Raw genomic sequence first — 139,497 nt, forward strand, 5'->3', positions numbered from 1 at the left:
CATACAAGAATTGGGGTACAGGCCAAAGTTGTGAGGGGTGAGAGGATTCATCAGAAATAGAGTGGGGGGGCCTCCCCGGTGGCGCAGCGGTTGAGCGCTGGGTTGCGAAGCTGCCCGCGGCCTCTGCGGCGCCGGTTCGATCCCCGGCTGCTCCCCGGCCACCGGAGGAGGGTCCCACATGGCGTGCAGACCTCTCCTGCCGCCCGCTGCTCCCCTCAGCGGTGTGCTTCGGTCCTTCTGCCTGCTCTGCTCCCCGCTCTGGCTCTGGTGAATTCTCTCACCCTCCCGCGCTTCTGACTGTACCCAGTGCATGTATAAGCAAAACAAACAAACCAGCAAACAAATGGATAAAGCATGCCTCTATAAAAAAAAAAAAAAAAAAAAAATTAAAAAAAAAAAAAAAAAAAAGAAATAGAGTGGGGACCAGAACAGGTGGATTGCCTGAAATACACTGCTGAGGGGAGCAGGGGGTGAGACAGGAGAGGTCTGCTGCACCATGAGGGTCACCTCCCTGGCCGGGGATCGAACTCGTGCTGCAGTGGCTGCGGACAGTTTTATAGGTTGCCTCCCAATCCCTTGCACCACCAAGGGGGCCCATAAATAACTAAATCTTCAAAAAAAATTCAATCCATACAATGTGTATAGAGTAACAGGAACTAAGGTGAAGTCAGCCAGCCCCTCCCTCCACCTTCCCCCAGGCGCTGAGGACGAGCCATAAGACCCACTGGGAACACGGAACAGAAAGGCCTGGTGAGCCCCTCTGTATCAGAGGTGCCCAGGTATTCACACCCGCAATTCCCTGCCCCTGCAATGTGCTGCCTTCCACACACTAGTTGTGTCTCATCTTAAAATATTTAGAAAACGATGACCAAAATGTTCTTGTACATAACCCAGTGTGCAGTGGGAGTGGGGGAGACAAAGCGAGATCGGCATGAGCTGGTAACTCTTGGAGTTGGGTGACAATGACGCGGGGGTTCCCAAGGCCGTGTGTGCTATTTGGGGGTATATGTGGAGATTCCTCTAGTGGGAGGGGCCTTGCTTGTCCACCTGTCCAGGGGGATCCTGTTCGCCTATGTGACTCCCTGGGCGTCTTCCTCTTAGCACTTGTCACAGTTTGTAATTCTGTTTGTTATGTTACAACTTGTTGAAGGCTGTTTCACCCAGGCCTTCCAGGGCAGGGCCCATGTCTGCTCTGCCCACAGCTGTATCCCCAGCTCCTGTGAGACGTGCCAGGTAGAAGCCCAATGTGTCTGGAAAGCAGGAAGCCTGTGTGTGAACAGGGAGGATGCCTCAGTGGCTGGGCAGGGGTTAACCATGGTCCTCTGGGGCTTAGAAGTCAAGGGCATTTCATTTGTCACATTAGGCTCAGTTTCACTCTCTGAATTCTCTTTTCTCATGAATTGTCTCTTACACCAGGGGCATTTCAAATGGGAGAGAGAAATGGCAGGAAAATGCACCACAGCCTGAACTGTGGTTATTTCTGGATGGTGAGGTTATGGGTGATTCCAATTTTCTTAATGCTTTTCCACATTTTCTATAATTATCATGAATTACTTTAATGACTAGAATAAAATTAAATGGAACAAGCGCCATCTGTGGCCTCATCAAGGCCCATCAGGAGGTGGTGCCTTTCGGGTCTGCAGCCCGGGCTCCCTGTGTCCCCCCCACCAGACGCCGGCTCGGCCTCAGGCTCTGGTTCCTTCACACTGCCTGTTTCCCACACTGCTTCTCCGCCTGCAACTGCCTTCCCTGCTGCTCCACCGGGCATTCCAACACGGCCCTGGGGACAGGTGCTACAGCCCTAGGGGCTCCAGAAGCTTCCCTGTCCCTGGAAGCTGGGCTGGGCAAAGGGCCTGAGGGTTCCCTCAACGCCCTCTGCTTCCCAGGTTGCATTGACGTGTCTTTTTAAAGTGCTTCCAAGTCTGTCTCACCCACCAGACAAGAGGACCCCGAAGTGCATCAGCTCCCTGTCCCCCAGGAGCCCCCAGCCCCATGAGGAGGGGTGATGGAGACAGAAAAGCACAGGCTCGGCTCACCAAGGACTGTGGTTTTCCAGAATCTCCCTGCCACTTGTGGCATTGCAGCCCTGGCCTGTTGCCCTCGCCCTTCTGAGTAGCCAACTCACCCTCCTCCACACCGGTGACGATGGAGGCGAAGTTGTCATCCAGCAAAATCATGTCCGCAGCCTGCTTGGACACGTCAGAGCCAGCAATGCCCATGGCCACCCCAATGTCAGCCTTCTTCAGGGCAGGGGAGTCATTCACACCATCTCCAGTCACAGCCACAATTGCCCCCTGGAGGGAGGGAGGGGGAGGATGCTCAGCAGCCTGCCCCCCACCCCCACCCCAGCCCAGTCCCTGCCCGGCCTCCAGGGCCAGAGCTCAGGCCCACCTGTCTCTGGCAGCCCTCCACAATGATGAGCTTCTGCTGTGGGGACGTCCGGGCGAAGACGATCTCGGTGTGGTTCTGCAGGATCTCGTCGATTTGCTCGGAGGTGAAGTCCTTGAGGTCAGTGCCGTGGATCACACAGGCCTTGGCGTCCCTGGGCAGAGCAGAGAGAGGTCAGAATGTGGGGGGGGCAGCACAGTGATGCCCAATGGACAGAGGGTCGGTCAGGTCAGGTCCACAGACAGGAGAGGCAGAGGACTCTGCGAGAGGAACGGGGGTCTCTGGGGGTCAGAGATGAAGGAAACGGGGGCTGGAGGGGGTAAGTCAGCAGGAGGGAGAGGGCAGACTCGGGAAGGACTCTGGGCCAGTGGACTTGGAGGGACAACCAGGGAAGGGGTGCAGACCCAGAGAGAGGCAAGCGATACAGAGACGTAAAAAGGCAGGGAGAGAGCATGGACACAGGCCTGTGGCTCTCGATGATGCCTCCTGCCCAGATGGGAGTTGCTAGGAGCCCATTTTAGAGAGGAGGAAACTGAGGCTCATGGAGGCTAAGTGACTTGTCCAAGGTCACACAGCCCCTGAGCAGCATGGCTGGAATGTGAACCTACACCTTGCTGGACTACCTACACCAGTGTGGTTGGACTACCAGGCTACCTGTCCTCACCCATGGAAGAGCAATGGGCTCCAGGGCTCAATCAAGGGAGCGGGGACCCACAGCTGGAGAGGGAGGTCTGGTGGGGGCGGGGGTAGGGGCTCACCGGGGGTTGACTTGGCTGACGGGGATATTGAGCCTGGCAGCAATGTCCTCCACAGTCTCGTTGCCCTCAGAGATGATGCCAACGCCCTTGGCAATTGCCTTTGCTGTGATGGGGTGATCGCCTGTGACCATGATGACCTGCAGCATTGTTTGGGGTTGGTCAAGCCTCACCCACTGGCCCCTGAGGCCCTGGCCCTGCCTCCCTGGCTGCCCAAGGCCACACCTTGATGCCAGCACTGCGGCACTTGCCCACTGCATCGGGGACGGCTGCTCGAGGTGGGTCAATCATGGACATGAGGCCCACGAAGCAGAGGTTGTCTGTGGTGAAGTTCACGTCGTCACAGTCGAAGGCGAAGCCCTTGGGGAACTGCTCCTCGGGCAGGTAGTAGTGGCAGAAACCTGGTGGCAGGGACAGGGTAGGGTATGAGGGTTCCGGCCTTGGGCCTCAGTGCCTCCAGCCCCAGTTCTCAGCTGTCAGTCTCCCCAGTCAGCCTCCTGGTCAGTCAACACTCATTCCCTAAAGATGTCCATTCATTCATTCATTCATTCACGTGCATTCTGGGACGCCTCATGGCTCCCAGGGTCTGGGCTGCCACCCTTCTTTGTCTCCAGGGGCCCTCCAGAGCCAGCCAGACCCCAGCCCCACACTGGCCCCGCCCATGGTGCCCACCGAGCACGCGCTCCCCCAGGCCGCCGAGCTCCAGGTAGGCATTCTGGAAGGCCTCCTTCATCTCCTCATCCAGTGGCTGCTCCTTGCCCTGCAGCAGGATGGTAGCGCAGCGGTCCAGGATGCGCTCGGGGGCGCCCTTCATCACCAGCAGGTAGCGGTTGTCGTTCGGGTCCTCAGTCTCGTGGATAGACAGCTGGGGACAGAGTGAGGGCGGCTGCTTGAGCCTGGCAGGGACCTGGAGGCTGAACGCATCCAGTGGGGGGAGAGGAGGGGTCAACCCTTGCCCACCAGAGCCACGGGGTCCAGGACAGACCACTGCCTGGCTCCCCAAAGGGCACTGCCCAAATCTTTCCACCTGCAATCTCTGTCTCCCCAACTCTTACGCAGAGATCTCTGCTTATCCCTACCTATTCCTGTCTGGCTCGGCGCCTCAGCTGTCCTTACCCTGACTTCGTTCACCCCACTACTCACCCACCACCGCGCCTGATCAGCTCACCTCTGAAACACACCCAGGTTCTGACACCTTCTCTCCTCCCACTGCCCCCGGCCCCGCTAGCCAGCAGTGTCTCTCATAAGGAATATCGATCGCAGCATCCTCCATACCGAGGACCCATTTCTGCCCTCCCCACCCCATATTTCCTCCCTAAGTTGTCAGACAGATCCTTCAAAAAATGTTGTCAGTGAAAAATGCAGCCACATTGGAACCCAGAAGGTTAACCACAGGGTGACCATGGAGCCAGCAATTCCCAGGGAATCACCCCAGAAACATACAAACCATATTCACACAAACGTCCATGAGAATGTTCACAGCAGCAGCATTCCTAGGAGCCAAGGGTGGTGGCTGTACAACCCTGGGGCTGTGCTGAAACTACCCAATTATACTCTTGAAATGGGCAAGCGAAGTATGTGCATTAGATCTCAATAAAGCTGATTTTAAAATTAAGTCAGTGCCCATCTCCCTCTGCTTGGAATCCTCCTGTAGCTCGCTCCCCCTCAGTGTCATACCCACGTCATCGCCACGGTCCCTGAGCCCCATGAGACCTGGTCTAGTCCTACCAACCTCACCTTCTGGACACACTTCCTGGCTCACTGCTTCCGGACTTTGGCTGCTTGGCTGTCCAGACATGTCAACACACTCCTGCCTTTGCACATGTGCCTGCTGCCTAGAACACACTTTCCCAGACACCTGTGGGGCTCCTCCCTCAGGACCACACCAGACATATTCTGTATTTCTTTGTGCCTATGTCTTTGCCTTCTAGCACTAAAGTGTAAATTCCACAAGAGGGGAAACATCACTGTTTCGCTCACAGCTGGGTGTATCCTCTGCACCTAACACACGCTCAAAAATTTTATTTGTTGAGGGCCTCCCCAGTGGCGCAGCGGGTTGAGTGCAGCACTGTGAAGCTGTCTGCTGTCTGCAGCCTCTGCAGCAGGGGTTCAATTCCCAGCCCGCCAGGAAGATACCCACATGGTGCGGCAGACCTGTCCTGTTTCGCCCTCCACTCCCCTCAGCAGTGTTTTCGGTCTGTCTGCCTGTTCTGCTCTCTGCTCTGTCTCTGGTGAATTCTCTCACTCTCCCACACCTCTGGCCTGTACCCCAGTTCTTGTATAAGAAGTTCTTGTAAGTTTTAAGTTCTTGTAAGACTTAAAAAATCTTAAAAAATATATATATTTGTTGAATGAATGAAAGACAGCTTGGCTTGTTCCCAATGTGCTGTAGGAAGAGGCTAGTCTTCTGCCTCTTCTCCAGTGGAGACCTTCTCCCTCCTGAGTCCACCTGTTCCTCTCCCCATTCAGTGGATACTACCATTCCCATTTTATAGGTGGGGAAACTGAGGTGCTGGGAAGACTGGTGTATCTTGCCCAAAGCTGGAGGGGTAAAGTGGACCATTTTAGGGGCATCCTGGAGAAACCCAGGTCCCGGCCAGCTCTCCTGGAGAGCTCAAGTACCTGGTACTTGTTGGTGGAGTTGAAGGGGATCTCAGCCACTTTCTTGTTGCGTTCCCGCATCAGTTTCACAGAACCAGAGGACAACTCAATGCACTTGAGCAGGGCAGACTCAGAGGCGTCCCCGGCCACATCCCTCTGCGGGGAGAGGGCTGTCAGAGTTCAGCAGTGGGGAGTGGGCAAGGCCAAGGCCAGGGAGTGGCCGAACCCACCTTGAGCACAGGGATGTTGTCTTGGCCACCCTTGAAGACAGCGCGATTGCAGAGTCCGGCAATGTGAGACAGGGCCACCCAGGTGTGCGAGCTCTTGTCGAATGAGGTACCTGGAGGAGGCATGTGTCAGGGCTGGGGGGAGGGGGGCTGTAGTTTCTCTAGCCTCGCCAGGGCCCAACCCTCACCTGATTGGTCCTCAGTGGTGTCAGCCTCGTGGATCTGGTTGTCAAACCACATGTGGGCAACTGTCATGCGGTTCTGGGTGAGGGTCCCCGTCTTGTCAGAGCAGATGGTGGATGTGGAGCCCAGCGTCTCCACAGCCTCCAGGTTCTTCACCAGGCAGTTCTTCCGGGCCATGCGCTTGGCTGTCAGCGTCAGACACACCTGGGGGGCATGCAGGTCAGTCACCGGGAGGCCTCCCGCAGGCCATGGGCAGGTTAGACCAGCAACCTGAGGCCAACCACCCACCTGCCTGGCGAAAAGGCTGGGGGCCGCCCCACCCCCAAATCCTGTACCAGAATGTTCACAGCAGCAGAGTTCATCACCATCCACAACTGAAAACACCCCAAACAGCACTCACGACGACAGAAGGGATGAAAGGATGGTGGAATAAAAGTTGGAACGAAAGAACAAGCTGCTACTCTCTGCAATCGCATGAAGTTCAAAAACGTGACGTTCAGCAGAAAAAGGGGCAGAAGCGAGCGCTCACACGGGATGATTCCACCCACGGGAACACAGGTGGAATTCATCTAGGCTGCTAGAAGCCGGGAGAGGGGTTACCCTTGGGTTGGGGGGCAGGGCTGAGCCCAGAGGGAGGCCGCTCAGGAGTGTCTCCCTTGGTGTTTGTTTTATGCATGTAAAGCCTTTTGACCTGGAGTAGCTCTGCATATGCTAATGTGGAAAGTAGCAGGATCTATTAAGTAAAAGAGTCAAGGAGCAGGACCTCATTCCTGGGTGAGCCCCTCCTCTGCCCTCGAAACAATTTATCACACGCACTGGCGCCTGCCCATGCACATCTGTAGGGTCAGAGCAGAGCAGAGCATGGGCTTCAGGAGGGGGTGGCCCTGGCTGGCTAGGGGAAGGGCTGCTAGTTTGTTTTTTAGCTGTTTTACAGTATTATTTAGACTTTAGGGGGTGAACTTCTGGACTCTGTAAGTTACCTTAAAGAGTGAGAAGATTGTTAGCCCTCTGTGCCTCGCATGACTATGCTGCTAACTCTGAGGCCCTGGTCCTCCTCATTCAAGACCTGGAGGCTCAGCCTCCGCAGAACAGGGCAATCAGGCCCAGCCCCCTCCTCCCTCAGACAGGGTCTGGGCCTTACAGTGACGGTGGCCAGCAGGCCCTCTGGGACATTGGCCACGATGATGCCGATGAGGAAGATGACAGCCTCAAGCCAGGTATATCCGAGAATGAGGGAGAGGATGAAGAAGGAGACGCCCAGGAAGACGGCCACTCCTGTGATGAGCTGGATGAAGTGCTCAATCTCAATGGCGATGGGCGTCTTGCCCACCTCCAGCCCCGAAGCCAGGGTGGCGATGCGGCCCATGACAGTGCGGTCCCCTGTGGCCACCACCACGCCCCGAGCCGTGCCTGCAGGCCAGAGGGGAAGGGGCAGAGTTTAGGGTGGGGCTCAGGGAGCTCCCTGAGGCAGGACCCTCCCACTGGGGCCACTTTTGCCCTCTGACCAGTGCCTCCCATGGCACCTACTCACCTTCTACGCAGTTGGTGGAGAAGAAGGTGATGTTCCGAGTCTCCAGGGGGTTGTCGTGAGTGCAGTCGGGAGAGCGGGTCTGGGGTTCTGATTCGCCAGTCAGGGAGGAGTTGTCCACCTGCAGGGTGCGTGCAGGGGGAGAGGGCTCAGGCCCCACCTGGGATCCAACTGGGGCACAGGCAGAAGACTAGGGCTTGGGTGGATGAATGGTGTCTGGAAGTCAGAGGTTAGGCTCTTAAAGGTGGAGAGGAAACAAGAATTCTTGAATTCTATGATATCTTTGGGTCTCTGAGGGGTTGCGCTGGGGGCTGGACTCCTGGGTCTGAGGGAGGGACCTGGGGGCCGGACTCCTGGGTCTGAGGGAGGGACCTGGGGGCTGGACTCCTGGGTTTGGGGCCTGGATCTGGGTCACTCCACAAGGGATCAAGCTGGGCCCCAGGCGCCGGGCCCACCTTGCAGCCGTGGGCTGAGATGATTCGAAGGTCAGCTGGGACTCGGTCTCCGCCCTTGATCTCCACCAGGTCCCCAACCACCACCTCCTCAGCATTCACCTGCATCTTCTCCCCTTCCCGGATCACCAGGGCTTGCTGGGGTAGAGAGGAGGAAGAGTCACCTCCCTGTCTACGCCTGCCTGGGGTCACTTGGTATGACCTTGACCACCTGGCCCCTTCTTGGTCGCCCTCACCTGGGGCACCATGTTCTTGAAGGACTCCATGATCTTGGAGCTCTTGGCCTCCTGGTAGTAGGAGAAGCAGCCGGTGATGATGACCACGGCGGCCAGCACAATGCCCAGGTACAGCTGCAGGGATACTTGGGGTTATGGCCTGCCCAGAAGTGGCTCCCCACCAGTCCCACCCCCAATTGGGTGAAATGTGGGAGGGGAGCTTTGCATTAATGGGGTCTGTACTTGTGTGTCTCTGCCGCCTATGTTTGAGTCTCTGGGTCTGTCCATCTCCCAATACTGGGGTCTGCCAGACTCTGCCTCTGTTAGAGAATCTGGGAATATGTACATCCATGTGGGTGTCTGTCTGTCTACATGCCTGGGTTTAAATTTACAGGCATATTATGTTTGAGTCTGACCGTGGGTCCCTGCCTGTCCCTTTCTGTTGGCCTGCTTAGGTCTGGGACTCTGGATCTGTCTGTCTGTCTAAGTTTTAATACCTGAGTCCGTGCTTGAGTCTCAGGTCTCTGTCTGTTAGCTGGTTATGCCTGCAACTCTGTGCTATCTCTGCCCATGTGTCTGGACCATCTCTGCCTGTGTGTCTGGACTCGACCATGTGTCCAGGTATGACTGCATGCATGTGTATATGTATACAAGTGAGCATCCATGTTGTTGGTGTGGGGTCTATGTTTACGGGTCTGCAGTTTCTTGAGCCCATGTCCCCTGTGTAGATGGATGATCCTAGCATATCAGCAGGAGGCTGTCCATGAGCACACTCACTCACTGGGTGTCTTTCAGGCCATAACCACCTGCTGGTGTTTGTCCCTGAAGCCACTGAGGTCACACATCCTGCTGTGCGGCCTTGGACAAGTGACTTGACCTTTCTGAGCCTCAGTTCTCCTTATACCACCTCTGGTCCATCCCTTGGTGATTGTGAAAGTTACATGAAAGAAAGGAGGAGACTGGGCCTTGAAGAGTCTAAAGGGATGGGGGGGGAGGGGGACATGCATGTGTGTCCTTAAATGTCTGTCCCTTGCTCAGGGCAGGGTGAAGGACACTCACATTGTCACCAGAAGGGTCATCCTCGGTGCCCGCCTGGATGCCATAGGCCAAGAAGCAGAGAATGGCCCCGATCCACAGCAGGATGGAGAAGCCCCCAAAGAGCTGACGGCAAAACTTGACCCACTCGGGGGTGGTGGGCGGTGGTGTGAGCGCATTAGGCCCGTCCCGGGCCAGGATCTCCTGAGCTTTGCTGTGGGTTAGACCCTAGGGGGACATAGGACTAGCATGGACCCCTCCCTGACCACCCATGGCATGCCAACGCTTCATGAGAACATCCAAGCACCCGGGGGTCCACCCGTAGCCCCTCCTCAGACTCAGGAGCCCAGGTCCCCAGCCCTCCCCCTCAGAGCCAGAGCCCAGGCCCAGCCCCCCGCGCCAGCACACCTGCACACAGTCTGTGTTGTATTTCCGGCAAACCTCTTCCACTGACATCTTGTGCTCTGTCTGAGGAACAGGAGTTTGGGGGGAGGCTGTGAGAATGGGCAGGGGGCAGGGGTGGGGAGGGGAGGCCTCTGGGGGGTGTGTGGGGAGCAGAGGGCAGGGCTTACCATGGCCACCTCCTTCTTGAGGTCATCCATGTCTCTGCTCTTGGTGGCCTTGCCCTTCTTGGGTGAGCTCTTGTCATCTTTTTTGTCCTGCGAGGTGGTGACAGGATAGATGTCAGAGCCAACAGACTGCGGGCGAGAAGGGGTGGCAGGGGGACCCCAGCCCTGCGCCCCATTCTCACCCTGGCCTGGGGCTGCCTTTGGGGGCCTCAGCCTGTCTCGTGGGGCCCATCTGTGTCTCCCTGAGTCTGTCCTGTGTCTCTGGGTGAGAGTCCCTTCTGGCTCTGGGCATCTCAGAACCTGCGAGTCTTGAGTCTGTCAGTGGAACTCATTATCTCTGGGTCTCTGTCCCTGAATATCTCAGTGACTCTCTCCTTCCTGTGCCCATCTCTGAGGACCCCTCCCCTTCACTCTATGTGTCCTTTAACTCTGTTTCTCTGTCTGTCCTGCTTCTTTTCTGTCTGCCTGTCTCTCTCTTAACCTGTCTCTCCAGGTCTCCAATCTGTGTCTGTCTCATTGTTCTATTTTGTCTCTCTCTGTGTCACCTTATCTCTCCGTCTCTGTGTATCTCTGTCCCTCCCTGACCTCTCTCCCTCATCCTGTTATATTGTCCGTTTCTCTCGCTCGTGTTCCCTCCCCAAGTCTCCCTGTGGGTTTCTCTGGCTGAGTTGGCCTCTCTCTGTCTCTCCATCTCCTTCTCTGGAACTATCTCTGAGTCTGTCTCTGCGATTTGGCATGTTGGGGCCTGGGGCCTCTTTTAAGCGTGATTATTGTCTGTCTCTGTGTCTTTCTCCATCCTCCCCTGCCTTGCCTGGTCACCATGTCGTTCTCTCTCGAGTGCTCTCCTCTGAGCTACTCAGTGTGTCCTTATCTGTCTCTGTCTTGTTTCAACCATCTTGTCGTGTGCTCACTATCTCGCTCTGCCATCTTCTCTCTCCCCCGTGTCTATCGTGCATCTGTCCTTCCGGCTCCAGGCCCCTCTGTCTCTCTCTACCTCTTCTGGACCATGGGTGTCTCAGTCTGTCTCTCAAAGGACCCAGCAAATCTTGGGAGGCCCCACAGGTCAGGCAGGAGCGGGAGGAATGGGCATTCCAGGTGTGGGTCACAGCAGGGATGATGGCCTGGGGCTAGCCAGCCTGGCGGGGTGGTAGCCAGTCCTGCAGGCCTCCACCAAGTGGGAGTGGGTGGGAGCCAGGTTTGAATGGGGGGTAGGCGGTCAGGTCTCTGGAGGACAGAATAGGAACTGGCCAGGATTTGGGGTGTGGAAGCCCCAGACTGGCTTGAAGTAAGTGCACTATGAGGGGGAGCGACTGAAGTTCCTGTTTGGGGCAGATGAGGAAGCTGGCAGGAGAGGGGAGGGGAGGTGGGTGCTGATAGAGGGAGGGCAGATCTACTGGCTCAGCGCCAGGCCAGGATCCCAGGCTCAGGGAGGCTCAGCACTAATCCCCTTGTGACCTTGTAGAGGGCCAAGCAGCCTGCAGTCTGCCCCCTGACCAGGAGGCAGAGCCTGGGGGGCTATTGGGAGAGGCTACAGCCAAGAGGCCAGGGAACCTCTAAGAGGGCTGAGAGGGTGGGAGGGAGGCTTGGCCTTGGGCCAGCCCTGCAGCGGCTCTGCGGTCTGAAATGAAAGGAGGCAGGAGGCTCAGGGAGCAGAGAGGATACTCCTTAGACCCCATGCCAGGAGGGTCTCAGCTTCCATACAGAGGTAGACCCAGAGGTGGGAGATGTGGAGATATAAGGTCATGGGGTCAAAGTAAGTAATGAGGGGGTAGGTAGCAGAAGAGAGATCTGCAGGAGTGTGGGGAGGAAACCAGTTGCCCAATCCTGAAACCTTAGGGTGCAAGTTGGTGTTTGGGTCCCTGTGAGGTCGAGACATGGGACCCAGGGACTCTTTGGATCTGAAAAAGGAGAGGAGTCCAGCTCGGGGGCTGGCCTCCTGGGTTTCAGGGAGAAAGGCTGGGGGCTGGATTCCCGTCTGAGAGAGGAGGGACAGGGGTATTTGGACTCCAGGGCTTGAGGGAGGAGGAACTGGGGGCTGGATTCCCATCTGAGGGAGGAGGGACTGGGTGTGGGGACACTTGGGTCTGGAGGAGGAGGGGGCTGAGGACCCCAGTCCTTGGCAGGCAAACCTTGGCTCCGGCCTGCCCTTGCCATGACCAGACTCCCTTAGGGGGCAAGCTCCATCTGTTGGAGGGAGAGCTGAGGCTTTCCCAATGAAGGCAGGAGGCCCAGATGGGCACACTGCAGGGCGGGAGCACCTCCGAGGGTGGGGGACACGCCTGTCTCGCTGCAGCCCGCCTCTGCAGCTCCTCGCCATTTTCTGTGCTGTCCGCCTCCCCCTCACACCCGCCCACTCTGGCGGTCTCGGCACCTTGGCCAGGCTCTCCCTCCCTCTCTCTGGGTGTCTGCGGCCAGCATCTCTGCCCCTCTCTCCCTGCACCTCCTTCATTTCCCCTCTGCCTTCTCCAGCCATCATTCAGGCTGACTTTGGTTGTCTCTGTCCTTGGACCTCCTGAGCTCAGCCTCAGTTTGTCTCTCTCCATGTCTCTCTTTGTTCCTCTATATAGCTCGGCCTGTCTCTCTTTGTCTCTTTCTCTCTATCTCTTTTAGAGTGTCTCTGTCTCTGCCCCACATGTATAAAGTGTCTAATTTCTTCTCTGGTCCCCAATTCTTTTCCTAAGACTCCCCCCCCCCTTCTTCTCTAAGGCATTCAGCCTCAGTCCTCTCCTCCAATCTGCCCATCACTTCCCTTCCCTCCATCCCACTTACCTGGAAGCCATCACTGATTCCCACCTCCCCCTTCTTTCTCCCAGTGCTTTCTCCACCCAATTCTTTTCCCATCCCCCTCTTCCACCCCACTCCATAGATCTCCAGCCCCATCCCCCACTCCCATCCTTAGGCCCATGAGCCTTCATCCGCCATCTTTCTCCTCATCCCTCATATTCCCTCTCTCCATCAGCCTCTCCCACCCCAGCCCTCTCTCTTCATCCCACCCATCCCAGCCCACCTGCCTCCACCCCCAGACCCACACCCCATGGCCCTGCCCCAGACGGGAGGGAGGAATCCAGGGCTGCAGCAGGGGTCAGGTGGTCAGCCAGGGAAAGAGGTGAGGCGGCATCTGCTGGAGAGACTTACAGACGAGACAAGGACACACGGACATAGGGGCAAGGGCACAGCCAGGCATGCATGACACCCCTCCCCCCAACACACACACATCTGCACATGGATGCCCCCAACCAGGCACTCAGATTCCTCCCATGGCTCTCCTGCTCCTCCCAGCCTCCCAGGTGGGCTCTCCCAGATTAGGGGCTGGCCACACTCTGCAGCCTGGGGCCGCGCCGCACTGCGGAGGCCCCCCATCCAGGTCTGGAAGGAGACAGAGAGGTCATCTGGTGTCTACCCATAGCCAGGACCTGTCTCTACCTGGCCAGGGAAGCAGAGGGGCTTCAAGACCCCCAGACACAAACACCAGCTCTCAGACACACCCAGACGCGGTGGCAGATAGTCAGACACAACTGGGGCCTCACAATTGCAAGTCGAATGCACTTGCAGGGCCTGCCCGAGCGAGCGCACACACGCACCATGCACAAGCACACATGCACACGCATGACACGACCAAGCATGCAACCGCGCCAGGTCAGGCAGAGGTGCGAAGGGCCAGCCCCTGCCCGCCAGGCCCCGCACACAAAGACTCGCAGACATGCGCCACAGACCCCCGCCGACCCTGAGGGGAGGGGGGCCGGGGTGGGCGGCTGCCCGGAGTCCGTCAGTGCGGCCACGCCACAGACCCGCGGGGCCGGCCGGCTCGCGGGGTCCGGCAGACCTGGCCCAGGAGCCCCGGCCCCCCGCGGACAGCCAGTGTCACCGGACCCCCGAGTCACCCACGAACACGCAAGCACCGCCCGGCCGGCCCGGCACCTACCCCCATCTTGGCGGCTCCCGAGGAGAGACGCGCGCGGGCGGGGCGGGGGCCGGGGCAGGGGCCTCAAGGCGGGCTCCGGCGCGGGCTCTGGCTGGGGGCTCTGCGGCGCCCGCGCCTCGGTCCGCGCGTCCGTGCGGCCGTCAGCCCTGCCGCGCAGAGTCTGCGGCTCCGCGGCCCCCGCCTCCTCATATGCCCGCGCTCCCGGGGGGGCGCCGCGGGCCAATCAGAGGCGCCGCCGCCCTGACGGACGGCCCGCGGCCCCGCCCCCGGTACTGCAGCTATCCTCCCCGCCCCCAGTCTCTGCAAAGTGGCGGCGCTGCCGAAAAGGGGAACGCTGCGGGAGGGGGAATCCCGGAGACCCCCGCAATGTGGGGTGGCGCCTCTAAAGAGGGGGCGCTGAAGGAGGAAGAAACTCCCAGAAAACGCCGCAATGTGAAGGTGTACCACCAGGGAGAGGGGCGCCGAAAGCCCCTTAAATCACTGCAATAAGGCAGGGGACCCAGAGCATCTCCCTCCGCAGTGAGACAAGGGGGGTGCGCTGGAGACTATATGGGGGTGCTTTTCAAGAGGGGGCGCTGGAGGGAGCACAAGAAGCAAGGAAGACCCCCAAATGAAGGGGGAAGCTGGAGAGGGCCCTAAGACCCCTCCAGCCCCCCGCCATGGCAGAGGTACCCAATGAGACACAACTGCACAGGCTCATCACAGCCAGAGGACTTGGCCAAGCATCACTCTCGGCCAGGACCATCAGCCAGACAGCCAGATGCTGGGACACTCACACCACCCCATCACACACCACCGGTTTCACAATCACATTCCGTCACACACCAGCTTGTTCCCTCACACACACTTGCACACCCCACATAGAACCACAATCAGTCACAAAGCATCATGTAGATCAACACACCTCTCAGAACACACACATCACACACTCCATGACACACAACATTACCTCACACACATCACACACCTGGCCTTGTACCATTGCACATGGACCCAAGAGCCAACACACGTCCACACTCAGCACTGCGCACACACAGTCCTCGCTTTTTCTCTACACACCACCTGAGCTTTGTGGGTGCTTTTGCACATTCACACAGTATCACACACATCATCACACACAATCCTCCCCAGTGTATCCAGCCATGAGCCCGCAGTGAAAATTGCCAAATTGTTGCCGATTGTGAATGACAAGACAAAAAGGGCACACAGAACTACACATAGCCCGAGAATTCACAGAAACAGATCACACACCACCATCCCACACACCTCCCACGCCACACACATTACGTATTGCCGCGTTATCATGCACAACTTTGTTGTACCTCCCAACACACCCCAACGCCCCCACTCACACACTGCACACATCCATCCCTGCATGCACATGCAGATGCTCAGTGGCCCCCACACCCAGGCCTGCCACATACACACAACACCCCATCAGCCACCCACTGGAACCTCAGGAGTCACCGCCTCCCACCCACCCCTCTTCTTTATGGGGAACACCCCCAGATACCACCTGGAGATGGTAGAAGGGGCAGAGAGCATGAGAGCCCATCTCTGAAGCTCTCAGAATGTGGGACCTTTCCCACTAGAGGAAGGAGTGGGAGACACAGGCAAGGGGCATAGTACAGGGAAGCTCGGTATAGGGAAGAGGGAGAAGATTAAGGGCCTACGGACAGGAAATGTGTGAAAAGCTGGAGACCAGAGTGATATCACAAAAGCACAAACAGGAAGAAGGATTGGGGGGAGGGGGAGAGCTTCAGAGTCACAGAGAGATAGACCAAAGAGAAGGAAGCGGTGAGTTTTGTGGTTTTCTCCAGCACCCTGAGCCTCATCCCAATCCTGTACTCTGACCCATCCCCATCCCTCCCTGCAGTCTCTAGTTGCCATGGTAACAGGGAGCCCGAATATGCAGCAGCAAAGGAGGCTGGGCTTGCAGACCTGGCCTGTCTCCATGGAGATTGGGGAAGGAGGGAGAGAGCCATATCTTTTAACCCAGGTGCTTGGCCTCTAGGCCCACCTCCCCAACTCTGCCCTCCTCCCTGGGGAGAGAGGGTCTGTCAACATATCCCTCCACTCTCTGGACAAACTGGCTGCAGGAATGGGCATGGACTATGCAGAAAAGCTTTGGGGGGGGGGACGACAGAGAAACCTGGGGTGAAGGATATCATGAGATTCTAGGCTTTCTCTTCTTGCTCTCTGTTGGGATAAGGGAGACCTTGTTCCCCCACACCCCACCTCAGACACAGGCTCATTACCACCCCCCACCATGCACTCCCTTCTCAGACACAAGCGTGGTGAGACTGATGACTGTGCATCGTGCTCCCAGCGCGAGGCTCTGCGGAAGTTGTGGGGGGAGGAGGGAAGACTTAGGAAGGTCACAAGGATGGATGGGGACAGGGAGCTCAGCATGAGAGGCATAAGGAGAGACATAAGCGGAGACACAGACAGAGTCCAGAAGCAGAGAGAGGCAGATATAGACAGACAGACAAAGACAGAGAGACCAGCAAAGACAGAGATGAAAAAAAACAGAAGGAGGGAGAAAGAGCAACAGAAATACTCGGTGAAGGTGACAGAGACACAGAGACAAAAGAACCAGGCACAAAGAGGTCTGGCAGCCCATGGAGACTCAGAGATAATGACTGGGGAGAGACTCAGAGCAGAAATGGGGTTAGGGAGGAGACTCAGAAATGGGGAGACCCCAGAGGCTATCAGCCACGTGGTACTGGGACAGAGAAGGGGAGATAGCAGAAATGCCTGCAGTCATGTTCTAGTCACCTGGACAGACTGAGACATTGACTAGTCAGAGACACTGACTAGTCTGTAAAAGAGATGTGGAGACAACAGCTGAGGCGCAAGCTCACCATCCCCCACGGGCAAATATCGGGGACTCAAAAGGGGCAGAATGGAGACTGGAGCCGCTGTGTGCCAGGCAGAGTGGCCCACCTAAGAACCCCCTGGCAGGCAGGCAGGCTGGCAGGGTGGGGGAGATGGAGCAGGGCTGCCAGCCAGGCCCACCACCAGGCCTAGTGCTGAAACGGACAGCTCCCGAGGGGCGGGCCCAGCCCGTCCCTCCCTCTGCTCCTCAGTGGGGCTGTCCTCGCTGCCCTGGCCCCATCTAGTCCTCTAGGGCACCTCCTCTCTCTCTCCTCCACCTCAATGTCTGCTTCTCGCCATCCCAACTCCCTTGCTCTTACTCTCCCCGCTTCACCTGTTTCCACCTCTGCCCCATCCCTCCTGGCTCCATTCTACCTCACCCTTTCCTCTCCTCATCATAGCATGCCCCCCTCCCACCATCTCCCCCCTGCTTTGCCTCTGTTTCTTTCCCTATTCCTCTCCAACCCTCCTCATCGTCTCTCCCCATCTCTCCCCCATCTCTGGCTCTTCCCTTTCTGGCTTTCCCACCCCCGCCCCGTGTCTCTCTCTCTCTCTTTCCCCTTCTCCTCGGCCTCGTTTTGGCTCTCGCTGTGTGACCTTCACTCGTCCTTTCTCAGCTGCAGTTTCCACAGAAACCTCCAGTGGGGCGGCGAGGGCGGGGACAGAGCGCAGACCCACCCTTCTCTCTGCTCCACCAGCCCTCAGCTTCCCTCCCGCACACGACTGGGATTTCTCACTTCCTCCCTTGGGGGCCGGGGAGGTACATATTCGGCAGAAAGAGAGGGTCACAGTCACAGACAGCTGAAGATGGCCTCCGGGACACACACACATGCACACGGATGACAAAGTCGGCAAGTCACCCCAGCTCAAGCACACCCTTGCCACCATTCGGGCACCCCAGGTGCCACCACGCTGCCGCCGAGTAGTTCTCTTGCCCTCCCCTCCTCCAGCCCCATCTGGTTTGTCTTTCTGTGTCTCCTTTCCGCGCGTCTCCACCTCTACAGATCCCCACATCTCTCTCCATCTGTCTCGGGGTCTCTGTCGCAGCCTCCTTCTGTCCTAAGGGAAGGTCAGTGGGGAGGAGGCAGCGGCTGGGACCTGGGCTGCCTGCTGGTGCGGGCAGGGCTGAGCGGGAAGAGGGCAGACGAGGCCATCCAGGGTGTGGGTCTCAGCCACCCCCCAGAGCCCTCACACCTCCAGAAAATGAGACCCGGGTATCCCCAGTGTTGGGGTTTTGTTCTTTTTTTTATTCCAACAGGGGCCGGGGTGTGGCTGGGGGAGGGATCTCATAGAAATTCTGAGGTTTCTCCCCAAAAAAAAGAGAGAAAGAGAAGAGTCGAGGGGCACCAAGGGATACCCATTTGCCCAGAAGCCCTCCCCTCTTCCGGAAGTGGGGAGGGCTGCGTCCAGTCTTGGGGGGCCTGAGCATTCCCAAGATGGGGTTCTCCCCGCGGACTGCTTCCCGCTTCCGGGAGCGGCTTCCGCAGTCCGGGCCCCGGAGTTCTCGGCTCCCGCGCGCCCTTGGTCCGCGGTGGGGGGCGGCGAGCGGGCGTCCGCGGCGCCCACCGGCGAGTCCACGAGGGGGCGCACCAGGCTCCGGAGCCGGGCCTCGGACTTCACCAGAAACCGAAGGCAAAATCGCGGTGTCCGGGCACAAGTCCTGTTCCTCGCCCGCTGGGGGGGCGGCGGCGGCCGGGGCCTGGGGCGGACTCCAGTCCTGCGGTCAGTCCGGGCGCCCGGCCGCCCGCCCGCGGTCACTCGTGCTCGGCCAGCTCGCGGGGACCGGCGGGGCCGGGGCGCGGTCGGGGCGGGCTGGTGGCCTCGGCGGGGGCGCCCAGGACGCGCGGGGGCGCGCCGGCCCCCGAGGCCCGCAGCGCCTGGATGCGCCGGCACTCCTGGCAGACGCGCACGTGGGTGCAGGGGGTGGGGGCGGCGGGCCGGGCCCCCCGGGCGGCCCCGGGTCGTCCAGGAGGCGCTGGGGGCCCCCGTGCGCGCCGCCCGCGTCCCCGCCCGCGCCGGCCGAGTAGAGCTTGCCGTTGCTCAGGCGCATCTCGCGGACCGCGCGCAGCGACAGCAGGGCCCGGCTCGGGCCGCCCGGGCGCCGGCGCCGGCGGGAACGCGACGTCTTGCGGCAAGACACCGCATGCCGCAGCTCCTGCAGCATCTCCTGGCACACCGACACCTGCGGGCGGGCGGCGGGGGCGGGGGTCACCCTCCCGGCTCTGCTCGCCGCCCCCCCACCCCAGGCCTCAGCGACCCCTCTTCCTCTTGGCCTCTTCCAGCTCTCTCCAAACTCTCCCCTCCTCCTCCCCCCTCCTCACGCCTTCCGAGCTCTCCCCGCCCTCCAACTCCTTCACTTTTCCCGGCGGCCATTTTCACCTCCTCTTCCTCCCACCATCTCACTTCCCACCCACTTCCCTCCCGGTTTCCTGGGCTCCCGTGCTGCTGTCTCCCCTCTTCTGTCTCCTCTCCACTCCCGTCTCACTGGGGCTTGTCCCTGAACCTGCCCTTCACCGTCTCTCCTCTCTTTGCTGGTCTTTTCACTCCAAACTTCCCGATGGCCCCTAGGCCTTCCCTTCGACTTGGTTTCCACCCTCTGCCTCTTACTCAAGCAGCTGTGATTACTAGGCAAATTCAGCCAGGGCCTCCGGTGTGCCAGGCACTGTTCCTGGCACTGTGGATGCAGCAGAGAACAAAGCAGAGAGAAGCTCCCTGCCCTCCTAAAGGTTCCATTCCAGTGGTGATGACATGTAATGTCGGAAGTTCCAGGGTGATGGGTGCTTTGGAGGAAAATTAGCCAGGAGCAAGAAGTGGGGAGTAGTGACATGGGATTTTGAGACTATGTTAGGGGATAGTCACTGAGAGGGCCTGAAAGGTGGGGGGAGCAGGCAGAAGGCTCAGCAGGACATGCCAGTGTCTCATGGCTGGGAATGGGGTGGTAAGGTGGAGAGAGGGTGACATGGGGCCATTTGTGCAGGCCCAGTGGCCACTGTGAGCACGGGCCATCTTTGAGTCAGATGGGCGCCACCAGAGTCTGAAGTAGAGGACCACTATGCTTTCATGGCATCACTCTGTGCTGTGTTAACAGGCTGCAGGGAGGCCAAGGCCAGGAGGAAGAGGCCCATGGGGCAAGCTGCTCCTGACACCCAGGGCAGAGATAACAATGGCTGGACCAAGGGGATGGGGCAATGTTGGCATGTGGGGAAATTCGGACGGTGGCGCCAACAGAATTTGCTGCGGTCAGACAGCAGGGGCAGGCGTGAAGGATACCTCCACATACTCTGGCCTGAGCAACCATAGTGATGATGTGGTGGGCGGATGGGCAGGAACTGGATCGGAGTGAGATGTCTGTATGGAGCTGAAGTGACAGGCCTGGGTTCAAGGTCCCTGTGTGAGGTACACATTTGGGGGTATGGCAGGCATCTCCCTCACACTCCCATGTTCCCAACCTTGTAGAGTCCCCTCTGCCTTTGTATCAAGGTCGCTGTGTGACCAATACAATCAGCCTGGTCAGCTGACATTGTGGTTTCTGCCGGCTCCCTCCTGGACCTCTGGCTCTGGGGAAAGTCAGCTGCCACCCCGTGAGGACACTCGAGCAGCGTTTGGACAATTCGAGGAACTGAGGCCTCCTGCTAAATGCCATGTGAATGGAGTATCGATCGTGTTCTTTGTTTTCTTAAAGCATCTTCGGATGCATTTATGTCTTAAAAACCTTCCTGGCCAGGAAGCGACTGCTCCTTCCAGAGCTAGTGATTCTTAGAGAGCTGACCTTCCTCGCACACAAACTTACCGATCCCAGTGTCTGCTCCCTGTCACCCCTTTTATCTAACTCTTACACTCCAAGCCAGTATTTCTCCTGCCCTGAATCAACCCAAGGCTTGTAGCAGACAACTCGAGACCATGCCCCTAACCAGAGTCCACTGCTTTTGCCCACACCAGTCCTAAGCTGCTGCCTCTGCCCACCTGACCTCTCCTGTGGAAACTCCAATGGCAGCTCTGACCTAGCTTGCTCCTGGCTCCTGCCACGGCCTCACCAAACCCAGTGCTCCCCCTGTGGTGCTGTGTGGTGCCTTGTGCTCCCTCCCGGGAAATGTAAATAATAAAAATCTTCTTGGCCTCTCTGTGTCATTGCTCAGTCACCTCCATACGTTACAACCCCACAGGTACAGTTCGAGGCAGTAAGCCAGCTTGGAAGTGGATCCACATCCTCCAGCCCTGGTCAAGCCTTCAGCCAACATTGTGACCGTGACCTCCGCAGAGACCCACCCAACTAAGCTGTTCCTGGATCCCTAACCACAGAAACTGTGAAGTAATAGAAGTTTGCTGTTTTAAGCTGCTAAATATTGGGTCATTTGTTACGTGGACTAGTAGATCATGAATATAGGAAGGCGAGCATGTAACTGGCTACGCTGGATGAGATCACCAGGGGGGTGGAGGAAAGCAGAAGAGAAGCAATCAAAGGACCAAGCCCTAGAGCCCCCAACGAAGGAGTAGCTGGAGAGGCAGGAGGAAAATGAACAGCCAGTAGGGAAGGGGGTGTTAGCGAGTGACTGCGGTGCTGAGGCCCTGTCGCTACCTCTGTCAGCTGAGGCCCGAGACTGGCACTGGGCTTCAGATGTGGAGGTCACTGATGACTAAAAGTGGCTTCAGGGGAGAAGGGGGGACAGAATCTGACTGGACTGTGTCCAAGAGTGAAGGAGAGGAGAGGAACTGGGAACGGCAGGGGTCAACTAGTCTTTCGAGGCTGGAGGGGAAAGGGAGAAAAAGGGTGGTGGCTGGGAAGGGAAGCGAGGCCAGGGTTCCCTTAATGGAGAAACAGCAGCACATTTGTATGCTGACGGGCTTGAATCCAATAGAGGAAACTGATGATGCAGGAGGGAAGGAGAAAACTGCTGAAGGGTGTCCTTGGGAAGGAGAAGGCAGTGGCAGAGATGGGACACGGGTGGAGGGTGCCTCGGCTAGGAGCGAGGTGGATCATGTAGAGTTACTAATAGTGCGAGTTGAGAACGCAGGCAGTGGGTAGATGTAGAGGTGGCCCAGGCAGTGGCTGCATGTGGAGGTGGCTCAGGTAGTGGCTACAAGTAGGGATGGCTCTGTGCCTTTTATTCTGACACCTCTGCTTTTTCAGAGGGGTAGAAGCAAGGTCATTAGCTAGAAGTGAGAATGGGGAGAAGAGATTGGGAACTGGTGGAGAGCGGGGAAGGTCAGAACCGGCTAGGAGTGCAAGTGGGTCAGGAAAGCTGGAGGGCAGCACATCTGGGCAGCAGTGAGGACCTGCAACCTGGAATATGGCGGGCGAGCAGCGGGCAAGTCTGTGCTTTCTTGCAGCTGCTGTCAGCTGCCTTTGTCTCCATTTCTCCTCTGATTTCCTCTTGTTTCACTACCTCTGCCGCCCCGCCATGTGCATTTCCTGTGGCCCTTCTCACCTCCTCTCCCCCGTCCTCATCTCTGCCTGTGCAGCTTTTCCTCCTCCGTCCTTGTCCTTCCTCCAGCCCAGGTTCTCTGTCTGACCTCTTCTTCCACTCCCTTCACCCCTGGAGCTCGCAGGGTGCTCTCCTGGCCCCTCCTTGTCCTGTACATTGTTCCAGTAAGGCCCCCCGTGCCACTGCTTCATGCCTGACACGTTGGGGACCCCATCATTCTCTGCACACACCCCCACACCACCTCACCTCTTCAGATTCTGCCGACCTCCTTGTGGACCATATGAATTCCATGACCGCCACGAAGACAGCAATGATGAGGCCACAGATGAGCACGACAAATATACCACCTATGTTCTCCATGCCCAGGCCTGCGGGCGGAGGGGAGAGCCGCGCAGTCAGGCTGTGGGCAGGGGCTGCATGGGGACTTTCAGGGTGGGCACCGCGTGCGGGATGGCTGACCTTTAGCTCGATGGTCCTCCTCCTTGGGGCATCGGCCTCCCTCCCACCACTTGCGCTTCAGGATCTCCAGCCGGTTGTTCTCCTGAAGCTGCAGGATGGCCAGTGTGATCTCATCCCGGAACGGGGAGCCTGCACCGGGTGGATGAGGCGTAGACGGCCGTGAGGGCCCGAGTTCTGCCTACCCACTCTACCTGCTCCCTCGCCGTGGCTTCCCTGCCACCTGAGATGTGCTCCCTGAGTGGGCCAGGCACCACTACACCCCATGTCATGTTTGTCACAGTCTCCGTCCTGCGGCCTCCCCTCACCACCACCCAGTACCCCAGCGGACAATCTCAGAAACACATTTGGGTCTCCCTTGTGCTGCAGACTCTCCAAGAGCTTCCCCTCGCAGCCAGAACAAAGTCCTCCCCATGCCTATGAGATTCTGCATTCACAGGCCTGGACACCCCATGCCTACAAGGTCCTGCATTCACCAGCCCAGACACCCCGGGGCCCCTGGCACCCCCTGAAGCTCTCTCATCTCCAACCACACTGGCTCTTTGGATTCTCCAGGCACAGTTCCACCTTAGGCCCTTTGCCCAGAATGCTCCCACCCTCACTTCTGGCAGGGATCTCTGTTTCCAAGGTGCCTCCACCGGGGAGGAAATAGGGGGTGTCTTCTCTGACTAACTTTAAAATGGCACCAAACACCTCACTTCCAGTCAGCCTCTTCCCCTTAAACCACTTCGAGCATCTGTCACCCACTGACACCATGACACAGCTACGTGTTTATTGTCTGTCTGTACCCCTGGTAGAAGTTGGGGGGTGCAGCTCCCTGCTGTTGCATGACAGCATCCAGCACAGTGCCTGGTGCAGAGGGGCATCCCCAGGTCTGCCAAACGAGGGAACGGATTCCCGGCACCACCTCGCTCCTCCCACCCTCAGATCCTCCCCAGGATGCGTGGGCCCCCGGGAGCCCATGTTATCGTCTGTGCTCATGTCTTCTGGACCACCTACCACATGTAGGGGCGAGGGCGAGGGGGGAGTTTGGGGTCTATAAGGCACCTATCGTGTGCCAGATCTTTGATTTACAGAAATTATTTCAATGAGACAGTGAGGCAGGTACGACCCTGACTGTTTTCTCAATGAGACAGGTGATGTTCTTGCCTAAAGTCAAGTGCTGAGTCAGGAGGGGGCTGGGATTTGATTCCAGGGCGGTGTGACTCCAGAGCCTGCCCCCCCAGAGCACCAGGCTACACGACTCCCTACAAAGCTGCTAAGATTTGGGGTAATTTGTTATGCAGGCGCAGGTAACTAACGCAGCAGCCATAGGCATATAGACAGCTTTACAAACGAAAATGACAAAATCGGGTGACAAAATTGGTGGTGAATTTTCAGCACCGAGCCCTGGAAAAGTAGATGTTGAAGTATAAATTGGCACCTCCCTCCAAATCTACCTGAAATATCCATCCATTCCTCCCTCCTTCCTTCCATCTACCTAGCCATTCACCCAACCACCCACTACCCAGCCACCCAGCCACCTGTCCACCATCCATTCATGCAACAACATCCATCATCCATTGCTGAGAGCCTGCTTTGAGTCAAGCGGTGGGGTCTGGTGCAGAGAATAGGAAGTAAATAAAAACTAGGTCCTCACCCTCGAGGGGCCCGTGGGCAAGTTGGGGAGGCAGCTAGGCAAGCGTCCTGGCCCACATGGGCAAGCTGTGCATGCAGCCTCCCGGGGCTCCCCAACCATTCCTGTGGGGCTGGAGCCCGCTATACCTAGGCCCAGCTTTGCAGAATGAGGTTGCAGAGACTCAGGACGGTGATGTCACTCACCCAAGGCCACACACAACACACCAGCCTGCCTCAGAGAGGGCCTGGCCCAGTCCTCGGCCGCTCCTGAGGGTCCCCACTGCCTTCCCCGGTCCCACAGCTGCCTTACCCAGCGGCATGCCGATGCCGTAGCCCTTGGTGTCGAGGAGGCCCCCTATCTGGGTGAGGTTGCAGTTGAGGCGCCGGTGGTACTCGTTCATGGTGGACTCGAGCAGGAAGGCATAGCGGGAGTTGAGGACGCGGGCGATGCCCTCTTCTGTGCTCTTGACAAACACGCTGGGCTGCTTCGACTGCATGTAGTTCCACATACGCTGGTACGTTTGGTACCGCGAATTCTGCAAAGAGGGGGCATAGGGGAAGTGGGGTAAGGGTCTTCCCTCCCCTGCCTTTCCCCCGAGCCCTGTCTCCTCAATTGGCAAGCATGAAGAGATCAGAGGTAGACAGAAAGACACAACAGAGACAGACAGACAGACTGTTCAAGGCCAGTTTCAAGTCAGCCACACACCTACCAGCCCAGTCAAGACAAGGATCAAAGGTCTCTCTCTTCTATCCCTGGGTCTGGCAACTCACCCAGCCTGCCTTCCTAGCACTCTCTAGCCTTGTTCACTGACGCTGGGAGCAGACACTAGACTCCAAATCAGCGCCGGGGCTGGTTCAAGGAGGGCCACGTCCATGCCAAATGGGACAGCTTACTTGCTGCTATACACCCGAGGGAACCTTCTGCGAAGTACGCCCTTGGCAAGTCCCAAGAGGGGGTGTATGTAGGCCACTACCATTCCCCCCAGGCTCTCTGCCTCTTCCACAGAAGGTCTCGACACTGCCCTTCCTAGATTGTCACAGGCCCCTCCTCTGGCCTCCCACCTTGGAACTGGTCTGAGCACCCACCTTGGGGACTTGTGAGTCCACCCCTCCTTCCTCTCTCCAGACCCGTGGTCTACCCCACCGGCCTCAAAGGGAACTTTCAGCTTTAAGAAGGTGACCCCTCTGCTCAGTAACCATTCCCATCTCCCCACTTCCTGGGTCCAATCAGCTATCCTGGCATCGATGCCTCAGCACCCCCTTATCCAAACCCCTTTGCCAGACTTGTTTTCTTTTTGACTCCTTCCCCTCACCCAGAATACATGGGGACAAGTTCCCTTCACCTTGAAGGGAGTCAGCATCCTCTCTGTTGGCTTATTTTCCTGACCCTGCTCGCAGCCTCCTTGAACCCTGTTTCTTCTGTCCAGCACTGATTCAATATCGATCTCATATCTGCCTTCCTCCCCTGCTCCCCAGTGAAAGTCCAGCCAGACAGCAGCAGCCCCAAGAGGGTACAGGCATGTCTTCTGCTCCCCAGCCTCTTCGACTCTCCCAATAGCCAGTCCCTCTGACCTGGGAGGCCCTCCCAGTGCCCCCCTGAGCTGCTGTGCACGGCGGGCATCCTGGCACCCAGCCTGGGCGGCTCCGGTGACCCCACCTGGAAGAAGGTCATGGTGGAGCCAGCGTGGATGGTGCCGTACTCAATGTTGGTCTGGTCTGCCAGGTCGTCGGCTGACTCCACGGGCACCTCCATGCGCTGCACGGTGAGGAAGGCGGCCAGGTTGGCCGTGTAGGAGGAGATGATGATCAAGGTGAAGGCCCACCTGAGGGGTGGGAAGGGTGAGCCACAGGCTGGAGTCACCTCTACTCCCCTACCCCCATGGTTGTGTACTCCGTTGTCAGTGCTGCCCTCAGTGACCCCAACATCTAGAAGGCCCAGTGACTGCCAACTAGTGGAAAGACTGGGAGCACAGATTCTGGAGCCAGACTCTCTGGGTTTAAATGTTGCTTCCAAAGACTTCCTCTTCCAGATATAAGAAAATAAGGTGGTCTAGAAAGATCCTTCCACTGTGAACACGGACAACTGGACATAACTTAGGAAACTGTTTATAGAGACATAGGACGGGGGGCCTCCCTAGTGGCGCAGGGGCTAAAGACAGTGCTATCAAGCTACTGCCAGCCACCACAGCACAAGTTCGATCCCCCGTCGGCAAGGAAGGAAGCCACATGGCGTAGCAGACCTCTCCTGTCTTGCCCGCTACTCCCCTCAGCAGTGTATTTCAGCAGATATGCCTGCTCTGTTCCCCACTCTGTCTCTGGTGAATCCTCTCACCTTCCACACCTCTGGCCTACACCCCAGTTCTTGTATGCATAAATAAATAAATAAATCTTTTTTTTTAAAAAGACATAGGACAGCAGGCACAACGGGACCCCAATCCATAAGAGAGAAACAAACGCAGTGAGCCCCATCATAGTCTAGGCTGTCTGACTGGATTTAATGGAGAGAACGCGGAGCCAGGAAAGGAAACCCAAGCAGCACAGCAAACTTGTTGAGTTAGTGAGAGGTCAGGGAGGCCTGATGGCTGGAATATGAGGGACTGCATACCTGAGAGGAGGGAGCTGCACAGAGAAGGGGTTCCCAGTATCGGCATGAGGTCCCCTTGGGTATTTGGCTGAATATCTGCCAGTATATTGCTTATACAGAACTCAAGAACAACTGTTTAAAGAGAGGTCAACTGTTTAAAGAGAGGCTCCCATACTCAGGGGAATGATGTGTCAAAGAAGAAACAGTTTTTGTGTGAAACAATTTTTTTCATACAAACAGCGCTCACACAGGGCAGGGAATCTTTAAGCTGCTTCCAGTAGAGTAGAGGGAGTTTACTGGATACATGACACATTCCAAACAGGACCACCTAGAGAGTTAAGTTAGCCTGAGAACCAGACTCTGTGACACCTGTCCCAAAAGAGCTTAAAAACAGGCCTGGAAAAGACGAAAACAGTCCACAAGTAACATAACTGCCTGCCAGGAAAAGCCCAAGACTCTTTAAAGGAATATATTCAGCCATGTAAAGAATGTAAAATGCGTGATACCAAGAGAAAAATCATCAATTGAAACAGCTGGAGTTTGGCAGAGATGATGGAAGTAGCAGACAAGGGCACTGAACAGCTATTACAAATATATTCACAACACTCAGGGATATAAAGAAAAACATGAATATAAAGCACACAGATGAGATGAGGCAGCAGCGAAGAATGGGGGGGCTGGGAGACAGTAATCTGACCTATCTAAAATGAAGCACCAGGAAGAAAGAAATGACTGACAGTGAGCACAGAGGTTGAGTGACCTGAGGAATAATACCAAGTGGTTTTGCATATGTAACTGGAATATCAGAAAGAGAGGAGAGAAAGAGGGGTAACAGGAACAAAAGTTAATGAATATTATAAACTTGCAGAGCCAAGACGTCAAGTCATATATGCATACTTGTACATCAAGGGGCATATAATCAATTGCCGAAAACCAGTGATAAAGAGAATGTCTTTAAGGCAACCAGGAGGGGAGAAAATACACCACACAGAGGCTCAAAGGTGAGAGTGACAAGCAACTTCTTGCCAGAAGGTAAGCAAGCAAGAAGACAATGCAACGACCAAAAGAAAGGAGTCAACCTGGGCTCCCATACCCAGTGGAATATGTGTCAAAGAAGAAACAGTTTTTGTGTGAAACAATTTTTTTCATACAAACAAAATTAATTGCCAACAAACCTGCTCTTCAGGAAAGGTTCCAAACTGTTCCTCAGGTAAGGGGAAAAGAGTTCTAGATAGACATTTGGATGTATGTGAAGAAATGAAAAGCATAGAAATGGCAGGTGTGTTAGTAAATATAAAAGACATATTCTTGTTAGGAAAAATTCTTTACAAGACATTTACTGCGCACACACACACACACACACACACACACACACACACACCCCTAATACACCTTGGGGCTCACCAATATGTACAAGTGCTATATATAGCAACAGTAGCATAAATGGCGGATGGAGATGGAAGTATCTGTGTTAAGAGTGTTACATCATTTTTTTTTAAAGATTTATTTATTTATTTATACAAGAACCGGGATACAGGCCAGATGCGCGGGAGGGTGAGAGGATTCACCAGAGACAGAGCGGGGTACAGAACAGGCAGACTGACAAAATATACTGCTGAAGGGAGCAGTGGGCGCGACAGGACTCTCGCTGGCCGGCATTGAACAGGCGCTGCAGAGGCTACAGATAGCTTCACAGCGTTGTGCTCAACTGCCTGCGCCACCAGGGGAGGCCCAAGAGTATTACATCTTATGGGAAGTAGTGTAATGTCACTTTGGAGTATTTGTAATAAATCAAAGATGCACTTTATAAACCCTAAGAAGCTACTAGGAAAAATGAAATAGAAGTATAATTAATAACTGAGTAGTGGACTAAAACAGAGTCCTAAAAAATCTTTTTTTAAAGATTTATTTTTACTTATTCATGCATACAAGAACTGGTAACAACTGGTAACTGGGGTGTAGGCCAGAGATATGGATGGTGAGAGGAATCACCAGAGTCAGAGTGGAGTGCAGAACAGGAACATGTAATGAAACAGACTGCTGAGGGGAGCAGCAGGCAAGTCAGGAGAGGTCAGCTGTACCATGTTGGTCAGCTCCCTGGCCGGGGATCGAATTTGTGCTGCAGTGGCTGGCAATAGATTGACAGTGCTGAGATTCAACCCCTGTACTACCAGGGAGTCCCTGAATCCTAAAAATCTTGATAAACCCAAAAGAAGGTAGAAAAAAATGGGAAGAGGGAAATGGGACAAATAAATCAAACAGCAAGTTGGTAAATCTAAACCCAACCCAATCAGTCTTTACATTAAAGGAGTACTCTCCTGCCGGGTTCGCAAGCTCTGACCCACAGGCCTGCTCTGACTTGTCTGTTTCTGTACAGTCCACAAAGTAAGAACAATTTTTACATATTTAAATGTTTAAAAAAGAGGGCCTCCCTGGTGGCGCATGGGTTAAAGTCAGCACTATCAAGCTATTGGCAGCCACTGCGGCATGAATTTGATTCCCAGCCAGGGAGCTGACCCACATGGTGCAGCAGACCTCTCCCGTCTTGCCCACTGCTCCCCTCAGCCGTGTATTTTATTAGATCCACCTGTTCTGCTCCCCACTCTGTCTCTGGTGAAACCTCTCCCCCTCTGCACCTCTGGCTTACACCCTGGTTCTTGTATGCATAAATAAAAATAAATCTTTAAAAAAAATGTTTAAAAAAGAAATCAAGAGAGGAATATTCCACTACAAATAACATAGACAAGGCAAAGTCCAGTGTCAGTGTCCATGAATAAAGTTTTATTTGGACCCAGCGACAATCATTCATTTCTGTTTGTGCGTGGCTCTTTTAGCACTAGAGCTACATGGCTGGGACAGAGACCTGGGGATCTGCAAAGGCTGAGCTATTTACTATCTGGTCCTAAACAGAAAAGGCTTATCACCCCCTGCTCCAAGGCCTGAGTGCATGCCACCTATAAGAAACCCACTTTACATATAAAGATGCAGGTAGTGTGAAAGTGAAAGGGAGGGGAAAGACATTCAGTTACCCTTGAACAACATGGGTTTGAACTGCATGGATCAACTCATGCCTGGATTTTCTCGGAAACAGACACCACTGACTGACAGGGTCAACAAATACAGTTCAGCACTATAAATGTATTTTCTATTTCTTTTCTTTCTTTTTTTTTTTTTTTTTTTGTGGGACCCTTGCTGGTGGCCAGGGAACTAACCAGCACTGCAGAGGCTGCAGGCAGCCTCGCAGCCCAGTGCTCAACTGCTGTGCCACCAGGGGAGGCCCTGTATTTTCTATTTCTTATGACTTTCTTAATAGCACCTTCCTGTCTCCAGCTTGCTTTGCTGTAAGAATATATTGTGCATGTAACATGGGACTTATGTGTTCCTCAACTGTTCATGTTATCAGTAATGCTTTCCAGCAAACAGCAGTCCATCAGTAGTGAAGTTTTGGGGGAGTCGGATGTTATATATGGATTTTCAACTGCACAGGGAGTCAGCACTCCTAATCCCTATGTTATCCTGGGTCAACTGTACTACAGAAACACTAAGCACAAGAAAGCCAGGGGCTAGATAAACTGAAAGTAACTTCGGAACAAGGAATGTTACCAGGAATAAAGAGGGACATTATAAATGACAAAGGGTCCTGTTCGTTAAGAGGACATAACAATCCTAAATACTTATGCCCCTAATTATAGAGCTTCAAAATTCACAAAGCAAAAATTGATAGAACTGAAGAGAAACGGATGTAATTTCTCCACAATTACAGGTGGAGATTTCAACACTCTTCTCTCAATAATTGATAGAACAAGTAGACAGAAAATCAGTAAGGACGGAGGAGATTTGAATAACACTATCAACCTACGGGTCCTCACTGCCACTTACAGAACACTGCACCCACCACCAGAAGAATACAGAGGCAGTCACCAGGGCAGACCATATGCTCAGCCACAGAACAAGTCTCAAGAAATCTGAAAGGATAAAAGTCCTAGAGAGGATGTTCTCTGACCACGATGGAACTGGAAATCAATAATAGAAAGATCTCTGGAAAATCCCCAAATCCCGGCCCCGCCACTGCCTACTTGTGTGACCTTGGACTCACTTGAGAGGTAAGTACCTTGTAGGCTGCTGTAAGAGGGAGTCACATCGGGCCCAGGGCAAATGCCCTGCAAGTGTGCGCACTCATCCCAGTGGCTGGGGACTGATGGGGAGAAGAGGAACCCCCTGGTCTGGCTATGGGACCCAAAAGCAGTCGCTTGTCTCACCCTGGCCCTCTCTGTCCTGGCAGGTGAGTGTGGCTGGGCTCCCTGCAGATGGGACACATACATCTGCGGGGCCGGAAGACAGGAAGCTGCTGAGAGGCCTCCCAGTCCACCCCCTCTTCCAGCAGACAAGAATGAAAACAGCAGCTGTGCTCTGCCGGGCACATGTGCACAGAGCTGTGCTAGGCACTGGGTGGGGGTGGAGTGGAGGACAGCGGATGAATAATACTGCCTCCTGCAAAAGAAAACCCATCCCTGACACCCAAAAAGCCAGGGTCTGACAAACGTCCCCGGAAACCAAGCCTCTCTGAACCCTTCTCGGGGATTCACACTGTCATTCACCCAGGACAAAAGCATTCAGTGCCTGGCACACAGGTGCCGCCTGAGACACCGAGGTGGTGGTGATAATGGGGGAGATGAGGCTATTCATGGACAGAGGGGGTCTTGTTTGGGGGGAAGGATGTGAGTTCCATTTGGGGATGCCTGTTGGACACGCCTGGTGAGGATAGGAGATGAGGAAAAGCTAGGGAACCCCAGGATCTAGCACCCCTCAGGAGGTGTCTGAGGAAGGCGCTGTGTTCGGTGGACCAGAGTGCAGGAGGGGGCACCCTGTCCAGGCAGGGCAGCCCCGTCTGAACAGGGACCCAGCACATGATCACCTGAATTTAACTCCATGGTACTTCTTCCAGTGTGTTTTTTTGCATGGTTATAAAAGGAATGGAAATTTCTAGAAATACACCTATTGTTTAGATGGAGGAACAACTGTTCTGTTTGAACCACTGCCGAGAGCCACTCGCCATCTGGGGAAAGCACATCTCAGCCAGCAGCTCTGCTCCCCACATTTTGAGTCACCAAGTTAAGATACTTGGATCAGCTGCATTAGCAAACTCTCACGTCCATGGTGATCTGTATTTGTACAAAATGCTCATTGGCCAACTAGTCTGAAGTGTCAAGTTGCAGGTGTTGGCACAATGCTATTAAGTGGTCCTACTACTCACAATGCTAAAAGCAGCCATCCTAAGTGGGCTCGGCCACCAGATGTCTACAGTGTCTTCTGCCTTTGTCCTGGCCCAAGCATTTAGGTATTAATTTATCATAAATCACCCCCCTTTCTCTCCTTTGTATTGCAATTAGGGCCTTTTATCAATTTGTTTTAAATTACCTTTAAGTTGCTAGGGAATTTCATCAGGGGAAGAAAAGATTTTACAAAATATTTGTCAGAAGGGCCTCAGTGTCTGCAGCACTGAGAACTTGCTGGTGTGGAGAGGGGAGGATGGTGAGGTCACCAGGGGACAGGAGCTGAGGAGGCAGAGGGAAGCCAGGAGGACATGGCAGTGCAGAAGCAAAGCGCTTCTAAGAAGAGGGTGGCTAAGGAGCACATTGGACCTAACAATGTGTGTGACCCTAGAGTGGGGAGTGTTGGGGGAGAGGCCAAGCTGTGGGCCAGATCTGAAGTTTTGGAGCTTTCTTGCCAGGAAGGTGCGAGGAAAAGCTGACCAAGGACAGTGGCAAAGAAGAGGCTGAAGAGATGGCCTGGGAACCAGACTGGAAGGGACAGGCTCAGAGAACAGCAGAGAGGGAGGTGGGGGCTACTTCATGGGACTGACGGAGGGAGAGCCTTCCAGACCCATGAGGAGTCCTTCGCCAGGCTGCCGGTGGCTGTGGCCCATGAGGACACGGGAGATGAGAGCCCCAGGAGGCGGGTCCTGGCCAGGTCACAGCACTCAGGGGACAGCCAAGTGCCCAAAGATGGAGGATCCACTATGCCAACCTGGCTCCCCGGCCAGGATCCACTATGCCAACCTGGCTCCCCGGCCACCACGTCACATTTGGAGATTAACAGGCTGAACAGTGAATGTGCGGGAGGACTCGGGGTGGAGACCAGAGTGAGCCCAGGGTGAAAAGCTCCAGTGAGGAGGGGCACACAAGGGGGGCCTCCTGGGTGAGTCTCGGGAAGTGGTGGTGGAGAAGTGGGTCCCTGACCCAGGAGCAAAAGTGGGTGCCTGCAGAGAGGCGGACCCTGCCTGTCCTGGGGCCTTGGCCAGGTTTGTCGCATATATAGGTCTCCTTGGCTTTTTCGGCTACCTCCTCACATTAGTGGCCCCCTCCTGGCCTAGAATGCACCCCTCTCCCCTCGGCATGGAGGGGTCTTTCAGCACTCAGCCTGACGTATCTCAGAAAGTCTTCTCCGCTCTCCTGTTCTCTATCGTGGCACCACTGGGTCACCCAGTAGTCCAGACCACATGCACCTGTTAACATGCTCATACTGCAAATGTTGATAAATTTCACTTGGGGTGTGGAATAGGCAGGTAATCGCAGATGTGATTAGGCTAAAGTTCTTGAGGTGGGAGAGTGTCTGGCGGGCCCACGAGGGTCGTTAGGAAGGAGGAGATCAGAGTCAGAGAGCTCATGAGTGAGGGATGCAGGGCCAACGGCATAGAGTCTCCCCCGAAGCCGCAGAAGAATCAGCTCTGACCACGCCTGGGTTGCACCAAAATTCCAGTCAGACTTTTGACCTCCAGAAATACAAGCAACACATTCTGTTGCTCTAAGCCACTGAGTTTGTGCTATTCGATGCAGCGCCCATAGGAAGCTATAGGAACATCTGAAATGATGGCAACCCAAAACGTTAAAAAAAAAAAATCAAGACCGCCCCCCACCTTCAAAGCCCGTGGACCAAGCGAATTGCCAGTGCCTGGGAGTCAGTTCTGCTTTACTGGGAGAAAGAAAAAGCCTGCCCGTTGAGGTTAGTCTCGATGGGAACAAGCTTCGAATCACACATTATCTTTCGGGCATATTCTTGGCATTAAATAGGATGGCCCTGTGCTCATCTGTATTCTCAGCATCTCTGCCTCTGGAGAGCTGAATCTTCACCCAAGTGCCTGGCCCACAGAGGGGCCAGACCAGCATCTGTTGAAGGATCACAGATGTCTGAACTCTGACTGGTGGGTTGGTGGGGAGGGAGACACCCTGAAAGGAGGCCTGATGCCTGGGATGCCCAGGAGGGCTCCCCACGGGCCTGAATGAGGGGCAGGGCTGGGTTACGACAGCAGCCAGGGCTGGCTGGGGGTGGGAGGGAGTGACTGGGGGCACTAGATGAATGCAGGATCGTTAGCAAATCGCTCCTCCCTGGGTCTCATCTTCTAACCTTTGACACAAGGAGAACATCGCTGTCCTGAGCACTCTCCTGGGCATTCTGCTGTTCCAAAGAGCTCTCTGAACTGCAGCCAGGCCCAGCTGCCATTTAAGAGATAGGCAGCAAGTGCAACGCTTCTGGAGTCAGGCCAGAGGGACTGAAGGTGGAAGCGGAGGCCGAGGCCAAGGGATCAGACAAGGACGCCGGGTGGAAAGGCCGGCCAAGTATCTCCAGATCGCCTGAATTTTCAAGAAGAGTGAGAAATCTGGACGTGGGATGAATTCACCCAATATTTAAATGTCGCCAGCTAATTCCAAAAAACCTTAAACTGTGGGCCAAACAGACACCATGAGTTGTCAGTGTCTGCTCTTGGACATGTGGCTTCTTGGAGTTTGTCTCAGGGCAAACTATATCTTGTCCAATTTCTGAGTCCTGGTGCAATTTTGGGGAACAGGTGTCCCCATCTGAGTCTCAGCTCTGGCCTCTGCACAGTGAAGACTGTCCTGGATCGAGGCCTCAGCGGCCGCCAGGGTCATGTCCCTAACAACCAGGCCGGGGTCTGCTCATTGCCCTCCTGTCGACGTCATGACCCCACAAAGGCCTCACCGAGTCCTTCCAGGCCGAGACATGGCACGTTTATCCCATTTTCCAGATGGGAAGTCCAAGATATGCAGAGGAAGTGGCCGACCCAAGGCCACACAGCTAGTGAGTGCAGAGTTGGGGCTCACCCCCTCCCATCACATAGGTGGTGCCTGGGCCTCCCCAGCCAGCCACACAGAAAGCCTCTCACCAGACTCCACTGACGCAGCGTGTGGACAGCGCCCGGGGCATGATCTCCGAGCCCTGCTGCATGAAGCCGCCCACGGGGAACCAGAGGCTGTTGCCCAGCGTGTACTGGTTCTCCAGGATGTGAGGGCGTGCCCGCAGGCAGGGATGTGGGTTATACCACTCGTAGGGGCTCAGCCTGCGGAGAGACATGGTGGGAGGGTGAGCAGGGCCAAGGGGGGAGCAACAGACGTGCACCCCAGGCAGTGGACTCACCTGGCAGCCAGAAACAGGACGCAGCTGACAGCCAGGTAGGCAAGAAGCATGAAGAGCCACACAGCAGGAGAGAAGGGGTCCAGGAAGGAGAAGTAACCGGGCTTGCGGCCCTGGGGGAACAGGGAGCGAGACGGTCACCCTCACCTGAGCTTCCTCCCAGCCTGGTCCTGCCTTGCCAGGGGTCCAGGAGCCCCGGCCAGCCCCAGCCTCTGCTCCCACCCCCTCCCGCCAGCCCCCAGACCTCCACGGAAACCATACCATGTGCACTCGGTAGAGAATGCTGATCCCCAGGGTCATGAAGGGTTTGGAGAAGTCGATGACCTTCTCCCGCTCAGCTGTGATGGTGAAAGCGGCCACAGCCAGGTCTGCCTTCTGCTGGAGGGGAAGCCGGGCAGGGGTGGGGTGGGGGGTGGCCAGGGAGACAGATGGGCAGTTAGAGAGAAGCTCACCGAGAGAGAGCACGGAGGGGTCAGAGGCTGAGTCTCGAGAGGAGGGGGAGGTGACCAGGAGCTGCAATGGTTTCAGGGGTCATCCTGGGCCCGAAACTGGACCCTCGTCAACACATGGCTGCTGAGAGAGGCTCCCGTGGCCTCTTCTGCTCGGCTAGCCCGCTCTTTCCGACCGCCCCATGGTCCCGCCAAGCTCATCATGGAGGCCCTGCTTTATAAAACCCCCTCCCAGGGCTTCCCCTGGTGGCGCAGCGGTTGAGTGCTGGGTTGTGAAGCTGCCTACAGACTCTGCAGCGCCAGTTTGATTCCCGGCCACTGGCGAGGGTCCCACATGGCGCGTAGACCTCTCCTGCCACGTCCGCTGCTCCCCTCAGCAGTGTGTTTCATCAGTCTGGCTGTTCTGTTCCCCACTCTGGCTCTGGTGAATTCTCTCACCATCCCGTGCTTCTGACTGTACCCAGTGCTTGTGTAAATAAATAAAAAAATCTTTGAAAAAAAAAAAACAACCCTCCCAGCCTCCAGGTGTGGAGAGAGATGACAGCTGAGGTGGGGGTCCAGATGCCTGCTTGCTGACCCACTTAGAATTCTCTTCCCCCCTCAGTTTCCCCTTCTGCCTTCAGTTATCAACAGGGAACAGTTCCTGGGCACTTCCTATGTGCCAGGTTCCATGCTAGACAGCACTTTATACAGACCACCTTGTAATTCCTCCCCACTGCTCCCTGAGGGGCACTACTAGGCCCATTTTACAGATGGTGAAACTGAGTCTCAGAGAGACTCGGATTTGATCTTGGACTTCCCAGCCTCCAGAAATGTGAGAAATAGGGGCCCCTTGGTGGCGCAGGGGTTAAAGTCAGCACTATCAACCTATCTGTAGCCAATGCAGGAGGAGTTCAATCCCCAGCCAGGGAGGTGACCCACTTGTGCAGCAGACCTCTCCTGTCTCCCTGCTGCTCCTCTCAGCAGTGTATTTCAGTAGAACCGCCTGTTCTGCTCCCCACTCTGTCTCTGGTGAATCCTCTTATGGCCCCCTGCACCTCTGGCCTACACCCCAGTTCTTGTATGCATAAATAAATAAAATAAATCTTAAAAAAATGTGAGAAATAGATCTGTGGTTTATAGGCCGGTCTATGATATTCTGTATCCCCACCTTGCAGCCATACTGTTCATTCATTCACTGATACACTCAACAAATATTTTCTGAATCTACTCCTCCAGTGAAATGCAATTCTAACTTTGTGGATATAGCAGTGAATAGAGACACATAATGTCACACAGCCACTAGTGCAAGGGAGAATAAAGCAGGGCAGTGCAGTGGAGACAGCCACACACTCCCCATCACGAGTGTCTTAAGGACAAATGTACAGGGAAGCCAGGACCAGCATGAGAAGACCTGGGGAGAGGGTTCCAGGCTGAGGGGGCAGTGGGGAGACCTAAGGTGGGAAGTGATGGTGCCCAGGGTGGCTGGAGTGGGAAGGGAGGGGTGGGCAAAGCAGAGTCTGGGGACCTTGCAGGGGCTGGGTTCTCAATAGGTGGGTGTGAGTGGGTGTGAATAATGGGATGAAGTGACCTGGTCACCATGAGCACAGATCACAAGGTCAAGGTAGCTGACAATCCACCGCGAGATGCTGTGGCAATGAGCATGGAGAGAGGTGGTCAGATTTTGGGGGGGGGGTTCATTCAGAAGGGAGGACGGTCTGATCCTTAAATGCCGCAAGTTCTCTCTAGCTCATTCCAGGCCTTCAGAACTACCCCCCATCTCCTCCATCTCACTCTATTTCCCAGCAGATGACTATTTTCTCAGAGACTTCCCTCCCCGAGGGGAACCTGACAGTTGTTGAATCTATGGAAGGGTATCAGGAAGAATCCAAATGATGAGCCACTTGTAGAGACAATAGGGGGGCTGTCTAAATGCCTGAAATCCAATCAAAGCACTCATGATTGCCCTGAGCTCCAGGGCCACCCTCTGCATCAGCTCCTTGCAAAGAATGTTTCCGTTTGCCATGGGCATCCTGCCAGGCTCTGCCCATAGGGGGCGCTAGAGGGAGGTGGCAGGCAGGAGGGAGCTGCAGCTCCTGCTCTATTTTTGGAGCAGATGATTCTCGTTTGCAGCTTTTTCCTGATAACCTGCAGAACCAGCCTCACCCAGCCCCTTGGGGACACCACTGCCAAACAGTGAGTGTCCGCTCTTCAGGGTCTGAGCCTTTTCTTGAAGTTTCCAGTAGTTTCAACTGTTCTCTCTGATCCTTCATTACTCAGGATGAAGCCACCTGCCTTGCACTTCCCTGATATCTGAGGGCAAACTATGACCCTCAGGTCAGTGCAGCCCATCTGCCTGATTTTGTAATCAGGTTTTACAGGAAGGCTGCCAGGCCCATTTGTCTAGGAGTAGCCTGGGATCAATAAGGTGGCAGATGCCTCAGCCAGGTAGCCCTCACATCCTCTAGGTATCATCTGACCACTTTCCAGACAACAGGACAGGTGAGGAGTCCTGGCTGTACATCCTCAAAGCCAAACATACTATCAGAACATGCTGGCTGATCCCTTCCTTGGGGTTCCACTTTTACCCACTCGGTTACCTAACGAACAACTTAATTCCTAGTAAATAATTCTCCTCATTCAACTATCTGGGGTGGCTGGTCTCACAGGATGCTGACCAATGCAGAAGTGACAATACGTGGGTTCCAGACACCCTCTGGCCACGTGGTCGCTGTCTCCCACTGGCAGGGGCTCTGCCTTTCGGAGGACTCACGAAGGAAGGTTTCTCAGGAGAACAGTTACTGCTTCGCTCCCGAGTCTGCATGTCTGCTCCAACACACCTCGTGGTGCCTGCCTCCCCAGCGGCTGCCTGCGCAGCCTGACCTGCCGTGTCATTGGGCCGGTGGCCGTGAGATCACCACCAGCTTGCGATCACCATCAGGACATGCTGTGAGCCATCCCAGTCTGGCCGCCCTCAAAATGAAAAGACTTGTGGGCTGTTTGGTCAGTGGAATGAAGGAGCACATTCAACTTATACTGGGTATAAGTTGCTGCCCAAACTAAAAAAACCACCCAACATCGTGAGGACCAGCCAAGCAGCGCCTCCTCTCCTTCAGCTCTGTTGGGGCCCTGGTCCGGGTTTCTACATTTTAACCTTTCCAGCTTCTTCCCCTGGACCCTCAGCCCCAGGGCAGGGCTGCTTCCTGCAGTGGCTGCCTCCGTGACCCCTGCACTTTCTTTTTCTCATTGGGTTAGCAGCTTCACAGCTCTATGTATGGTCAACAATTCTGTCCAACTCTCACTTTCAAGCAGCCAGTGCCCTGTCCCCAGGCTGCCCCTGCCTTGCAGAAGGTTCACTGCCCCCACCCCCCCACCTCTTACTACAAGCTACTTCCTGCAAGATCTGAGCAGCAGGCAGTGTGGTGGCTGGCGAAATGCTGTGGGGACTATTAAGATCAAGTTGGCTGAAGCCTATATGAGTTGAGGTTGCCCCAGGGTGACAGGAGTTGTGCCCTCCTGGCTTCTAGTGGTCCCCAGGGAGAGGGATGGGGAAAAAAGCATCTGCCAGGTCAGGGGCTTGCCCCAGCTACCCAGGGCCATGCTGAGTTGCTCCAGGAAAGCTACTTCCTCTGGGACAGTGATGGCAATTGCAGTCACCACCTGATTACGTTTGCAATAACTAAGAGTCACTCTCCACGATCCATCTGCCTTCTGCACAGGCCAGCTGAATGGGGACGAGATCACTATCCTGCTTTTTCTAACCATGAATGGTGGCACTCATCTCTGCAATGCCCCCAAAGGATGTAGAATTGGTTTGGGATTACTGTCATGGGAAAGATAGGGAGTTCTAGGGGCTTCCACGGGCTCTTTCTGCCATAACAGCTCTGACTGATGAAGCCATTGTGGGGTTCTGCCAACTGCCATGTATGGCTACTCCAATCACAGAATGTGGAAAAACAGAGGGTGGGTCTGGGGCCCTCTTGGGCTCACACGGAGTCTAGCTTGGGCTGAGTCTTCATCTATCACCTGAGTACATAAGGTCTACCTGTCAAAGCTGGGAAAATCAAAAGAATTCTCCATCTATAAAAAAAGACAGGGAGTTGTCTAGATGTCTAAAAGCCAATCAGAACTCAGTGCTGAGGAGGAGACTGCAGAGAAAGTGGTTGTCTTTCTGGGAAGCAGTTCTACCACTTAAAATCAAAGAAAAGGGCCTCCCTCTTCCAGCCGGTCATTTGTCCCTGGGAAACCATCCTAACGAGCCGCAAGGCAGGCAAAGCTCTGGTTATTGTTTATAAGAGCACGAGCAAATAAAAATACCCAGAAACAACGAAATATGAAAAGATGCTTTGTTGACTTACAAAATGGCCATGTGAGGAATAACCCATTTAACATACTGTTTGGGTTTAAACAATATTATTTTTGGTCTTTCAGATTTCAAAAAAAATTTTTTTTAAAGATAGAGAATACCCACTGTTGGCAAGAGTGTGGGAAATTTGACATTCTCGTACACTCTGGGTGGGAATAAAATTTGGTGGAAACTCCTTGAACAGCCATTTGGTGCTAGGGACTTAAAAAAATTTTTACACCCTTTGACCCAGCACTTCCACTTCTTGGAATTTATCCTTCACGAACACACCCACAAACCCGCAGTCCAGCTGATGGTGGCCTTGTCTATTCTAGCATCAACTGGAAACCACCCAAAAATCCACACACTGGGGTGAGCTGAAAAATTCATGCCAGGGCCACACAGTGAAACCAGGGTGTCTGCACTTGAACTTCTGTCCTCAGATGAGCCTGGGCCAGAGAGACTTTTACTTCCCTAGCAAACTGCTCCCCGCGTGTGGCATCCAGTTCACCTTTCGCCTGGGTGCTCAGACCAGGTCAACCCTGCAGGAGCTCCGGATTCCCTCCTGGGGGCACACCTCATACCCCTGCATCTTTTCTCTTCTGTGCCCACCATCAGCCTGCCAGATGGACAGTTCTGTTTCTACTCCTGCCCTGCTACGGTCAGTTTTCAAGATAGCAGCCTGGGTAGTCATTTTTGGGTAATTTAAAAATTAAATCAAGGCCAGGCATTGTATGACGGAATGCTCAGCCGTAACATGGGACGCGGTGCTCATCCACTCTGCAAAGTGGTCCAATGTCAAACATGTTACACTGGGCGAAAGCAGCCAGATGCAAAAGGCCACTTACTGGGTGATTCCATTTCTATGAAATGTCCACAATAAGCCAGCCCTTGGAGACAGAGCAGACTGGAGGTTGCCAAGGGCTGTGGGAAGGGGTCTCGGGGAGTAATGCTTAAGGACTATTACTTAGGGTCAAGAAAACATTTTGGAATTAGACAGGGGCTCCAAACTTTTATCGTAATAGCATTGCGAGTATATGAAATGCCCCTGAAAAAACACACTTCAAAACGGTGACTTTTACATGAATTTCACTGCAATTAAAAAGGAAAAGGAAAAGGAAAATAGATCAAGGCAAAAAAAAAAAAAAAATAGATCAAGGCAAATCCCCTGCTTAAAACCTTCCACTGCTTTTGCAACAGAGTAAAAATCACACTCACGCCCCCTACCCACAGCCCCGTGACCAGCTCTGCTCTGGAACCTCGCTCCTCACTACCCCTCTCAGCCACAGTCTGCACTGCCCCTTGGGCATGGCTACCTATTTCCACCTCAAGGCTTTACACTTCTGGAAAACTTTCCCCAGGCCCATCCATTCATTCAGCAAGTGTTCATGGAGCACTGGACTGTTGTAGGCACTGGGGAAGTGAGCCCCTTGTCTGTCCCCAGGAAGCCCCCACCTGTCCCCAGGAAACCCCTTCCTAATGGGCTTCTCAAGCCGATTTTCCTGGCCTCCATCATCTTGTCTAAACATCATCTGAGCTATTGAACTCGATTTCTGCCTTCATGGTCCCACTAGGCAACGAGATATTAATATATTTGCTGTCAGTGGTCCCCACTAGCAATTTGGCTCCCAGGAGCCAGGAAGCATGTGTGTCTGTTCTGTGTACTGCTTGTCATAGTGCATGGAGCAGAGCCTGGCACATAGTAGGTGCTCAATAAAAGGTTACTGAATATGTGAATGACTAAATATACGTGTGCTAACAAGGAAAGGTGGTCAACATACAAGGGGAAAAAGCGGCTTGCACAAGCATGTGTGACGGGGCACCGTTTGTGCAAACTTAGAATGTGTTTTAAGTCCATCTATGCAAGGGCCTCCTTGGTGGCACAAGGTGTTAAGCACCACACTATGAAGCAATCCACAGCCTCTGCAGCATGAGTTCGATCCCCGGCCGGCCAGGAAGGAACCCACATGGCTCAGCAGATCTCTCCTGACTCGCCCGCTGCTCCCCTCAGCAGTGTACTTCAGTCAATCTGCCTGTTCTGTTCCCCACTCTGTCATTGGTGAATCCTCTCACCCCCCCGCATCTCAGGCCTGTACCCCAGCTCTTATATGCATAAATAAATAAAATCTTTAGGAAAAAAAAAAGTCCATCTAGGCAGCCCTGACTTTGCAGGAAATGAGCTGGGGAATCTGCCCCACACCAGTCACAGTGGTCATCTCAGATGTGAGCCCACAGAGGATTTTATGTCCATGGCTCTTTCTGTGCCTTCCAGTTCCTATCACTTTGTATCACATGTGTAAGCAGAGAAAACAAAGGAATTGCTTTCAATTAAGGAAAATGTTTGATAGCGGGCAGACATGCTTATAATTTTCTATGTGCACACACATATGTATAAACTATTTTTGTACAAAATGGGGTTAGATTCGGTGCAAGTCCTGTTTGATAATCTGAAACACACTAAAATGTAAAACTTTTTCAAGTCGTCATTCAAAATTCTCTATGTAAGATAAGATGAATTCTGGAAAGCAGGCAATAGGGGTATTCTGTAGTAACAGTCCCCTTCTCTGTGTCTACCTGTGGTTTTTACAGTGCGTGAAAATGAGTGCTTGCTGAATGGGTAGGGACTTGTCATTGCTACGTGTCCTTTGAAAATGCCAACCTAGGACATCCGTGCAAGCCCAGCACAAAAGGCTGGATGGACACCGTCAATAGTAAAGCTGAAATCAGCTCCTCCGCGACTATGGGCTCGGCTGAAGGAGAACTGTGCTGATGTGTGCCTTCCTTTAGATGGAGAGAACGAGGGGCAGAATTTCTATAGAACCCTGGACTGAATCAGTCAGTAACTGATTAGCACCCCCTGTGTGCAGTGCCCTGTGCTAAGGACACAGAGCTTAGGCAAGGCTCCCGTCCTCAGGGTGAGGGTGCCCCAAATGCAGTGGGCGGCCCTCACCCTGAGGTCCTAGGTCCTGTGCTTCCAATCACATTACCCGCCTGGCCTCGTAACAAGTGTCACCCACGTGCCAGGCAGCAGAGGCTCTTCCACATGTCCCCTCTAACCCCCAAGAAACTCGGTGAGAGGAGATACCATCCCCAATTCAAGAGAGGAAATGGAGAGAAGTTCAAAGAGATGAAGTGGCTTATTAGGGATGGTGTGGCCACGTGGGCACCCAAAGACTGGCTCTCACTGTGTGGTCACCGCTGGTCCTACTTCAGGACGGGGCTCTCGTTGCCTCAGCTGCCAAGGGTGCTGGAGGCTGATGGCATGCCCTGCCCTTGGGGGAGAGAGGGCCACCCCTACTCCAGAGCTGCCTGTGGGGCTGCCCCAGTCATGATGCACAACAGGGGGGCTCCCTCTCCTCCCTTTAAGCCCATTCTTCAACCCCTCACAGGGCTCAGTCTCCAGGGTACCCCAACACCAGTCCTGCCTGCTAGTCTCCACCTTAGAGTCAGCTCCTGGGATCCAGACTTAAGACATCTGCACTGTCCTGGAGGGCCAGGCCAGGGTGCAGACTTCCTCCTGGGGGCTCTGGAGGGGTACAGGTGAAGCAAGCGACACCAGACTTGCATTATAGAAAAATCCTACTGCAATTGGGGGAAATGAGAGGTGAGGTGGCCGTGAGGCGGCATGGCCTGAATTCATGCTACCCGGGGAGAAGGCCAATTCCAGCAGTGGCCACTGGGTGGAATAAATGAACCATAAGTGGAGACTGGTTCCTGAGCCCCGAGCCTGGCCCAGGTGACTGGCGCGCCAATGCCCTGGGCTGTCTTCCATTTGGAAGTCACTTATCAGCTCTGGGCCAGCCTGTTGGGGTGCCAGCCCTGGCTCTGCCCATCACCAGCCACATAGCCTGGGCTTAGTGCCTTGGTGCCTCATTCTGTCCGGGCTAGGACCAGTCCCTCCTGGGGGTGGGGGGGTCGTTGGGAGTCAGGGGTTAACACAGTTCAGAAAGTGATCCCTCCAGGCTTCCCAAGCACCTGTCCACAAAGGGCACAGGTCTGGGGTCAGACACACCTGGTTGTAGCCCTATGTGTTGGGGTCAAGTCCCTTCACCGTGGAGCCCAGGTCTCGCCCCAGGAGGAGGAGATGATCCTCTGGAGTGTCAGAATTAAGCAGCATGAGGGCCTCCCTGGTGGCGCAAGGCGTTAAGATGCAATCTATGAAGCTATCCGCAGCCACTGCAGCACAAGTTTGATCCCCCGCCAGGGAGCTACCCACATGGTGCAGCAGACCTCTGCTGTCTTACCCGCTGCTCCACTCAGCAGTGTATTTCAGTCATTCCTCCTGTTCTGTTCCCCACTTTGTCTCTGGTGAATCCTTTCACCCCCCACACCTCTGGCTGTATCCCAGTTCTTGAATGCATAGATAATAAATTAAAAAAAAAAAGAATTAAGCAGCACCAGAAAAGTTCTCGGCACAGGGTGTGGAATCAACAAACAGCAGCAGCTGCTTCTGTGAGACTGGCGCTAAGAGTCCGTGTGAGGCTCCACATACGTGGCCATCCCACAGCAGGCAGCTGAGCCTCGGCAAGGCCAAACCCCGCCCATCCTCTGCACTCCCAGCCTGCTCCTCCTCCAGTGTTCTCTCCCTAAATGTCACCGCCATCGCCAGCTGCCTGAGCCAGAATCCGGAGGACGGCCCACGTCCCCCACCCCAGACAGTCACCCAACCCTGACGTTCTCCAGCTCCCTGGCCTCCATCCCCTTTTCTCCCCAAGGTCACCCTGTAGCCTTTGTCCCTATTTCCCCTGCCCCCCAAGATTCCAAACCCTCACTGGAGCTGCCTTAGCACCTTTGGGAGTGGTGCATCCCATGGACCCCCTGCTGAGGGCTAAATTCTTTAACCTGTTCTGTTCTGCTCAGGGCATGGCACAGGGCCTAGTATACAGTAGGCACTCAATAAATGCCAGCTGGCTGCAGAATGGATGCAGGCACATATGTCTCTATGTATTGCCATGTGAATACACAGGAAGGACACTTCCTATGTCAATACCTTTTCAATACGAGGAAGAACACTAACAATGACGGAGAGCACTGGCCGATGGTACTCAAGGCCTTTATCTGGATTAGCTCAATTTGGGCTCAGTCCTACCAGCAAGTCTGACATTACAGGGAGATTAAGGAACTTGTCTAAGGTCACACAGCCAGTGCGCAGCACAGCCAGGCTTCAGACAGTCTCAGGGTCCCAATCCCAGCAACACAGCAGAAAAGCCCACTGGGCCCCACTACAGCAAATCCCCAGGCCCATCCGAAGGGTGGGGTCAGAGGCACAGGGGTTTCCTTGTCTGAGGGAGACCAAGATGCCAGAGCCCCAGGGAACCCCTTCCTCTGCCTCCACTGAGCAGTTCTGCTTTGGTTCAGGGTTCTGAGGGCACCTTCATGGGAAAAAAGGTTCTGCTTTCAAAACAACTTTTGAAAATCAGCACCCTAAGGATGAAAGTCCTTGTCAAATGAAGTGGCCTTCTGGAGTCTAGCCTAGTGACATTCAGGGGTTTGGGCCAAGTGGATTTGGGGATGGGAGGGCCAGGAGGGTGAGGATTACCAGTGCCCTCACCAAATCCAAAGTCAGGGCTACCCTGAGAGTCTGTGGCCACAGCTCCCTGCTCTGCACACCTGCCTCAGGTATGTCCTCAGCCAGGCACAGTCCTACCTCCAGGCATTTGCCCACATGGGTTCTCATACCCGGAATAAAAAGGGGGTTACATACCAGCCCCCCTCTCTGACAAGCAGTGCGTGGGGAGCTTGGCCCTGCTCTCTGTAACCCTCACCACTGACCTGCAGGGTGTTATCATCCCCATCTTAGAAAGTGCAACACTGAGGTTCAGGAGAGAAATGACTTATCAGAGGATTCAAAAAGGTTGGTCTGACTGCAAAATATCTTTTGTCACACCCTATCCCCCAGGCCCCTGCCTCTCTCCCTCCTTCCCTTCACCCATCTCCTGCCCATAGTGGGCACAGTGTCCAGCAAGCTCTTCCATGAATCACTCTCTCTCTCACCCCTACCTTTGTAAATAGTGCTTCCTCTAATCTAAACACATTCCCCTCCTCCCATGCCTCCTTCATCTTGCTGACTCCTTCACACTCCTTGGGAATCACCCCGGGGGTCACCTCTTCCGGAAAACCCTCCTTGGATGCCTGGCCAGGTCAGGAGCCTCTGGGTCCCATCTCGCCACCCCATGGCTCTATCCTGGAGGCATGTGCTTTTCGGCAACATGAGAGGACCCTGAGCTCTCTGGGGCAAGGGCCGGATCTACTGTGCTCACCACTATCGCCCATGAATGAGTAACAGGCCACCTCTGTGACCTCGACTGCCAGGGTTCCTAGCAGGTGCTGGCAGAGTGCTTCCATGGGGCGCGAACCCGGCCCTGGAGCCCTAGTCCTGTCTCCCAGTGGAAGCCCCTCTTGACCCCCTCAGCCTCTGTGCAATCCCCTCTCCAAGTTTCATTCTTTGAGCACTGACTGAGACAAAGTGGCGTGAGGGGAGCACATGGCATAGGCAGTGACCCCTCACCTGTCATCCCAGTGCCCAGCCCGGGAGCTCGCCAGCACAACAGGCCGCCCGTGTGGTTGACGTAGGAACCCTCATTCCACCTTTGTTATGTGCTAGGTTGGCCCTGGGGCTCCCGTGGCTGCCCTCCCAGGCCGCCCCACCCTGGCCCGCCGTACCCGGTTGATGAGCTCGCCCACCATGCCCGTCCAGGAGCCGTTGGGCTCAGGCGCTCCATACAGCCCGTCCTCCACCAAGCGCAGGCGGTAGCGGAAGCGGAGCAGCTCGGCCAGCTCCCGCAGCATGTCCACACAGAAGCCCTCAAAGCGCTCGTTCCCGGACAGGGATTGGAAGTTGGGTCTGCGCATGACGTACGGGTTCTCCTAGGGAAGCAGGAGAAGAGAGGTGTGAGAATCTGAGCGCTGGGGGCTGGGTTGGGGATCCCCCAGGCCAGACCAGGCAGCTAGTTCAAAACCAGCTTGCAGACCAGGGCTGTTTTCAGCTCCACCAGCCAAGCTGATGCTTGCTGTCTCAAGCTCAAGGCTTACGAGGGAGGCAAGCAACTTGAGATTGAATCAGACGGGATGGAGCCTGGGTCCAACTGGAATGCAGGCTTTCAAAGTGTTGGCTATGACCCAGTTAAAAGTTACAATGGTGGGGCCTCCCCTGGTGGAGCAGCAGTTGAGCGCTGGGCTGCGAGGCTGTCCGCAGCCTCTGTAGCACCGGTTCATTCTCCGGCTGCCAGAGAGGGTCCCACAAAAAAAAAAAAGTTACATTGGACTTTGCAACCCAAGTAACCAGACTTGGTTCTACAAATCAGTCCTAACCCTTATCCCATGGGCAACACACCCTGACACTGTCTGTCCTGCTCTATTTCACTTTTTTACACAACCAGTAGCAAACTGACATCATGAACTACCAAAGGATCAAGAGGGCCTCCCCACCAGCACTGAGCTCTGGCCCAAGGTGACGCAGCCTAAGAGGCCAGCTGTGCCAGCGTTGAAAACCTGGAAGCCCAAGTTGGTAAAATGTCCCGATTATAAAGACTAGTTTCAAATACCTTAAAAAAAAAATGCTTGAGGGTTAAACAAACACCTGACAGCAATCTCTGGCCTACAAAAGGTTTATGCTTATTTCTGAAGGGTGCCAGACAATTTTACTTTTGTACCGAATAAGCACAAAAGCAGAGAGAATGTTCCAGGTGCATGAAGATGATGGTAACGAGAGAAACTTACCCTGACATAGTTATTGTCTAAACACTTGTTTATGTGGTCTCTCTGGACTTTGGAGAGGAATTAGGACCTGGGACACAGTCAGAAGAGCTTTGGCAAAAGTATCCACAATGGCTCTACTTACTGAGCTTCCTTCAGGTATCAGCCCCTGCATGTGGATCACTCATTCCTCAGTGACCTTATTCAAGAGGCGCCATTAGACAACTCACTTCACAAAAGTGGAAGCTGAGGCTTGCGGTGGTATGTTATACAGCACTAAGCACTGTGAGGCTGGGCCTACAGATTCCCAGACCTCATATGCCCCACAGCACAGGGGGGAAGGGTAGGAGGGAAGTCAGTGCTTCTCTCTACCAAGCTGCCTTTCCAAATCCCAAACTGTGGAACTGGGAGTAGGAATGTGAGATAATACTAATAATAGCAGCGGCAGCTAGCTGTGTGACAGCTATTCTGTCAGCGTGGGAGGTCGGTATTATTACTTCTGTTTTAGAGATGAGGACACTGAGGTCCTGAGAAGAGAAGTAGTAAGTGGTTGAGATGGACATGTTGGTCTGAGGTCAAAGCTCTGCCCTTACATACTGTGCTAGAATGAACTCAAGTGGACGGAATCATAGAGGGGCCTGGGCGAAGTTAGAAGCCAGACTCAGAGACGGGGACCTAGCCTGAGTATCGGAACTGGAGGATCAGAAGGATGCCCTGGACGGACACCAGTGCTGGGCACCAATCCACTGCACAGCACTCCTAACGTGAGGAGCTGAAGCCCAGAGAGCCAGTGTCTTGTCTGCAACTGCAGCGCTGAAGCAGGGCAGTGGGAAAGGGAGATGGGGGGGCAGAACTGGGATTCAAAATCTAGTTGCCCTGTGCTCCAAGGCTCCTGCCCCAGGCTGATCTCCACACTTAAGACTGAGACAGTTGGGTTGTGGATTAGGATTCAAGGCCTCAAGGTCAGGGTTTAAATTCATGGAGCCAGAAGCAGGGGCTGGGGCCTGTGAATAGAATTCAACAACAGAAAACTGAACTAGGATTTAAAGGGGCCCCGGGGGCCTCCCCGGTGGTGCAGTGGTTGAGCGCTGGGTTGCGAAGCTGCCTGCAGCCTCTGCAGTGCGGGTTGGATCCCAGGCTGCTCCCCGGCAACCGGAGGAGAGTCCCACATGGCGCGCAGACCTCTCCTGCCGCCCGCTGCTCCCCTCAGCAGTGTACCTTGGTCCCTCTGCCTGCTCTGCTCCCCACTCTGGCTCTGGTGAATTCTCTCACCCTCCCGCGCTTCTGACTGTACCCAGTGCTTGTATAAATAAATAAATAAAATAAAATAAAATAAAATAAAATAAACAAAAAATAAATCTTTAAAATAAATAAATAAATAAAGGGGCCCTGGACCACCAGAAACAAGGCTCTGACTTTCTGTTTTGTTTTTGATTAAAGATCCAAGGCTCTAATCCAGGGTTTTCAGAGTTGTTCCAAGAGATTCTCCGCAGAAGCATCGCAGACGGAAAGCAACACTGCTGAGGCTGAGTCTAAGAATATGGCCGGTGGCCAGCCATGCACCTGTACACAGAAACGCAGAATTGAGAGTTGCACAATGAGGCTCATCTCGGGAACAAAGACTGAAATGGTTGAAATTAGGTTAATTTGGGACAGGTTAAAAAGATTATTGATGTCATAGAAGAATCCCAGGCAACAACTAAAATAAGTTCTATCAGATATATTAAGAGGGGGAAAAAAAAAGCAAGCTACAGAACAACTTGTATAATATGCCACTCTTTGTGAAGGAGAGAGTGGGGATGTGATTTTAAGTGCATAGATGTTTCTGGAAGAATGTGGCCAGGGAGAGGGGGTGGTGGTGGTGGTGGAAATGAAAGACAAGAGAGGGAAGAAGACTGATTTTTCACTCCTTTCCCCCAATGTATCTTAATTCTATTTTATGTAGGTCTGTGTTAACTTCTGTTCCCCCTCCCAGTTTAATATTAAATTTGGAAGTCTGATCTTTAAACACATATGAAAATGCAAAAGGTCAAGAAGAGCCAAAGCAATCCTCCAGAACATGAAAACTGAAGGAGTTACCTTACCAGACACGAACAGTTAATTTAAAGCTTGGTATTTAAGGCAATGTGGTATCAGAAGAAAGAAAGACAACAAAATGGAGAGTCTGGAAACCCACACACGAATGGATACTTGATTTATAATAAAAGTAAGACGGTGGAGATAAGGGAAAGAATGAGCCTTTTAATAAAGGATGCTGTTCAATTCAACATCCAGAGGGAAAAACGTAACCTGACCTCCCTCCTTATATGATACATAGAAATCAATTCCAGATGACTCTTAGACCTAACTATAAAAGGTACAATCATTAAGTTCTTAATAAACAAGTAGGTAAGGGGCCTCCCTGGCGGCACAAGGGGTTAAGCATCAGCACTATTCATTTATGCATACAAGAACTGGGGTACAGGCCAGAGGTGTGGGGGGTGAGAGGATTCACCAGAGACAGAGTGGGGAACAGAACAGGAGGACTGACCGAAATACGCTACTGAGGGGAGCAGCAGGAGAGTTAGGAGAGGTCTGCTGCGCCATGTGGGTAGCTCCCTGGCCGGGGCTCAAACTCGTGCTGCAGTGGCTGGGGACAACCTCACAAGTTGCATCTTAACCCCTTGTGCCACCGGGGAGGCCCCCCAAAGATGTTTCTAAATGGCCAATAAACACCAAAAAAAGTGGCCAACTTCCCTGATCAGTGAGGAACATACACGGAAGGTACTTTATTCGCCGCTGGCAAAAAGGAGGAGCAAGTGGAATTCCCACTCAAACATGGCTGGTAGGAATGAAAAGTGCTACGAGGTCTCCCTGGTGACACAAGGGGTTGAAGTCTCAGCACTATGAAGCTATCGGCAGCCACCATAGCATGAGTGTGATCCCGGGCCAGGGAGCTACCCACACGGCATAGCAGACCTCTCCTATCTCTCCCGCTGCTCCCCTCAGCAGTGTATTTCAGTAGATTTGCCTGTTCTGCTCCCCACTCTGTCTCTGGTGAATCCTCTCACCTCCTGCACCTCTGGCCTGCACCCCAATTCTTGTATGTATAAATAAATAAAATAAATCTTTAAAAAGAAAAACTAGGGCCACTCTGGGTAACTCTGCTAGGATCTAGGCAAGTTGAACAGGAGTGGTAATTCCATTCCTGGGCCCAGCACTCGACAGAAGTGCCGTAGGTGTTCACCAAAAGGCACGTAGTAGAATGTTCATGGCAGGACTGCTCGTGAGAACAAAAAAAAAAAAAAAAAGAACTAGAGACGACCCAAATGTGCATCTACACTCGATGGGGAGGCACGCCACGGTAGTCACAGAACACACAGCAACGAGGCGAAACTACTTCAGGGAGGAATCTCACAAATACGTTAAACAGAAGCAGCTAGACAGGAGCATAACAAGAGGAGGATGCCAGCAGCGTGAAGTTCAAGGGGTCTAGGTGGGGTTGCTCTTGGGGGTTGTAAAGACTAGAAGGGGCCCCGGAGGGCTCAGGGAGAGAGGCTGGTTCTGTAGGTGGAAATTCAGTGAAGCGGTACTTTGGATATGACCAGTGTGTTTGAGACTTTTATCAAGGATGCAGAGTCAGAAGAGAAGGGAAGGCTCTCCCAGGCTCCCGGGGCACAGCCAGGAGGCTTCATTATCTCAGTCCTCCCATAGCCCTTCAAGAAGGGGCTTATCAGACCCTTTTTACAGACGAAGGCATGGAAACCGCACAGCTAGACGATCTGACGTGGCAGGGAACAAGACCAGGAACAAGGTCTGTCTGACCAAGAAGCAGGAATGAATGAAGAAATCCTGGGGACCAACAGAGTCCTGGAAAAATCTGGATGGGGTGGAGCCCTGCAGCACATCTCCTTGGCCTTTTTTGCATCTCCACCTGCCCTGTGGTGCCACTCCCTGCTCCAAATTGGTGAGCCCCACCCAGGTACATCCCCACCTCCACCCCAAGCCAGAGCTCCTCTTGCTTCTCAACTTCCAACAGCCCTAGCCTCCCTTGCCTCTTCCCCACAGCCCTAGCCCAGCACAGGCTCGTCCTGTCCCCACATCGGGGCCATCTCCTCCACAGCTGCTGCCTTCCTCGGCAAACATGTCAGTTTTTCTGACATTCAGAACCAGTCCTTTCTGCTTCACTCTCTCCAAAATGAAGGGGCAGGGAAAGTGACTCTTTCCGAGACCCTTCCCCTCCTGCTGCCTGGCCCTGTTAGACCCTCAGTGCCACTCAAGACTGGGGAAACCATGAGATCCCCTAGGACTACTCCTGGGATTCTAGAATTTGTGTAAGGTCTGTTACATGGCAGTTTTGGTAAATACTTGTGGAATGAATGAATGAATCCATCAGAAGAACAAATGTCAGGGAGAAAACAACACTGGCTTCTGGGCTTTGGGGAAAATGAAGGACAAGTGTGTGGCTTGACTCTCCTGACACCCCCTCCTTGACCTCCGCCCCTACTCCCCACCAAGGACTCCATTTCCTCAGCCTCAAGAAGCTTCTGGGACCGCTCACGCTCCGAAAGCACATAGGTACTGGCTTCTCCCAGCAGCCTGGCCTGGCCCTCAGGGCCCTGGGAGAAGATATTACCAAGTGTCTGGCTTCCTGTCCGCAGGCCATCTGTGCCTCTCCAGCAGGTTCATGGCCCTCATCCAGAGGGACTCAAGGTCCACTTTAGGTCAGGAGTTCCCTAGGAATCGGCTCTGCTTTGGGGAGCCTCTCACATCCTGTGGAACCCTGTGGTCGTCCTCTCCACACCCACTGCTCTTAGCAGCAAGCTCGCAGTTGCTCAGGGCTCCCAGCGACCAACAGTGGATGCCTGGGGCCAGGGACTCGGCAGCTAGCTGAGCTTGGCTGCTGGCGTGCAGGCATCCAGGACCCACAGGTCAGAGCCTCCTGCTCACAGGTGCCCTAGGTATAGCCCCGCTCTGACCTCCAGGAGATCCTCTGTGCTTGGGGAAGGCAGCAGGGTACAGATGAGAGGGCCTAGGCCCCAAGTCTGATGCTCAATTCCCGCATATTCAAGTGTGACATCTTTCCTTACCTTCAAAAGGAGAAAAATCTGACTAACTGCCTGGAGCAGCTGAGAGGTATAAAGAGTGACACTGGCAAAGGCCCTAGCACAGAGCAGACACCTGGATGTCTGCTAGTACAGAACAAGTATCCAGAGAGACGCGAAGGCCCCTCTGTGATCTGGCAAAATGCAGGAGTGGCACCCCCAGGAGATATCAGGCGCTGCCCTTGACCGGAGCTCAGAAAAGAGAGCATTGGGGGTTCAAAGGACAGAGGCTAAGACTCAACCTGGAGGCTCAGAGATGCAGCTTCCATCAGGGCTATGTGATCCTGGGCAAGTCGCTTCACCTCTCTGAGTCTTGGTTTCCTTATCATTTTTTTTTTGTGGGACCCTCGCCGGCGGCCGGGGAACGAACCGGCGCTGCAGAGGCTGCGGGCAGCCTCACAGCCCAGTGCTCAACTGCTGCACCACCAGGGGAGGCCCTTGGTTTCCTTATCTTCAAGATGGAAATTAAATTCGTTGTCAGGTGCCAACACACAGAGTTGGCACATGTAACGAAACATCCACTCTTAGCAATGGTGATGAACAGGGACCTAACAGCCAGCCACTGCGTGAGGGAGGCGCAGGACATGCTCCTACCGGCCGCCCAGTGATTCCCATCTTATACGTGTGCCACGTCCACAAGTTGGCAGAGCCCGGGCTGGGCCTGGGCCTGAGGGCAGTCTGTGCAACGATTAGGATGCTGACACCTTGTTCACAACTGGTAGGTGGGGGCACGGGTCACAACCTGGCTGTTCAGCCGAGACCACCCTCCTCATTAGAACGGGGCCAAGATACCCCTCAGGAAAGGCCACTTCAATGACCCCTCAGCTCCCCATGGGTCACTCACCAGGATGGTTGTGACCACCAGTGTCTTGTTGGCCAGGGTCTGCGACAGGTTGATGTCCAGAGTGGTAGCGTTCATGGCCAGGGTGCGGTTAGAATACCACACCCCAATCTGGGGTAAAGAGAGTGCCGTCAGCCCTCAGGGCCCTGCCCCACGGCCCACCCCCACGGTCAGCCTCTGCCTTTTCCTGGACAGCTCACCTCGCGGTGGCCCTGCCGGGACTTCTCCAGGATGCGCAGGGTATAGTTGGTCCTCTGCCCTTTGCTGTTGAATTCGACCCGCCCGGTCAGCCCATCATACTCTACCTAGCAGGGTGGGAGGTGGGCAGAGGGAGGGGTGGCAGGGGCCCAGGGGAAGGAGGCAGAGGCGGAGGGGATGAGAGAGAGGGAGAGGGGCCAGGAAGGACCACAGTTAAAGAGGGGAGGTGCGACAAAGCCGTGGAAGGGGCAGCATAGACAGGGAGGAGGGAGCAGGAGGAGAAAGAGCAGAGAGGAGGAGGCCGAGAAACATGGGAAGCAGCGGGGGCAGTTGGAAGAGGGAGGAAAGAGCAGAGGGGCCGCAGAGTGGACACAGTGAGTGCCCCCAGAAAGGGCTATCCTACCCCCTCTGCCCTGCCCGCTCCCGGCTCACCATGCGCAGGTAGTTCATGAGGCTGGTCCCATGGGGCCAAATGTTGGCCGAGGTACAGGCCAGTGGCTTCACGCCGATCTCCTGGCTGCGGTTCAGCTCCCGAACGGCGCTCACCACCACGTGCACGGCGTCAAACATCAGGGCAGCCGACAGCTGGGGTGGGGACCCGAGGGGGGCGCGGGATGGCAAAGAGGCAGCCGAGTCAGGGGAGCCCCAAATCGCTACTCCTAAGCCCTCTGACATTTCCTCTACAAAGTTTTGCAGATCAAGGACTTTGTAGATCAAGGACCAGGAGGGTCCTTGGCTGGGGAACATGGACAACAGGTAGGGGGTGTGCAGCTATCCCCCACTCCGTGGTCACGTGTCTCTTTGGAGAAGGACATGACTGAAAGGGTATCCCTGGAAGGCCAGCAGTGTCACCTCATCCTGGGGGGTGGAACCTAGGAAGCTAGTTATGCATGACTGATGCAGATGGGGAGGAGCCACAGCCCCAAGCGGCTACGGGCACTTTTATGTGGGTGGGTTTGGACTCAGGTGTCTGCCATCTCTGCACAGGGTCGATGTGGAGTCTGGGAGGTAGAGACCAGCCTGGGGGACCAGCCAGACCATTGTGAGACCAGCCTGGAGGAGCAGGTGGCTCAGAGCTGGAAGGCCAGGTGCCCACCTCTCAACCTTGCTTTCCTCCCCTGTGAACTGAGGGTAACAGGAAACTGCCTGTGAATGCCTGGGGAGGGATCAAGCAGACAATGTCCATAGAAGCCTACAGCAGCACCCGCTCCCCCATCACCAAATCATTGCTCAAATGTCCACTCGGTTATAAAACCCCAGAATATAAGAAGTGGTAAACTGGGGATGTCCCTGGTGGCAGAGGGGTTAAAGACAGCGCTATCAAGCTATCGCCAGTCACTGCAGCATGAGTTTGATCCCCGGCCAGGGAGCTACCCTCATGGCACAGCAGACCTCTCCTGTCTCATCCCCTGCTCCCCTCAGCAGTGTATTTCAGTAGATTCTCCTGTTCTGTTCCCTACTCTGTCACTGGTGAATCTTCTCACCGCCCCCACCTCTGGCCTGTACCCCAGTTCTTTCACACAAAAATAAATAAATCTTTTAAAAAATGTGGGTCACTCCCCACCATAAAGCCCCCTTCCCATGGTGAGTGCTCCACTCCCCACAGGCTGTGCCTGAGATGCTGGTGTCTGTGCGCACGTGTCTGTGTCTTGGCTGCAGGAGTGTGAGGTTTGAGAGTGAACTGTGTAGGTAGGTGCGGCCATGCGCACAGATGTGCCTGACGGGGTGTGGGTGTGCATCCCAGCAGTGTGACTCTGTGCTTCTTGTTGGTGTGCATCCTGGGGAGTGTCTTGGTGACTTGGTACATGACTAGGTGTCTGTGAGCAAATACACATAAATATGCTTGCGTTTATCCACCATCTATTACTGGACACCTACTATGAGTCAGGCTGTTTTAGGTGCTGGGAGGACAAAAGTGAACAAAACAGACAGAAACCCCTGCCCTCAGGGACCTCACAACCTGTGTATTTGCATCTACAGTGACACAAAATCAGAGCAAGCCACATGGCAATTAGATGAGCAAAGACAGGTGCTGTGGAGAACAGAACGACACAGAACGGGGCAAAATAGTGGGGTTTCCTGCTTTTTAAATGGAACCAAGGAAGGTTTTACAATTGAAGGGACATAATTTGAGCAGTGATGAGGGAGTGAGTGGCTAGTTCTCTGGGGTTGTATGTACAAAACGGCAGGAAGAGTCAGTACAAAGGCCCTGAGGTGCACATGGGCTGGGGCAGCAGAGGTGCAGAGAGGAAGCCCCAGGGCATGTACTTGGAAAGTGAGGATCCTGGGGGCCATGTGACCGAAGTGTGCACTTGTGTGCTCACCGCGGGGCCTGGGTAGGTGCTGGCTTCGCAGTTCTCCCTCCAGGACATGTTGAGGCTGCGCACAAACTCGGGGTAGAAGGGGTGAGAGGTGTTGAACATGGAGAAGCCCAGGATGTTGGAGGAGTCCTCCACAATGCCGTCCAGATGCAGGATGGGGAAGTCCTGGGGCCGAGGAGAGGGGGTGAGGCCTGGGGCCATGGGGGCAGACACTGCGGAGGGACTTGGGGTAGGAGGGAGTACCCACCATGGTGGTGAGGATGTACTTGTAAAACGCTGAGGTCATTCCCAGCTCCGAGGCCTGGAGGACACGAGGAAGGAGAGGTGGCGGTGACCCACAGGCAGAAACAGGGAGAAATTGAGAGAGGAAGAGATATTTAGAGCAGGTCTGGCAAGAAGACACCCTGTGGGAAACAAAGTCACCCAGAGACAGGGACACAGGGAGCAGGAGACCTGGGGAGCAGAGGGAGACTCAGTTCCTACCAGGCACCGCAATTGACTGGTGCTCCATTAGGGTGGGATGAATATTTTGTTGGTGGAGAGAATGGCGCCCTTGAAGTCCCTTGTTAGTATACCTTCTGGAGGTGAAGGCTGCCTCAGAAACAGGGCGGTGGTGGGAGAGGGTAACCCAAACCCCTATGCTACCCCTACACCAAGTACAGGTTGATGATGCATAAGACAGCCTGGTCAGGGGCCTCCCTGGTGGCCTAGGGGTTAAAGTCTCAGCGCTGTCAAGCTATCGACATGGCACAGCAGACCTCTCTTGTATCGCCTGCGGTTGCCATCAGGAATGTATTTCAGTAGATCTGCCTATTCTGCTCCCCTCTCTGTCTCTGGGGAGTCCTCTTACACCCTGCACCTCTGGCCTGTACCCCAGTTCTTGTATGCATCAATCAATCAATCAATCAATCAATCAATCTTTAAAAAATAAAGGCACTTTGCAACAAAAGGTCACCCAGTGGATGCTCAGGTTTCAGGATCTGAGGCCCCTTCTCAGCTCTCAAGGAGAGCTAAGCTGGAAAACCTTGCTGGGAGTGCCCAGGCCTGTCCAGGTAAGGCCATCTGAACACTGAAGATGCCAGGCCACACTGCCCGACTGTTGTCATGTAGGCTCACAGCCCTTTCCACGGTAGGCACATGCAGGCCCAAGAGCAAAGTGACCCCGACAGGGGCCGGGACACAGCCCAGGCCTGCCTGCCTCCCATGTCTGAAATCTTTTCTCTAAGCCTCAAGAACCCTGAGGATTCTGTCCCCACTTTCTCCCGTGAGCTTCGATCAGCAGTGACATATGGTTTTAATTAGAAAAAAAAAAAAAAGTGGACAAAAATAAATATTACAGATTAAATTATGAGGAAAAATTAAGGGCAGGGCAGCCATGAATGATTAATGAACGCAGATCACCAGTGGACACATGTGGTGCTGTGCCCGGGGGAAGGTCCTACTGCTGGTTCCCCTGGGTGCCCTTGAGCCAGTCCGTCCCCCCCGAACCCCAGCTTCCTCATCTACACAATGATCATCACGCTTGCCCTGCAAATGGGGTGATAGTCAAATTAAAGAATTCATGCGGAGGCCCTCAAAGGGGAGCGCACCGGCACTCAAGGAAAGAACATGGCACTGTCCCACAGAGGCTGGCATTTACCTGCGCGGCACTGCCACTGACACTTGGCCTGCCATTCCCTGTTGACCGGCAGAGCAACCCACCAAGGGAGCAAATATTCAGGAGAGGGGGCCCAGTGGGCAACCAGGAATCAGCTGAGACAAACTTCGTGACTGTCTCCTGCTTGTAGAAAATGGGTCCCCAAAACCCCGGTGACTACTGAGGGCCTTGCTCTGTCACCCTGTTTCTGCCCCTGACCCTGCAGAGAGTCAGCATGGGGTGGGTGCACCCACCTTACGGAGGATGAGGTGGGAGATGGACGCATTGGCGTCAATGATGATGGTGGACACCTTGTCATCTCGGATCTCCTTGAGCAGCGGCGTGGGGTCGCGGCTGTCGTCCAGCATCCTTACCGACAGTGTCTCCTTGGAGATGAGGAAGCCTCGAACCAGTTCCTCCAATCGCAGCAGACCTGAGGGAGTGGCAGGGGCCCAGTGAGAAGCCCTGTGTGGGCCAGCACGTGGGGTGGAGACTTCTTTGTCCTCCCCAACACAGGAACTGAGGGGGAGACCAGGGCATGCTCAGGAGATGGCACTCTCGGGTGTGCCATGGCACACCCTGGCCAGGGGTGCTTCTGAATTCAACCACCAAGCCACACCTTCCCCGAGAACATAGACTCCCGTCTCTTACCACCTTGGTGCCCTCCCGGGATCTCATGTAACATGTGCAGTGCTACACTCTGCTCTCTGCTCGCCTGCCCTGGTCAGCGAACCAACTCCAGACAGTTGCTTGAGCCAAACTCAGGATGGCAGCCTGGCTTCCTCTCTCACTGCCTTGCCCAGCCCACCTAGACTCTACCTTCAAAACACATTGAACACCATGGCACCATCCAGCAGCCCTGGCCCAAGACACTGGCATCTCTTGACTGTTTCAACAGCCACATTTATCCCAAAGGGTCTGTTCCCCACAAAGCAGCCAGAAAGATGTAAGGCAGATCCTCTTCTCCTCTGCCCCAAACCCTCCAAAGGCTTCTCATTGGGTCAGAGTGAAGGCTAGGTCCTCACAGCCTCCACAGCCCCTCTGGACCTGTTGACGCCCGAGTTACCTGGCTGACCTCTCCTTTCCTCCACTTGGCTCCAGTCTCCTATTGTCTTATGCTCCCTCTGCCTGGAATGCTCTTCTCCCAGAGCCACACATGGTTCCCTCCTTCTCCCTCAGCTCTATACTCAAATGTCACCCTTTCTATAAGGCCCAAGCCCAGCCTCAGTTCCATTTTAAGTTGCATCCCCGTATCCTGCACTCCACCCCCTGTACCCTCATCTTTTTGGGCATAGAGCTGACTCTGCCTACTTCTGTTCACTTCCTAGCTCCTCCCTCTGGAATGCAGATTTGACAAGGGTATAGCCCCCTCCTGACCCAGGTGCTGCAGGGTCCCCGACATCAGGGGTGATGGATGGCACCAAGCAGGCACTCAGTAAACACCCCTTAAATGGGGACCTTCTCCTCAAGGTAACTGAGTGTGGCCCTCCTGTCCCTTCTCTCAAGCTCCATGCCCACAAACCCACCAGCCCACCCGATGTCTCCGCTAGAAAGTCCCAAAGACCGGGCCTCCCTGGTGGTGCAGCAGTTGAGCGCTGGGTTGCGAGGCTGCCTGCAGCCTCTGCAACGCCGGTTTGATCCCCTGAGGGTGCCACATGGAGCACAGACCTCTCCAGCCGCCTGCTGCTCCCCTCAGCAGTGTATTTTGTCAGTCTGCCTGCTCTGCTCTCCGCTCTTACTCTGGTGAATCTTCTCACCCTCCCGTGCTTCTGACTGTACCCAGTGCTTGTATAAATAAATAAATAAATAAATAAATAAATAAATAAAAGTTCCAAAGACCCAAGGTGTGCCCCAGAACTGACTTTTCCCTCCTCCTTAAGCAGAACCTGGTTGCCAACCATGACCCTCTGCCCTTCCCTACTCAAAGCAGAACCTGGTTGCCAACCATGACCCTCTGCCCTTCCCTACTCAAATCCTGCAGGGTCTCTGCACTCCACTGCCACCACCTGAGCCCTACCCACACCACCTCTTGCCACCTCTGGCTGGTGGCCCTGCCACATCTTGGGTCACTCTGCAGTGCATTCCCGACAAGGCTCTTCCTGCACACATGTGGCACCATGCCCCTTGCCCCACCCTTTGTGGGGACCTTCATCACCTTCAAGATGAAACACAAGACCCCTGTGGTCACACTCCGGCCACTGCGTCCCCTGAGTTTCTCAAAAGGACCCCGGCCCCGCCATGCCTTCCTCCCTACCCTTCAGTCCAGCTTAGATGTCCCTTTCTCAGGGATGCAGGCTCCGAACCTCCCAGACTAAGTAGGGTCCCACCTGTGTGTGCTCCAATGCCCCCACACACCTCCTGACAGACAGATCACAAAAAGTCACAACTGCTCAGCTGCTGTGTCCTCCACTGGCCCTGGATTCAAGAGGTTGGGGACCACGCCTCGCGCTGTCCCAGCAGAGGGCCTCACCCTAGCAGGTGTGTAGTCACGATCTGTTGGAGGTCTCTTTGGGGAGGTGGGGGGGGGGCGGGATCTGTAAAGGCAGACGTCTGGGTTCCTGAAGGGGGACAGGATGGTGGGGATGACCATGTGGCTGTGTGGGACACTAGATCTCTTGGAGCATGGGAATTAGAAAACAAAGGATCCAGGGGCCTCCCTGGTAGCACAGGGATTAAAGTCGCAGCGCTACCAAACTATTGCCAGCCACTGCCGCCCGAGTTCGATCCCCAGCCTGGGAGCTGACCCACATGGCACAGCAGACCTCTCCTGTCTTGCCAAATGCTCCCCTCAGCAGTGTATTTCAGTAGATCCACCTGTTCTGCTCCCCACTCGGTCTCTGGTGAATCCTCTCACCAACCCTGTACCTCTGGCCTACACCCCAGCTCTTGTATGCATGAATAAATAAATCTTTAAAAAAAAAACAAAAAATAAAGCTTCCAGTTCTCCTCCCTCACACTCGGCCTTGGCGCAGATGAGGCTGGCAGAGGGGTAGTTGAAGGACTTGAGGATTCGGGACACGGCCAGGCTGACGTCCTCGTTGCTGGGGTACAGACTGACAGATGCGAAGCGAAGGTACTGAAGGCGGGGCGTCTCCTCGGGACCCACTTTGACGTGGGGGATCTGGACAGAGAAGAAGCCTTGGCTTCTCTCCTGCTCCCTCCTTCCCACCCCCCTCCTTCCAGGCACCCATGCCACCCTGCCCCACCCAGGATCCCACCTCACCTCCTTCTCCCCACAGATATGGCTCACAGTGGAGGCAGATGCAGGGCTGGAGGAGGGCCCCAGGACAGACACGACCCCCTTGGGCAGGATCTGACACACTGTGATGGGAGGGAAAGATGGCAGAGTCAAGGAACTCCTCATATAGACACCCTGGCCCAGGACAGGATCCACCTCTGGGCCCAGAGGCCTAGACCCTGGCCCACCGCAGGAGGGATACAAGGCAGAGAGGTGTGGGAGCAACAGCAACAGAGGAGAGGTGAGCTCAATGGGGAAACAGAGGAAGGGAAGAACCAGAGACATCTGAGGTCTCTGTCTGTCTGCAAATCCAGGGCCCAGTTCTTCAGCCTTGTCTTTCTCAATCTTTTTAACCACACTGCAACCTAGGGTGCACCCAACATCCCTCTGCCCTGAGCCCACAGCTGAGGCTCCACTATACTCAAACTCATTCTCCTGTCACATTCACCTGCTCCTCTTCCTTCCACTTTGTCTGCCTTGAAAATGTGCGTTCTCAAAATGGGAAAGTGCAAGCATCTGTGGGGCAGCCCAGTGCCTGTTCTTATGGTAGAAACTGCCTTCCCCCAAGGTTCCCAGGATTGATGGGGACCCGACCCAGGATCACAGAATCACCTTCTCTTGGTTACAGTGCTTGGCTCAGAGATGGAAATGGGCTCAAACCAGACCAACGAGAGGCTTCCCCATGCCTTTCACCATTATTTCTAAGTTTGCTAAACTGGTGAGATGTAATTTTTCAGCTGTTGGGGCCATCCTGCCACCAGATGGGGAGGATGGAAATGAAGCCACCTTAGAGGAAAGCAGGACCCAGGAATGAAGGTAGGAATCCTAGAACATCATTTGAACACCTGGATCCAGCCATGCCTGAAATAATCTTAGGATATCATTTCACTGCCTAGACCCTGCATGCCTGAAATCAGTTCTGAGAACTTTCAGTGACATGAAGTGATAAGTTCTTTCCCCTTAAGACAGCCTCAATTGAGTTTTTGCCACATCCAACCACAGGCATCGTAAACAAATGCCTCATTTTCCTCTAAACTTGTTCCTTCTGTGCCTTCTATGTTGGGTATGGCCCCACCATTGACACAGACCAAATACCTAGAAATGGCCTTTGCCATCAGTCTTTGTCCCAACAACCAATTAGTCATCAAGTCCTGTTTCTTTTGTCCTCAGATTTTTCACATCTGTTCCCTTCTCTCCAGCCTCTCCCGTGATCTGCTTTGGGGCTCTCAACTCAGGCATGCACCATCTCCCTCACTGATCACCCAAATCTAACCCCCAGATTCACTCTCCAGAAGTTCAGTTCCCTGGAATAACCCAGTGACAGTGGGTTATGGGTGAAAGCAGTACCTCTCAGTGTGCCACTCTGCCCAGCTTCACCTCCCACTCTCACTGCCCAATCATATTACACCTCAGAAGTCTCTCATGATCCCTCAAAACATGTTCTGAGACCAAGTGGTCAGGATGGGCACAACTTTATAAGCTGTTCTTTGGCTCCAAATACCCCATCACGCTGCCCCAGTTCTAGAAGACAGACACTTGCCTGAAACACCATGTGCCTCCCCGCCCTTCATCCCCAGCTTGCCCCAGTTTGCACTCTGGACCACACCAGTCAAAAAAAAAAAAAAGGCCAGGAAATATAATATACTGTTCTCCCTGTCATGAGCAGAAACATACATGACCAAGATAAAGGCTCTGATAAGGCCTGCAGGAAAGAAATCTGTCTAAACCACATTGACGACAGCCTCTCCCAAGGGCTACGAGCCCAGCACTTCTGCTTGAGGGACACCTACTCACATCTATTCATTCTGTCAGTATTCAACAAATACTTCTGTAGCCAGCTCTGTGGCTGGTCATGTCCTACTCTTTCTATACTCTGCTCACTCTCCAAAGCACCGCTTCAGTTTTGCCCTCTCCAGATGACCCTCAGAGCCCCTGAGACCCACCTGGCATCACTGACCGGGCCCCTCCTTACTCAGCTCAGGGGGCCAGTGCCCCCAGTTAACTGGGAATCTTCTCTTTCAAATGAGGCCCTGAGCTTCTCCAGGGCGGGCCTGGGGCTGGTGCTCCCCCACCTTCCACGCCTACCAGCCCCACCTCTGGGAAGGAAAAGGCAGGGCAGACATGAAACGAGGGGCAGAGGGGGCTAGAAGAAGACAAGGTGAGCTGAGGGGGCAGAGGATGGACCGAGGACCACCACCCTGCCCTGCCTCACCCCACACCCCTGTGGCCCTGCTCACTGGTGTCTGTGGTCTCGTACTGGCTGTCCCGCTGCAGCTCAAAAATGTCTACTTCCACGCGGGCCTTGGCCGGGACCTCGATGATCCCGTTGATCTGCTCCCGAGCCAGGGCCAGGGCCAGACGCTCACCGCGGCCACACACCGTCTGGTCGTCCAGGATTGCAGCTGAGGGGACACAAGGGTTGGGGACCAGACTCCTGGGTGTCCTGAGGGAGGAGGAACTGGGGTCCTGGACTCTGAGATGGGGGTAGGGATGGGGGTGATGTGTCTAGACTCCCAATACCAGGCTGGCAAGGCCTAGGGGTCTGGACTCCTCGGGGCTGTTGCTCTTTTGCTGCTGAGGAAAGTTGACAGGCCCAGGTGCCTGGGTCCTGAGGGACTGGCATGCTGGGTTGCCAAAGAAGAGCCCCATGGGAGGCCGATGGGAGGGTCTCTGAGCGGGTGGGCAGGGGGTGGTGGGGCCTCACCCATGCGCAGTGATGAGAGCACCTGGCAGCTGGGGCTGACGAAGGCAACAATCAGCAGCAGCAGCAGCTCAGCCGGCATCTTCCTCCCCTCCTCATGGGGACGCAGCTGCCGCGGCCCCCACTCGCCACCTACAGGGAGACCCCCGGCCCACAGGGAGAATGCTGATGTGGGGACCTCTGAGCCCCCTGGGAAGGCGACTGGGCGGGGAGCTGCCCACAGATGCTGTGACATTGTTGATGAGCTCTGTAGGGTCTGGTGTGTCTGCCCACATCAGAAGCAGACCTGCCAAGGGCCTTGCCAGGAGGGAAGCTCAGGTCCTGAGGAACACCACAGGGAGGAGCTCAGGGCACTCAGGCACTGAGTGGGAGACGTGCTGCATAGGATGCTCAGAAACCCAAGTGGGGGGAGGCATCCTTTCAGGTAAAAGCTAATTCCAGGGACCAGCCCCACCCCAGGAGGAAACCAGGAAGTGCCACCCCCCACCCAGTCCCACCCCTGTCTCTGGGCAGGCAGCTGTTACTAGGCAACAGAAACCGGCTGGAGAGGATGCTGGTGGTTGCTAGGCAACCCCATCCCAGGCCTCACTTGCCACCTTCCTGCCATCCCTGGTTCCCACAATCCCACGGGGAGGGAGGTCTGGACATCCGGGGTCTGGAAGGGACAGTATCCGGCAGTTAGGAAACTTGGGGAGACAGAGAGAGCCACGCACACATACAGGCAGATGTATGAACCCAAGACAGTTAAGGGGGATGAAAAAAATGATAATAATGAGAAGGGGGAAGAGACAGAAAGAGGAACAGGGATTAAAGAGGGGAGGCTATGAAAAAACTTGGGAAAGAAAGAAGGGAAAATGGGCAGCAATAGAAGCAAACAAACAGAAAGATGGTAAGAACACAGGAAAATGGGGGGAGAAATGGAGAGGAGAGTTACAGGAAGGTAGGGAGAAGATGAGGAGCAAGACAGAGGGAAGAGACAGGAAGATATGGGGGCTTGGGTGTGGGGAGAGAAAGAGCAGTGCAGGCAGAAGAGACCCAGAAGCAGGAAAGACACAAACAGAAGAGAAAGGGGATGTTGGGGAGATACAGAGAGCTGGCCGGGAACAGTGAAGAAGGCAGGGAGTGAACCCTGTCTACTCGAAGTGGGTGCCAGATTGCGACCCCCATCCTGTTCTGGGGGGCTAGAGATTGGGGGAAACAATATACCTTGGCTCCCCACCACTGCTCCATCCCCAGAGAGTTAATTCCGAGGGGTGCCCCAGCCCTCTGCAGTGGGCAGCCCCTCTGCTCACTGGCAAGGATGAGTTTGTCCAGATGTGCACCGCCAGCCCTGACTGAGGCCTCGCCCCAAGACAGCGACCCCGGGGTTACTATGGGAGAGCAGAGTGCTGTGAGATGAGCTTGGGTGTCTCTCCACGGAAGGAGGTTTGGGCCGGTGAGCAGGCAGGGGAGGGCAGACACGGCAACACTTCACACTGGCCCTCCTGGCCAGAAAAACCTGAACACCAGGACAGGGGGGACGGATTAGTCCCTGCTCAGCCCTGACTCCCATGTGACCTTGAGCAAGTCTCTGTCTCTGCCTCTGGGAAAGACAGGCTGGGGGTGGGAAGGCATCTGGACAGGCTGGGGACTGAGGACTGTAATTTGGATGGAAGGTGAAGGCTTGTCAAGGGTGAGGGAGCAAGGAACGCTGGGAGATCCGGAAGAATTCACAGAGGGAGGGGTAAGGAGGACAGGGCTCAGAAAGAGACGGGGTGAGGGGGTCACCCTGTGACACTAGGGACTTCTGGGGGGCAAAACAGGTAGCAGAGGCTAGAGGACAGAAAGACCAAGGGACAGAGAGGGGCAGAAAGGCAGGGACCCACAGGTGGCAGGCAGACTTGGGTGGAAGCAGGAGGGACAGAGAGGAGGAATAGGGCTGGGGGGCAGCAGATGGACAGAGATACAGGAAAGCACAGACAGAAAGGCAAACAGACCAAAAGAAAGTGAGACTACAGGGGAGAGAAGGACACACAGACCCCACCTGGAAGTGTCTGCCTCACCAAAGGGGTCAGAGACGGAAAGGTGGGAGAGAGGAGGGGCAGGGCTGACCTGAGCCCCCCAGGCCAAGCCATATAAAGGCAGAAGCACAGCAGCCCACTGCCAGGGAGGCCCTGCCAGGAGAGGGAGACAGACAAGTGGGCAAGGGAGAAAGATCCAGAGCACAGAGACAGAAGGCACAGGGGGCAAGAGCAGGCAAGAGGACAGAGGGCCAAAACAATGACATGTATAAGAACTGGGGGGGCGGGGGGGGTTCGAGGGGGGGTCTGTGGAATGTGGAAAAAACTTTGCAAAGAAAGAGGGCCAGCCAGAAAGAGCAAAGTGGGGAGGAAAAGCATCAGAGCCACGCAGCAGACCCAGAAGAGAGAAGGGCTCTAGGGGAGGAGGTGAGATTGCTGGAGGACTCAGACTAGAAGAGAGGGCGGTGAGAGCGAGAGAGGGAAACTGAGGCGTGGACCTGGAGGGGCACAGGCAGGGACCACGCAAGCACTCCCATACTCACATAAGGGACACTCAGGGTCTCATGGCGGGGAGACCCCAGAGTCCAGAAGCCCCAGGGCCGGGGTGGGATGGGAACTAAGGGCCAGGAACATAAGTGGGAGGCAGCTTGGGAAGGGAGACCACCAAGGGAAAGACAGAGAGGCTCCCCCCCTCACCCCCACCCCCCACCCCGGACCTCCAGCGGCTAAGGCGGGAGGGGCGGAGGAAGCTGGTCCCAGAGTGGATCTGGAGGAAAGTGGAAGAGGCAGAGAAGGAAGCCAGATTCCACGTCCCGAGCTCAGGGAGGCAGGTGAGCAGGGGGACCGGCAGGGCACTGTGGACAGAGAAGTGAGAGGGCCGGACCTGGCACTGGAGCCTCCAAAACAGAGGAGACGGGAATTTCGAGAGAGATGGCCAGACACACCAAGGAAGGGCTAGGCTGACAGCAAAGAAGAGAGAAGTTGGACAGAGTCAGAGCGACACATGGAAGGCGATTATTCAGAAATGGAAAGACATTTCCAGGAGGGAGAGACTGGAGGGGATGGGGATGGGTCTGAGCGGCTGGGCAGAGAGGAAGAGGCTCAAAGGCAATTGCAGAGAGACAGAGACTGAGACCAGGGGCGAGCTGGCTGGAGAAAACAGGGGCGGTGACCTGCTGGGAGTCCCAGAGAAGGAGTGAGACCACAGTCAGCCCCCCAGGACTTGCTCCTGGGGACTAGGGGGTCGGGGTGAGCTGCATGCCCAGAGGGAGGGTGAGTGGAGGTGGGGGAGATGGAGGGTGCAGGGCAAGCCCCTAGGGGGAGGGTATTTGCCCATTAGAGAGCCAGAGAGCCGGGGAATGTGGGGCCCGCCAGGCGGCAGCCAGCCCAGCCTTCCAGGACCCAGGCTGGGCCCCCGCCCAACCCCCGCCCTGCAGACACTCACGGATCCTGGTGGGACGGAGGGCTGGGCTCCCTCGAGGCGAGGAACCACAACGGAGACGCTCTGGTGCTGGGTGGTGGGTTGGCTGGGCGGGGGGAGAGGGCAGTCCACCGGCCCCCTCCCCCGCCTCCTGCGGTGGTCCCCAACTAATCCAAAACGGGGGGGCTCCCCAGGAGCAGGGAGGAAGGACAGGTGGAAGAGGAGAGGGCGGGTGGGGAGGGGAAGAAGGGGAAAGGAGAAAATGGAGGAGAGAAGGGGAGAGAGGAGAGGGGGAAGGAGCAAATGGAGGGGAAGGAGGAAGGAAAGGAGGGAGGAAGGTGAAAACGGAAGGGAGGGGGGCACAGGCAAAGCCGGGGGAGGGGGAAGCCGGCCCAGGAAAGGGCCCCCGCCCCCTCCCCTAGCCGGGCCGGCCTGGGGGGGCCACAGGGGGCGAGGACTGGGTGGAGAAAAGGAAGCCGGCCATCAGGAGCAGTGGGGGAGGGGAGGGTTTTGTGGGGGGGAGGGGGCCACCCCTTCCCCCCTCCCCCCAGAAGCCTTGGCCCTGCCCTGGTTGAGGCAAGGGCCTGGAGTCCTCAAGCCCTCAGCCCCCACGGGAAAAGCATGCTGGGGGCTGGGAGAGGCTGAGGGGTGGAGGGGCTGGGGAGGATGGGGTGTTGGGAGACCCGGAGAAGCCAAGCGGGGAGCAGGCAAGGTGGAGAGATGGGGAGGAGGGAAAAGAGGAAAAGGAGGAGGGAAGGGAGTATGGAGAGGAGCAGGTGGAAGAGGAAGAGGGAGGAGGGTGGGGTGTCCCGGGGGCACCAGGCACAGGGCCCCAGCAGGAGGGCCTGGCCACAGACTCGGGTCCCCTGCGAGGAGCCGCCGCTGGCTCGGATGCCCCAGCTGGGCCTGCCTCCCCGCCGGCCGCCGCTGCCGCCACCTCTCCTTCTCCCTCTGAGGCCGCCGCCGCCGCCGCCTGCCTGCCTGCCCGCCCGCCCGCCTGCCTGCCCGCCGCCCGCGCTGGGTCCTGGAGCGCGGGGGGCGGGGGGAGAGAGCTGAGGGAGGGAGGCAGGGAGGAGGGCGGGCTGGAGGAAGGGAGGGAGGCAGGCGGAGAGAGAAGAGGGAGGGGAGTCGGGGGAGGGGGAGCCCGTATTGGTTGGGGCTGGGGGGCCCGCGAAGAGAATGCTGATGAGGGGAAGGCGCTGCATTGGACGGACCAACACCCCCCCACCCCGGGCCACCCCCTCCGCCACACCGTGCCACCGCCCTGCCTGGCAGCCCGTGGGCACAAGAGCCCATGGAGACAAGAGGCTGGGAGACCTGGGGAAAGGCCAAACAGCTGGGAGGTGAGGGTGACAGAGATGAAGAAAAATGCAGAGAAACAGAAAGCCGGTCATGGAGACACATTGAGGTGGGCCAAGGTCCACAAACCCCACAAGGACACCAGAGAAAGTGGGGAGAAAAACGAGCATCCCACTGAGACATGCCAAGGACCTTGCAGAGGAGGGCAGCTCATGGACACAGCCCCCCTAATGCCCCCACTCCCAGCACCCCAAGGAGATGGGGACAGGGAGCAGCTTGTGGACACAGAGAGCCCCTGGGAAGATGGGGAGAGGCCACAGAAAGGTCAGAAAGGCCAGAGGCCCCTGGGAATATGGGCATGGAAAGCACTTCTCAGGCAGAGTGGTCCATGGTAACTTGACAAGAGAAGGCCATGCACAAGAGAGGCCTATAGAACCGAATAAGAATGCATATCAGAGAGACAGGGAGGAGGGCCCAGAAGAGTGGGAGAAGGTCACAGAAATGGGGGTGGGTGTGGAGGGGGAGGCCTGCAGACACCAGGAAACTCACAAAGGCAATGATGTAGCTCTTGGAGACAGGAGGCCCACTGAGGCAGGAGCAGCTGACCCATGAAGACAAGAGTATGCCCCCAGAAATAGAAGCAGCCCCTATGGAGGTGAAGGGATGGTGAGTACAGGAATTCTCCACAAGGCAAAGAGTAATTCTTGGGACCCACAAAAATGAGTGGGTGGAGAGGAGAGCATCCCAACTGAGAATCAGCAGAGAGGGGAAGCCACAAGGGCAGAGAGCTGGAGGGCAGAGCCAGCACAAGTGGGAGACTCCCAGGGGCAGCTCTGCAGCCTCTGGGAGGGAGCTGAGCAGGGCAGGGGGATGGAAGACTGAAGCAAAGCGACACAGATCTTGAAGTGGGGGTGGGTGGTGCAAGGCTGGGTGGGGGGTGAAATTTGGGGGGAAGGAACATGACAGTTGGCGCTGAAGGCTGAGCCTGTGACTCACCACCACCCCCAAATGCTCGTGATGGGGAGGAGACGCTGCCACACTCACGTGCAGCCCCCAGCGCATGTGACCGCATGCCTCGCACACACACGTGGCACGTGGCAACTCTCACCCTGGCCTGGCAGGGGGAAGTCCTCTGTGGCTGGCATGTGGGGCACCTCCAGGGGTCTCCACCCATCCAGCTCATCCTGAGGGGCCACTAATTTTGCACGTACCTCCTCACCTTACTTGGGCAACATATGTGACCCAACACTCACTCTAAGCTTCAGCTAGGCCTGAAAGCCCTGCCTCTAGGTCTGCGCTTGTGCGGGACCCCAGAATGCCTGCCCTCTCTAAACCTAATCTGTCCCAGCAGCCGTACTCCTGCTCCACTCCCGGACTGGTTTTAGCCGCAGCTTACTCTGGTATCATCTGAAGACAAGCTAATCCAGGTAAATGGGGAAGTCCAAGCAGAAAGTCTGAGCTGAAAGGCCCCTGACAAAGCAAGCCAGACCCAGGTATTTTCAAGGGGGCGGTGGGGGGTGGGGTGGTGTAAAAAAAAAAAAAAACAGTTCAGCAGGAGTGAGAACCTGCCCAGGGGTCTGGAGACTGTCAAATGCCTGAGTCCTGTCCCGGGTGATTCACTCTGAGGGCTTCAGAGCACACTGGTCCCAGCTTTAGAGTTCACTAATTTCCACCAATTTCTTTCCCCTACTTCTAGCATTTATCCACGTGACATGTGACCTGGACCAGGGGACATGCCGCTGGCCAGGCAGTAGAGCCTGGAGGCCATGAGTATAGACCTTGGAGTTAATAGTGAGTTGGAATCCTGGCTCTGACTCTTCTAATGGACTTGTTACTCGTTACCTAACTTCTCTGGGTCTCAGTTGTGTGTTTGTGGTTTTGGTTTTTTTTTTTTTTTGCACAGTGAGACTAGTGCCTCCCTCCTAGGGCTGCTTAGAGGATTAAGCTGAATACTTGGAAAGCACTGAGTGCGATGCTTCGCTCATCCTAACACGTTCCTGTTAGCTATTATTACTATGCTCCTTGAGTTCCCAGTAAAAATAACTCATATACAGCTTTTACTCCGTGCCTACACCCACTGTAAGAGGCAGGGGCTACTAGCTCCATTTCACAGATGAGGAAACTGAGGCACAAGGGGGCTGACTAACCCATGGCAACAGCCAGAAAGTAGCAGAGCCAGGAGTCCAATCTAGGCAGCCTGGTTTAACTACATGCATCTGGGGTTAGGGAGTTTCATCCAGTGGAAAATTAGGACCACCGCCTCCCTAACCCGTCAGAAACTAATGGAAGGACATAGCAAAAGTGATGACTTAAGCATCAGACCTAAGACTTTTTTTTTTAATTAAAAAATTTTAACTGAGGGGCCTCCCTGGTGGCACAAGGGGTTAAGCACAGCACTGTGAAGCTATCCAAAGCCACTGTAGCACAAGTTCAATGCCTGAGTTCAATTCCCAGAGAGGGAGCTGGCCCACACGGCGCAGGCGCAGCAGACCTTTCCTGTCTCACCTGTTGCTCCCCTTAGCAGTGTATTTCAGTAGATCCGCTTGTTCTGCTCTCCACTTTGTCTCTAGTGAATCCTCTCACCCCCCACACCTGTGGCCTGCACCCCAGTTCTTGTATGCATAAATCTTTAAAAAAAATTGTAACTGGGCCTCACTGGTGGCGCAAGGAGTTAACACACAAACTATGAAGCTATTTCCGTACCCACTGCAGGACAAGTTCGAACACTGGCCAGGGAGCAACCCAGATGGCGCAGCAGACCTCCCCTGACTAGCCCACTGTTCCCCTCAGCAGTGTATTTCAGTAGATCTGCCTGTTCTGTTCCCTGCTCTGTCTTGGTGAATCCTCTCAGCCCCCCACACCTCTGGCCTGTAAGCCCGTTCTTGTATGCATCAATAAATCAATCTTTGAAAAAAATTATAACTGAAGTATAACTGGCATACATTAGTTTCTGGCATAAACATAATTTGGTGTTTGTACACATTGCAAAATGATCACAGGAAGTGTAGGTGCCATGCCTCCATAAAGGTAGACTCCATTATTTTTTTTGATGAAGAGAACTTGCAAGATGTACTCTCAACACACTGAAATATGCCACACGATTGACCATAGTCACCGTGCTATACATTCTGTCCCCACGACTTAATATCTTCTCATCAGAAGTATGTCTCTCTCCACCCCAGGGGTCTAGGTCATCCTCTTCTTGGGGTTCCCTAATAGCAGCTGGCCTCAGGTAGGTAAATGGCTCTCCTGAGACTCAGTTTACTCATCTGAAAAATGGGGAGGGGGCAGTTAAGAGTAGGTGAACCTCTCACAGGTGCCCTCTTCCCGGGTTCAGGGAGTAGCTCTGGAAACACCTGCTCACTCCCAAGGTCCTGAGGGCCAGAGTGCGTGGGAATGGCCTGAGGCCCCAGGAGCCCAAGGGGAGGCCACCTCCCCAGAGCTATGGGGGCGGTCAGCTTGGAAGAAATAAAGGTGCCCTGCAAAGAAGCAGACTACAGTTCATCCGCTAGGGGGTCACTTCCCTCAGGTCTCGCCCTCGTTGTCCTTCTGTTGTAGAGCAACCCCGATACAAAACGGGGTGCCTGACTGTGGGTCCTCACCCGCCTAACACTTCGACACCCCCACCCCGAGACACACACATACTCTCACACACACACACACACACACACTCTCTCTCTCTCTCTCTCTCTCTCTCTCTCTCTCACTCCCTGTTCCACGAATGCAACTGCCGGTGCCGGCTTTTTCTTTTTCTCCCTCCGTTTTCCATTTCCTCCCCTATCTTTCAGGTTTTCCTCCTTCCCTCCGAGCCTCTCGCTCCTCGCCTGACATTTCTCCCCCCACTTCCTCCAGTGCCCCTCGCTGTCGCTCCCCTTCTCGCCGCCGTTATGTCTCCCCACTGGAACCTCGATTCCCCCCTTTCCTCCGGGTGACCGAGGCTGCCGTCCCCCCTCGCCCCTTCGCGCTGACGGGTGCGTCACTTTCTCCTTCGGCTCCTCGGCGGCCCCTGCACCTCCATGCCCCGCCCTCCCGGGTCGCGGGCCTCCACCTCCCCGACTTGCCCCGCGACCCCGACGCGCCTGACGCCCGTAGCCCCCAAGATGGCGGTCACCGCCCCGTTCCGCCGCCAGACGTCAGCGCGCCGCCCTCCCCTGAGCCGTCGGGCGGAGCCGGCCAAGAGGCGGGGGAGCGGCCTCCTCCGGGCCTAAGGGGCGGGCACTAGCCACCGAGGGCGGGCCGGCGAGGGAACCTCGCTAGAGGATTGGCGAGGCGCTGCGGAGGGATGCCGACGCTGCATACCATTGGCCCGAGTCTCGGAGACATGAGCGCCTATTGGCTGAGTCGCAGGGGCCAGCGGGGCGATGATTGGGCGCGTTGGGCTGTCTGGCGGTGGTAAGGCGGAGGAAGGTGGGCGGGGCGTTGCTGAGGGCGATTGGGGGCGAGAGCGAGGCTGCGGAGCAGGCGAGAGGGGCCCGCGGGATCTAGAGAGGGCGCAGCGCTAGGGTGGCCGCGCGAGGGGAGCGGCCGCCCGGGCCCGGCCCGGGGCCGGGGCCTGCGAGACAGCGGAGGCGGGTGAGTGCGGGCGGGCGCGCGGAGGCCCGCTCCCGCCCTGCCCGCGCGGCCTGCTCGCCACCCCGCCTGCGCACTGTGGGCCGGGGCGAGGGCGCGCGCAGGGCGGAGCGGTACAACGGCTCGGGCGCGCGGCGGCCGGGGTGGGGGTTGGAGGGCCGGCCGGGGCTGCGCGTGGGGCCGGGGCTGCTGCGTGTGAAGGGCTGAGTGAGGAGGGGCGGGGCTCGGGCTGGGGGCTGCGGGGGATCGGGGTGCGGAGGGAGGCTTTGGAGCTGCCCCCCGGAGGGTCTCCGAGGCTGCGGGGCTGAGGGCTTGGGGCGTGGGACGGTTCTGGGCCGAAGGCCGGGTGCCCGGGAGGGGGTGAGGGCCATGAGCAAAGAGGCGACGAAGTTAACGTGAAGAGAAAGTCGAGTTATGCCGGGAGAGAATAAGTGAGAAGGGTCTCGGCGTGAAAAATTAGCAAGTGGCGATCCCTTGAAGGGAGATTGGGAGCTGAGGGAGACGTCCAGGTGTGAGGCGTGGAGTTAGATTAACGTGAAAAGTTAAGCCAAAGCGGGAGGCACCCTTAGAATGGGTGGGTGGGGTCCTTCTGCAAAGGAGGGTCCTGTGAAAAGGGTGTTGGTGGCTCTGGACTAGGCTGGGGGGAGGTAGTTTTTTCGGAAGGTATAGGGAATTGGGTCGTGAAGAGTGGGTATCGGGTATCCCTGGAGGGTGTTAAAGGTGGTGAGAGATCTGTGTGCTAAGGTGAAAGGGGATCTGAGTCTGACTGGAGTGAGAATGAGACGTTAGATGCAGTTGGGGGTCTGGGTATCCACAGGTTAAGCCTGGTGAGAGGGATCTGGTTGCCCTCGGCCTGGGGCGTGGGTGTAGATCTGTGTAAGAGATCTGGGTGACCCTAGAAGGGAATTAGGCAGTAGGAGGGGTTTGTGTGAAAGGAGTTTAAGCCAACGTGAAGGGTAGTCTGGGAATCCTTGGGTGTTCAGGATCTTTTTTGCCAAGGATAGGAATTAAGTTGATATGGAGGGGGTCTGAGTACCTCTGGAATGGGTTAGGGCAGGTGAGTTTGTAAGGAAAGGATGATTTGTAGAGATGGGTCTGGGTGTTCCAGATAAGGAGTTAGGGTTGTGGGAGGGGGCCTCCATTTGTAGTGGGAGTTAAGTAATTTGCAGAGAGGGATCTGGCTATCAGTGGGAAGTGGTTAAGGTGGAGAACGTCTGGGTGTGAAAGTGGGTTAGGCTAATGTGAGGAAAGTTGGTTGGGGGAAGGCATGTGGGGCATGAATCTGGGCACCAGAGGGAGAGAAGAGTGGGTCTGGGAGAAGCTGAGGGTTTAGGGCCTGAGTAAGAACCCTCCTGGGTACCTGGGAGTCCAAAATGGGGTATTGAACCAGTAAGGAGGATGTCTCTAGAGAAGATGGCCCAGGCTTCTATGCGATGGAGGAGTAGGGCCTGCAGCCTGCTGTGAGATGAGGGATTGGGAGGTTACTGGGATCTGGTGGGTGGAGTTTGGTGCAAGTTGACTGGAAGTGAGACTTGGGTAGATTTCCTGGGAAGGGACTGCTGGGAAGGTTTTGTGCTTGGTGCTTTTGTGTGTTGAGGGGAGTTGAGAGGAGGAATTACTGGGGAGGGGGGCTGGAATGGAGAAGTGGAAGCAAGGAGTTAGAGGGGGAAACAGATCTAAGGTTGGGGGGGGCATGACAAAGGGAAAGAATTTTTCCTGGGAATGACTGAGGAAGCAGTGACTGAGCTGTGCTTTGTCCCCACCACTCCCCTGTCCCAGCCCAGGGCCTGGCCGCCGCCATGACTGAGGAGTCGGAGGAGACGGTCCTGTACATTGAGCACCGCTATGTCTGCTCTGAGTGCAACCAGCTCTACGGCTCCCTGGAGGAGGTTCTTATGCACCAGAACTCCCACGTGCCCCAGCAGCATTTTGAGCTGGTGGGCGTGGCTGACCCTGGCGTCACTGTGGCCACAGAAACAACTTCCGGCACCGGACTCTACCAGACCCTAGTACAGGAGAGCCAGTACCAGTGCCTGGTGTGCGGGCAGCTCCTGATGTCACCCACCCAGCTCCTGGAGCACCAGGAGCTACACCTGAAGATGATGGCACCCCAGGAGGCAGTGCCAGCTGAGCCGCCACCCAAGGCCCCCGCCCTGAGCTCCAGTACCATCCACTATGAGTGTGTGGATTGCAAGGCTCTCTTTGCCAGTCAGGAGCTCTGGCTGAACCACCGGCAGACACACCTCCGGGCCACTCCCACCAAGCCTTCCCCCCCAGTGGTCCTGGGATCCCCAGTGGTCCTAGGATCCCCTGTGGGCCAGGCCCTGGTGGCTGTGGAACATTCATACCGCAAGGCAGAAGAGGATGGGGAAGGGGCAGCTGTCCCCCCTGCCGCTGCCACCGCCACTGAGGTGGTGACTGAAGTGGAGCTGCTCCTCTATAAGTGCTCCGAGTGCTCCCAGCTCTTCCAGCTGCCAGCCGACTTCCTGGAGCACCAGGCCACCCACTTCCCTGCTCCGGCCCCAGAGTCTGAGGAGCCTGCCTTGCAACCTGAGACCCTGACCCCACCGCTGGCTGAGGTGCCTGTGTCTCAGCCCGACCCCCTGCCATCCTCAGACCACAGCTATGAGCTGCGCAACGGTGAAGCCATCGGGCGTGATCGCCGGGGCCGCAAGACCCGGAGGAACAATAGTGGAGAACCTGGCGGAGCTGCCACCCAGGAGTTGTTTTGCTCGGCCTGTGACCAGCTCTTTCTCTCGCCTCACCAGCTACAGCAGCACCTGCGGAGCCACCGGGAGGGCGTCTTTAAGTGCCCCCTGTGCAGTCGTGTCTTCCCCAGCCCTTCCAGTCTGGACCAGCACCTTGGAGACCACAGCAGCGAGTCTCACTTCCTTTGTGTGGACTGCGGCCTGGCCTTCAGTACAGAGGCCCTGCTCCTGGCCCACCGGCGAGCTCACACCCCGAATCCTCTGCATTCGTGTCCATGTGGTAAGACCTTTGTCAACCTCACCAAGTTCCTTTATCACCGGCGTACCCATGGGGCAGGCGGTGTCCCTCTGCCCACAACACCTGTCCCACCAGAGGAGCCTGTCATTGGTTTCCCTGAGCCAACGCCGGCAGAGACTGGAGAGCCAGAGGCCTCAGAGCCCCCCACATCCGAGGAAAGCCCAGCTGGGCCCACTGCCCCTGGCACGTACCGCTGCCTCCTGTGCAGCCGTGAATTTGGCAAGGCATTGCAGCTGACCCGGCACCAACGCTTTGTACACCGCCTGGAACGGCGCCATAAGTGTAGCATTTGCGGCAAGATGTTCAAGAAGAAGTCTCATGTTCGTAACCACCTGCGCACACACACGGGCGAGCGGCCCTTCCCCTGCCCAGACTGCTCCAAGCCCTTCAACTCACCTGCCAACCTGGCCCGGCACCGGCTCACGCACACAGGGGAGCGGCCCTACCGATGCGGGGACTGCGGCAAGGCATTCACACAGAGCTCCACGCTGAGGCAACACCGCCTGGTGCACGCCCAGCACTTCCCCTACCGCTGCCAGGAGTGTGGGGTGCGTTTTCACCGCCCGTACCGCCTGCTCATGCACCGCTACCACCACACGGGTGAGTACCCCTACAAGTGTCGCGAGTGCCCCCGCTCCTTCTTGCTGCGCCGGCTGCTGGAGGTGCACCAGCTTGTGGCCCACGCTGGGCGCCAGCCCCACCGCTGCACATCCTGCGGGGCTGCCTTCCCTTCCTCACTGCGACTCCGTGAGCACCGCTGTGCAGCAGCCGCTGCCCAGGCCCCACGGCGCTTTGAGTGTGGAACCTGTGGCAAGAAGGTGGGCTCAGCTGCTCGGCTGCAGGCGCACGAGGCGGCCCACGCAGCTGCTGGACCTGGAGAGGTCCTGGCTAAGGAGCCCCCCGCCCCTCGGGCCCCCCGGGCTACGCGCTCACCTGTTACCTCCCCCACGACCCTGGGAGGTACGGCCCCTGCTGCCTCACCCCGCCGCCGAGGCCTGGAGTGCAGTGAATGCAAAAAGCTGTTCAGCACAGAGACATCGCTGCAGGTACATCGGCGCATCCACACAGGCGAGCGGCCGTATCCATGTCCAGACTGTGGCAAGGCCTTCCGGCAGAGCACCCACCTGAAGGACCACCGCCGCCTGCACACAGGTGAGCGACCCTTTGCCTGTGAAGTGTGTGGCAAGGCCTTTGCCATCTCCATGCGCCTGGCAGAACATCGTCGCATTCACACGGGTGAACGGCCTTACTCCTGCTCCGACTGTGGCAAGAGCTACCGCTCCTTCTCCAACCTCTGGAAGCACCGTAAGACCCACCAACAGCAGCACCAGGCAGCTGTGCGGCAGCAGCTGGCAGAGGCAGAGGCAGCCGTTGGCCTGGCTGTGATGGAGACTGCAGTGGAGGCCCTGCCTTTAGTAGAAGCAATTGAGATCTACCCTCTGGCTGAGGCCGAGGGGGTCCAGATCAGTGGCTGACCGCCCTGTTCCCTCTATGCTTTGTTGCAAAGAACCTCCTCCAACATCCTCTTAATTCTCTGTATATACTGTGCCCCTTCTTCTACCCCTCCCAACCACCATGTAATTTCTGTAATTAGATTTATTCTCTCTTCTGAGGAGGTGCTTGGGGGTCCTTGATATGCTTGAAGGTGCCCCCCCCCCCAACCTTCCACTGGTTAGCACTGGTGGCCCCCAGGTGAAATTGTCAATAAAGACTTGAATTGGACATTTATGTCTGGCCCAGCTGTATGGGGTGGAATTTGGGAGCCATAAGGCCAGGTACTTGGACTTCTCATGACTGTGTTTCTGGCATCTAGGCTAGGGCCTGGCAAGTAGTAGGAATTGAACTGAATTGTCCTACTGAGTTGCAGATAGTACTGGATTAAAACCTAGTCTGTGAGGCTGGCTCTCAAGGAGCCCAGGGAACCCAGGGAGTGGGCGCTGGGCTAGTACTCAGTGGCGGCAGTGTGGTCCTCGTGCCACTAGAGGTCACCACAGCCCCACAGAAAAGCCTTAAGCTATTAGCAGGAACATTTGGGAAAGTCTTGAGATACCTACCACCCATCTCCCCACTTCCTAGCCTACTATGGGCCATCTCCCCAAGACTATCTGGCTTCTCCCTGAGGGAAGTGCAGTTCAGGAGAAAGGTATGATCTGGGCAGTAGAAAAAGATGGCTCCTGGCACCAGCTGTGGAGTGGAGAAGGCTTTGAGTGATAGTTCGCTGGGGGGAGAAGCCTCAGGAGTTGGACATGGGCCCAATCAACAGGTATTTTTTTTTAGGTAGAAGGGTGATGTTTGAATGTCTAGTTTGCCTCAAATACTCCTATCCTTTTTTAAAAAATAATCTTAATGATGACCCTGTGAAGAGAACATTTTCAGGGAAGGAATCTGAAGTGATAAGCAGAGAGGTGACTTACCGAAGGTCACTCAGCCCAGATTGGGCAGAGCTTGAATTCAAGCCTGGTTTCATCTGGTTTAACCACCCACATGCTTTCCTCTATACTCGGCTGCTGTCTGCGTGCTTGGGGGAGGGCAGTGGAGAAAGGAGATGGTGTGTGTGGGGCTCATAGGAATGCTCAGTTACTATGCTAATTTTGTCCTCATAACCCACACCCCAAGAAAAATAAGCTCCCCCAAGTATACTTCATTGGAGAGAATTCTTATTTGGAACCCTAATAAATGAGAGGTGAAAGGGAGCTGCTTACATTGAATTGAAACTGAAGGAAAAGAGGCCAAGAGCTGCCCCTCGGTCTGTTACATTTGATTCCCTTCATCATTTCCTTTGCCCTCTGTGAGAGCACTAAGACATGTTCTAGAAATCACTGGCCCAGCCTTTTGCACAGGTGAGGAAATGAGGCACATAGGTGGTAGAGGCAGTTAGAAACCTGGTCCCCTAACTCCATGAATAGATTATTAAGCATAATTTTAGTCATTTCAAAAAAAGAAAATGGACTCACCCATCTGCTATCCCGCCAGCTCTTGTGAAGGGCAGTGGCCTGTCAGTAGTTTTCGACCAGAGTTTGTAGGTTGTGGGCACCATCTTTTCATCACCACATACCCTGCAGAGAGAACTGGAACCATCTGAGCCCCACATTCCAGAGCCCCTTAGGTGCCAGGTAAGGACCATTCTCTAACTCTGCCCCCTCAAGAAGAGCCAGAACAGGGCCTCCCCGGTGGCGCAGCGGTTGAGTGCTGGGTTGCGAAGCTGCCCGCAGCCTCTGCAGCACTGGTTCGATCCCCGGCTGCCGGGTGAGGGTCCCACATGGCGTGCAGACCTCTCCTGCCGCCCGCTGCTCCCCTCAGCAGTGTACTTCGGTCCTTCTGCCTGCTCTGCTCCCGCTCTGGCTCTGGTGAATTCTCTCACCCTCCCGCGCTTCTGACTGTACCCAGTGCTTGTATAAATAAATAAATAAATAAATAAATAAATAAATCTTTAAAAAAAAAAAAAAGAAGAGCCAGAACAGCCTGAAAACGGTATCAAATGCGTGCTTAGAACAGTTGGAGGGGTCCTCCTTGGTGAAACCAGATAAAAGTCAGGCTGACAGGGGCCAGGAGTGGAGAGGGCCTGTGGGTGCTGGTTGACCCCGAGATAACAGTGCTTTCAGCAGACAAGCATGACTGATGGTGTGTTGATGTCCTTCACTGTACCTATTTTGAGCCTCTTATGAAAGCTTTGCACTCCCTCCCTGAGAACAGTCCTGCAAATGTGTTCATGAGCCAGATTCATTGTTGATGAATCCACCGAAACTCAGTGGCCCTCAGTTAAACACTTAAAAAGATGACATTAACCAAAATGTTTTTGATGCTAGCATTAATCCCTGCTGACAGGCAGGGGTTCTTGAACTCTTAAGTTGTCTTAGGCCATTCCCCCCAGAATTGTGCAGCCAGCCAGCATGTGGGGGAAACCCAATTCTGATGAAGTAACTCACAGACCCCTCCGCAAAGAGTGTTGCATTCGCTGCCTTCCGTGGGCTACGGATGCCATGCGAGCAGGACTGTCAAGGGGACAGAACAGTGGTCTTCAGTGCCCAGTGTGTTGACAAGAGGAGGCCCAAGTATTACTGTCCAGTGTGGGCATGTGAGCAAGTTGGGCATTTTCATGGGGGACAGGTGGGCACCGTGTTTAGCTCCAGGGTGCTCTTGGGTTTGCCATCTATACATGTCACAGCATGACTGGGTGATGGAACTCCGGGGTCTGGGTGGTTCTGACTGCACCACCCTGAGGGCAGGGGCTGGACCAAATACTCTTTTTGGGGGTACTATTTTGAACATCCCAACATCTCACCACATGCCCCATCCCTGTGGACTGGAGAATTTGGAAGCCCTCTTTTCTTTCAATCTTGCAAAGGGATGTGGTGCCAATACTTCATAAATTACCCCTCTAGCTAGCTCTGTCCCCCCATCTATAAAATGTCTCCTCACTACTGAACTTGCGGAATCCCCGTACCTTTGTGCCAGGCATATGTCAGATGAGACGGTGACAAGGAGACCTGATGGCAGTGAGCTGTTGACATCATTTCTGAGTTTCAGTGGTGAGGTCTTGGGGCCTGGCCCATGAAGCTGTTCCTGCCAGATGACTTAAGATGGGCACGAAATAGTGAATGACAGTTAACGTTCTGAAAAAGAAGAGGGGGCTAGGTCCTTTGCACAAGCAGACAACTTCAAAGCCCTCTCTGGTTTTAAAGGGTCATTTTAGTCCTCCGAGGAGGGACGTGGGGAAGCACTTGCTGGTTTTCTGTCTGCCTCACAGCTCTCACAGTTGAAGGAGGGGTGCTGGAGAGCTGTCCTAAGCACTTCCATCATCATCATCTCGTTTAATTTTTACAAGCCCATGGGCCGGTACTGTCCCTACAGTACAGATGAGGACACGGAAGCTCACACATCTACAAAATGGCAGAACTGAGATTTGAATTCACCCTAAGTTCTGAGATTTGGTTTTCTTATTGTCGAGGGAGGAAAAATAAAATCACTCAAGCCTTCTGAACATCCACTGCGGAACAGAAGTAAAGCCCTCCCCTGCCCAGCACACACATACCCCTGCCAGCCCCCACCACCCTGCCCAGGACAGAGCGGAGACCAAGGGAGAATACGCATCATTTCTCTCTGTACAGTTTTTAATTTTTTATTTTTTGATGTTGTTCAGATGAATGACACACTCAAGTTACAAAAATGGGGCCTTAAAAGAAGCACATTGTACAATGAACAAGCAGATTGGAGTTAAGAACACTGAAACGCTAACCCGCTACCACGAGAAGAGACAGGGAGAGAATACAGGGTGGGGAGGGAGGGGCTGCCAACACAGGGGTCAGACAGAACTGAAAGGGGGGGCTAACTCAGTGAGAAAAGGGGAAGGCAGGTCCTCGGGGCCTACTCAATTTCCAGACACCACCTCCTGGTCTCCCATACCCACTACTTGCCACCACCTCCCATCCCCACTCCAACCTGGTCACACATACGAGTAGGTGAGACAGGGCCCCAGAAAGGGCCGAGCCATTCAGCTCTTCCAAAGGTGGGGCGGTATCACCTTGCCCTAGTGCAGCCAGGACTTGGGAGGTGACAGTGGCAGCAGTGGCATAAGAAGCCAGTGGAACAGTCTATCCAAGATCAAGCCCCCGTGCCCCCCGCCCCACTCCCAGACCTGCCCCTTCCCCCCCACCATGATCCAAAGGCCCTCTCTACAAGTTTTTTAGAGAGGCCCCCAGTCACCCTGCAATTATATAAATAAATAAATACTGAGCCCCTGGGCTTGGAGGACAGGCTGGGGAGGGAGGGGTAGCAGGGGTAGAGGAAAGAGGAGAGGAAGGGGGACGGGGGGGGGGGGGGGGGTCACAGACATAGTAAATAGTTGTCTCCGTCCCAGCAACACTTCTCTCTGGATTTTTCTCTCCTTTTTGTGTTTGTTGAACAAGGAGCTAACATCTCAAGGACAAATACTTAAAAATATACATTTTTTTTTTTTTTCTTTTTCGCCTTTGTCATCGTCATCTTGCTTTGGAGACTGCTGAGGTCAAAGTTCAAACCGCACGAAGGACCGGCGGCTTGGAGTTTTTGTGTATTTTTTTTTTCATTTTTATTTTTATTTTTTTTTCGCTTTTTTTCCCAACGTATAAAAAGGTAGCGGAGTTGTCTGTGGGTTTTTTTTTTTTTAATGGTTAAATCTTTGGTTTGTTTCTTTTTTCTCTTGGAGGCCTTTATCTCTCGCACTTGCCTTTCCCACTCAGAGGCCAGTGGGGCCCGCGTGTCGCAGTCTTGCTCAGTCTGTCACTCTCTCTCTCACTCAGTCCCCCTACCCTGGGCTAACAGGGGAGAGAGGCACCCTGGGATTTGGGTGAGGGGGAGGACATCTAGTCAGGTCAAGAGGTCATCCTCTATGTAGCTGGTACCTTAACCCATCTTCCCAGGGCCGCCAGGGGGTTGGAGACCCTCTCTTGACCTTCCCCCAGGGAGATGCGTGAAAAGCTCACACTCTTCTCCTTCCCCATCTTAGTCCCCACCCATAAGGGGTGTGGTTCCCCATCTCTGCCTACCCCCACTTACACTCCCAGCCTCTCCCTCCCATTTCCAGCCCCCATCCACCCAGAAGAGAACAGAGAGAGGTGTTTTAGTTACTGGCATTGTTTTTTTTTGGCACGATTAAAAGGCCTGCCAGGATGGCAGGCCCAGTCTCTGTCCCTCCCTCGAGTAGGAGGTCAGGGCCAGGTGGAGAGAGATCCAGAGGGCTCCCCTTTCTCCAATCCACTCATCTTCCTCTCTTTGGAGCCCAGGCCCCTGGCCCCCCATCTCAGACGTCTCACCTAGCCCAGAGCCTGGCCTGGGGTCTCCCTCCCCATCCCCCACAAAGTTCCCCAGCCCCAACTCTCTCGCTCACACACAGACACACGGACACAGGCTCTGCACAGACCACAAAATAAAAACGATGAGATAGTTTTGTTTCCCGGAGTCGAGACGGGGGGGGGGGGGACTGGAGGGGAAGGGGCAGAGGGGGGTGGGGGGCATGAATTCCCCCATCACCTTCCCAACCCTGGCTCCCTCCAGCCCCCCAGCCCCTTGCCCTGGCTGGCCCCCAGCCAACGATATTTGGTTTCCTTTTTTTAACATTAAAGTTCTATGAGGTATTTGGTGCCTTATCTCGAGTCCTGGGGGAGGGGGCCCAGGGGGGAGACCTGGGGCACGCTTGCCCCTCCTTCCCTCCCACCCCCTTCCCAATATTTGGTTTCACAGCTGTAGTTAAAGCTTGGGATTTGGTTATTTTTCCCCCTCCCAGGAATTTTTCTTTTTTTCTTGTTTTTTTTTTTTTTTCTTTTCCTAGTTATGGGGGTTGGATGGGGAGGTCCCCACCACCCCCAGCTGCACGGGGGTCCCTCCACCAATGTCAGGGCATCGGCCCCATCCCTGCCCCCTGCTTCCTCCTCTCCTCTGCCCCACTCCCCCCCACACACTGGGGTGGTGGAGAGGCCCCAGGTGGCAGCACTTGATGAGGAGGACGCAGGATGAAGTGGGTGGTGGTGAGTCCTGGATTTTCTTTCCTTTTTTTTTTTTTTTTTTTCCTTTTTTTGTGTTTTTGGTTTTTTTTTGGTTTTTTTTTTTTTTTTTTTTTTTTGGTCTAGAATCATAGTTTTTGAGTCATCTCCACCATGCCTTCCATGCTGCCTGTCTTCTCGGAGGGGTTTTTGGTTGTCATTCCTTTCATTTTGCTCTGCTCAAATGTCCTTCCTATGTGGTCAGGAGCCCTCGGCCCCCATCTCTACCCATGGGCTGGGGCCCAGGCCCTTGCGCCAGTTCCTTCTCTTCAGGAAATAAAAATGGACAAACTCAGAGGTAGGGTGCGGGCAGGGAGTCGGTTCAGCAGAGATGCTTACATTCGGGCGAGGATGGGTCGATGGCACGTCGGGCCCCCTCGGTGCCAGGGTGGGAGGGGCGGCCACCACCGCTGCCCAGACAAGGCACCCCGAGACCCCTACAACAGCAGAGTCTCTGCCGCCTCCATGGCCCAGCCCAACAGTTCCATTTCCCGGGTGGGAGAAGGGAGACAAGAAAAAAAAGAGAGAACGCTGAAGCCTCGGGGCGCAGGGTGGCCTCTCTCGGGGTGTCCGGCAGCACTGCCCATCTCTGTGTCTTGGGGAGCTCCCCTCCCTCTGTTCCTGCCCACTGGGGAGGGGGGCAGGGGCCAATCTGCTGCCGGGCTCCCCTCTCATTTTAATGGCTCGCGTCCTTCACAGCAACACTTTGGTTTGAGGAGAGACACAGAAAGGAGGAGATTGGGAGAATGAGAGAAGAGCCAAGGGAGAGAAAGAAAAAGAGGTGTGAGCAGAGAGAGTGGAGACAGGACAGAGGACAGACAGAAGAGAACAGAAAAAGAAATCAAAGGAGGAATCAAACCACCCGAAAGTTTGTTACTTTTCCTTCGTCCATTCTTTTTGCTTTCTCATTCTTTTTTTCCTGTTTTTTTTTTTAAAGCTTTTTCAGTCGATTGGGGGGGCGGGGAGTTTGGGGTTCTTCACCCCTGTCCCTGACACCCTCTCTCAGCCCTGCCCACCCATTCCATCCGCCTTGGCTGAGGGACAGGCCCTGCCCCAGCCGCCCCCCTCCGGCTTTCCCGAAGACGACGTCCATGAGGTATTTGTGAAGAGAAAGAAGCATCTGTCCTTCCGTCCGCCTTGGGGACCAAGGGCCTGGACCACCGGTGCAGGGACTTGGCTCCACCTCGCGGCTCCTTCGTATTCTTGAAGAGTCCTTATCTTCTTTCCCTTAAATATATATATATCTATAAATTCTTTTTTTTTCTAGTTTTAATTTATTGTTTGGTTTTTTGTTTTTGTTTGTTTGGTTTCTTTTTTTGGTTCAAAACTTTGTCGGCCTCCACGACAGCAGGAGGGTAAAGTGGCTCCCAGTGGGTTGTCTCCTCCGTCCGTGGAGATGCGTACGGGGCCGGGCAGACACGGGTCCAGCCGAGACTCGTGGGAGGGAGTGGTGGCCACCACAGTGCCCTCTCAGACGGGCCCGCAGGCCGTGGCGCTGTCCCCACCACGTGGACCCTGATGGGGTCGCCATCTCGAGGAACCCCACCACTGGGGTGCGTGCGTGTGTGCATGTGTGTGGGGAGGAGAGGAAGAGGCATCTGCCAGTGTCAGAGGGGCACAGGGTGGGAAGAGCGAGGTGAGCTCTCTTTTTGGTTTCTGGTCAAAGACGGGAAGGATCCCACGGATAGGCACTGGAATATGAATTTTTTTTTCAGGGAAACCGACAGACAAGGATGGAAAAAAAGACAACTTGAATGCCCTCGCCTCATCCCCTCTTGCCTGAAATGTCCACCTTCCCACGGGCAGGGGAGGAGGGTAGATTCCAGAGCAGAGGAGGGTGATGGGGTTGAGGGGGGGGTGGAGCGTGTGAGAGCTAGAACTTGGCAAAATGGCCTAGCCTACCCTTCAAAGGGAAAAAGGGGAGGTACAAGGGGTGAAAAGTCATCCCAGGCCTTCCCCTGGACGCTCCCCTGGCTGGGGGTAAGGGGGAGTGAGGAGGTTAAAGCGAGACCCCCTGCCCAGGTGGGGAGAGCCTGGGGTCCAAGGGACAAGGGGACACATTTTAGGGACACATTCTGTTGAGCGCAATGCTAAAAATTCTGTACATCCTTTGGATGAAGCTACTGAATATTTGGTGTAAAGTTGTTCAGGCCCTTTCACCTTCTGGAAAAGAACATTTGGTTGATGGTTCTGAGCCCAAGCCCACTGCCCCGGGCTGTGCCCCATCGCGGGACGGTCTGGGCTGGGGCTGGGAGGCTGGCACATTCTCTTTTTCTTTCTCTGTTGCCCCCCAAGGGGGAGGCAAGTTTGGGGTTGGTCCCACAGCCAGGGCTCAGCTGAGGTCCGACCTCGGAGGCTTCTCCGCGGCTGGGGTTCTTATTTGGTGTCACAGCGGTGAGGGTGAGCACGCTGAGGTCTGGCTCGTGACTTTTGGTGTGGTTTTTGGTTTGTTCGGCTTGGTGGGGGGGGGTTGTTTGTTTTTGGTTTTGTTTGTTTTTCACCTCTGGTTCCTTTGGGGCAGCTGGTTTCTGTTGTGATTATTTTTGGTTTTCTTTTTTGTTGGTTGGTTTCTTCTCTCTCTTGGTTTATTTAATTTTTTTTGGTTGGTTGGTTTTTTTGGTCTTTCCTCCCTTGTCACTCCTGCTCGAGGACCCCCTGTGTCCCCACTGCTGGCCTCCTTGCCCTCTTCCCAGGCGGGAAGCCGAGGTGGGGGTCAGAGGAGGAGGAGGGGAGGCATGGTGGGCCCTCACTCGGGCTTGGACCCTGCCTCAGGGCCCCCTGGGCCTCCAGGGGTCTGTGCTGCCGCCTCGCTGCAAGTAGAGGAGGAGGAGGACGAGGAGGAGGACGACGACGAGGAGAGGCCAGGAGACTTGCTGGAGATGGAGGCTGCCACGGCCGCAGCGGCTGCGGAGACCAGGCCCACGCCAGGCGGGGCGCTGAGCAGGGGCAGCCCGGCATGGTTCAAGAAGAGCGGCGAGGTCACCAGGCCGGGGCTCCCCGGGGCCGCACCGGCCGCCCCCAGCACCAGGTTCCCGCTGCCATCAAGGCTGGTAAGGGGCAGGGTTCCACCAGAGGCCAGGGCTGGCAGGGAGAGAGAGAGGCTGGGCTGGGGCACCTTCCGGCATCCTGCCCAGAGCGCCCCCTGTCTTCCCATCTGCCCCACTGACCCCCGTCAGCACCCCTCACACCTTCCCCAGAGGTGAGATGGGCATGAAGAGGCGAGCGATGCGGTGAGCAGGGGCAAGATGGCATGGCTGGAGCAGCAATGGGGGGGCTGGAGGCCCCGGGGGGGCAGGGCAGGTGACCATGGGAGTGACATGTGGCAGCACGCACCTTGGATAGTGGCCAAAGGGTTGTTGCTCATGAGGGCTGGACTCAGCCCGGAGCTCAACCCCACCATTGTGCTTCTGCAAGAGGCAAAGCAGAGGGTTAGCAGGGGCAGGACCCCGGCAGAACTGCAGGGCAGCTCCCCATCCAGAAGCAGCAGCGACCCTGCTTCTCCCCGAAGTTTCCCCCCACCCCCTCACAGCTGTCCACTTACCCCGTGCTGGGGTTCAGGCCCGACAAGCCGATAGCCGAGTGGCTGCCTTGAGGGCTGGGATTTGTGCTGTTGGTGGTGGCCGGGGGCGGCGGGGGAGTGACAGAGGGGATGGAATTGAGGGGGGGCACAGCCCCACCCCCGCCCCCACCTCCTCCGGCTGTCCGGCTGGGGTGGAGCGTCCCCACAGCTGAGGATAAGGTAGTAACTACCAGAGAAAGACACAGAGAGGGAGACTTCAGCTTCCATTCATTCATTCTTCACCAAGTAACTGGGGTCAACTCGTTTCTTCCCCTGCCCAGAGCTTCGACTCCACCCTCTCCGCCCAGGGCCATTTCTCTGTGCCTCTGCCACAGTGACAGCAGTCACAGAAGCACAGAAAGAACAGCTGCCACCCACTGAACCTGAGCCCTGTGCCCAGCAGGTGCTCACTGACCAAAAACCCACTCTGAGTCTCAGCCCTGACTCCTGTTACCCAGACAAGACCTGGGCACCCGGAAGACAGAGCCCTATGGCTCCCTCTAGGGGCCAGGCAGGGGGGTGCGGCTCAGCTATCCCCAAGGCCCACCGCACTCAGAGCCTAGTCAGTACCAGGTGGGTCCTTGAACCAGGGCCTTCACCTCTCAGGCCTCAGTCCCCTCATCTGGAAAATGGGGACAACCATAGACTCTGCCTCATAAATGGGTGTGAGGGTTAAATGAGTCAACATATTTTCGAGTTTAGAACAGTGCCGGGCATATCCTTTGCAGCCTCTCCACCCCAGTAGCTCTTAATATAAGGAAGGGAAATATAGTTTTGAAGCAGGAACTATAACTATAACTACCACCTGATTTCTCCGGGAGATTGCCATAACAGTTTTGTTTTATATTATTCATATATATATTATATTATTCACATACGTAGGTATGTATGTGTGTGTGTGTGTATATATATGGTGTTAAATGGCAGGCCCTGTCCCAGCAAGGGGGAAGGGCTTTGGGTACAAAAGCCTGTATATCTATATTCATGCAGGTAGCTCCTGTACATAGTATACATTCATAATGTCAAAAATTGAGGTTCAGTGAGACAAAGTCACTTCTGGTGAATGTTGATAAATGCCAGAAACAACCCAAGTAGATCCTGCAGCAACCACACACTTTGCTCATGTGATATCATGGAGCAGATGGAAGTGACCTGCTCTGGCTGGAGGGAGGAAGCGGCCCTCTCCCTTCTGCCCTCTCCTGCCCCCTTCAATCCCGGCTGAGCCTTGAGGCCTCTGAACACCCCAACCCTCTCAAGAATCTTAGGCCTATACTGTGCTCCCTCACCACCTTCTGTCCCCTCTGACCTGTTGTGCTCAGACTGCTGGAAGCTTGGGACAACGGCAAGGTCCCGGCGCCCCCTTGGGATGTGACCTGGGGAGAGAGGAAAGAAGGCAAGTTAAGCCACTGTCTCCAGCAGCCCCCATTCGTCTGCCTCCCGGACAGGGGGAGAGGGGCTTTGGGGATGATGCTATGTCTGTATTGTGCCAGGGGCTTCCTCCATACCTCTCCTCACATTTATCCCAGGGAAGCCCAAACCACAGCAGGAAGCGATCCCTGTCACTTAAGAGTGCCCCCCCACCCCGGCCCCATCGGTCTGGCAAAGGCAGGCCCACATGCACAGCCACGCTGCTTGATTTCCTGGGATCACCCACCAGCCTCTTTCTTGGTCTCCCCACTTGCAGTCTCATCCTTCCCAGGAGGCTTACTCTAAATGTGACCCTGTCCCTTCCTGGCTCAAAATTGCTCCTTAGCTCCTCACTGCCTGTGGTTCAAGTTCAAACTCAGCCCCACTTCTTCATACACATTTCAGCTCCAATCACTCCAACCACACTCAGTTTCCTCAAATTAGGTTCAACGCTCTGGCTTCTGAGACTTTGCACTCACCAGTCCCTTTGCCTGCCCTGCTCATGTCTGGCTAACACTCTCTTGTCCTACAAGACCCAGCTCAGAAGGTCCCCTCTTCCTCCACATCTTGGAGTGGGGGCCCTTTAGGTCCCTTGCTCCTTCCTGTGGTGTTACAGCTCTTTTCACACCCGGTGAATAAAGGGATGTCCCAGTGTGTCTGACTTGAGCAGGTCGGTGTGCAGCTGTGGACCTGCATGCACACCCAGGCAGCGCTTATGTCCCTGCCTGTGTCTGTGCGGTTGAACCTGGAGGTGTGTGTGGGGGCACCATGGGTCCTGGAAATATGTAGCTATCCCCGTGTGGCTCCGACCTACGATAACTGTTTGGCTATGTGGGTATATATCTGCGGTGCTCTCACCCCCACACCAGACCACAGTTCCCTCCCTGGCCACTGTGTGTCCCTGTGTGGCTGTGCTGCACCACCATGACAGCCTGTCTCCAAGGGTGTCTCTGACTGCCTCGGTTCTAGGTACTGTGGACCACCAGGTGGGTGGTGCTCACACAGGTGCGGGCAAAGGACAAGGGGGTAGCGGAGCTTTCAGTACCAGATGGGGGCTGTAGCTGGCTGGCTTGCCCGGGCTGGGCAGCATGGGGGCTGCGCTGCAGGGGTTGATGCGTTTCTCCTTCTGGCGCCGGTTGCAGAACCAGACGCGGATGACTTCTTTCTCCATGTGCAGCTGCTCCGCGATCAACAGGATCTCCTCTGAGGTAGGCTTCTGGTTCTGCAGGCAGAGGACTCCTTAGCCCCGGCCCATCCTCCCACCACCCCCTGACCCCCCAGGACCGGCACTGGGGAAGGGGGGCCTCACCGCTAGAAAACTCTTCTCTAAGGCGAAGCGGACGTTGGTCTCGATGCTGGTCCTCTTCTTGCGTCTCCGGCCAGGGAGTCCGTCGAAACCCAGGCTGGGGCTGCTCAGCTGGTTGGGGCTGGGCATGCTTGAGTCCACAGACATAGTCTCTGCACCCGGAAGGAGGCCAGGGCGTGAGGGCGCCTCCCCGAACTCAGCCTCTCCCTACACCACCTACATGCCCCTGCTAGGAAGCCCCTATCCAGTCCCCTACCTGCATCATTGAGCCACTTCTCCAGGAGGGGCTTGAGTTTGCACATGTTCTTGAAGCTCAGGTTGAGGGCCTCGAAGCGGGAGATGGTCGTCTGGCTGAAGTCGTTGCCGTAGAGCTTGCCCATAGCGAGGCCCACATCTCCCTGGGTCAGTGGGGAGAGATTGGGGGTGGCAGTCAGGGTCCGGTCTTAGAGCTCTGGGAAGCTCTCACCCACAGCTGACAAAACCCTGACCACCCACCCCTCAAACCCTGAGGGTAATGCCCTGCCCAGCTGGGCCTGCCTCTCACCTGACCTCTACCTGGCAATACTCTGCCCCCCAGCTGGTGGCACCCTGTATCCCTCTCACTAGAAGACCACCTCCTCACCCTTCCCCCCAGCTGGCCATGCCCCACCACCCCACCCGCAACTCGGGTCCCGCTGGGTTGGGGGGGCCACAGACCTGTGTGAAGCCCAGCTTGATGCGGCGTTGCTTGAAGGTGCGGGCGAACTGCTCCAGCTCCTCCAGGTCACTGGGCTCCTCGGGGTGGGATGGTGGCTCCAAGCATTTGGGGGGCTGCGGGTGCGAGAGGTGCGGGTCGGGCAGCGTGGGGCGGGTCACGGCCTGGTGGGGTGGGCAGGTGGGTGGGATGTAGGACCGAGGACCAGGATGGGCTCAGCAATGGCTGCCCGTTCCCCAACCATGCCTCCCTGTGGGCCAGTCTCTTCCTGTAGACTCCCCTCTACTGGCTCCCAGGCAGCAGGGCCCCCATGCCAAGTCAGTCGCCATGGGGGTTACACTCTGCAGTCTCATGGGGTCCTCTCACTGCCCAGAACTCTGCTCATTCCTTCCCAGCCCGTGAGCTCCCAGAAGGAGCAGACAGCTTGTTTCAAGAAGGGCTCTTTTCCCTGGAGCTGGGGCCTGGGGGGACTAGTTCTACTACTGGGTAATTGTGGCAAGCTATTAACTTCTCTGGGTCTTGGCTTCCTGCTCCCCAGATGGAAACAGGATAGGAACATGGAGCTTTACCTGCCCCATGGGGCAGCTAGATGAATTTGATTAAAAATGAGTGAATTACACTCTCCTGCACTGTTGGTGGGAGTGCAAACTGGTCCACCACTATGGAGAGCTGTGTGGAGATTTCTGGACCTACTAAACATAGAGCTTCCATAGGATCCAGCAATTCCACTCCTAGGTATTTACCCAAAGGACACAGAAACATCCATTCCAAAGAACACCTGCACCCCTATGTTTATAGCAGCACTGTTTACAATAGCTAAGATTTGGAAACAACCCAAATGCCCAAAAATAGATGACTGGATCAAGAAGATGTGGTACATATACACCATGGAATATTACTCAGCATTCACAAAAGATAAACACATGCAATTTGCAGCAACGTAGATGGCGCTGGAAGGGATCCTGCTCAACGAAATAAGCCAGAAAGAAAAAGAAAAATACCGGATGGTCTCACTCATAGCAGGGATCTAGAAAACTTAAATAAGGGACCAGGAAAAAGAATAACTATAAGAAAGAAAATATCAAAATCAACAAACAACTATGAACCAGAGACACTCTATGGGGGATGGGGGTGGGGAAAGGAGGGCTTGGGGTCAAAATAAGGGGGTTGTAATTGTATGGGGAATATAAAAATAAAATTTAAATAAAAAATATTTTGAAAAAAAATGAGTGGGTTACAAATAAAGGAAGTTGTTTTTTTGTTTTTTTGTTTTTTTTTTTAAAAAGCCCTTGCTAATGGGTCACAATGGAGCTTTTTTTTTTTTTTTTAAAGATTTATTTATACAAGCACTGGGTACAGTCAGAAGCGCGGGAGGGTGAGAGAATTCACCAGAGCCAGAGCGGGGAGCAGAGCAGGCAGAGGGACCAAGGTACACTGCTGAGGGGTGCAGCGGGCAGCAGGAGAGGTCTGCGCGCATGTGGGACCCTCCTCCGGTGGCCGGGAAGCAGTGGGAGCGGGGGATCGAACCGGCGCTGCAGAGGCTGCGGGCATCTTCGCAACCCAGCGCTCAACCGCTGAGCCACCGGGGGAGGCCCAGGAAGTTGTTTTTTTAATAGATGGGAAGGGTTCCTGTAAAGGGGGTGGGGGTGGGGTTTACAAAAAAGCAACAGCTCTCTGGAATAGTTCATTTCTCTAAAAATAAAAGCTCTGAAGCAGATTTTGGAAAGCCTATAGGATGTGACCCCCTCATTAGGATTAAGGCATCACCCTGTAACCACACACATGAACTGTCCGCAGAGAAGCACATGTAGCTTACACCACCACCAGGGATGAAGAAAAGTCAGATGCTGTATATGTCTCTGACCAAGGCAGATTTTGCAGCCGAGTGACTTCTGGGGCCAACATTATAAGAACAGCCTGACTTATTGAGCAGCTTTGGATTTCAAAATTGCAGCTAAGCCTTACGTTTGGGGTTTTCAGAAATAGTCCATATATATATATTTTTTTTTTTTTGAAAGGGCCATTTAAAAAATGGGTAGAAGGGAACTTTGAAATCTGTAAAGGATCCCGAAAGATTATTATGGAAGTCTAGAATCCAAGAGCAAAGAGAAAGAAAGGCCGGGGGCCAAGGAGCTGCCTCTGTCTGAGGGGCTCCCTGCCCCGCCAGCAGTTACCATGCCCCACAGAAGCCCCCAGGCTTACCAGGATTGCTGCTTTGTCAAGAGAAGCTAGGACTCTGGCATATTCTGGGAATTTTTTTTACAACTAATTCGATTTTTAAAATATGGTGTGGGCCAAATAAAAAATTCTGGTTTTCAGTCTCCGGCCTGGAATGGAATTAGTACCCGAGAGACACTTTAGTATACCCGAACATACTCAGTGTGTTCTCTGAGGAAAGTAACTCTTGGGTCTAATTTGATGCCCCAACACTTCGAGTCTGTGCACACATGCATGATGGGGTCTGGGGTCACATCCACAGCTTCTATCAGATTCTCATGGGTGTCATATGCCTTGTAGGGTTTGGAGCCACTGGCCTGAGGAACTCCCACAGCAAATGAGTGGCAGAGCAGGGCCGGGCCCCAGGTCTCCCCACTCCTGTCTTGGCTGCTGTGGGGTGGGCCAAATGGTGAGGAAATTCCCAGCCCCCTGCAGGTCCAGCCTGGTACTTGGTGGGCACTCACCTGTGTGGGCAGCCCGGCCCGGGGCTGGGAGGTCAGAATAGCTCCCTGGGATTGCTGAGGTAGCTGGAATAGATTTGGCGTCGGTAGCAGGCCTGGGGAGACAAGGGGGAAAGCACAGGGTAAGCGGGGAGGGGGAGCTGAGGGGAGGTCTTAGGGCAGGGGTGGAGGTGGGGGGGTACATTACCTGGCTGACTCTGCTGGGCCTGCGGCAGCAGGAACTGAGCAGGTGGCTGGAGGTGGTGACCCGGCACAAGCACCAGCTGCTGGAGCTGGAGGAGCTGCTGTATGTCCTGGCAGGAAGGAGGATGGACAGAAAGACAGCCTGAGTCCTGGCCTGGCTCCTCCCTCTGTATCACCTTAGCCCTGAGGGGTGCCCCAGGGCAGCCAGGAACCTCAGTGGCAGCAAGGGATGGAACCCAGTCTCTGCAAGGCATCCCTGAGCTAAGGGCACCCGGGAGGCTTCTTCCAACACCAGGGTCCTACCTGGCCCTTCCTAGGAGGGTTGCTCTTTCCTCACATTTTCTTTCTTTTTTTTTTTTTTAAGATTTATTTATGTATTTATACAAGCACTGGGTACAGTCAGAAGCGCGGGAGCGTGAGAGAATTCACCAGAGCCAGAGCGGGGAGCAGAACAGGCAGAAGGACCGAAGTACACCGCTGAGGGGAGCAGAGGGCGGCAGGAGAGTCTGCGCGCCATGTGGGACCCTCGCCCAGCGGCCGGGGATCCAACGGGCGCTGCAGAGGCTGCAGGCAGCTTCGCAGCCCAGCGCTCAACCGTTGCGCCACCAGGGAGGCCCACACATTTTCTTTCTTGATGAAAGATTTGCCTTTTTTTTTTATTCCCACAGAACAAATAGAACCGTTTAAAAATGTAAACAGACTAAGTCTTGCCTCCTTTTAAAACATTCCCAAGGCAAATGATATCATGTCTGGAATTAACTCTAAAACACTCCAGCAAATAGTAGGTGAGTAAATTGGTGTGGCTGTTTCAGGAAACTCTTAAGCACTGTTATGAGTTGAATTGTGTTCTCCCAAAAAGGTATGTTGGAAACTTAACCTCCCAAACCTTATTTGGAGATGGGCGTCTTTGCAGATAATCTAGTTAAAAGGAGGTAATTTGGGTGACCCTAACCCAGTAGGACTGGTGTTCGTATAATATGGGGAAATTTGGACACAGGCCAGAAATGTACAGAAGGAAGTTGATGTGAAGAGACACGGGGAGAAGATAGCTATGTGCAATCCAAAGAGCAAGGCCTGGGACAGATCCCTCTTCCCAGACACCAACCCGGCCAACACCTGAAAATGCCTCAGTGTTCAGACAGCTAGCTTGTGGTTCTCTGTTACAGCAGCTCTAGCAAACGAACACAGGCACTGCTTCCCAGCGCTGATCAGACACCTGCCTTATGACCCAGCTAGTTCACTCCTGGGTATCACCCACCACACACACAGACAGGTGTCACCAAGAGACACATGTGCTAGACTATTCATGGCAGAACCATTTGTAACCTCTATGCCCCAGACACCATGTTCATGACAGAGGTCATCTCATGTCAACCTTTTATGTTCCACTTGCACATTAGAGGTTCAGGAGGCAGAACCTGGAAGGAATCTGGGAGGAGGAGGAGGTTCTGGGGAACCAGCCATAGTCAGTTTCACCATATGGGTGCCAGTGACATGCATGTGCTCAAATTATGAGTATCATTGAGCCATGTAGCTGTGATTTGTGCACATTTCTATATTTGTTATATTTCAGTAAAAAGATTTTGTAGGGGGAGAATGAGGTATGGCAAGAGGGAGAAAGAAAAAAATCTAGTCTGTTTACTAAAAAAGTGAGGGATACAACTGAAACAGGATGAGTAAGACGTTCATAGCTGCTGAGTGGTGAGAAGGTGCACAGAGTTCACTACCATTTCCTGCATTTTTAGGTTTGGACAAGTCCAAAAGAAAAAGCAAAAACTCCTTATACACACACACTCTCAATGTTTTGTTGTTGTTGCCCAGAACACAATCAAAACTCCTCACTTGGTCTCTAAGTTCCTTTATCCTGAAGCCTGTACTAGTCTTCTTCCTGCCCTCAGCTCCTACCACAGGACCTTTACACATGCTGTTTCTGCTCCCAGGCAGCTCTAGTTTTTATCCTTCTGCCTGGGTCTTTCTTGTCACTCAGGTCCTGGATAAAGTCACCATTCAAAGATGCCCTCCTTGACTACCTTAAATCTAAACCAGCCCACCACCAACCCTCCCTTTCACCTTCCTTTCACCTCCTTCGTAAGACTCATCACCACCTCAAGGTATCCCTCTTCTGTTTGCTCTTTGACAGCGTGTCTCCCTTACTGGGCTGTCATCTTCATTAGAGTATGGTTTTGACCGTTTGGGTCACAGCTGTCATCTCAGCACCTAGAACAGCACCTGACACCCAGCTGCTGCTCCACATTTCTTAGCTGAATGAACCGAGACCATGCTTCATTATTTACTTACCAACTTCTATGTATAGTTGAAAGTTGTAGTATTTACAGTTATAACATATAGTTACAATTTCTCCTGAGAAGTTGAGGTGGAGATGATGCATGCCCCTCACTTCCTCCCAATGCTATTATTCTGAAGACAAATTATGCCAGGAAGTGAACAAACTGGGGGAAAACATGAGCAACTGAACACAAAGCACTTACCTCTCTATTATATAAAAAGTGATTACAAACCCGTAAAAAAAAAAGACTAATGACCCCACAGTAATCTGGTTAGTGGATCGAGAGACTGCCCAGAAAAGGAAATACGAACAGCTCATAGCTCTGAATGAAAATGCACTCAGATTAAGACAGACACTCATAGTAAAACAAACACTGCAATAGCTGCCTGGAGAGACTGGTATTACCTATCGGCAAAGATGATGCCAGGCCCTGTTGAGGGGTATGGGAAATGCTTCCGTGTATGAGAGGGTCTTTGGTGATGTCTGTGAAACCTGCAGATAGACCCTTGTCTCAGCTGTCTACTTCTGGGACTTTATCTTATGATATACTCACACTTGTGCAAAATGACCTCAGCTTTCTAGAAAGAAATTCCCAGAACAAGCAGTATTTTAGTAAAACGGTAGAAACCAGCAGGTGCCGGGGGGATGAGTGAGGGTGGAGCTTTCTAGTGGAATACTACGCAATCATAAAAAAGAACATCTGTGTCTGGATATGGAACAATCCCTGAGAATTCCTAGGAGTGGAAAGCTCAAGGGACGGAACAGTGTTCCATAGCTGTTCATGTTAAAAAACATTAGATTGAGGTAGTTGCTGAAGTGTGTGTAAACTATATCTGGAAAAGGGCCATCCCGGTGGCGCAAGGGGTTAAGATGCAACCTGTGAAGATATCCACAGCCGTTGCAGCACAAGTTCGATCCCCAGACAGGGAGCTGCCCCACATGGTGCAGCAGACCTCTCCTGACTTGCCCATTGCTCCCCTCAGCAGTGTATTTTGGTCCATCTGCCTGTTCTGTTCCCCATTCTGTCTCTGGTGAATCCTCTCACTGCCCCCTCACACCTCTGGCCTGCACCCTAGTTCCTGTATGAATAAATAAATCTTTAACAACAAAAAAGAAACTATATAAGAAACTGGTATCACTGTAAATCCTTCCATTCCTCTTGAATTTTGAAACTTTTCAAAGTACAAAGAAAAAAACAGATTCACCCTACTCTCACCCACCCAATGAACAGTCACTTCTGCCCTCATTCTCGCCCTTCCAACCACTTGTCTGGGGCAGTTCATGGCCATTCCCTGTCCATCTGTGAAGGCCTCTGCTTTCCCCACGTGCTTTGGAAGGGGAAAAGAGTACCCAGTGGCTCCCTGACCCCACAGCTGTCCCACTCCAGCTGTTAATCATCAGTTTAAGAGGGTTGAAGACCTAAGGTGCTATTGGAACCAAGCAGTAGGTAGGACGATTTTTCCAGGAAAAGTGAGGACGGTTTTTCCAAGAAAAGTGATTTTTGTGTGTGTGAAATACTAAAAATTATATTTCAAGAGATCTGCACCGACTGTCACAACATGTGGGATTCCTTTGGTGACCAGGACACTACTGCTCATGCTGCTGTGGCCTACTGGCTATATGTGTAATAGAGCTAAATGGCACATTTTGAATTAGAGGATAGTGAAAATGAAGATGTCATTTTATTGCTATGCAAGGTCATGGACCACTCCTGAATTCTGTCTACAAACCCCTGTACGGGTGGCCTGTGCAATCTGGTCCCTATTCTAAAATACATTTTTTTTTAAGATTTATTTATTTATGCATACAAGAACTGGGGTACAGGCCAGAGTTGTGGAGGGTGAGAGGATTCACCAGAGACAGAATGGGGAACAGAAGAGGTGGGTTGCCCAACATATACTGCTGAGGGGAGCAGTGGGTGAGATAGGAGGGGTCTGCTGTGCTATGTGGGTCAGCTCCCTGGCAGGGGGTCGAACCCATGCTTCAGAGGCTGCAGATAGCTTCATAGTGCTGTGCTTAACCCCTTGCACCACTAGGGAGGCCCCTGTTCTAAAATATTCACTGAACCATAAACCCTCCACTATCTTATATTTGTGATATAATCCGACTCTTGCCATGTTCCCCACACGCCTCTCCTTCCTCACCTCCCACAATGCTCTCACTCCCTAGTGCTGATCTAGCCATACTGGTTTCCTTCCTGTAACAGAACCCAGAAAGAAGCCCCTGATTCAGGGCCTTTGCCAATGTTGTCCCTGGTGCCCCCCCTTCTTGCTCTGCACATGACTGATCCTTCCTCATCATTCAAATATCTATCAAATGCCCCCTCCACAGAGAGGCCTCCACCCATCTGCCCTGACAAATGTCATCCTTTCCTCTATCACTTCTGATCATTACATTCTTCATAGATTATCAGCTTCCTGTCTGTCTCCTCAGACTGGATGCCAGGTCTCTGAGGGCACAGACATAGCTGCCTTCTTCTGCACTGTATTTCCAGTGTAGAAAGGGGCCTGGGCAGGGTGGACAGTCACTAAATGTTTGCCGACTAATGCAATTCAAGAATGAGAGCGCATAGACAGCCGGTAGGAGGCCTCATTTCTCTAGTCTAGAGGCAGCGTGCTTTCTGAGGCCACTTGGGGGCGTGTTGCGACCAAGTCAGAGGGCGGAGGAATTAGAGGAAGAAGGAGCTGCAGAGAAGGACTGGGGGCCAGGATGTTCCGTGCCTCATCTGCTCTGTACCTACCCACGGGACAAATTAGCAGAGGGCTGGCGTTCCCCATCAAAGCCAACAAGAGAAGACACCCATTCTCACTCATTTCTGTCTTTTGATCACCCCACACCCCAATGCAGGTGCCTAACATGGCATGAAGGACTTTTCAATGAATGAAGGCAGTAAAGCCTAAGGGCCAGAGGATGACATGACACAGGTGTCTCTGGGCTGGGGGTGGAAGGGAAGAAAGCCATGAACATGAACTGGACCCCAGAGCTGGCAGCAGTGCTGGCCCAGGTGCAGCGTCTCACCCAGAGCACAGGGCAGCCTCCCCGCTGCACCCCACCACTGGGGCCTCTCACCCCACCCCCATCACACCTGCTCTGGCAGCAACCGCCACTGGGATGGTGTGAGACGCATAGGGACACTCACTTGCTAGCCCTGGTACAGCAAATTATGGTGAGTTCTGGACACCCTGTTCTAAGACACAGAGCCTAGAGTTAAGTCCAGAGTGGAGCGGACAGCAGGTGGGGTCTGCAAGCATGTAAGTGACACTGGGCTGCACTGAACTGACCACGAGACTGGGCCATGTCACGTGCCAGCAGTCGTGTGGGCTGCCTGGGGAGGCCAGGCAGCGGGCGCCACCTGGGTGGAAACGTAACCCACCTGCTCAGACCAGTGTGAGTGCCAACACTGGCTGGGGAGGTAGACTAGAGGGGGCAGGGGTCCCTCCCAGTTGAGAGCCTGGGTAGACCAGTGTGAGTGCCAACACTGGCTGGGGAGGTAGACTAGAGGGGGCAGGGGTCCCTCCCAGTTGAGAGCCTGGGTAGGTGTGAGGCTTGGCCACCTCCCTGACATGGGGGAAGCCAGTTGTCCCTCTGGGCCTCTGCCTCCTTAACTGTGCAGGGGATGGAGGACAGAGCACTGAAATCCAGGCTCTGTCGACAGCCAATGTCTGACTCTGTCCTTCATACATTGTGGGACCCTGGGCAGCCCCTCACCCTAAGTCTTGAACTAGTCAAGCTGGTTTCTACCTTAGTGCTGTGGCATTTGCTGCTACCTAAGCTCTCTTTTTTCCCCTCTTCCTTCCCTACGGAGCTCGCCTTCTACCTTCTTGCATGACTGACTCATTCAGGCCTTTTCAGTGAACTCCCCTGACTGCTCCACCGAGACACCTCATCCTCAAGACACCTCCCTGTTGCATTCTCTTCATTTACGCCTACTCTACAACGGTCTCATTTTGCTGGTTTAATTGTTGACTATGTGTCTCCCTGTGAGAACATAAGGCCCTCAAGGGCAGTCACCTCTGCATGGTTCACAGCTGTCCCCTGGGGGCCTTGAACATACACAGGTGCTCATAATAGTTGAATAAACGACTACGGTTGTTCCAGTCACTTCACTGAGGGAAGCTCTAAGGGGGAGGGGAGCCGTGGACAGAGGTGACCTGTTTTGCAATTGGGCTCTTTGGTGAAACCCCATCCCCCGAGGTTGGCCCTGCTGCATGGAGCCCAGGAAATCCCAGCAACTGGGAGAGGACACCCAGAAACAGCCATTCCACAGGGAGAAAGACTACCTGCGTCCACTTTGCATGCTCAGCTCAAGATACCTCACCCTCAAGTCCCAGGAGAGACGAGCAATGACGAATGCTAGCCCAGAAATCGTGGGGTGACTGGCACACCAGCCCAGCTCCTGGACTTCAGGGGCCTGTGGGTGCCCTGGCCACACACGCTTGGGCATAGGCTGGCTGACTGGCAGCCACTGCCCTGTTTAAACACTAGGACCCACAGTAACCTGTGGAAAATAGAGTAAACTAAGAGTCAGAAAAAGACAGGTTTAACCCTGAGAAAAATTTTCATCTGAGACTGTACCCCAGCATCCATACATTTGATCTTCAACACCATGTAAATGGTGGCAAAAAGTGAAAGGGGGGAATTGTTAGGGGGATGGAATGTTCTGAGCTAATTCCATATAGGTTTTGTGGCTGCCACCCCCACTCCATCAAGACACCGGGAACTACAAATCCCATGATCCCCAAAGGGAAGTTGTGAGGACCTAAGCAGCCATTTTCTCTGTTTGTAAATAAAAACTAGCCATGTTAGTGGGGTCGGGAACACTTGGCTCGTGCTCTTGGCCAGGCAGGTTTGGTCTTGGCAGGTCATTTGGAATTCCAGGTCGGCGGAACGGGTAGGACACATTTAAGAATTTATCTCCCTCTTTTCTCCCTGAGTTGTACATTTCCTCATTCCCCTTCCCTGGTAAATAAACCTTTTGTTAACCTTTAAAAAAGAGAAAAAAATGAACAATGATGTAAAATAATAATAATAATAATAGAAAAAAACAGGCTTAACAACAGACCCTTGAAAACTACAGAACTGACCATTTGAGGGGAAGGGCTCAGGGGAGGGGGAGGGCACAGGAAGGAGGAAACAGTGGACTATGTGGTGGTAGCCTATGGGCGATTCGGTGGTAGGTGCACTATGGTGGCAACACCTGAAGGGGGTGTCCCAATACCTCAGTGAAAAATAAACAGAGAAATAACTCTTTCAAATAAATAAAATTATCATACATATAAAAAATAAGTTAACGTAAGAAAATTAGGGATTTAAACTTAATGATCAGGGGTCTCCCTGGTGGCATAAGGGGTTAAGTCTCAGCACTATGCAGTTATCTGCAGCCACTGTGGCACAAGTTTGGTCCCTGGTCAGGAAGGTGACCCACATGGCACAGCAGACCTCTCCTATTTCCTTGCTGCTCCCCTCAGCAGTGTATTTCAGTAGATACGCCTGTTCTGCTCCCCACGTGTCTCTGGTGGATCCTCTCACCGCACCCCACACTGCCTTACCTCTGGCTTACACTCCAGCTCTTTTATGCATAAATAAATAAATCTTTTTTTTTAAGCTTTATTTTTTTATTTATACAATAGCTGGGGTACAGTCAGAGGCGCCAGAGGGTGAGAGAATTCACGAGAGACAGAGCAGGGAACAGAACAGGCAGATGGACCGAAAGCACTGCTGAGGGGAGCAGCGAGAGGGACAGGAGAGGTCTGTTTCGCCATGTGGGAATCTCCCTGGCCGGCTGGGAATCGAACCCGCGCTGCAGAGGCTGCAGACAGCTTAACAGTGCAGTGATCAACCCGCTGGCCACTGGGGAGGCCCCAATAAATACATCTTTTTAAAAAATAATGATCAGTGCCTCCCTGGTGGCACAAGGGTTAAGACGCAACCTATGAAGCAATCCGCAGCCACTGCAGCACGAGTTCGATTCCCCCGGCCATCCAGGGAGCAACCCACATGGCATAGCAGACCTCTCCTGTCTTGCCCCCTGCTCCCCTCAGCAGTGTACTTCAGGCAATCTGCCTGTTCTGTTCCCCACTCTATCTCTGGTGAATCCTCTCACTCACCCACACCTCTGGCCTGTACCCCAGCTCTTGTATGCGTAAATAAATAAATCTTAAAAAAAAATAATGATCATTAACGATACTACAAATTGACGAGACTGAATCTTTTTGAAAACTAAAAGTAAACCCTAGGACCCATCTCTTACCCTTGGGAGTGGGCCCTCCCCCTCTCATGTCATATGTTCCAGGTGGGGTTGACCCACCTTCTCAGGGGCCGAGGGCACCAACTTACACCAGGGGGTGTGTTTTATCTCCCAGGGTGGCTGCAGGTCTAGCAGTGCCAGCACCCATTTCGCCCTGGCAAATGAAAAGGGAGGCAGGTCCTTGGGGCCCAACACTGCATACTGGGCCTTTTTAGTGACCTGAGCCAGACGGTCCCTTTTCTTGTTTGGCCACTTCATCCACAGGAGTAACCCCTGGAGTCCGGGACCCAGGTCTCTGGGGTGGCTGACAACCCTCGCAGCTGATCCTTCCATGTCTGCCTCTGCAGGGTCCCCCAAAGCCTGCCCTGCTCTCTCACTTCAGATACCACCTCCTCTGAGCAGCCTCCCCTGACTCCTTCATGCCTCTTCACATTCCCGCCACATCCATTAGATTTCTCTGGGCAACCTTTACTCACTAGGTCCCACCAGCCAAAACAATTCTGTCCTGTTTTACTCGCTGTGATCATATTACAGAAATAGAGATTTTTCTCTCCTCTCCAAGTACAAAATGATGTTTTAACAGTTTGTGCAAATTTTCAATCACTGCCTGCCCCTCCCCCAGACACCCTGAATCCCTACCCAGAGAGATGTCTTCCCTTCCCTTGATTCAAAAGCTGCAGCAAACCCCCCGACCCCCACACAGATGCAGTGAACATGCACGCGGCCCCCTCAGTGGAGGCATCTCCTACTGAGTTCCGGACACACACGTCATAAACCAGTATTATCATCATGGCTTTTTACCTGTACAAACTAAACAATGCTGGGAATGTTACTACCCAACTGCTGAACCGACCTGACTCAGGAAGCTGGCGTGAGAGGAACAGAAAGAGGTTCTCATGCTTTATAGACTTTTAAAGTAATAGGTTTGTGGATGCCCTGTCTTTCTTTTGGGCTTCTTAGTATTTCCCTAGCCAAACATTCAAATTGGTGCATGGCGTGTCTGTCCCCCTGCATGACTGCATGCCCCTTGGGGACAAAGGGGTGGATCTGAGTCACTCCCAAGTCTTGGGTTTCCCTCCAGACTGACACACAGGAGGCCAGGGAATGCCCCAAGGTGACTGCAGCGTGGGAAGGAGTTGGAGGGTATGGGCCATGAGGAAGGGGGAGTCTGGGGGGGAAGCGGTGAAGGCTATGGGTGGCTGGGCCAGGAGAAACGTAGCCCCACCGCAGCCTGGGCCCTGCATGATGCCAACACCTGGGAGATACAGGATAAGCATTTGCGAAGAAAGTAAAGTCAAGGAGAGGCAGAACTTGCCCTGGCTTTGCACTTGCTGAGGACAGGGACCGGTCAGAGCTGGGGGAAGCTGGGTGGGAGGAACAGGAAAGGGTTTGGCAGGAAGGGGTTCAAGGAAACCTTGAGAATTGGGTCTGGATGGAAGATCAGGCAGCCTGGTGCTGCGGGGTCCTGGGAGGCTGGAGGAGATGGGCCTAGGGGTGTATGGTGGCCGGGCTGGTCTGCCCTACATTGCCCGGTCCTGTCCTCTCTCCCTGTAGTCTTTGTTCCTTCAGCAGCTATTTCCTCCAGCATATTTGGTGGCAGAGGGAGAGGGCTGGGCAGGGGCTCCCAGAAGACACAGAGGCAGGAAATCAAAGCAGCTGGAGGGAAGGAAGTCAATGCAGACTTCCTTGAGGTGTGGACGCCTAGCTGGGATGTAAAGGATGAAGAAGAGCTGTCCAGTTAAAGGGAGGGGCAGGTGTCCAGGTAGAAAGAACGAGAGAAGGGGCAGCTCAGTCCTGTGAAGAACTTGGTGGACTACAATAGGGACGCCTGCTGCAAGGGCCTCTGGTGGCTGGGGTGGGATCCCTTGAAGGGCGCTTCCTAAAGGTAGCAGCCAGGAGCATGTGGTTAGAGCACTGGCTTCCAAGCCAGTTCTGCCTCTTGGGCTTTGCCCCTCAGAGCCTTGGCCATGGTGAGGATTTGTGGGTTCAAGGAGGTCACCATTAGCACTGTGTCTGGTGCAAAGGGAACCCTGACAGACTCTAGTAATGGCTACCGGGGAGACAGGTCTGGGGAGGCCCCATTTGGGAGGGCCATCACGGAGCAGCGGACGCAGATCACACTGTGTGTTTCTGCAGAACAAGATCCAGGACTCAGCTCAAAGGAGGCAGATACCAGCTTGGCATTAAGGCCAGTCCTAAATGGGGTGCTAGTCAGGACTGGCACGGAGGAAATAGGCTCGCAGGCGCTGGACAGCTCCCTGTGGAGCCTGCCGGCCAGGATTGCATGGAAGTGGGTAAGAAATAGAGAAAAGCTGTCTGAGGAAAACAAGAGCTAAGGGAAAGGAAGAGGGTCCCTGCTGTGGGCTTCTTTGGGCCTGCGCAGATCCGGGACACGGACCACAGACTCGAACACTTAGGGAAACCAGGCAGACCAGGTGGGTCATGTGGGCAGGCAAGGGCCGGGTGGGTGGGAGCAAGCAGGGCTGTCTGCAGGATAAGCCAGCCCCTTCTCCTCTGCTCCAAACCACTATCCTGATGGGGAATCCCTTTGGGTTCAAGATGTGTTGGAAGCACTAGCCCCTGGAGCCTGTGACTATGACCTTACTTGGAAAGAGGGCTCTTGACCCCCTTGCATTTGTAATCAAGTTAAATGAGGTCATTAGGGTGGACCTTAATCCAAGCACTGGGGCCCATACAAGAAGGATTTGGACACAAAGACAGACATGCACAGGGAGGCATTGGCCACGTGAGCACAGAGGCAGAGATCGGAGGGACCCATTCACCAGCCAGGCGCCACACGCTCCTGGCACCGCCAGACAAAGAGGGACTCCACACTGGTGCCTTCCACGAGTGTGTGGCCCTGTGACACCTCGATTTTGGACTTGTGGTATGAGACCATAAAAGTCGGTGGTTTTAAGCCACCTGGATTGTGGTGCTTTGCTGTGGCAGCTCTAGGAAGTGGATGCAGCCAGCAATTCCTGATGCTGGGCACACCCCAAATTTCCACAGTGGGAGCGAGGCTGCGGCTTCCTCACTCGCAGGCCACGGACCCCTTTTCTGAAGGAGCGTCTCCCGTGATGAGCTTGGGGACACGGCACGGGCTCTGCCTCGGGCTCTCTGCCTTTCATTTGTACCCACACGGGCACCCCACATGGGGGCTCCTGGCGTCCTGCCAGGAGGTCAGGGTGCTAGTCCCCTGTCCCGGGAGTCCCCAGTGAGAGGACCACCAGGCATTCCATCCCGAGAGTCTGTCCTCCTGCCGAAAGACGGGTGCAGCTTCTCCTGAGGCTCCCTAAGCCGCAGGAAACTGGGTGGTGGTCAGAAGGGCCCTGGGCCAGCAGCCCCTGCCCGGTCTCTGCATCCTCTGCGGAGGGAGCCTGCTCCAGGGCGGCCCTTACCTGTGCTGTGAGCTGGATGGGCTGGGACAGGGTGAGCTGTGGGGTCCCGGGGGGCTGGCTGGCAGGCTGTGGTGGCGGCAGGTCGCCTCCCCCGGAGGAGGCTTGGGGCTGCGAGGTCGAGGAGGAGGCAGAGGAGGAGGAAGAAGAGGAGGAGGAGGAGGTGGAGGAGGCGGCGGCAGCGGCGGCGGCGGCGCTGGACTGCTGCACAGCGGCGGCCAGGAGCTGGGCCTGCGCTTGCTGCAGGAGGAGCTGCTGCTGGGCTGGCATCAGCGCCGTGAGCTGCGGGTCGGGCGGGCACAGCAGGGGCCAGAGGGAGGAGGAGGTGGGGAGCAGAGAAGGCAGAGAGGGGTTAGTGCCTGGGCCAAGCGGTTAAGGAGCAAACCTTCCAGGAGGCCCGGAGGAGGGCAAGCGGCAGGAGGAAGAGAGATCCTGGGCCTAGCGGGACACCCCAAGCCTCCAGTCCTGTAGCAGGGAGGTGGCTGGCCTGTGCACCCCGCCGCCACGTCTCATCCTTCCCTGGCCCTTCCCTGAGTACTTACCCCGGCTAGCTGGCTGCCCGTCAACATGAGTTGGGTCTGGGGCAGATGCGGCTGAGCCGGCTGGGGGGCCGGGGGTGCTGCTGGGGCTGAGTCACCACTGGGGTCTTCAGCCTTGATCTGGGGGGGAGAGAGGCAGGGTCCGGGACCCCAGAATGTTAAGTGGAGGCCAGAGAGAATGCCCACCTGTGAACCAAAGAGAGGGTACGTGTATGGCAAGGTAGCCGTGGGCCGGCACAGGAGGGGACTGGGATAGGGAGTAAGACCCTCAGGCCACCCCTCTGGGCTGAGTCTTTCCCCAGTCAGAAGGGCCAGCACCCCGGCCTCCACTCCCTGGGGGGGTCTTTAGGAGTCAGTTTCCTCATCTGTAAAGTGGGAAATGCTGCTAGTGGGGGCCCTGGATCATCAAATAACAGGGTCCTGGCCCCCCATCTTCTTCAGCTAGAGGTACAGCTCTTATTCTTCAATGGAGTAGGACCTTTTTTAGGCGGGGTCTTGGGAATTAAAAAAAAAAAATCATCCGCCTGAGACACAGATCATGATCTAAAGTGAGATGGATACAGGCTGACAGAAAATCGGGTGAGGCAGAGAGATGGGGACTGGGTGGGCTGAAGAGGGTGTGCCCGTCTGCCTGAGGGGGAGGCCTGCCCAGCCCCTACATGGCTCCTACCAGGCACTCATTCAAAACCTAAACTTTAGTCACTGTCAGGATAAGCAAAGTGTGTGCGCAGGAGCCAGGTGGCCTGGGTGTTGCCAGTTTCAGCTCCATGTGAGTCCCCGCCCCCCTCTGGGTAGGACGGGGTGCATCTCACATTGTAACACAGGACAGACCAGCAGGAAAAGGCCGGCCCTTCTTCCCCTCTTAGATAACAAGCCAGGCAAATCTGGCTCCTGAAAGGTCCTTTTGGCTACAAGACACATGGGGGTGGGGGAGGCACAGCCTGAGGGATCACACCCTCAGGCCCCCGGGGAAGGGATGGCAGGGATCACTCTCTAGCCAGTGTCCCCAACCACCACCACCACCATTTTGCAAACTGAGGTCCAGAGAGAGAAAGCAACACAGCAGTTTGGCAGGGGTGTGGCCTTTGGCGTGCAGACCCGGCAGAACAGACTGAGAGCCCAGGGAAGATCAAATAACACGGCATACAGAGGTCAGAAAGTTTGAGGGGTGCAAGGATGCAGCATGAAACCACTGAGTAGGGGCCAAGCCGAGTGTCCCAGGCATGGCACCAAGGGCCGAGCTCTGGATTGGAGGGCTGACGACTCGCGTTCCGTGTGTGAAAATCCACAGAGCCGTAGGCTGAGGAACTCTGTGCGCCACATTTTCATGAAAATTAAAAAAAAAAAAAAAAAAAAAAAAAAAAAAAAGCATTGCATGCCATGGTGAGAACACAGCCCCTCTTTCGGGCTCTCTCATCCTCTCTGGCCCCAGCTCTGTGGGCGCCAGGCAACCCCCTCACCCCCCGCCCAGCACTGGCTCAGCCTCAGGGTTTGGCTCCTCAGCAGGCGGGTGTCTCTAGGTACATTTTAATAATCACTGTATTTATTTCCATGGCAAGTGGTTCTGGTTTTCCATTCGTGAAATTTCCATTTAAAAAACATTTATTTAAGCTGGTTTGAAAAAAGCCAGCCGGTTAGTGAGTTGATAATTGTTGAAGCTGATTGATGGGTACCTGGGGGGTTTATTTTCATTACACTCTTCTTTCTGCTTTTGTGTCTGCTTCACATTTTCCATAATAAAATGTTTTCAAAATCGAGCCAATTAACACAATTATGAGGTAAGTAAATCACTGTACACGGTGGGTATGTGGATTGGTCTGCACGGTGATGGGAACACATGAATCAAGGCAGCTGGGGAAAGACTGAAGGCAACAGGGAGCAGCAGAGGCTGAGAGGAAACAGGCTGGGGGTGTGGATGGACACCCCCCTCATGCCTCAGGTTTTCCCAGAACCAGGGTCAGGCTGGGGAAGGGGAGTAAAAGCCCTTCATTCCCTGGGTCCCCCTGAAGTTCCCAAGGGAGCAGGGCTGCTATGGGGCTAGGAGAGGCTGCACCCATCCAGCTGGGGAGGGAGGGATGGAGGGGATGAGAAGGGAGCCCTTCTCCCCTGGGTCTTGTCCACCATGCTCAGGACTTGACACCTGCGCCCTGCATGAGGGCGTGGAAGAGACCTCAGAGGCGCTCTAGGCTGAGGGCCCCCTCCCAGGTTACAGAAGAGGAAACTGACAGGCCCCGAGGGGGCTAGTAGTGTTCCCTAGGTCACAGAACAGGTCTGGTCCCCCCACCCCTTCCTTCTGCCACCTCTGATCAGGGAAGGACTCTGGCCAAGTCCCCTCGGCTCCCTTCCTCCCTCTCTTCTGCCTTCAGGCCCCAGGCCCTGTGGCTGCTGCCCTCACTAGTAGGGAGAGAATTGGGCCTCCCTGGGTGCCCAGGAAGCCCAGCAGCAGGGCCCCATGCGAGTTTGGGATCTGGGCTGTTCCTCTGCTTCCTGTCTCCCCAATCTTCCTTTCCTCCTACATCCCTGCTATCATCCTCAAGGGGTCTGCCTCTCCCCAGACCCCCAGACTGCCCCCTGGGTGTATGCTGGGACGGCCCTTGTTAGGTCAGAGAAGTTGGGATGGGGGCGGGCCCTTGGTTTCCTGTTGTTCACCACCCTGGGGCTCTGGGGGGGATTTCCCTGGCCACCCCCACCCCCCCAGGGAAGGGGAAGGATCTTGGGTGAGTCACAGGCCTGGGGCGGGAACCCGAGGGTGAGAAGGGGTGGGAGGAGCCTTGTCCTCAAAGTACTAGAGTTCCTGACAGGCAGTTAGGGGACCCTCTCCTGAAACCAACTGCTGCCCATCACCAGACACCCCTCCCACTCCCTGCTATTCTCACAGGTGCTTACCTTGGTGCTGGGGCCAGTTGGGGACACGGAGAACGGCAAGGTCTTATTCTGGGGGTTCTGCAAAGAGAAAGTTGGGGTGGGGGATGGGGCCCGTGAGGTAAAGCAGCTTCTGACACCTCTCTCTTCTGTCCCCCATCCCTCTTGTGTCCTCCCCAGCCCTCTGCTCGTGCACCTGCTCCTGACCTGATGGTTAGTGTCTGGTCCATTTCTTTCAGTGTCTGCAGGGAGAGGAAAAAGACATGTCACCAGGCACCCGAGGTTCCCCCACCAAACCGGCCTCTGCCCACAGGGGTCCCTGCCCTCCTCTGCTTCTCCACCCACCTGTGTGCTCTGACGGGGAGTCCAGACCTTGCTTCTCGGCCTCCAGGGGCTTAGACATTCTTATTTCTGGAAACAGAGCAGGGTAGAAATGGGCTGAGGGGGGGAAGCCAGGAGGGCACCAGGTCCTCCTCCAGCACCTGCCACCCTGGAAGCCTCTCTTTCCTGAAGACATGCCCTCCGTTCCGTGCCCTTTGTCCTCCTCGGGCAGGACAAGAGAGGAGCCCTCAGGTCCGCAGGGTCTTGCCTGCTCCTTTCAATCCTCCAGAGGTGTCATGGGAAGTGTGTCCCCACTTGCACCCCAGGCTCACTGCTGTGGGCGTAGACAGTGGTGGTCGTGGCCCAGGAGGAGGTTGGAGATGTTCCAAGGGAATCTGTCAGCTCAGCTTCCCCACCAGCGGCCGCCCAAACGCCCGTCCCGCCTCACCAGGTTTCGGGTGAGGCGTGTTTTCCACTGTGAGTGGGGTTGGGGTGTGAAGGGACGGCAGCATCCCCAAAGGAGCAAGTCTTCAGATCTCTGGGCGTGATTCAGCCACCCTCGGGCCCCCTCCCGGCCCACCACTTTCCCATCCACACCTCACTCCCACTGGCCTCCCTGCTGGGATTCCACTCTCTCTGACTCCCGACTCCCTCTGTCTCTGCCCTTCACCTTGTCCTTGCACCTGATCCTCCACCTGACCTGGGACTTTGGCCTTGAATGCCAGCTGTACACCCAATCTTGATGCCCCAAACATAGTCCTATTCTCTAATTTCATGGACCCAGGAAGTAAAAGGAGGCAGTGGGGGGGAAGGGGGGGGCCCTTGGCAAGCTGCACACTGGCCCAGGGGACATAAGTGCCCTGTTCTTATGGCGCTCTGACACGGGCCACGAAGAGCTGAGCGCTTACCAGTGCCAAGTAGAGCTTAAAACAGGACTCAGAGCTCAGGCTAGCAGTTGGTGCTAATATCACCCCCATTTTACAGAGGAGGAAACTGAGGCTCCAAGAGGGGGCGTCACCTCTCTGAAAGCACACCAAGATGGCAGGGGCGCCTTGACTTCAGGTCTCACTTCTCAGGACTGATACCAGCTGAAGGGTCCCTGTCATGACTCCCACCCACCCCCTCAACTCCATCAACCACCCCAACCCAAGTTCACCCTGATACCAACTTGAGCTCAACCTCTCTTTGTCCTAAACCCCTCACAAATCTGGTTTTCTGCCCCACTGGTTATCAGTCTTCTTACCTGCCCTGAACCCCACCTCCACCCCGACCCAGATGGCCCATGTCCTTCATCTGACCTTGACTCCCACGTCAGCCTCAGACCTTACTCCTGAGCCATAAGTCTCCCCAACAACTCACTGTGAAATCCCCACCTAAACTACAAGCCCATGGGACACAGGAGCTGCCCAACTCCAGGGTGCTCTGCCCTGAAGATATTTAAAGGCTCGTTGAAAAGAGCTCTGGGAAGTCCTCACCACCACGAAAGAAAGGTCTACAGGTTTTGCAATTGAGGATTAGGCACCCTGAAACACCACTTGGGCTTTTTAATTCCTGATTAAAAAGCCAGCAGGGGGAGGGGGAGGGAAGGAGGAAAACAGGGGGCTGGGCACCCAAGGGACTGTGGTCAAGGACTATGGGTGGGTGTGGGGTGAACCTGTACCTCTAAGTCATACTCGGTGTTGGAAACCAACATCACTTCAATTTTAAAAAGTACAATTAAACACTAAGTAAAATAAAAAATGAAATGAAAAAGGTGGTGGCAGCGTGTATCTGTACAGGCAGAAGTCAGCAAGGCTGGAGCCATGCCGCACCCCAGGCCCCAGCATGTCCTTCCCCCGCTGCCCGCCTGAGAGAAAGGGCATCGCCCACCATGTGAGGCGAGGCCTTTCCGAAAGGCCTCCCAAACTGGTCGATGGGGAAGGGAGCCACAAAATGCAGCAAGTTCTGGGCCTCCCTGGTGTCTAGGGGTGAAGTCTCAGCGCTCTCACTACTGCAGCCTGAGCTCAATCCCCAGCCAGGGAGCTGACCCACATGGTGCAGCAGACCTCTCCTGTCTCGCCTGCTGCTCCCCTCATGATTGTGTTTCAGTAGATCTGCCTGTTCTGCTCCCCACTCTGTCTCTGGTGAGTCCTCTCACTCCCTGCACCTCTGGTCTACACTCCAGTTCTACACACACACACAAAGTAGCAAGTTCATACACTGAAGTACTCCACAGCAAGGAAAACAAACAATCCCCCCATATGTAGACATCCCTGCACCCCAGACAAAGGCCCACACACCACGACTCCAGTCACACAGAATTCACAGAGTTCACAGAGTGTCAGGGCATCCACTGATCAGGTTAGTAGGTACCTCGGGGAGAACTGACAGGGCAAGGGTGTGAGGAAGTCTGCAGAGGGTGGGAATGCTTCCCTTTGGTTACCTGGGTCACTACAGATGCAAAAATCCATCAAGCTGTACAATTAATATTTGAAACACTTTACTATATGTGTGTAAATCTTTTTACCAAAACAACAACAAAAACATTAAAGGTAAAAGCAAAAATAAGAAGGGCCTCCCCTGGTGGCACAGCAGTTGAGCGCTGGGCTGCGAAGATGCCTGCTGCCTCTGCAGCGCCAGTTCGATCCCCGGCCACTGGTGAGGGTCCCACATGGCACGACAGAACTCTCCTGCCACGCCCGCTGCTCCCCTCAGCAGTGTATTTCATCAGTCTGCCTGTTCTGTTCCCTGCTCTGGCTCTGGTGAGTTCTCTCACCCTCCCGCACTTCTGACTGTACCCTGGTTCTTGTATAAATAAATAACTAACTCTTAAAAAAAAAAAAATTTTAAATTTAAAAATTAAAAAAAAAAAGCAAAAATAAGAGGAAGCTGGCATGGAGTCCTATTAGGGTGCAGGCAGGTGAGGGTGGGCCGGGGGCCTCTGGTCGGATTCCAGACAGTGGGGATGAGTGAGTGCCTAACCAGTTTGGGAGATATGGGAGGACGGAGGATGACCCTATCCTGACTCTGGGGCGTCAAAGGCAGGAGTCCTGCCTGATCCTGGCTCTCACTCACCAGACCTTGACCCTACTCTAGGCCACTACTAACCATTACGGAACCTGAATACCACCCCTCCCATCCCTGAACACCCAGACACCTCCGGGGCCCCAGGGGGGTTCCTCTCACACCCAGGGCACCCTGGCCAACCCTTCTGTGGCTTCCCATTTCTCCAAGAAAAACCCAGCCCCCACCCCATCCTGGCTTTCGGGGTGTGGCCCTTGTCATCCTCCACTGCCGGTCCCTTGCCACCCGTGTACTCTGCTCCTCAAGCACACCGGGCATCTCGGTTTGGGGGTTCTGCTTGATTGGATCAGGTTCTATACTCCCCACCTAGCTAGCAAATGCCTCTCCCACCCACACCCCAGGACAACCTGTGACCTCACCTCCAGCAAGAGAATCCATGCTGGACTCATCTTTGACTTTTTGATGGGCTAAGTTAGGCTCCCCCAATAATATTCCTTGGTAGAAGTCCTAACCCCTAACACCTCAGCATGTGACTTTATAGGGAGGTAGGGTCTTCAGAGGTCATGAGGGTGGGCCTGGGCTTGAAATCTAGAGGGACTGAAATCTATAAGAGATTAGGACCCCCATGAAGACACAGGGAAAAGATGGCCACCGACAAGCCAAGGGGAGAGGCCTCAGAAGAACCACCCCTGCTGACTCCTTGACCCTAGATTTCTAGCTTCCAGAATTTGGAGAAAATGAATTTCTATAGTTTAAGCCACACAGTGTGTGGCACTTTGTTATGAAAGCCCCAGCAGACTGACGCAGCCCCGTGCCTCTCACTGCCCCAGCCCTGGGCCTGCTGTGCCAGGACCACCCGAAGACCGTTCCCCACCAGACCAGGGAGCATCTGCCTCATTCCAGGGGCCCCAGCATCACCCAGCCCAGAAGAACGGGTTATAGATGTTTGACCAACATCCCTCCTGCAGCTCTCACTTGACTTGTACTAGTCCTGGCGCCTCCCGGCCATTTAACCAAAGTTTCCAGAGGCCTCGGCATGGGCTGGTCCCTCTGCCTGGAATGCTGGTCCCCGCTCTGTCTGCCAAACCAATTCCTCCTCCTCCAGGACCCAGTACAGGCCCTGTCCTCTATGAAGGCTCCACCCTGAGGCCTCTCTCTGATCCCTCACCCTGACCCCCTCGTCACTGCCTGGGCCCCAGCTTGTCTCCCCCTTCAGACTAAGAACCCCCTCCTAGTCTGACTGGGCAGATCTGACTCATCGTGGGGTCCCCACATTGCCCAGCACAGGAATGTGGGTCGAATGGACCAGTTTAGCCCCAAGGCCCTGACCTCCTCCTCCAGGCCTTTGCCGCTGCCCTTGTCCTGCCTGGGGTGGCCTCTGCCATCTCTATCAGCAAGTCCTGCTCCTCTTTCGGGCCAGTGCACACCGCTGATCAGCACCTCCGCCATGAGGTGCTCCCTGACTCCCCAGGTGGTCAGTGTCTCTCAAACGTGCCTCATCCTCCCTTCTCTCATCCTGGAAAGTATAACATTTTAGAGGAGTGGGCAGGGAAAAGCCCACAGTCACCCCGCCCCAGGGTTGTCCAGGCCCCTGGGCCCCCACTCCCTTGCCCGACTGCCCTAACTTTGGGACTCTGGGTCCCGCTGCCCTCCCCACCCCTCCCTCAGCCCTCCCTGCCTGGACTTTCACTTCTCCTCTGCATTTCCCCCAGCCGGTTTTAGCAGACTTGGGCCAGCTTCTCGTTAGCACTTACCGAAAATGGGACTAAATATAGAGGGCCTGAGGACGGCCCCTCACCCCTCCTGGCCCCGCTTGTCCTGTCCCCTGGGTCCCCTGCCTCCACAGCCTGCTTCAATCAATGCTATGGCCTGGGAGCCCCTGTGGGCTGGGCCTGCGCTGCCAGGAACCTCTGTGGGCCCAGCTGGCCCAGTCCCCAGCCTCTCCGGAGCAGCACCTCATGCACCCCAACCCCACAGCTGTCCCCAGGGCAGCCTCAAGGGAACCAGCACTTCTGAGCTGTCAGGATTGGGGGTGGTGGAGATCCGGGCAGCAGACACAACAAGAGAGGTGGCTCCACAGCTGTGCTGACAACAGGCAAACGCTGCCACGCCACAGCCACAGCCACAGCCACAGCCAGACGCCCCGGCACCAGCGGAGACCACGCAGACACACACAGGGCCAGTGTGCACTGGCCCCAGGTGGGAGCGTTTACAGATGCAGACTCATGCTCAGGCACGAGCAGATAAGCAAAACACACACCCGATACACACACTTACACACTCACACCAAGTGACACCCAGACATGCACACTCACTTCCCACAGTCACTTACAGACAGATGGAAACAAGTGTGTACACACTCACACTGGAGTCACCCACAGACAGGCCCTGGGGTGCACAGAGTCACAAGTCACTCAGACTGACACCCAACAACACACTCACACTCAGGTCGCTCAGAGACAGAGTCACAGTGCTCACACGCAGAGATGCACTCTGTGTGTGCATGCTCGGAGTCACCTCCTCCTGGGAGACAGCCAGGGAGGACCCCTGAACCCTGCTCACAGGTGTGATCGGGCAGGACAAGCGGTCTGCCCCAGGTCACGAGATGCATTAGTCCATGTCCAGGCAGGGAACCCAGGCGAGGCAGACAGGCCTCCCAGGCCAGGGCTGTTGGTGAGAACTTCCAAGTTGAGGGTCTCACCCAGCACCTGGCACATATGAGGTCCCATTCAGCCCAGACAGGAACCCCCGACGAGTCGGGTAGAGCAGGCAGTACGCGTGTGCAGTGTCCACACTGGACATACATGCTCACACATAGCTGCACACATGGTCACCTTGATGAATAAATATGCGCCATCCTGCAAAGTGTCTTCCTCCTATCACCCCCTCCTCACATCCTCCGCTTTGCTCTCATGCTCACCCTTCACATCGCAGCCCAGATGTGCATCTCATCCAGGAAGCTGAAGTGGGCACATCTGGGTTCCCACAGTCCCATGTGTCTCCCTCACCCTGGCCCTGGCCCCTCTGCTTGTGCCTCTTCTGTTGTCTGGCGAGAGGTCTGTTTGCCCCACTGAAATGGGGACCTTCCACGGGAGGACAGACTTGAAGTCCCCTTTCTCGATTATATTTCCAACACCCAGCACAATGCTCCATGTTGAAGGCAGGAGGGCGCCTGGCACACCCCCAAGCAAGACTCGCCCGCACACCTTGGAGCCAGAACCAGGTCCATGCCACACCACCAGTGAAACCACCCCAGAGCACTGGAGCGTGCCATGTCCCCACTCAGGCATTCACACACATCATCCCAATAATTCTCTCATTAGCACCTCGAGAGATAATTATCGTTATGCGGAGAAAGACCCATATACTAGGGACTCCACATGCACAAACCGTGTCGTACGGGGCCGGGCACACAAATGTTCACTCAGTAACTGACATTTAGTGAAGGTGTTTGATAAGCACACACATATGCAATCAGTTTTCAGCCAGTGGTAAGTGCCATGAAGAAAAGGCAAAGTAGGGTGAGGGCACCAGGAAAGGCAGGGTCCGCCCCCTTCAGAAAGGAAAATACCCTGGCCCTCATTTGATCTCCAAATGAGGAAATCAGGGAAGGCCTCCCTGAGGAGGTGACATCTGAGGCGAATGAAGTGAAGAAGTGAACCAAGAGATCAGTCCCAAGACCATGCCCCACACAGGCCCTCACACACATGACAGTCACACTGGGAAGATGCAGAACTACCGCTCTTTCACACACGCACAGTAAATCAGCCCTCCAGCCCCTGTATAGTCTCCACCCAAGTCACTCCCAGGCTCCTGTGTTCCATCCACTGGCCTCCAGGTAAGGGCCCTCAGAACTGGGCAGCAGAGATGGTGAGAAGAGATGAGAAGCCCCCCACCACCACCTCCCCCCTCCCCCCTGCTGATGTGGAAGGGGGTGGTAAAGAAGAGCTGGGGTGAGGCCCGGGCTGGGAAGAGGGAAGCTTTGGAAGGACAGAGTGGAAGGGCAAAGGAGCAGCTAAGGAAGAAGGGCTGGGCTGGCCAGCGAGCACACAGAGGACAACCAGGAGGTGCTGCCTGTCCTCCCCAGTGTGGCGCCAGCCCCAGCTCCTTACCTGGAGCCCCCATGCTGGAGTGAACCATGCTGCCCGCCCCGCGGGGCTGGGGGAACAACTGTGTCATCTCCCCGCCCTCTCTGGGGGCCAAGCCCTTTCTGCCGGAAGTCACTCAGGGAGGAAACCACAGGGTCCGCCCCCTTTGAAAAGGAAAATACCCTGGCCCGAAGGCCCTCCCCAGCAGGCAGTGGACCCCAAATCATGTGTGTGTGTGTGTGCTGGGGAAGGGCAGCAGTGGGGCAGAGAGCAGGCAGACTGGAAGAACTGACTCCTACCCTGTGCCTCCAGGGGCCGTCTGGAGCGACTGCCCAGGGGGCCTGCCACCTTCAGCAGGCAGACACCTCGAGCAGGGCAAGTGAGTCTGGGAAAGAAGGTGAGCCCATTACAACAATAGCACACTGGCGGGACGTTTTGGGGGCTCTTTCCCAAGGCGAGGCTTTGCACTTCCCACTTGACAGGTGTCGTCTCTGGAGGGGATCACTATTTGCCGGGTTTTGAAGACTAAAAGACGATGGACCAGAGAGGCGAGGTGCTCTCTCCAAGGGCCCAAAGCCCAGAAGTCCTGCAGGAGGCGGCCTCGGCTATGCGTGTCCCAAGGGGACGGGGCGGATAAGGGAGGAGAAGCCAGCCGCGCACCTGTGCGCAGGTGAGTCGTCCGGGGCCACCACTGAGAGGAAGCGGTGCCCGCGGGCAGTGGCAGTGCGGGTGACGGGTCGGGGCCTGGCCAGGAGCAGCGAGAAGTTTGCTTGTGCGCAAATGAAAGAGCCCGGGGCGGCTCCGATAGAGGGGAGCATCGGGTCCCCCGGCTGCCGGTTGGCCCCTTCGCGCTGCGGCGCTACCGCCCAGCGCTTCCCTCGGCGCCCGCCAGAGGGCGGCAGCTCCCAGCCAATGGGCCGGAGGGCGGGGCCGGCCGCGGAGGAGGGCGCCCCTCCCTCCGCTCCGCTCCCTCCCCGCCCCCCCACCCCCGCGCGCACACCTGCGAGGGTCACACAAAGGCGCAGGACTCCCCGCGTACAGCGGCGCAGACAAAGGCGCGGCCCAGCCCCTGCCCTGTCCCTCCTCCCAGCGAGCCCCAGCGCCTCCAAACAGTCCCCCTGCCCCCTGGGCCCCACCGGACTCCCTGCGCCCCAAGCTGGGGGACCCCAAAGCGCACGCGCGTCCACCCCACAGACGCCTGGACACTCTCTCTCTCTCTCTTCCTCTCTCTCTCTCTCTCTCTCTCTCTCTCTCTCACACACACAAATATCTACTAGAGTATTTCCACACGTGGGCCCCAGAGCTTCACACGTGCGCGCAGGCAGACACCGGGAACCCCCTCTCCGTGCACGGCCCCCAATACCAACCCTCCTACCCGCGTGGTCTCTCCTGCACGGACACGTCGGCACCCTCACGGGGACCTACGGGCACAAGGGCACACCTACACGTGTGTGCCCACTCTCACACCCAGGCACACCTACAGGAGCGCCCTCCCCGCCCATCCGCAGTCTGCAAGGAGCCCAGCAAACCCGGCCCCAGGCCTGCTCCACCCCAGTGACCAGCGGCCTCACATCTGCACAGAGGGGACAGTTCCCAGCCAGCCGCACTCCACCACATGCCATCTGAAGGCCGTTTTTCCTGAGACCACACAGACGCTGCATCAACTGGGGGCCAACTCAGGCCTTTGGGGCTGGTCCATGCCCAGTCCCCCACCCTCTGCCCAGCCTGCAGGTACTCTGGACAGCATCCTGGTGGCGGTGGGTACTGTATTATTTTGTACCCTTGTCTTGAAACTGCATTTGCCCAGTCAGCTCTATTTTGGTTTAGCATTTATGTTTCAGGGACTTGGAAATGAGGGTCATAGGACATTATGGGGGCCAAAACCCCACCAAGCCACCCCCTAGTTCCACCAGTGACATAGTCAACACCATCTATGTCGGGACATGTCCTGCTTTTGGACATGAGCCCCGTGTGCTGGCCCCTTGCTGAGCATGGGAGAAAGACCACCCATGCTGAGCGTCCAGTGTAGGGAGGAAGCTGGGGAAAGCCTTCTGTTTCCACCATGGGATGAAATTGCTCATCCCCTCATGTCCCTTCTAGGTCCCCCTTATTGCCTCGGGCAAACCAGAACTGCTTCCCTGAGCTGGAGTCAGGGAATCTGGAAGAATAGGCCTGAGCCTCCTGCCTGCCTGCCGGAGAGAGGAGAGGCAGAGTTTGAGGCACATCAGGTGGGTAGGGCTGGCAGTCAGGATCTGGGGAGGCCCAGGTGGGGTGAAGATGGTGGCCTCTCAGCTGGAGAAGCCGCCTCAAGCCATGTTGAGCGAGGCAGATGGGGCAGGTAGCTGGGGAGCAGCGGGGGCCATCCAGGGTGCGGGGAGCCCAGGAGGGAGGCAGCAGGGGAGGCCAGGCTGGGCTCAGGGCTGAGCGGTAATTAAAGGAGACGTAGGGGGCTCCCCAGGGCCAGCGGGGCTGGTAACTGACACGCGGGCCCCATTGCTCCGCTCATATTTCTCACCGGATCGATACGTTTGACTCCCGACAAGACAATAATCGCTTGTACGCGGCCGGCGAGTCGATCAAATACATTATTAGAGCGAGGTCCCCCGGGGGCCTGGCGGGGGAGTGGTGGTGGGGGGAGCAGCCAGCCCACCGGGGACAGCAGAGAGGGATTCTTCGCCCCTGGGCCCCCCCACCCCTCCGGCTGTGGCCTCTTCCTCTCAGCTGCCCCCGGGGACACTCCTAGTGGCTTGGTTCACCGGCTTCTTTCTGGACTCCCACTGTCTCAGGCAGCCTCTCCACTCTGCCCCCCACCATGTCCCCACACTGCTTGGGAACCCAAAGGGTCTTTCCCCAAAAGTGCTGCATTGACTGTAGGGTAGTAGGGTAGAGGGGCTCAGAGAGGCCCCCTTGGGACCCCAGCTTGGCAGGAGGGAGATGGGTTGCAGGCCACACTGAGTCAACGGCTGGGCCTAGAGATGAACTCCAGGCCTAAGACTCATGGAAACCAGACTCCCTGCACAGCCTTCCTTCTGCAAATGGCCTCCACACAGCCCAGACCAGGGTAGCCTCTGGGGAAGAGGGGGAGGTCAGGGAAAGCTGGGTAAGAAAGCAGGATCAGGGGTGGCAGACAGACACACAGACAAAGGGTGTCCAGTTGGTCCTGCTGCAGGGCCATGTGGTCCCTGATGGGCCTCAGCTACTTTCAAATCAAACCCAGACAGCCAGCTGCCATTCCTGGGATGCATGCCCATCTCCTCCCCACCCTCCTGGCTGCCGGGCTCCAGCCTCTGCTTCCTGTTTTCATACCTGCTTCACCCTCAGAAATGCTACTCCTGCAGCTCTAGGTCAAGGTCAAGCTGTAGCACCCCATGTTCTGCTTAGAAGCATCCACGGACTTAAACTATTCCATCATCATCATCATCATCATCATCATCATCATCATCATCATCATCATCATCCTACAGCAGCTGCAGCACTGTCTGTTCTATGCCAGTTGAACCAATACATTTTTTTTTTCTAATCATCACAATTTGAGGAGGTACGATGTGTTACCATCCCTATTTTACTGATGATTTGGAGCTCAGAGAGGTGAAGTCACTTACCCCATATCACACAGCATGTGAGTGGTGGAGTCAGGATTCAAAGCCAGACCTGTCCTCCTCATAGCTTGCTCTTTCTCTACTCTGCCATGGGCCCCTAGTGCTTGCCAATGCTCCCCATCCTCTATAGGCAACTAGAAGTCACTCCCTGCTCACCCAGGAGCACCAGGATCTCCCCACAGCCCACAGCCCAACTCTCCATAGCCCTTCGAGCCTGTACATGATGCTCAACAATGCACGGGATACCTTTTGGCATGCCCCTTAGCACTGGGCTGGGGTTGGGGACCCAGAGGTGAGCTAAATCTGAAGCCTGCCCTCAAGGGGTTCACGGTCCCAGGGCAAGGCTGGGATGCTAAAACATAGACCCTGATGTTCCATGCCCGAGTTGGTAAGTATCCAGTACAGGCTAGGATGCGCCCTGACACTGCTGAGCTCAGACAGAGGTGCAGAGCCATCAATTACACCTCAATCAAGCTGAAAAACAACGGTGGACCTTCTCTCCCCATTGGGCTTACATAGCCTTTGGTGGGTGGGAAACACTTTTGAAAAGTTAAGTAAATATGTAATTCCAAGTAGGGGAAAAGTGCTTTCAAGACTAGGAAGAGGATGGTACCTGAGGTGAGGGGAGGTGGCCGGCGAGGAGACTTTCGAGGAGGTGGCATTTACACAGGGTAAGGACTACGGGGGAAAAGCACTGCAGACAATGGGAACAGAGGGGGTGGTAGCCCCAAAGCAGCAAGCAGCATGGCAATTCCAGGAGTGGAACTGGCTGATGCAGATCCAGTGAGGACATAGGAGAAGTGGGTGGGGGCAGGCAGGCACAGGACCTTGCAGCTCAGGTCAATGTGCTGGACTTGACCCCAGTGCAGTGAGATGCCACTGGGAGGGCTGTAGGCAGAGAGGCTCCGTGGTTCTGTGACTATCTTCCTGGATGATACTGGCTGCCTGAAGGGCCAGAGTGTGATGGGGTCAGTCGTGAAGTAGATAGTGTTCTCGGGAGAGGAGAAGAGGGCCAGACCCAGGTTGGCGGCAGGGGGTATGGAAAGGGACAGGTGTCCCTAGAAGCAGTGTTGACAGTAGACCCAATGGGATTGGATATTGGCTAAAGAAGGGGTGTGGCAGCAGAGGGAGGAGTCAAGAATGAGTCCCAGGAATGCCCAAAGATCAGGGGAGGGCATACTCCAGCTGAGATGAGATCATTATGGGGCTGGTCCTCTCTCAGCCTCTATGGAGCCTGCTGAGTCCTCCCTGTGTGGCTTTAAGCAAGTCACTTGACCTCTCTGTGCTTCTGCTGGAATTGTTTACCTTGAACTTGGATTTGATGTAGGTGGAAGATTTTTGAGTGGGGCAATTCATCAGGGACTGTTGTGAGGACAGGCTGGTGGTTGGAATCTGGGGGAAGGATGACCAATCTGGAGGCTGGGACAATGTTCAGGCGACTGGGAAGGGAGAGACCATAAGGATGCAGCTAGGAGTACAAATTCCAGTGAAAGGCTACAGGACTCTAGTGGCCCTGAAAGTGGGCAGCTGGGCAGGGTATCTGGGTAGACACTGAGGCCATGACTGATGGACTGTGGGAAGTGGAACAGATTGGAGGAGATGCATGGGTTTGAGCTAGGGGTGGAGGAGAGGTCAGGAAGAGGCATCTCAGAAACACCAGGTCAATGGGCCAGGAAGCCAGCAGATGCTTCATAAATTCACACTGACACACACATTTCTCATTGCATCCCCCATTGCAGCTTCCCAAAAACACTAAAATTCCCAGGAATTCACTTCAAGTAGGAAGAAATCGCGAAGCACTGGGGAATTGGGGTCTGCCCCTTGTGCTTTCAGAGCCTCAGCTTCCCCATCTATATGAGGGAGGTGGCCTGGAGGAATATTCTGAGACTTGCCCCAGCTCTAACATTCCTTGGTGGGCAAAATGGTCTGATGAATCAGCTGACTGTGAGACCAAAACAGAAAGAGAAGAAATAATTTTAGGCTTATTCTAAGGACCGCATGGTTGAGTATACCCAGCCAGTATACCTGAATCCTCAGCTTTTTTTTTTTTTAAGATTTATTTACTTATGCATACAAGAGCTGGGGTACAGGCCAGAGGTGTGGGGGGTGAGAGGACTCACCAGAGACAGAGTGGGGAGCAGAACATACTGAACGATTGGAATACAATGTTGGGGGGAGCATCAGGGAGACAGGAGAGGTCTGCTGTGCCATGTGAGTAGCTCCCTAGCCGGGGATCGAACTCATGCTGCAGTAGCTACAGATAGCTTCATAGTGCTGCATCTTAACCCCTTGCACCACCAGGGAGGCCCCTGAATTCTCATCTTTTATTAGGGTTTTTATTATCCCCATTTCAAAGCTGAAGCCCACAGTCACAGCTACGTCAGTGCGGACCCAGAGTCTCTCCAACCCCAAAACCAGTGCGCAAACTATACGGAGCTCCCCGCTCCTCATCTTGGCTTGTTTGTCTCTGACTGTAGGTCTTCTGAGAACAGGGGAAAGGATGACATCCAGCACCACATACCCATCATGGCCTCCAAAGCAGCCAAAAAGACAGGTGCCTGGCCCTGGGCCTTCCCCTCCAATGTCCCGCCCCCTGGCCCAGGAGCCCTGCTCACCACGCAGCTCTGCCCACTGCCCGCAGCACACACTGCTTCAGCCTGGACTCTTCATCAGCGCTGACTCTGCAAGCTCAAGGCCACAGCTCTCCCCTCAGTGCAAGAAGTTATCCAAAGACTGAAATGCAAAGGCCCTAGTTCTCGGTCCAGAAGCACCCCTGCCCCCAACCCACCCCCAAATCCTGGCTGCCTCCAGGACAAATTAACCCCTTCCCCATGGGCTCCAGGACCTGCCCTCTCCCAGAGAAGTCTAGCCCCACTGGAAGAAGCCACGTTTGTCCCCACCTTGGGATTTTTTACCTTGCTGACCCCTCCCCTCAACTACTATACCCCATCTTTCCAGTCTTCTCATCCTTCAGGGCTCAACTCAAAGGCCACTCTCCAGAGGACCCTCCCTTGTCCCACCACTCCCTCATCCAGTTCTATTTTATTCACACTTTCTGGAGCTCAGTTACTGTCTCTTTGTTTTACCTCTGTTTCCCCCTCTGAAACATAAACTCTCTGACAGCAGATGTCCTTTTTGTCTCATCCGCTGCAGTGCTCCCAACAGTGCCTGGTGCCTAGTAGTACCCAAACCCTATATGTTGAATGAAGAAACCCCTCAAGGTTCCAGAATGAGGTTCCAAGGATCCAGGCCCAAGCAGACAGGGGTCCCGGTCACCCTCTCTAGCCATTTTGCCAGGAGTTCAGCTTCTTCATCTGTTCTGCAACCTGGATGTCCCTTCCTCGGTCTGATATAGAAATCCTACCTGCCTCTACAGTCTCCATACACGGACAGCCTCTGCTCAATCGTCCCATCTCTGGCAGCCTTCTCTGACTCCACAGGAGACCCAACATGTAGTGCTGACCTCAGCCTGCCCAACGCTCCGGGAAGCATCCTGGGCCTTTGCACACCCATCTTGTTGCTGCTGTAACAACTTCCCAGCCAGTCTGCCCCATGGGGCAGGACTTGAGCGTATGGTTTGTTTTGATTTATTCTTATGGAGTAAGTGCCCAGCACTGGGCCAGCACATAGCCAGGGCCCCAGGAATGTTTGCTGAAGAAGGACACCGATCCCCATAGACAGGTTAATCTAGCGCTGGTTTGGGAGTGAGACGTGTGAGTTTGGAAACTCCTGTGTGGCCCTGGGAAGGTGACTCTGCCTCTCTGAACCCCAGGCTCCTCATGTGTGACATAGGGGCAGTTATATGGCAGTTATATGGGCTGATGGGAAGTTGCTTCATCTTAAATATAATAATCACCGCCAGGCACAAGACCTTCAAAAAATAAACTTTTAAAATAGAGAAAACTCAGAAACATCCTAGATGCCACCAACAGGGCAGTGGTGAGATCCAGTGTGGTCCATACACACTCAGGAATAGTTCATTGTTGTGAGAGAATAGGACAGACCTACAGAGATGGGCATGCAGAGTTCTCCCAGACCCTGCTGCATGAAAAAGCAACTTAATGACATTGCATTTAGAGGATTTATACAACTTAATATCATTTAGGCAAGTACAAAAAAACACTATACATTTTCCATGAGTGTGCAGGTATTGAGCGAATGCAGAGGAAACTCTGCAGAATGGTAACTGATTAATGACGGTGACTTTTGGTGAGGGGAGCACAACGTGGAGAGCAGAGGGGCCCCAGAGGGGATTTTAACCTTTTTGTTATGCTTCTGGTTTTTTAAAACAAGATTGTATTTATTTTTTGAATTTAAATTAGAATATATTAAGGGACACACATGTGACCACAAAGAAAAGCAAGGAAATGATTATCCTAAAAGTGAAGACAGAGGTCACCTCCAGCGGGGAGAGGGCGAGAGGAAGAACGCACAGGGCGGGGTGGGGGCTCCTGGGCGCTGGCTGCCTTCTTTATCTGGACCTAAGGGGTGACCACACAGATGTCTGCTGGATAAAGATCCACTAAACTGTACATTTATCACTCGTCCACACGCTTGCGCTTCCCGCTGGCGGGGGGCTAATTTGCACTCGATGCCTGATCCTAGTCTCCACCCGCCCCAATTCCCTGCCCAGAAGCGGACTTTAAGCGAAGTCCCCCTTCAGAAGGGAGCGCCCCACCGCTGCAAGTGCTCTGCGGCGCTGGGGCCGCTGTCCAGGGTACTAAGGGCCTCAGGCTGGGAGGCGCTGCGAGGCTGGTCAAACACGCCAGCTTCAAGACTCCCTAACCTAGGCGGTCACCCCTCAGCGCCGCGATGTGGCCTGGTCCTTCTGTTACACCACTTCCCGTTGCTCTTCACCCCCTTGCTGACTTTCTCCAGGCCGGCTGGCCTTCTGTTCCTGCCAACCAAGCCCCAATAACCTCAGGGCCTTTGCACTTGCTCGACCTGCCCCTCTCCCCCTACTCTGTGCCTGGAACATTTTTCCCCAGGCACAGTGTATCACTTATTACAACATTCTGCTTCAATATCCTTTCCACCAAGAAGTCTTTGTGATCATCCTCCCTCACATAGCCTCTTCTCACCCCTCTCTCCTTTACCATTTGCATTTTCTTCTAGTATGTTTCACTGTCTAACACTCAAGCTTTCTTGTGCTACGTCCTTGTTATCATCTGTCTTCCCCCACTTGAATGTTCTAGCCGGGAGGATAGAGAGCATATCTGTCTTGTTCTATTTTAGGTTTTACCCTCCTGGTTAAAAGGGCTTCAGGTGCACAAAATTGCCTCAATCATAGTGCTGGGTACCTAGCATTCTCCCATCACTGGGCTGGGCAGCGCCCTCATTCATTATTTATTTGCTTATTTATTTTATTATGAATAACGTGTTTGTGTGAACCCACCACTCAGCATTCAGATTAGAACCATGGCAATAATTTCACTGACTCCTGTCTTATTCACCACTACGTCCCCAGCGCCTGCCGCATAGCAGGCACTGAGTATCGACTTGCTGAAGAAGAAGAGGGACAATGGCCTCCACACCATGCACACGGGAGCTAACCTGACTGACCTCATAAAGAGGTAGACAAAGTGGAGAAGAAACCAAAGGCCAGACCTTCTGTTAAGTTCTCCTGTCCTCCCTGGTGATCCCTGTTCAGCCTGACCACAGCCTTTCCACACGATTCAGTTCTACCCTCTCACTGATGCCAGACCCAGTGCCAAGAGCTGAGGATACAGAGCGCATGCACCCTGGCCACGCCTTGGAGGAATTCTCAAGCCCCTGAATGTCGGGCTATTATCAGAGGTAACAGAACTGCCCGTGCCTTATCTGTGCAGGCACATTCTCCCTGCTTCCCTTGCCTCATCTCTTGGCATCTTCCCAGCAATCCAATAAGGTGGTGCTGTATTTCCACCCCCCTTTTCAGAAGAGCACCCTGAGGTGGGTCAGAGTGGCGAGGGCTGGCTCCGCGCAGGAAGGGTCAGGTTGATGCCAGAGCCTGCCTCTCATGCCACATGGCATGCAGATGCTTGTTGCTCCCCTGAAAAGGGTGAGAGGTCCTGCACCTCTGTAAAAGCACCTGAAGATAGTGCAGAAGGTGTCAACTTTGGAGTCCCATGATAGGTGCTTGGGTCCTAGCTGCAGAACACAGTGAGGTGTAAGCCGTGGGTCACTTGGCCAGGAAGGACCTTGTTAAAGAAGATCTATTTTTTTAACTCTATGGTACACAACACTGTGAATTTTGTCTTAATAAATCCTGAAATGACTGTAAAAATCACTTAATGTGTCATTTTGTTGGCATTTCTTTGTTGTCAATGGAGTCTCTGACTCCATTCTGGACTTCATTCTTAGCCTACTGGGAGGCACAAAAATTAGAAGTGGCCTGGGTCTCTCTCAGCCTTTATGGAGCCTGCTGAGTCCTCCCTGTGTGACTTCAAGCAAGTCACTCGACCTCTCTGTGCCTCTCTGGAACTGTGCGGTCTCTGATCTAAGGGCCCTTCCTGTGGGAGGTGCTCCATAAACATTTACTCAGAGGCGTTGAACTCGATGAAATTGCACTGGCCCAGACCATAGGACACAGCCTGCCACCATCGGAGTCAAACCCTGAGCTCTGGACACTTGATGGAAAGGGAGGGGCCCAGACAGATGTGTGATAATCATTTACTGAGCTGGGGAAAATTTCCTGGTGGCTCAGGGACAAAGAATCAAGAGTTTTGCTTTAGACAGTTCAGGGAAGAGCCTGTGCCTACTGGTTAGAAATTCTCTACATTTTCTCACCCCATCTCCTCAACACTCCAGAGAGAACAGTTGTTAACGTGCCCATTGTACAGACAAGCAATCTGATGCTCAGAAAGGCTGAATCATTTACCTGGGGCCACACAGATGGAACAAGGTCAGCATCCTGACCAGCTTGGACGCCAAAGTCCCTCCGCTATCCCCCGTCCTGCCACCACCTCCGACCCTTGCCTGCCTCTACCTTTAGTCTGGCAGGAAACACTGGGCTTGGACCTGGGCTTGCCTTCTGAGACCACCTGCCCCTGGCCCAGTCAAAGCCTCCCAGACACAAGCCGTCTGTAAGAGCTCTCACCAGCGTTGAGTCACGTACTCACACTGAACAGCATTTGGGGCCCTTGCAGAGTCTCCGAGCTCACACAGCAAGGTCGGCTGTGAGGGGACCCACTCGCCCCCTGAACCCTCTGGACTTTCCTATGGGAAGGGCCCTCCCTCACCTCCATACGGGACCTCTGTCAGGCAGTGAGCATTTCCTCAGGGCCCAACACCACATAGACACAACTCTGAACTCTGCCTGCCAGCTGTACCCCGTGGCCTCCTAGGATAAGAGCAGCCCCTGCCCTGGTGAGGCGGGGAGCATGGGTGCCAGCGACGCAATCAGACCCTCTTGCTGCCTGATCAGTTGTGCATATTGGAGAGGCAACCCCACTTCTCTGAGCCGAGACATGAGACTCAATTCCAAAGCACTCACCAATTCCTCCACTCCCAAGCCACCACCATCTCTGGCCTGGCTGACATCAGCAACCTCCCTTCCTGCAGGCCTCCCATGCCTGACCCCATAGTCTGGACTCCCCCAGCACTCTAAGAGACTCTGAAATAATCAGGTTGGGCCTCCCTGGTGGCGCAAGGGGTTAAGACGCAGTCTATGAAGCTATCCGCAGCCACTGCAGCACGAGTTCCATCCCCAGCCAGGGAGCTGACCCACACGGCACAGCAGACCTTTCCTGTCTCCCCGCTGCTCCCCTCAGCAGTGTGTTTCAGTAGATCCTCCTGTCTGTTCCCCACTCTGTCTCTGGTGAATCCTCTCACCCCCCACACTTCTGGCCTGTATCCCAGTTATTGCGGGCATAAATGAAAAAATAACAATAATAAAATATTCAGGTTCTGGCACTCCCTTGCTTAAGACCCTTCAGACGCCTTCCAATACCTGTGGGAATAAAGTCCAAACTCCTTTACCCCACAGACAGAGTCCTCTGTGGTCTGGCCCCTACCCACACCTCCCATCTCATCCATAATTCTCCCCTTCATCTGCCCTGCTGAAGCCACACTGTCTCTGCTCTGCTCTTCATCCAAGCTCTTCCCAGCCCCAGGCCCTTTGCATGTGCTGTTCCCTCTGCCTGAACACTCATTACCTGGTTAAATCCCTCTCATCTTTCAAAGTTCAGTTTGAATGTCTTGCTCTCTCTCTGTGAGTGCCCTATTCTTGCCTCCTTTGGGGGGATTTATCACAATTTCTGATTTTTGCATTTAATCGATATTTATACTTGGAGCACTGCATCCCCTCTAGTCAGTCATCTCCAGCTGCGCCAGTTTTGTTCACTGCTTTATCTCCAGTGCTCACACAGGGCCCGGCACACAGCAGCGCTCAGCAGGTCTGCAGCAGCACAGTTCAACACACCCTTTTTGAGATGAGCAGCCAGGCCAGAGCACTCGAGAGTTCTGAGCCTCAGTTTCCACTTCTGTAAAATCAAGATAATGGTTCCTCTTTTCACAGGGTGGTGGCAAGGATCCAAACAAGGAATATTGCAGAGCTTTGGGGAAAATGCTCTTCAAATATAAAAGCTTGGAAGAGCTAGAACCTAGAGGGTGGGTGAGCCTCAGGGAAGAGGAAGAGAGAGAAGAGCATGGCCACCAGACATTTCACACGTCCTCATTTCCCAACCCTTCAGAGGAGTGGTTATGACCCCATAGAGGAAACTGGGGCTCGAAGAGGCAAAACCACCTGCCTGAGGTATCGCCGTGCATCAAAGGCAGAGCCGGGATTTGAACTCTCCATGGAGGCACGTTTCCCACGCGCCTGCAGCACCACCTGACCCCAACCGAGGGTTCTTGACAAACAGTAATGGGTTGGGTTGATGAGAAGAGGCCAAGTTGGGCCTCCCTGGTGGCACAAGGGTTAAAGTCAGAGCTATCTGGCTATCGCTAGCCACTGCAGCATGACTTTGATCCCCGGCCAGGGAGCTGACCCACATGGCACATCAGACCCTTCCCGTCTCACCCGCTGCTCCCCTCAGCAGTGTATTTCAGTAGATCCACCTGTTTTGTTCCTCTCTCTGGTGAATCCTCTCACCCCCTGCACCTCTGGCTTATACCCCAGTTCTTGCATGCATAAAATAAATAAATCTTTAAAAAAAAACAGAGAGAGAGGGGCCTCCCTGGTGGCGCAGGCGGTTGAGCGACGCACGTGAAGCTGTCCGCAGCCTCTGTAGCGTGGATTCCATCCCGGCTGCCTGGCGAGAATTCCACATGGCAAAGCAGACCTCTCCTGTCTCGCCCACTGCTCCCCTCAGCAATGTATGTTGTCAGTCTGCCTGTTGCGTTCCCCGCTCTGTCTCTGGTGAATCCTCTCACCCTCCCGCATATCTGGCCTGTACCCCAGTTCTTGTATAAATACATAAAACTCTTAAAAAAAGAGAGAGAGAGAGAGGCCAAGCAGAGCCACCCGCGCCAGATGGCAGCTCTGGCCCTGCCTCAGTCAGGCACCCTGGGGCCTCAGTGTCCCCATCTACCAAGTCGGGGGGACAAGGAAGCGCACAGGTCAGTGCTCAGCAGGCAGGAAGCAGCTCATAAGCTGCTATCGGGTGTCACCCTTCCGTGCCAGGGAACATGACAGGCAGGAAGTTGGGGTCAGATTTGGGGGATGATGAGAGGCCATCAGGGAGAGGGTCAGCCAGAGAGGAATTCTCAGAGGAGGGGCATCGGGAGCCAGATGGAAAGGGACTCCCCATCCATGCCGGCCCATCGAGGTGGGAAGTGGGAGCCAATTAGGTGTCCCAGATCCCTAGCCCCCCACTCTCTGCTGTCTATCCTGAGACCTCTGGTCTCCTTCCAGATCCCTGGGCCTCAGCCCGCAGTCACCTCAGCTGCCATCCCAGGGCCCGCTGGGCAGCCCTCTCGCTCAGGCCCCAGCTCCCCAACGACTCATGGTAATCTCTTCTGATAGAAAGGCTCTTCACTAATCAGAAAACTATTATCAGGAGGTGGTACCCAAAATGCTTTGACGTTGAAAAGCAGGAACTGTTTTGGTCACGTGACATGTGGGCAGGTACGTGTGTGCGCGCCTTCTTTTTAACACAGAGTGCCTCACCCCCCTTCCAAACTGTGGGGAGAAAATGTGGGTGCTGTCCAAAAGTAGGGATTTACTGATTGGGCTGGTTGCTGAATCTTAAATGAGGCTGAGAGGTTTGAAAAGGAAACCCGGGGTGAGCTCAGAGTCCTCCCCCAAAGAACACCCCCATCTGTCAACTTCCAGTCCATTCTGCCCAGAAATGTCTGAATCCCCCAGTCCAGCCCAGTGTCAGACCACCACCCTCTCTCTGATGGTTGTCTCAAGTACAGGTTCTTGGCTTTCAAGTCCCAGATGTCTCTTGAACCCCAAAACACAAGGCAGCCACTGGATTAGGGACACGTGGTGTGGCCCTGCCTTCCAGACTGATTTTGGAGGTGGGACCTGGGGTGCATGTTCTACATGGTGCCCCTAAAACCTGCCCTGGTTGGGCCGCTCCCCAGCCCAGATGGAGAGGAAAATCTTGGCCTCCGGGGCTCTCTCTAGCTTCTCCTTGCGGCTCACCAAGAGCAGCTGAAAGGATGGACCTGCAGCCCAGATGCCACAGTGGGGTCAGAAAGGTGATCATGGCCCCCACAAGAGGACCTGCCCCCCATCTCCCTCCCCAGGAGAACTCATACTTTCCAGGCACGGTTATCCACAGGAGGGGTGAGAAACGGGAGGGAAAACTGAGGTTCAGGGCAGGCAAGTGACTTGAGCAAAACTCCACAGCACATCTGGGCAGAGATAGCCCAAAACCCTGGCTCTCCCCTGGATCCCTGCAGCTGCAGATGCATCCTAGCTCCTCCAAAAGCTCCCAAGAGGAGAGGGAAGAGGGGTTAAGACCTTTCCTTGTGCTTTATGCTGACATTCCAAGGACCTGGGCCTTGGAAGGGGGCACAAACCAAGAGAGAAGTGGAATGTGGGGGGCAGGCAGGGAAAGAAAGGTGGGAGGAAAAGCACAAAGAGAGGCCGAGAAAAGAGGGGTGTAGGGAGAGGATGGCTTGGGGATACACAGGTAGAATGAGGAGAGGGGAAGGTTCTTATATCCCAGGAGGGAGAAGCAGTAATAAAAGGGAGTCAGGTCATGCAAGAGAAAGACAGACAGAAAAATGCAAGAGACAGAGACAGGAAAAGGGGAAAGAGACAAAGGAAAAAGGGTGGGGGGGGGCAGAGAGCAAGCCAGTGGGACAACCAAGCCTTCTGTAAATTGCTTCCCAACACCTGACACCCGTGCTCCAGCACCTCACACCCGCAGTCCTGTGGGGCGCGTGGTGCTGTCCCCAGTCCTGAAGGGGCTGTCCAGGCAGGGCTAAGCCAGGTAGGCTGCCCAGCCCAGCCCTGTCTCTCCTCCTGCCCCCAGCTGCCTCCCAGAGATAGAGGCCCAAGGTCAGTGTGGAAAGGTAGGCAGGCCCTGAGGTGACACACCTGCTCACTGAGGAGCCCCAACCTGGAGGGAGCAGGGGCCTGGGGCCAGCCCGCCTCCCCCACCTGTTCTTGTCCCCTGCTGTCTGCGAGGCCGGCGCTTCTGCTCTCCTGACTTCTGCCTGCGCCTCCCTCAACCTGTGGCCATCGGTTCCCTGCCTGCCTACCCGACACCGTCCTGTCCATCCCTGTGTCCCCCCCAGACCACTCAGCCAGAGCCCACCTTTCTCTCTCCTATAGGTTTGAGGTTAAGGAGGGGAGCACAGCGGCCTAGATGGGGAGGGGGCTTGTTGGATTATCGAGGATGTGCAGGACTGCAGCTGACATGGATGAAGAGGAAGAGGAGGGGGTCTCGGTGATGGACGATGCTGATTCTGCGGTGGGGGGTGGCGGGAGGGGGTGGAGGAGGGCTGGGGGAGGGGTGGTAAGGAAGCGGGTTGAGGGGGGAGCAGGACCAGGCTCACATTTGGCATTCAGGGCAGCTGACAATAAAAATGCTTTATTGCCAAGAAACTGGATCGATCGGGGCTGGAGGGGGCCGGCAGGGGGGACGCGGAGGGCTCAGCACAGAGGCCTGCGCCGGGCCTCCGCAGCGACCAGGGCCCGAGCCGCCCTCCCCCCTGCGCCCCCCTCCCCGCCTCCTGCCCTTTCTCTCTCCTGCAGCCACCGCTTAGTTCTTATTATATTTTTTCTTATATATTTTTTCCCCCAGCTTCTCCTGCTCCTGTTATTTTTTTTTCTTTTAATTTTTTTTTTTTAAACTCGCTGCACTCCCAATGCCGCAGGCCGGGTGGGGGTGGGGGTGGGGACGTCTGCCCAGGCCAGGCCCCTACCCACAGGGCCATCCAGGGCTGCTGGCTCTGGGCTGAGCCCCACTTTGCTTCCACAGACCCCCTTCCATCAAGACATCCCCCCCTCTAAAGCCTGTCCTCTGTGGGTACCTATCTCCCTGGACCTTTCATCCTTAGGGCCTCCCCCCTCATAAAATGCCCCCCTACCCTGGGCTCAGGGCCCTGGCCAGCCCTTCTTCCCCTCCCCCCTACCTGGCCCCCTGCTCACTCCCAAAGCCATTTGGCTGATGGTCAGAACTGTCCGTCAAGGGGGCTCTGAGCCCCTGGGGACCAAGATGGGAGGAGGGAAGGGGAGAGGTCGAGGGTCAGGCCACGTCCCCTCAGCTCGGCTCTTTCCCCTCCCCCTTCTGAACAAAGGGAGCAGCGGCCTGACCATGCTGGGGTGGGCAGCCTGGTACTCAGGGAAGCAGGGAGCGAGGCTGTTGGGATGGCCATGGGCAGGAGGTGGGGGTGGGGGCCGCCTGCCCCTCCTCTGCCCTCCCCCTCGGGTCAAGGCTAAGGTGATTCCTCAACCTCTCTCGGAGGCTGGGCTAGGAGGGGAGGAGAATCCAGACAGACAAAGAATAGGAGCCCCGGGGAGTTGGGGGCTGGGGGTACGCACCTGGGACCCTGGCCATCCAGGCTGAGGGAGGGGCAGCAGGCACCCCTCTGGCTCTGGCTTCACCCCTCTGACAGCCCTGCTTCCCCTCTGCACCAATCCCTGAGGATCCCAGAGCTACAGGGAACCTTTGAGTTTGAGCAGGTTGGATGTGACCAGAGGGAAACTGAGGCAGAAAGGGGAGATAGAGCCAGGGTAGGTGTCGAGGATGGAGGCGCAGTCTCAGGATTCTCAGCGCCAGCCCAGAGTCTCTTCCCTTTCTCCCTTTCCTACCTGGCCTTCCTGCCCCAGTCAGGAGAGGCTTAGGAGAGGGGCAGGCAGTAGGAGAGGATGCTGGGAACTCTAAGTGGGCGAATTTTCTCCGCTCTCAGGCCGTGGGGTCGGAGAACCACAAGAGTGAAATGGTAAATGTCGTCTGTCTCCTGCACTGGCTGGACAGGGCCTCCCAAGCGCCTGGCTAGCGAAGGCTAGGGAGGGATGGTTCAGAGAGGTTGTCTTTCTTGCCCACGGTCACACAGCAAAAGAGAAGGAGGAGTCACACTCTTTTCCATTCCCAAACCAGAAGTGAGCACAGCCCCCGGGCTTCGTACCGGCCCAGCCTGACTATGGACAGCAGAGGGGAGCCGAGACAGTGAACAGAAGTGAGGGCACCCCCCCACTCCCAACTCACAAGAGATAAAGAGACAGCAGAGACAGAAAGAGACAGGCCAGTCTTCTGGGCTTGATTCTTCCACCAAGGTGGCTCTCAGCGAGAGAGCTGCAACCAAGAGGACGAGGGGGGCGACACGCAGGCCTCTTTTGGGGGGGTGGTTGTCTCACGCGTGCCCCCATACCCCTGCCAAGGAGGCCCCAGATGGGCCGAGGACTATAGGGGTCCCGCTGCCCTCCCCCAAACCTCCCCTCCCTTTTCTCCCTCTCTTTCTCGGCTGGCTATCGACCGGGGCTGTGACATGGTAGATCAATACGGCAGGGATATAAAGCCGGCTGGCTGGCTGCCTGCCTGCCTCTGCCTCTCTCTCTCTCCCCGCTTGCCTAGCTTCCCTTTCCCGGAGCCGCACCCAGGCCCCCCACCCTCACGTACCCCTTCCCCAAGCCTCTGAGGGGCCAGGGCCCTCGCCACTACTCCCCTGCAGCGGGAGAGCTTAGGGAGGCTGAGAGCTTGGACAGCCAGGAGAGGGGGTGAGTATGGGAGGGGCAGGGAAGCATGTGGGGATGGGGGTCACACGGGCAGGTAAGGGGGTCGGGATAAATCTGGGGGCAGTCCCCCTGGGAGAAAGCAGGTAGCCCCTCAGTTGGGAGCAGCTCCAAGAGATAGGGCCCTTTTGAAGGTCTGAGAGGGATGGACCTCTGGGAGATGGGCAGAGGGCAGCTGGGGGCTGGGAAGCCATTGTCCTGAGCCCATGGGGCAGAAGAAGGCCTGGGGAGGGTTCTGGAGCAAGTCAGGGTGAATAGATGCAAAGAACAGGGGGGCACACCCAAGCAGACTGTTGCTCACGCCCAGAGACCCTGCTGCTCCATCCTGGGATGTCTGTCTGTGGGCAGAAGCTGCCTTGGCCTCACCCCAGGGCCTGTCCTACACATGCGCGCTGGGGCAGGGGGCTTTGTGAGGCTCCGGACAGAAAGTTCAGGGGAGAGGGGCAGTGTCCGAGTTGCGTGTCCCTGGGTGCCTGGGTGGCCGCAGGCCTTCCAGTTTTCGAGCTCTGTCTGAGACTGTCCCCGCATGTCTCAGCTACTGAGTCACATCTGTGCGGCCGTGAGTCTGTGGGTGTGTCCAGGGCACTCAGTGACTGCGTGTGCCTCCACGAGGGTCTCCCTTGCCCCGGTGTCCCAAATATCTGTGCGTAGGCGTATGTGTCTGTCCCCGAGGGTCGTGGAAGCATGCCAGGAGCATCCCTGTGACCCTGTGCCGGGTGGCGTGGTGGCCATGTGCTCCTGCTCCCAGGAAGCCTGTATGCATGCTGTGTGGGAGCCGGGCCCTGGCGAGCATCTACGAGGACTGGGGGACTAGGTGCAGATCCTGGGGTGTCCCCAAATGTGGACGGGTGCTAGGGTCAGTGGGAGGCTGTCTCTGTGCATGATGGAGGTTCATTCTTTTTGTCAGCGTCAGAAAGCCCGTGTGCTTGCTGTGTGTCTACGTGACTCGGTGTGTCCCCGCGTGCCCACGGCCCAGTGTGTCCACGATGGTCGGGAGGCTCTGGGTGGTCCGCACAAGCGTATGTCACAGTGACTCGGGTCCACAACAGTGTCTGGGGGGGGGTCTCTGAGTGGGGGAGGGTCTCTGTCTCCCCTGCCTCCAATGCTGTCCAGCTTGCTCCACAGCTCCATGTCTCCAAATCCCAATGTGGGGCCCACTGTCTCCTTCCCTCCCTGCCAGAGGCCCCGGACCCCCTCCAGGATGGACCCCCGGGGCCCCAGTCCCTCCCTCTTGGGTGCTGGCCCTCTGCTCCTCAGCACCCCTGCTTTGGCAGAGGCCACCTCAACTCCACCAAGCGACCTCCGTCCCTCCCAACCCCCCAGCGCCACCCGCTCCCCCCGCCCTCCCCCCACCACAAGTCCAGTCCAACCCAGACAAAAGCAATTACTCCTGAGGTAGGATGTGAGTGTGGGTGTTAGAAAGAGAAAAAAAGGGGGGAAGGGAGGGGGAGCGAGAGACACACACACAGGCAGGGACGGATGGCCAGAGACCCACAGAGAGTGCGAGAGACAGAGATGAAAGAGACTCGGAGGGGCAGAGGAGGCCGAGGCAGAGAACAAGAGCAGAGGAAGGGCGAGCGGAGAGACGCAGGAACAGAGACCAGAGAGACACAGAGAGGACAGGAGTACGGCGGAGAGGAAGCCCCATGACGGAGCCAGGCAGAGAGGCAGGAGGGCTGGAGCACCGAGAGGGAGGCCGGACGTGCAGACAGGAAAAAAGACTGAGCGAGAGGACGAGAGGAAGCCTCTGAGGGACAGAGAAAGGAGAGCCGGAGGGATAAAAGACAGAGAGACACAGGGAGAGCTAGGCAGAGGTGAGACCTTGAGAGACAGGACTAGACTGGAGGGAAGTGATGGGGCAGGAGACTGAGACAGCCACGCTGGGGGAGCAGGAGGGACAGGGAGACCGAGTCTAGAATGATCTTTCTCCGTGATTCATTCTCTCAATCTCTCTCTCTCTCTCTCTCTCACACACACACACACACACACACACCCCTCTTTCTCTCTCTTTCTCTCTCTCTCTCTCCCCCCACACCATGCAGACCAGAGGAGAGGTCAGGAGGCCCAAGACCTTCCACTCCGTCCTCCAGGCCCCGGGGGCCCAGGCAGGGAGGGGCTGAAGTGGGGACTGGGATTGCGCTGATGTGACAGGGGCGGTGGGAGCGCGGCACATCGTCCCCCAGGTTCCCGTCACACTGCCCCTCCACACTCAGGGACACCCACACTGGGGCCTTGGCCAGTTCCTTACTCGGCAGGCACTGGTAACGGGCTGAGGAGCCCCTCTTCCTCGGCTCCATTCAGCCCTCATCTTTCTAGGGGACCCCTAGCCCCAAGTCTGGCCTTCTGTCTCCACAGTCCACACTCTGCGCTTTTCTCCACAGCCCCCGGCTCTCTCACTCTGCTCGCCCGCTGACTTGTTTGCTCTCTGTCTCTGCTCTCCTCAGCAGCTCCTCCTCTCCAGGCATTTTTCTGCCATGGGGTGGTCTCTGAGCACCCCCAGCCTCTCTCCCCACTCCACTCCTCTCTGTCCTGTCTCTGGAATCCCTGCTCTCAGATGGCCCCTCTGCCCTCCGTCCACGCATGTCCCAAGAGGAGGAAAGCTGGTGGCTGTGCTGTCCTGGTTGGGGGGGGGGGGCTCCTTTCTTGCTTTTCCCTCAAGCACCTTTTTCCTTCCCTGTTCCTCAGGCCCCTCTCCCCACCCGCCAGGTCCACATCTCGTACGCACTGACCAGAGACACTGACTGCTGACCCACACGCCCTACGCGCCAGCCTGGAAACAGACCCAGACTCAGAGAAAGGGGTGCAGCCCCAGAGGAGGAGAGAGGCCAAGCCACAGAGGAATAGCAAGAAAGGGAAAAAAGAAGCAGCTAGGAGGAGATGGAGTCTCGTGCAGGCCAGGAAGAGGAGCAGGAGGAAACCAGAAGTGGAAACCAGAAGTGGAGATCCGCAGGGTGCCCTGAACAGGACAGTGGCGGGTGGGGGTGGGGGCGCTTGTTACTAAGAACACCCAAGATCCCACTCCGTGGCCTGCACATGGCTTCCAGCCCTGGACGGTGGCCTCTGTTTGAAGGTGGGGCCAGTGCCTATTCTTGACCCCTGGGACCAGTCGGTGGGCACTTGAGGGCCTGTCAGGGGGCCAGGGGCCCACCTGTCCTCACAGGTGCTGGAGATGAGGTCCTGTTTACATCTTGCATCGCTGAGTGTCCTGTCTCATGGCTGACAGAAACGCCTAGTTCTGAGTGGGTGACAGCTGTCCCCGCCCACCCAATGACAGCAAAAGCAATCAAAAGGGAATAGGACATCCCTTGTCACCTCCCAGCATCCCACAATGGCAAATGGCCCCTCGCGTACCAAGCCCACACCCTGCGAGGAGTGCCACCGCCTGCGGCCTGCTCAGGGGGACCTCCCACACCCAGGAGCCTCCACCACCTGAAGCTCCCACATGTAACAGCCTCCGCCCCCTTCCTAAAGCCCAGCCCAAGGCACAATCAGGGGTAGCTAGCTGGGCCTGGGGGATGGACAAATCCCTGACTCCACGGCTTCAGCGAGCAGAACACCTGAGCTGCATCCCACCACATCACACACCCTCTCACACCAGAGGACGAGCCCCCCTTGCGCTCATGGTCCCTCCACAGCGCAGCCCTGGCTTCATCCCAAGTCATCTCACCAGAACAGCAAAGGAAGGAAGCCTGTACTCACAACTCAGCTCCAGCTTCCCAAGCATCCCTAGGGCCCAGGGACTGGGGGGTGTCCTGGCATACCCTGGTGCTTGGGTCTGAGTCTCCCCTGTGACCCCACGCCTGGTTCACATCCAAGGCCACCAAGTCTTGCCGTGGAAGGATATAAGGACAGAAGGAAGGAGAGACCAGGTGTGGGAACAGGCCCACCTGCCCCCACCCCAAGGCACTGGCAAGACCTCGGATACCCAGAGGACGGCAGCTGGCTGTGGGGACTCTGAGGGTAGGCCGGCATCTACAGTCCCCAAGAGAAAAAGAGCCGACAGACTGGTCAGCCCTTCCCACCTACCTAGACTGTGACTTACTCCTCAGCTTCTTCTAACTGGTCAGGAGTCCTTCTTACACCCCTTCTTCCAAAAGACCCCCGGAGACTGTATCGCCCCAACCCTGAAGACCTGCTGGCTCGGGTTGGCAGTATATTTGTGTTTGTCTCCCCACGAGCCTGGGGGCCCTCAGGGCAACCCCTCTGTGTCACCAGACAAGGCCCAACATACAGAAAACCCCAGGAAATGTCAGCTGAAGGAATAAATGGGTGGATGTGGGCTCTTGTGTCTGCGTGCTTACTGTTTCAAGCATTCGACAGACTCGCCGAGCACTGGCTCTGTGCTGGGGACCATGTACGGGCATGCAGGACAAATATGGGGACGGTGGACTGCTCCCCCGCCACAAGGCTTATGGGGAGAGCTGCCCCATACATGATCAGAGATAACAGTGCTCAGGAAGTGGGTATGAACGGGGGTGGTGGGGGGCATCCAGTGGGGAGGGGGCAGTGTTGGGGAGATGGAGATCTGAGAGAGGCAGAGGAGGCACCCCAGCCAAGAGTGGAGACAGCATCTGGCAGGTGTGAGGGGTAAGTCCCCCGAGGCCCAGCCAGCACTGGGCAGGAGCGGGCCTCATTCACTCACCTTCCAAGTGAGGCTTTGTAAAGGCAAGTTGGTTGTAGCAGAGGCAGAGAGAGGAGGCAGCGTGTTGTGGTTATTGCTTTGCCACAAAATTACAGACCTCAGAAAGCATGGGCCCCTGTAAACAGGCCTTCTTGGGAGCTGGAACTTTTCCTGGAACCTCTCAGATATTTTGGCAACAGGTTTCAAGGCCAGTTTGCAGAGTCCTACCTATCTGGTCATGTCCCCAGCAAGTCACCCCAATATCATCCAACCCCTTCACTGCTAAATGGACCAGAGTGGGTACCCGATAAGACTTCATATGCACCCCCAAATCTAATTCACTCGCAAAGCATGAAGATGTCCCCTAATTCCCAGGAGGGGAGGGGGAGAGACAGGCGCTCGGGCAGCTCTGAGTCCACATTTTCCCTCCACCACTCACTTGCTGGGTAAACTGAGGCAAGCTCCCTTCCCTCTCTGAGCCCCTATTTCCTCGACCTGCACAGGGGATGAATGTGCACCACACAGGGTGGCTGCGGGTGCCCACCACAGGTCCTGGCACAGAGGTGGCCCCTAAGAAATACCAGTTTCCTCCGTGGGAGATAACAACTCCCTGCACATGTCACCAAGTCTTCATTCAGCATTTGTCCAGGAGACCTTGGATTCCTAACAAACATCTATTTGAACACAAAGAACTGAAGTCAGAGATCTGATAGCGACTTCCACCAACTCTGCAACATCGTTCCTTTTAAACACCTCTGTTACTTTAGGCCAACTTGCAGGCACTACTCAAAGTCAGCCTCTAGCCCCCAAAGGAATATTGAATCCTAGACGCCTCTTGACCTTCCCTTCAACATCAAGAGCATGAGAGGAGGCAAGGGTTCCTGAGGCAGCTGCAACTCCCGTCCCCTGGAGAAAACACTCATCCTATAGTTCACACCTACGTCCCTTACCGGCTAGAACAGGGTCCATGGGTGAGCTTCGGGGGGAGAAGGAGCTCTGTGAATACGCTGAGGTTGATGGACAACTGGGGAG

At 55.2% G+C, this 139,497-nt stretch overlaps 4 protein-coding genes across 9 annotated transcripts in view; 1 reads left to right on the forward strand and 3 right to left on the reverse strand.

The window, feature by feature from the left end:
* Positions 1-13,905, reverse strand: part of ATP1A3 (ATPase Na+/K+ transporting subunit alpha 3) — a 17,832-nt gene extending 3,927 nt beyond the window's left edge. Inside the window, exons 1-16 of the mRNA XM_037516662.2 lie at positions 13,876-13,905; positions 9,957-10,043; positions 9,793-9,852; positions 9,409-9,612; positions 8,371-8,484; positions 8,138-8,272; positions 7,686-7,803; positions 7,296-7,564; positions 6,160-6,358; positions 5,975-6,084; positions 5,766-5,900; positions 3,816-4,008; positions 3,369-3,544; positions 3,147-3,283; positions 2,392-2,542; positions 2,126-2,294 (exon numbers count right to left, since the gene is read on the reverse strand). Coding sequence (XP_037372559.1) covers positions 2,126-2,294; positions 2,392-2,542; positions 3,147-3,283; positions 3,369-3,544; positions 3,816-4,008; positions 5,766-5,900; positions 5,975-6,084; positions 6,160-6,358; positions 7,296-7,564; positions 7,686-7,803; positions 8,138-8,272; positions 8,371-8,484; positions 9,409-9,612; positions 9,793-9,852; positions 9,957-10,043; positions 13,876-13,881 — 2,263 coding nt within the window. The 5' untranslated portion in view covers positions 13,882-13,905. The remainder of the gene's footprint in view (positions 1-2,125; positions 2,295-2,391; positions 2,543-3,146; positions 3,284-3,368; positions 3,545-3,815; positions 4,009-5,765; positions 5,901-5,974; positions 6,085-6,159; positions 6,359-7,295; positions 7,565-7,685; positions 7,804-8,137; positions 8,273-8,370; positions 8,485-9,408; positions 9,613-9,792; positions 9,853-9,956; positions 10,044-13,875) is intronic.
* A 4,601-nt stretch (positions 13,906-18,506) lies between these two features.
* GRIK5 (glutamate ionotropic receptor kainate type subunit 5) lies at positions 18,507-69,107 on the reverse strand. Its single transcript, XM_037516663.2, is given in 22 exon segments — positions 18,507-18,694; positions 18,697-18,934; positions 22,422-22,543; positions 22,635-22,763; positions 24,559-24,784; positions 25,906-26,071; positions 35,015-35,188; positions 35,266-35,375; positions 35,524-35,637; positions 46,699-46,902; positions 53,659-53,766; positions 53,856-53,960; positions 54,286-54,438; positions 56,178-56,339; positions 56,422-56,475; positions 58,065-58,243; positions 60,766-60,931; positions 61,034-61,131; positions 63,286-63,450; positions 63,753-63,881; positions 67,194-67,275; positions 69,018-69,107. Coding segments are annotated over 20 exon segments (2,940 nt in total). The 5' UTR covers positions 63,832-63,881; positions 67,194-67,275; positions 69,018-69,107.
* Positions 69,108-72,908: 3,801 nt separating this feature from the next.
* On the forward strand, positions 72,909-77,763 carry ZNF574 (zinc finger protein 574). Of its 5 annotated transcripts, none has more exons than XM_037516665.2 (2): positions 72,909-73,040; positions 74,817-77,763. In XM_037516665.2, the coding sequence occupies exon 2, from the start codon at positions 74,837-74,839 to the stop codon at positions 77,516-77,518; it is 2,682 nt and encodes an 893-aa protein (XP_037372562.1). In that variant the 5' UTR covers positions 72,909-73,040; positions 74,817-74,836; the 3' UTR covers positions 77,519-77,763. The 5 variants fall into 5 exon arrangements, with proteins under 5 accessions (XP_037372562.1, XP_037372564.1, XP_037372563.1 ...); XM_037516667.2 differs by lacking the exon at positions 72,909-73,040 and adding an exon at positions 73,143-73,150; XM_037516666.2 differs by lacking the exon at positions 72,909-73,040 and adding an exon at positions 73,227-73,244.
* Positions 77,764-84,691: 6,928 nt separating this feature from the next.
* POU2F2 (POU class 2 homeobox 2) lies at positions 84,692-116,228 on the reverse strand. 2 transcript variants are annotated; one of them, XM_054697214.1, is made up of 16 exons: positions 116,154-116,183; positions 109,063-109,128; positions 108,925-108,959; positions 108,742-108,798; positions 105,859-105,975; positions 105,320-105,598; positions 93,392-93,497; positions 93,208-93,299; positions 90,529-90,642; positions 90,089-90,230; positions 89,836-89,984; positions 89,572-89,748; positions 88,426-88,492; positions 87,102-87,306; positions 86,894-86,967; positions 84,692-86,641 (listed from the first exon to the last, which is right to left on the reverse strand). In XM_054697214.1, the coding sequence occupies exons 1-16, from the start codon at positions 116,179-116,181 to the stop codon at positions 86,307-86,309; spliced, it is 2,043 nt and encodes a 680-aa protein (XP_054553189.1). In that variant the 5' UTR covers positions 116,182-116,183; the 3' UTR covers positions 84,692-86,306. The 2 variants fall into 2 exon arrangements, with proteins under 2 accessions (XP_054553189.1, XP_037372565.2); XM_037516668.2 differs by lacking the exon at positions 105,320-105,598 and having other exon boundaries at positions 116,154-116,228.
* Positions 116,229-139,497: the final 23,269 nt, after the last annotated feature.

This window comes from Talpa occidentalis, unplaced genomic scaffold (genome assembly GCF_014898055.3).
Source record: "Talpa occidentalis isolate TD23 unplaced genomic scaffold, MPIMG_talOcc4v2.1 talOcc4.17, whole genome shotgun sequence".
Taxonomy (NCBI): domain Eukaryota; kingdom Metazoa; phylum Chordata; class Mammalia; order Eulipotyphla; family Talpidae; genus Talpa; species Talpa occidentalis.

What these genes read in the sequence shown, in the direction of transcription:
- ZNF574 (XM_037516665.2), top strand. Translation starts at nt 74,837, where the DNA reads ATGACTGAGGAGTCGGAGGAGACGGTCCTGTACATTGAGCACCGCTAT.
- POU2F2 (XM_054697214.1), bottom strand. Translation starts at nt 116,181, where the DNA reads ATGGTTCACTCCAGCATGGGGGCTCCAG. An exon ending in CTCCAGCATGGGGGCTCCAG is followed by an intron (nt 109,129 to 116,153) that starts GTAAGGAGCTGG and finishes CTCTGTTTCCAG; the next exon opens with AAATAAGAATGTCTAAGCCC. An exon ending in CAACTGGCCCCAGCACCAAG is followed by an intron (nt 105,976 to 108,741) that starts GTAAGCACCTGT and finishes TCTCCCCCCCAG; the next exon opens with ATCAAGGCTGAAGACCCCAG.